Source organism: Peromyscus eremicus, chromosome 2, assembly GCF_949786415.1.
Source record: "Peromyscus eremicus chromosome 2, PerEre_H2_v1, whole genome shotgun sequence".
In the NCBI taxonomy this organism is placed as follows: Eukaryota; Metazoa; Chordata; class Mammalia; order Rodentia; family Cricetidae; genus Peromyscus; species Peromyscus eremicus.
In genome coordinates, this window is record NC_081417.1 from 148,011,821 (window position 1) to 148,155,999 (window position 144,179).

The 144,179-nt window shown below is 47.4% G+C and overlaps 1 protein-coding gene and 1 pseudogene across 1 annotated transcript; one reads left to right on the forward strand and one right to left on the reverse strand.

Moving 5' to 3' along the window:
• Positions 1-2,778: 2,778 nt before the first annotated feature.
• On the reverse strand, positions 2,779-72,688 carry Zbtb40 (zinc finger and BTB domain containing 40). Its single transcript, XM_059255215.1, has 18 exons — positions 72,512-72,688; positions 42,043-42,769; positions 41,277-41,410; positions 31,185-31,347; positions 30,486-30,628; positions 26,076-26,268; positions 24,313-24,449; positions 22,657-22,858; positions 22,006-22,139; positions 19,204-19,372; positions 18,431-18,892; positions 17,543-17,749; positions 14,748-14,912; positions 11,571-11,785; positions 7,025-7,187; positions 6,301-6,387; positions 4,709-4,935; positions 2,779-3,126 (listed from the first exon to the last, which is right to left on the reverse strand). The coding sequence occupies exons 2-18, from the start codon at positions 42,704-42,706 to the stop codon at positions 2,932-2,934; spliced, it is 3,660 nt and encodes a 1,219-aa protein (XP_059111198.1). The 5' UTR covers positions 42,707-42,769; positions 72,512-72,688; the 3' UTR covers positions 2,779-2,931.
• Positions 22,866-23,952, forward strand: LOC131904433 (cytochrome c, somatic-like; annotated as a pseudogene).
• Positions 72,689-144,179: the final 71,491 nt, after the last annotated feature.

Consider the following 144,179-nt stretch of genomic DNA (forward strand, 5'->3'; position numbering starts at 1 on the left):
CTCTGGGTGAGGCCGTTAGCATCTCCATCTTTTGTCAGTACAGGTCTCAGGCACATGAACTTTAAAGGCACACCCTCCCATCCCCAAGAGAACAGAGATCCTTTTTCCTTATTTGGCATCTCTCTGTCCCTATCTCATCCCTCAGCCCTGACCGTCAGAACTCAGGCCCTAGGGACAAGACTGAGGTATCCCCCTGCAGTTGGCATGGGCCAGAGGCTTCCTTGGAATGGCCAGCACAACACACAGGCCTAGAGCCTAAGCTTGGGTACTGACTGAACTCAAAGCTTTTCCCACATAGAGCTTTAGAGACAGAGTCCAGCCTTAAAAAACAGCTGAGAAAGACCTTTGTCTGTTGCACTGGCCCAAACGTTCGTGCATTTGGACAGCAAGTCTCACCTGCTCACAGCGGTCTCTGCTCTTCCGTCACCATGCACTGGTGACTGACCAACCAGACTTCAGCTTGGCACTACCTTCCCCTCCTCAGTGGCTGGATCAGGAGCCCCGGGGAGGACTGGGCCATTGTTCAAATACACAAACTTCAAGGAAGCTGGAGACTCCTCTAGCTGCAGCCCTAGGGCCAGGCAGGCAACATTCATGGGGATGAAGCAAACGGCACCACACTTCCATTGTAAAAGCAATGTGAACGAAGGAGGCCCATTGACAATGCCCCTGCAGTAGGTCAGGCTGCTGGGGCGGCAGCGGCAGACTTTCCCCAGGCTTCTTCGGAGGCCACCCGTCACAGCACACCACTGAGGACGGGGACGTACTCTCCGTGCTCCTGTGAGATCCAGCGCCGCAATGCTTCCAGCAGCGTGTGCTCCGGAGCTGTGCATCCAAGATGGGCAGCAAGCCCACCTGCCCTACGGCTCTCTACAGTACAGCAGACTACATCTGGTGACTGAGGGGAGCATGTGCCTGAGCACCACCTGGGTCCCCAGGAAACCGAGACTGGGTTTCTCGGTCTGGAAAGGATGTGACACTCAGGTCTCTGACTTCCAGCTCTTTGTGTTCAGGCTGACTTTTCCTCACATGCCCTCAGCGATGTATTATTTTGCCTTTTGTCAGGAAGAGACACTTATCAGTGGTGACACTGATAATGCTTCCTAACTCCACCACACGGCTCGTGAGGTGCTGATCCAGACAGAGCCGGGAAGCATGTGCCGTTTCACTGTCTTTCAGTGGGTTACTTGATGCAGAGGGACCAGGGGACCATCACACCACTTACAGATCAAGAGCTCCCCTGGCCGGCTGCCACAGGTCTGAAAGGCAGCAGGCCGGGCCGAAGTATGGGAACGCTGAGCTTCCAGGGAGGTGAAGCCTTGATGTTTGAGCACCATCTTCTGGTCAGTGTTCGGTTTCTGAGGCTGACTGGCTTTGAGAACCATTTACTTTAGAAAGGGAAAGATTCGCTAGCTGATAAATTCAAGCAACCAGCATATACAGTGAGGAGGGTGGGCCTGACCGGGATAGGCTGGCCGAAGCTGGAATCCAGCCTGGAAACTCAGCAGGGCTGCCTGTGCTGAGCTGAGGGCAAAGGGCAGCCCTTGAACACTGCTGTCAGGTTACATGGCGACCTCCTGTCCTCCACAGTGAGCCAGGTGCAGGGACGTGGCATTTCGACTATGACCAGACTGGACCCTCATCCCTGCACATGGTGGGGGCTTCTCTCAGACAGCAGGTGGCTTAAAGGTAAGTGACCACATCAGAGCATCCCCTCTGTAGGGAGTCAAGCCACACTAGGTGGCAGGGAGCCCTGGCGGATGGGCAAAAGCTGGGATAGCCCACTTCTGTCTTTGGGCTTCTAGGAAAGGAAGATCAATGCAAGACCTTCTCTCTAAGCAGCAGGAACCAACATCCATCTAATTGCACTTCCCACCAGATTCCACAAGCCATCAATTACCAGATTGTACTTCAGGAACTAAGGATAAAAGGCTCTGGGACACTCAAGACTTGAACGGAGCACCAATCTGCAGTAAGCATGCAGCCAGGGGAAGCCCAGAGAGCAGGCCACCCACCAGGCATGTGGGCCAGTGGCAGAAGCAGAGGCCACCTCGGATGCTTCTCATCCACCACATGCAGGCACAGGCCTGCCCCCGGGGGCTGGTTCATCAGGCCATCACATGCTCCAGAGGAAGCCAGCAAGAGGTCTCCGGGCTGAGGAGATGTTTCAGCCTCGATTACTGGAAGGTGTGGAAGGCCTGGGGATCCCAGGGAAGCTCTCCATAAGGAATGCAGTGAAGAACGTCCAGGAAGGCAGACACAGCTGGACGTCCTCACACGAAGCTGCCTCCGAGCAGCAATGCTCCAAAGCTTTGTTTTGGGAAGGGCAGAGCAGGAGGGATCCAGAAGGACAATGAGGACTTCCTGTACGTTAACACTGCCACCTGCCTTACAGCTAAACTCTGAGGGGCACCTGAGCAGAGGGGAGGATGGAATGGGGGAAGTGGGGAAGGGCAGGCTGCCAAGCTGGGGTCCCTGGAGGCTGTGTTGGTGCTTTACTGGCAGAGGCACTGGTGGTGTCTGCAGGCCCTTTGTGGGCTCAGACTCAGGTAACCCCCCTGCTCCAGAGGGTACCCAGCATGCTGTGTCTCCTCGGCTACCCTGGCCACCAGCTCTCATCCACTAATCCTTCGGACTCTGATTTCAGAAGCCAGACTTCCCTGGGGGGTAGGTGGAATCTAGGCCTGAGCTGCAGCCTGGAGGATTGAGGCTGTCTGCCACCAAGGCGGTAGTGCTGGCGTCAGAGTGGATGTCTCAGACACCGGATCCTCGGAAGACGACAACGAAGCCTCTGATTTCCAAGTGAGAGCACCAGGGTGGAGCTGAGCCAAGCAGCTCAGCACTTGGGACAGCATCTAGAGCAGAGGCAGGCAGGCCACGAGCTTCCTCTCTGGTACAGTGCAGCCCCCCTCTACTGGAGGGAGCAGCCATTCACTTGGCCTCACCACAGATCAGGGTGACGGTACCATCCAGCAAATCCTCCACTGTCACTGCTACAAGCTCAGAGCTGTTCTGAGAGGTCTGTGAATCTGGCAAAGTCACAAACACCTGTGAGCCAGCAAGCTGAGTCTCCTCTAAAGTGATCACCTGCTCAGCTGGGGCCGCTGGCTCTGGAGCTTGGATCACCTGAAAGGAAAGACAGGAAGGCTGCTCTGGGCAGTGTCCACAGTGAGCTCCCCAGAATTTACATGGCTCCCGTCTCATGCTGTAATGATGATATTTATGTTTTCACCTGAGGAGAGCAATTACTTACACCTAATGGGAAGAGGGAAGTTTCATACACCAGCGATGCAAAAGAGAGGCAGGCAGACAATTTAAATAACTCTGTGCACTAAATTGCTATAATTTCGCTCAGTACGCCACCTTGGGGTGCATGGACTCTGTGATTACACCCCAGTGAACACTGGCGCAGCGGCGTGCACTGGCTTCTCCTGTCTCAGGGATGGCATTGCAGAGTAAGTGCCAGGCAAGAGCTCCAAGGAACAAGAGTACTCCAAGAGCTTGGGTCCCGCTGAGGATGAAAGTCTTCGTGGTGAGAAACTGGCTCAACTGTGGCTTCTCCCACTCACTTCAGGCACTTGGCTCAGTGGCTGGTGGGGCAGGCATAGGCTCCTGTCCCTTCCACAGGCCACAGCTGCCCCTGCAAACCTGCACACTCTGTTAACAATGGCCTTCCCAGCTCTTCTGTGGTTCCTGCTGCACCTCCAAGCTGATACTGACAGCTTGATGCCTTGACATTTCTAAGACGGTGTGTTCCAAGGGCATGGCCACCTGGCTCTGGAGGACCAGCTAGGGGTGGAGAGTGGGCACTGGGGAGGAAGGCAGGCCCAGCTCTGTGGCAGGGTTGTGAGGATAACTGGTGGCCAGTCACCAGGTATCTGGTCCAGTAGTACTGCTGTCAACTAAACTGTAAAGGAAGCTGCCTTTCTTTCTTCTAGGGTTGGAGTCTTCTCCCACCTGCAAGACACCCTGTCTAGAAGCCTTGTTTCTAGGCAAGACAGAAGCTGAGTAGCTCAGGGTGGGATGACAATGGGAGCCTCACCTGGAGTCCTGCCCACCTGACTTCACTGCTCCCAGAGGCTGCAAAACAAGACTGGCTTCCACCTGGACAGTGTGACAGCTGGGCAGAGAAATCTCCGTGAGTACACAAGCCTACCCCTCCTTCTCTAGGAACCACTGACAGCTGCCAGAAGCCAGCTGCTGCTCCTTTCTGCTGCCTCTGGAGAAGGTGGGAGAGCAGGAAGCAGCAGGGAAACAGAGACTGGCTCAAGCATGGCCTTCTCACATCAAGAGGCAGACTTTTCAGCAGGTAAGTGAAGGCACAGGCTTACATGAATGTGTACTGTAACCAGCCAGGGGGTCTACCCATGGGCCTTGACCCACAGAGTACAGCCAGCCCTCTCCAGGGTTTCCTGACAACCCTCCAGATAGTGCTTTTCAGAAGGTGGGGAATGTGGGAGCTGAAAGAGAAACTGCTGTTCCACCTTGGCAAATTCCTGTTCCAGGCTCCCTCCACCTAGGGGCCACCAACAGACTAGAATTTCCTGTTGTCTGACAGGCAGTTGAGAGACGCTAAGATCAGGAGGGTATCATGTAAAGGACCCGTGAGAGCCCCACAGAGTGGGACTGGGTGCTGGGACCGTGAGCCACAGAGGAGCCCTCAGAACTCTGCGTTCACGTTCTGTTTGTCCACTGGCCCCAGACTCACCTGCACCGTCTGAGAAGCAGCTGCCTGGGTCTCAGTGCCCGTTACCTTTGGGTGCTCAGACTCCAGGTGGCTGTCAAGCTGGGCCTGGGAGGTGAAGAGCTCACCACAGAGCTCGCAGGGGAAGGTGCTCTCCGACTGCTTGAAGTGCTCCGTGGTGACATGGTGCTGCAGCGCTCCAGGAAAGCGGAAAGTGGCCGCACAGTACAAGCACCGGAATGGCTGCGACCCTGAAGGAGGAGGCAGAAGACATTATCCGGCTGCAAGGGAAAGATGGCTGAGGGCAGGGGAGGTCCAAGGAGGCACAGTGAGGATCGGGGAGTAAGGCAGGCGCACAGGACCTAAAGCTCACACATCCTCCTTACGAAACTGCACATACAGAGCAGGCTAGGGCCCTCAGGCCACAGTGCCATGTGCAGCAGATTCTGGCTGAGTCGCCTCTGCTAATGTCCACTACTCACTCAATAGCAGCAGACAGCCTGCCAATGGGACTACATTTCCTCAATCCAAGGAGCAGTTTTTTTCTATGCAGGGAATTGAACTTGCAGCCTTCATATGCTAGGCAAGAAGCCTATCACTGAGCTATATTCTCAGCCTCAGGAAGTGCACCTGAAGACTTCTGAATGGGATGGATGGCACCTGACCGCTGCAGGCTGGACTGCAGTTGGGTGCATTATCAACAACTGTGCATGCACAAACATCAAAGCTTGCAGAACCAGAGTCTGTGGCATAGGAGAACATCTCTAAAGAGGATGCAACCCACTTTTACCTCCCAGGGACCCAGTGGTCTAAGAGGAAGAAGGCAAATGAAGTACTGGCTACAGTCCAAGGCTGAGACCAAGGCAGCCTGATTTCGTAAGGGTTCAGGGCACCAAAGCAACGGCTTCCTGTCCTTTGACAAAACCCCACAGCCTGTGCCCCGGATCAATGCTCTGATGACAGAGTAACACTGGAAAAGGGACCAGAGAGTCTTCCCTTAATTTATTTCTTAGGTTTTCTTTTCTATGTATGTACTTGAGTAAGTGACATGATAAAAAGTTGGTATCAATTAAGACTACAGACTGACTGCCAGGTGGTGGTGGCACACACCTTTAATCTCAATACTCAGGGGGCAGAGGCAGGCAGATCTCTGTGAGTGTGAGGCCAGCCTGGTCTACAGAACAAGTTCCAGGACAGCCAGAGTTGTTACACAGAGAAACCATGTCTTGAGAAACAACAACAACAACAAAACAAAAACAAAAACAACAAAGGAAAAGAGACTGACTACTTTGAATAACCTACAAATTCTAGTGATAAAAAAGCACAGCTTTGTTGGCAGCACTTTTTTTCTTGATGTTTCTTTAAAAATGGTTCAATTGATATTGGATGAAATACAGTACCGGGGACAATCATGGCTCTCACACAGGGCTGCTTACCGGGGCCAGGCCTGAAGTCTTCATGGCTTCATACAAGGTTGGTACTAACGTGCCATCTTCCAGATGAAATGGAGGCACAAGTCAGTAAAAAGACTTAGGCTGGGCTATGGAGCTGTGAATGGTGGAACCAAGACTCACACCCCACTGTTGGGCTCAGGGACACACAGAAGGGCCACTGACCTGAATGCTGGCACTTGACGTGAACCTGCAGCAGAGCTGGTGTGGGGAAGAGTTCCTTGCACTGGTCACACTCATGGAACTTCAGATCTGTGAGTGTGAAAGGAAAGGAGCAGTAGAAAGGATAAAGAATGGCTCAGCTACAGTTGGAGGGGAACAGGGCTGGGTGGGGCAAGGACCCACGTTCCACACAGCATCTGCCAAGTGTTAGGAACCCGTGCCTGTAGAGATCTGTGGAACCTACTGGTAAAGAGCACTGATCTGGTCCAGACTGTGTGGATGCAAAGGGGGCTGTGAGAATTAAATGACAAAATATACAGAGCGCTTGGCTGGTGCCCTGCACATAGGAAATGCTCTGTAACTGACAGCTGCTGTGATTATCCCCAAATGTACCTGCAAGGGAGGTATTAATAACTTCCATTCTGAAGAGAAGAAAACAGACTCAGAAAAGAGATGTCACTTGCCAAGGTCATGCAGGTGCTAAGTGCTAGAGCCAAGATTCCCACCTGGACCCATTTGCCATGAAAGCCACACCCTTTCCAGGAGCTGGCTGGGTGTCCCGAGGCTGGCTGGAGCTTACACTGCTCTCTGCGTGGGGGCTTGAGAACCGCTGCCACTTAAACTACAGCTCCTGATGGACAGGTGAGCCAGGGCAGAGCGGAGGCAATCACCACAGCGCCTGGACAGAGGACATGGGTCCCTCCACCCCCAGTTGCACCAGCGTCACCTGCATGCTCTGCTTTGATGTGCTTCTTGTGTTCGATGGTGCTGGAAAAGGTCTTGTCGCAGGAGCTGCACTGCAGTGATGAGAACCTGGGTGACCGATGGTTCTGGGCAGCAAACACATCCGGGTGGTGGGTCCGATTGTGGTACCACAGACCAGACAATTGCTGCAGGGCATTTGGCAAATGTTAGGTCCTAGAAAGTTTCAACAATGACAGAAAGTTCTGAGACAAGCTCATGGATCTAGAATCAGGCCCCTGGAGGCTGATGTTAGCGAAGAGGTCACTATAGGCAGACCTCTTCGGTGGACCTTCCGGTAAGTCCTCACTCACACAAGCTTGAGGGGATGTAAGGATCCTCCCATTGAGGCAGACTGCCACACAGAAGGGTTAGGGACTTGTCTAGGAACACATCAGCAAACAGTCAGACTAGAACCAAAGTCTGGCCTGACTGGAGCATTTATGTGTTCAGCACGCTAGGCTGGACCTCAGTGCTGCCAAGGCCCGGGGTGTGGACAGTGACCTGCTGGAGCAGAGCCAGAAGCTGCATCCCTCTCTGGCTCCAGCTCTAAAAGTGCACCAGGAGCATCACTCTACAAATCCTTGGGCTCCTAGGGACCAAACCCAGTTTTACTCCCCATCACAGCATGAGGCCTGGCACAGAGCTAGCCTTCCATAGCTAAAACAGTGGTTGCTCGGTCTAAACCTTAGTCATAAGCCAGGACTGGTTCTCTATGACCAGTTTCTGACAGGTATGGTTTATTTCTGGACCACTGTGCCATTTCACTTTAACTACACACAGATCTGGAGCCCTTTCCTGAGGCAAACAGCAAGCAGTGACTACAATAAGCACAGCAAGCCTGGGTAAGGTTTCACTCTGCATGTTCTTCATGCCCAGAGTCAACTGTCCATAGGACATGAGCACCCAAGGGGAAACCAACACTCACACAATGAGGCTGGGACCTTCTGCCAGCTAACACTTCATCTCAGCATCATTCTGACCAGGACTCCTCAGAGAATGTCTGCTGTGAAGATATATTGCTGTGATTGGTTTAATAAAGAGCTGACCAGCCAATAGCTAGTCAGGAGGTATAGGTGGGACTTCTGGGCAGAGAGAGGAAGTAGGAGGCAATAACAGAGGTGCACTGCTTAGCAGTTTAAGGTTAGGCTCACAAATTAGAGACTGTTGCAAGTGTGCGGCTGCAGGCACTTAGTACAGTCAGGTCCAGACCAGGAAAACCTCTGAACAGATACAAATGCATAAAAATGTGCTTAAGCCGGGCGGTGGTGGCGCACGCCTTTAATCCCAGCACTCGGGAGGCAGAGCCAGGCGGATCTCTGTGAGTTCGAGGCCAGCCTGGACTACCAAGTGAGTCCCAGGAAAGGCACAAAGCTACACAGAGAAACCCTGTCTCGAAAAACCAAAAAAAAAAAAAAAAAAAAAAAAAAAAAAAAAAAAAATGTGCTTAGATGCTAAAGAAAGAAAAGAAAATGGGTATATAGTTTAAAAATAACAAAGTGAGGTCTTTAAAGAGAGAGTAAAGTGATATAAGAAGAATAAGCCACTAAAGATGGAAAATACACAGGGTATCTGCATCCTATATGGTGCTTTGTTGACTTTGAATTTTTAAAATGCTAATGAACAAAAAAAATAGCTACTGAGAGACACTGGATTATGGAAACTGCTATATTAAACCAACCTATATATTTTAAGAATGTCTTAACCTCAGAATGGAAATCAGAAAATGTGCTGTGTTGGGGGAAAGGTTGTATTTTTTGTTTCCACAGTAAACAAAAAGCTATGGGTTCCTTCAAAATTAATGAAGATCAGATATAATTGGGGGAGACCTCCTGAAAATCTTGGCTACAGACATAAAATAATAATAATAAAAAAGACTATAGGACAAATGATATATATGCTGATCCCTCTACTATGGGAACAGCTCTGAGACTGTATTAGACATGATAAATCTTGTTGGCTACAGAGTCTTCATGACTTATTATTACATGCCATCCTTTCATATGGCATGAATAGAGGTTTGGTTATACAGTCCACACAAACTTATAAAGTCTACAGATGCCTTTTTCTTACTCAAACATAAAACAAAAAACTTTAACTGACTTGTGCACACTACATATTCCATACTTGTGTTAATGCAGATATATATGTTACCTTTAAAAGTTTATGTGTCTTCAGAAAAAAAGAACCAGACACAAACAATGACAACTAGCCCAGGTGATCTAGCCTCTCAAAATGCCTCTGTTACAATTTCCTCAAAATTCTGCATCCAGAACAACTTCAAAGCTGCTAGCTGAGATGGTCCAGCCACACAGACTATCTAGCCAAGATTTCAGATAAGTTCTACACTTTCCCATTACACAGAGAGTAAACAAGAAATAATATAGGTAGCTCTCTTAGAACTTGACCATTATCCCAGTTTTCTCAAGGTCTCCTAAAGATGCTGTTGCTCCCAGACAAAAGGAAGCAGTCTAGAGAACATGATGCCTACATTCCCAGAGGGTGGGTAGTTTTTGGTAATTCCATGGGTTATGGATGTTGGTTATCGTTTGAGGGGTTGGTTACAAGGTGTCATTGGTCAGGAAAAAAGCTGAATGAATGAGATTAGATTCAGGGATCTCTTTCTGAAGGGAAAAAGGGAGAATATAGTATAAAAATTATGGGATAAAATGGTTGATTGTTGAGTCTACTTTTGAACAACCACTAGTCTTAAATATTTTACATTGGTATAGATTTTTGTATATTTAAGGTTATTTTTGTTATACTGTGTACATGTTTCTACTCTTGTTTAAGGTATTATACCTATATAGCCCATTTAAAAATGTAAAGTTTTAGTCCTTGAAAGCTATTTAGGATAATAAAGAAAGACAGGTTAGTGTTAGTCATCTATAACAATCAAACTTATAGTCATGTTAGCTATGTTTTCAAGGTCAAACAAAGATATATTTTAAATAGAGGTCATCAAACACTTCTAAGACCTACAGAATATGGCATTTAATAACCTAAGGCTTTTCATGACAGTGAGACATGTCTGCTCCTGGCAGCACCAATTTACTTCAAAAAAGAATGATGAGCATCGAAGAATCTCCATATGGAGTTTGCTTTCTTTGTGGCAAAGTTAGTTTCTGAGCAAAGAAACTGCCCTTGCCTTGACTGCTGACAGAATGCTGTCCAAATTGGACAAGCAAGACATAAAAGTAAGTGACTGCCAAACTTTGTCAAGATACGGTAGGACAGTCCTTCAAAATTTCTGCTTCACAGAAAAGTCTGTCAGCTATTCTAGGTCTGTTGGCCAAAGATGGATACCCCAATGTTGCAGAGGAAACTTGAGTGACTGTCCAGGCAGCCAGCTGTCTCTGTCGTTTCTATAGTTTTGGAAGTTGTTTGCTCTGTATTTCCCATTTACTTGGGTAATATTATATCCTTCCTCAGGTCTCTAATGGAGTTGAAGACAAGATAGTTATAGTTACAGTTTTCCTTGTTACCAAATTCAAAAAAGAAACTTACGTAAGAGATGTAACATTTATAAAGTTGAGAAATATAAAAGCTTAAATTAGCCGGGCGGTGGTGGCACATGCCTTTAATCCCAGCACTTGGGAGGCAGAGGCAGGCAGATCTCTGTGAGTTCGAGGCCAGCCTGGTCTACAAAGCGAATTCCAGGAAAGGCACAAAGCTACACAGAGAAACCCTGTCTCAAAAAACCAAAAAAAAAAAAAAAAAAAAAAAAAAAAAGCTTAAATTGTTTAATCTAACAAAATATTTTGAGGTCTAAAAAGATAGTTTTAGGATGATATTGCAAGTTATGGTAAAAAAAAGTGGTTTAGGTATAAACCTTTAAATTCATCAAGATAAGATACATAATAGAGTATTTTCTCCAAATATGCCAAATACAAATGGACTGGACATTGTGAATGTAATTCTTACCTGATAATTGTTCTAATTGTATATAGCTTTACTATGTTAGAGTTAAAACTTTTCCTTTCTGTTTAGACAAAAAGGGGGAAATGTTGTGGGATATTTGTACACTGAATGAAGATATATTGCTGTGATTAGTATAATAAAGAGCTGGATGGACAATAGCTAGGCAAGAGGTATAGGTGGGACTTCTGGGCAGAGAGAGGAAGTAGAAGGAGGTAACTGAGGCATGCAGGAGATGCCAATGGAACAAATAGGACATATAAGACAGGAAGGTAACCAAGCAACATGACAGAATGTGGATTAATAGAAAGAGGTTAATTAAATTATAAGAGCTAGTTAGAAAAAAGCCTAAGCTAAGACCAAGCTTTCATAATTAATAATAAGTCTCTATGTCATTTGCAAGCTGGCAGCCCAAAGAAAAATCTGACTAGTCTGCTCGGGTGTAACCCAGGGCCTCATGGATGCTAAGTGTGTGTTCACGCAGTACACTGCCAGGTTTTCTCAGAATCAAACTGTTTGTCACATCCTGGAGACAAGCTCAGACAACATGTAGGCAACAAACGCCAATGGGGAGTAGGCAGGGATGAGGGCATGCTCTTAGTGGCCAGGGTCACCTGATAGGCCTTGTTGCAGATCCCACAGCTAAAGGGCTTCCCTCCAACATGGGTCACCATGTGCCGCTCCAGCATGGAAGGGGCGCTGAAGATCTTCCCACATGTGGGGCAGGGGTGGTACTCCTTGGAATGCACCTCGTGGATATGTTTCCGGTGATCTTGCAGTGTGGGGAAGCTCATCTTGCATTTCTTGCAGTCATAAGGATCTTCTATGTCTGCTTCCAGGCAGGGCATCCATGGGAGGGAGGGGCAGAGGGAGACAACAGCACAAGCAGCAGTCAGTGATATGCCACTGTCTCATACAGCAAGACGGAAGGCTGTTCAGACTTCCTGTGGGGCCAGAGTCCAAGGACTCCAAGTCAGTGTGGCAACACTCTGGCTCTACTCCCTTTTCCCGAGGAGGCAGGACTCCTCCAAGCCTTTGGACTCACCACCTGTGCAGTGTCAAACTGCTCACCTCCACCACTTGCTTCCTACTTACATGTCAACCCCCCCCCCCCCCCCATCCTGTGTCTACTTTACAGGGAGTGCCATGCTTTTTCCTCCTGTCTGCAGTGACAGGCCTGCCTTCCACTTCCCAGTAGACCTTCCCAACACACCTCTAGAGTGTCACTGTGTCTCCTGCCAGTGGCAGTAGGGGACACTTTTTTGGTCCCCACTTGAGACCCAACAGTAAAGCCTTTGCACAGACTCCTGGTGAACACTGGGCGGGTGTGTTCAGGAATTTTATTCATGTTAGCTCCCTCACAGCCTGGAGGGTCTAGTGTGAGTCTTACTTTAAGATTAGGAAAATCAAGGTTTAGAGGTCAACTAATACCTTGCTCAAGGATCTAATTGGGAAAAGGTCTCACCTATACATCCTCAGTGGGAACTCAAAAATACGAAACTACTGCCAGGTGGTGGTGGTATACACCTTTAATCCCAGCACTCGGGAGGCAGAGCCAGGCGGATCTCTGTGAGTTTGAGGCCAACCTGGTCTACAGAGTAAGATCCAGGACAGGCTCCAAAGCTACACAGAGAAACCCTATCACGAAAAAACAAAACAAAACAAAAAAACAAAAACAAAAAAAGGAGCTACTGCTGATGGACACTTTTGTCATCTAGATGACAGAAAACATCAATCTTTTCTTAAAGCAACTGAAAGCAAAATATTTTGATAATAAAATCCTCTGCTCACAAGAAAGGTCCAAGCCATAAGCTCCACCTGTATATATAGTGACTCTGCTTAAATCAGCAATCCTGCCCACAGCAGCCTTCAGAACCACAGGCTAGTTTCCCCATGGAAAGGCCAGGTTTGCACTGTGTTTTAAGACACTTTTGACAGTTTCTATCAGCAATGCTGTGATCAGGCGAAAGTGGGGCCTAAATGCTGAGCTTGTGTGAATGGTGCACTTTATGGTATGCCAGCAGGCTCCAGGGTATGCCAGGGGGCTCCAGGGTATGCCAGTGGGCTCTAGGGTATGCCAGCAGGCTCCAGGGTATGCCAGCGGGCTCCAGGGTATGAAAGATTGAGTGTGAAGATTAAGGGTCCCTTCACTAATTCTCCTACTGCTGTGAAAAGAAGACTAAAGCAGAACATCATTTCTCGAGGTTGAGAAGACATTGAAAGTGTGGCACTGGGTCTGGGCCAAACCCCACTCATCTGGAGGGCCACTGTGATTCGAGTTCTGGACAGTCTTGCTAACTCCTTGGGGGTACATGACCCAGGAGTCCTCACACATGCTAGGCACATAGGAGCTCTGGCAAAGTCCTCGATGGGTGGCTGACAAGAGATGTGGACATGTTTACAGAGAGCATATGCTGTGAGACACTGTGCCCACAGCCAGACATTGGTGTGAGAAAGAAAGTGGGGGCAGGCAGATGAGAGCATGCAAGAAACACACACTCTGAGGTGGCATATGGTACCCAACAAGGATGTACTTAACACCCGTAACACCAGTCTCTGGCATTTAGTGAGCATTTCTGTGTCAGGCAAAGAATTTAGTCCTTTCCACGTGGCATCTTTGGGGTGGTTTGAACAGGAATGGCTCCCATAGCCTCATATATTTGGATGTGTGGTCATTAGGGAGTGGCACTACTTGACAGGGATTAGGAGGCGTGGCCCTGTCAGAGAAGTGTGTCACTGGGGGTGGGCTTTAGGGGGTTTCAAATGCTCAAGCCAAGTTGCCTGTGGATCTGGATGGAGAACACTCAGCTCCTCTCCAGCACCACGTCTGCCTGAGTGCCACCATGCTTCCCACCACGACGATGATGACCTAGACTTCATGGTGTCTCTTTACCACAACAGAACACTGACTAAGACAATCGCATTTAGTTTTTGTGACAAGCCAAGGTGGTGGCATTACTATTACTATTTATTCCAGTTTGAAAGGGGCAGAGAAGGCTTAGCAGGGCAAAGAAATGAATGTGGAAGGGTCAAAATTCGAGTCTAAACTCATGTGACTGATTTCAGAGTATGTGTTCTCAGTCTACCTGCTGCGTTGTGTTGACTATATATGCTAATTCGAGTATGTATATGGCTACAGTAAAGGAGGATGAAGAAAATGACGGGCCCATCACCCAACAGTGTTTCCTGGTGTGTGTGTGTGTGTGTGTGTGTGTGTGTGTGTGTGTGTGTGAGAGAGAGAGAGAGAGAGAGAGAGAGAGAGAGAGAGAGAGAGAGAGAGAGAGAGAGGGGCAGGCAGGCAGCTGGGGCAGCCCCAGATAACTCAGTGAAAGCCAATGGCACTGCATTTGGAGGGAACATGGTAGCACTGCCTAGCACAGTGAACAGTAACTCAGAAAGAGCCAGGCTTGCTTCTTTAGAAAAAGCAGGGATAAAAACAGGATGAATGTGGAGAGGGGCAGGTAGAAAACGGAAGCTGGACGAATTGATGGAATTGTTCCAGTGCAGTGTCCTGGGAGCCTGACAGGGAAGACACTCTCTCCTTCCAACATAATTTGCTTCTGCCAGCCAAACACTGTGAGGTGAGCTAAAGAGACAGGCTGGACAGAGAAGCAGGACACATACAGAGATATGCTAAGGAGGGACTGAGGGACTGACAACATTGGGAGGATAGGGCCCAGAATGGGGGGCCCAGCTCTGGTGCAGGGATCACTCTGTTAGCACTGTCCTAGGCCTCCTCAGTGCCAAGCACGGCCTGCGGTGCCTGACGACACTGCGATTGCAGTACGTACTGTGAAAGGTGTGCAGGTGGATGGAGAGGCCATTGGCTTGCCGGAAGCCCTTTCCACAGTCCCTGCAGACATATGGCTTGTCCCCAGTGTGGGTCCTCACGTGCCGGGACAGCTCGATGGATTGGGCGAACACAGCATCACAGTACTGGCATGCATACATTTTCCCTGCAAACGCACATGAGCGTGTAAGAACAAGCACTGAACACGAATGGCACTTCTGCAAACAGAACCCACTCTAAAGCACACACTAGAGAAATGTCACTGGGAGGTGACATTACCTCAGGCAATGCTGGGTAAGTCTGAGGCACCTCATCAAATGCATGCCCCTCACAAACATAACCATCACACAGTGGGTGAGCACGACTGGACGGGGAACAAAGCCCTTGTCTCCAGGAGAACCTGCTTGTTTATCAGGTTTCCACAGAGAGGAAGAGTCCACTCTACTTCCACCAGAGTAAGTCCTGCTGTCCAGAAACGTGAGTTAGATCTTGCAAAACACAGCCTAGGTTATGGGAGACCCATCTCACAGGAGAAAAATCTAGCATGGATTCCCACTACTACAAAGATGAGCTAGGGATTCAGAGGGGACAAAGCGTTCCAGAGACCCACTCAGTTAGCACACGGCCCTCGATTCCTTCAATTTCCCATGTGCACGAGAACGTAACCAGAGTTAGAAACAGGTGAGGAGCAAGCCTGGAGACCTGGCATCTGCACCAGGCCCCAGCTCCTCTCAGGCCAGGAAACAGCCGCTGGGGAGGAGGGTTCCAGATCCGCAAGGCCAGTGCTAGGCCCCACGTCAGCTAGAGCAATGGCCTTGTTCTTGTTTTTTTTACTGACCAGGCTTTGAGTAAGATTTTGTACATGTACACACATGCATACAAACACATATGTACAGTATGAATCCCAGCCTATCATCACTCTGATCCAAACTCTTTGGTGGCTTCTTGTAGCAAGAATCTGTTACTGTCACCTTAAAAGTCACTTCTGTAACTGAGTCATGCATGCATCTTGAGATGAGACACTACACTATCCTATCCAGGTGGCCTAGGGGAATCCCAGATAAGAGGGAGGACAGACACAGAGTCTAAGGAAGAGGCCTGCAATAGGTGCAGAGGCTGGAGTGATGTGGCCTAGAGCCAAGGAAGTGTCTAGAAGGTCAGGAACTGAGTCTCCCGATGAAACCATCCCAGATGAAACCTTCGTTTTACCATTCAGGACCCTTCTAAAAATAACTTCTAACTCCCTGGTGGTAACAACACGTGTTATCTCAAGCTATTATTTTTGGTAATTCATGAGGACAGAAGAGAAAACCCTGCAAGTCTTAGCCCTCAACTCCCTTCTCTGCACACTGCCTCTTAGGAGGGCCCCTCATGATTCTGCTCCCAGCAGAATCTCTGTGGTCCACCTGAAGCTCACTTGCACTGAGGAGAGGTGTGTGCTTCTTCCAGATGTCCCTCTGGCTGGATTGCGCATCTCTCTGAGGCCATCACTGATGGGGTGAACAGCACACCCAGCCCTGTCCTTCCCCATTGCTCCCCAGCCTTAGTTTCCACCATAGCAACAACTACCCTCTCCATTCCTATCACACACTTGCTATTTATCTTGCCCATTGAAATGTAAGTGCCACAAGAGCAGGGCAAGCATGTTCACAAATCATCTATATCTGGAACAGCACTCAAGAAAGCCATTCACCAGCAAGTGTTTCTTTCTTTTTTGTTTGTTTGGTTTTTCAAGACAAGGTTTCTCTGTATAGCCCTGGCTGTCCTTGAACTTAGGGATCTACCCACCTCTGCTTCTGGGATTAAAGGCATGAGCCACCACTGCCTGACAAGCAAGTGTTTCTTGAGGGCTCTTTGTTGCCATGCACTGTTCTAAGTTCCCTTGAAAGACTAGCAACTCCGTCATCACAGACCTGCGCTCTAACGGGACACTAGGGTGGATGAACTATGGTGCCAATGCCCGTCACATGGTAAGCATGCAGAGAAAAGTGAAAACAAACAAATAAACAACAACAACAACAACAAAACAGGCTGAGGGCAGTTTCCACTAGGGGGCCAAAGAACCATCACAAGAAGGTGTGGGAGGGAAGGCCTGGAGGAGGGAAGAGGAGCAGAGACCTCTGAAGGGAGAGGCCCCCAGAAAGGAAACAATCCTGGAGGAAGTGCCTGGGGGGGGCTGAGGCCTGGCAGGGAAACTAAGGCATTTAGCAGATGAACAGGCGCGATGAGAAGAGCTGTCAGAGTGGCGCCAGGGCTGAGTGAGGGTCGCCTGGCAGACTCCACTGCAGAGGAAGAGCCACTGCAGTGTTGAGCAGGGGAGTGGACGGAGGCATGGCTCCTCACACCTGGGAGCTCGGAGCCCTTCCCTGACCCAGCACTGGACTGGTCCCCACCACAGTCTCCTCCACCATCCTGGGATGCTACCTTGTGATGCACTGATAGTGCTCCCCCATCTCTACCCCTCCCAGCCCTCAGGCCGGCAGGTACAAGGGCACAAGGGTTCCAGGCCAGTCACCTGGCACTTAGCATGGCCCAGCCACAGAAGTACTCCATCAGCTCTTTCTCTTGCCTCAACACTACTGTAAGTGCTAACAATTCCCCGCTGTGTGTAAATACCGACCACAAAGTCTTGCTGCTGCTCTAGCCGACTCTTCAGAAGCCCTCCTGGGAAGCTTTCTGCTGCCTGTGCATACATGGTTACTTCTGCCTTTACTTCCCCAACTATTGTGCCTGCCTAAGGCCAAATGGTTTTAGCTCCCCCAGTGGCACTCTGCACAAAAGGAAGGGTGCCCTCACCTTCCGAGTGCTTCTTCTTGGTGTGGTAAGCCAGAGCTGAGGCCTGAGTGAAGGTCATGAGGCAATGCTTGCACATGAACGGGCGGTCCCCGGTGTGAAGGCGCAAGTGGTTCTTTAGGGTGGAGTTGGCTGCAAACTTGGCCCCACATTCTTCACAGGAGAAAGGTTTCTCGTCAAAGTGCTCGGTCAGCTTGTGGTACTGCATGCCTAGGTAGGGGTACCAGGCCCAGACGAAACACCATCAGTCAGTTAGGAACACAGCAGGAGCATGTCCAAACACGCTGCACTCGCCAGGCTCATGCTTGAGCCACACGCCAGGCCATCCGAGCCTCAGCGCGGCCTGCCTTGCCACTCAATGCCCACTAGTCCACCCCCTGCTCCCCAGTCACCTGAGTCTCACTCCTGGTTGAATCTGACATAGAGATTTTTAGCTGACCTTCCCCGTTCACTCCTCTCACTATCATGTTTCATTAGGTTTACCAGACATCAAGGGTAAGGGAAAATGATTCTGACTTAATACCTTAGGGTTTCCGTATCAGTAAGTTTCTTATCAATAAGTAAATGGAACGTGGGCACCAACAAACCAGACGTCAAACATCTGGCTACAATTACAATCGCCAGTGTGTGGTGCTAGGTGTTTAGTTCTGCTGTCTTTAAACTTCCTCACAGTGCACAGAGTGGAGTGAGGGACCTCCCCACCAGCTGGGAGAGCAATGCTCTGGGGGCCGACCCCAGTGCTTATGTTCTTCTTCTCAGATACCACCAGGCCTCTAGGAACCTGTCCTAGAGCTGAAGCCATCCACGCTCATGGCACACACACGGGGCCAGGCTGGAACCCAGGCTACAGCATCTGCAGCCACTGTCCTCCACGACTGCCGTCTGACATACCTGAGGCGTGAGCAAACTCTCTTCCGCAGAGGTCGCATGCCACAGGCAGCCGCTTCTTCTTCTTCTTGGGGGCGTCAGGCTCTCCCGCCGTGCCGTGGGTCTCCAGTTGGTGCTTCTGCAGCCCCTTCTCCGAGTCCTTGGTCTCACTGCTGTCCTTACACTGCACCTGTCTGCTCTTGGCCACCCGGCAGCGCTTCATGTGCACCTTCAGACGACAGTAGAAATGGAAGCTCTTGTCACAGGCTTTGCAGATGAAGCTCTTCTTGGCAGAGTCCGGGGAGGCAGAAGTGTCTTTCTCCTGTTGCTCTGGCACAGACTCAGGTTCCCCCTGATCCTTTTGTTCCGTCGGCTGGCAGTCTTCTCTGGCTGCACTGGCTGTTTTCTCCTCTTTGTCCTTGGCTCCAGAGTGAAAGCTATCACTCACCGTGAACCTCTCCTCTCCATTTTCCTTGGTAAGAAACCCTGCACAGGAGAACACTCGTGGCTCTAGGGCTCAGCTTCTATTATGCTTTGCAACTTTTCTAACACACTCTTAGAGGAGACTGGATTATGTGGATGCTCAGGAAACTCAGAGTAATATTGCTGTCATCTTTACTTCCCACTAAACACAAAGAGCATCATATCACACCTGCGCTCCTGGCTGTTAGGTACCAAGAGCACATAAGAGGAGTAAATATCTTGAGATACAACAACCTCTTACATCAACCACTGTTTCTTCTACTCAATATAGAAAGTGCCCTGGGGTCTACCAGGCCCCAACCCCTGTTCCTTACCACCATGTGCCAATTCCTGCATGAGGGGTTGCAGACCAGAGAAAGACTTGTGGACACTACACAGGAGGCGACAGAGTGCAGTGGCCGAGACAGATTTCTCCATGCCCTTGCTCAGCACTGCTCTCAGGGCCACTTCAGGACTCACTGTCTCAGAGGATATGCTCAGCATCTAAATGAAAACCAGAGACAGAGCTGTGTTAACATCAGAGTTTCTCTATGTTCTTCAATACCAGGGGGTCGGGGGTGGGGGGTGGGGTGATGTGATATGAATTATAGAAGACATGGAGCTCTCTAGGTAGTTTATGTTTCATGAGACACATGAAGAGCCCTGTTTTTCAAAGGACAAGAAAATTAGCAAAGTGCAAACCAGGGAAGTACATATCAAGACAGACGTGCAAACTGAGGAACAAATGGGGCACGAGTGTTTCCTGCAGGACTGTCTTCTTAGCACCTGGCACCTCTCAAGAAGCCTTTCTAGATCTGAGCATGGGAAGCCTGGAGGGGGCAGGGTATAGGATTCTAGATCTGAGCATGGGAAGCCTGGAGGGGGCAGGGTATAGGATTCTAGATCTGAGCATGGGAAGCCTAGAGGGGGCAGGGTATAGGATTCTAGATCTGAGCATGGGAAGCCTGGAGGGGGCAGGGTATAGGATTCTAGATCTGAGCATGGGAAGCCTGGAGGGGGCAGGGTATAGGATTCTAGATCTGAGCATGGGAAGCCTGGAGGGGGCAGGGTATAGGACTCTAGATCTGAGCATGGGAAGCCTGGGGGAGGCACAAGGTATAGGATTTTAGATCTGAGCATGGGAAGCCTGGAGCGGGGTGGGTGGGTGGTGGTGGCAGGGTATAGGATTCTAGATCTGAACACAGGAAGCCTGGAGTGGAGCAGGGTATAGGATTCTAGATCTCAGCATGGGAATCCTGGAGGGGGGCAGGGTATAGGATTGTAGATCTGAGCATAGGAAGCCTGGGGGTAGCAGGATATAGGATTCTAGAAGTGAGCACAGGAAGCTTGTGTGTGTGTGTGTGTGTGTGTGTGTGTGTGTGTGTGTGTGTCTATAGCATTTGGCATCGGCTGCTTCTGTAGAGATCAGGATAATTTTTCATAATATATAATTGTCTCCACATCTAGAAGTAATTCTGCATAGAGAGTGGCTTCATATTTTTAGACACTTAGATGTACCCTTTTAAACATCATTTTCTTTCATAAGAAACTCAGCGTTTTAAAGCAAGTTCAAATAGGGGCTTTAAAGAGGCCAGGAATATAATTTCAAAGCTGTCCTCTTTCAGAATGTTAGAGCTGTGGGCAGAGAGTCAGCACACTGAGAAAATGAAGTGAGACCATCCACAGATGGCCACATGGAACTTTCAATTCGGAAGGTATTTTATTTCTGCTCTTTTCAGGTCTATCTAAATAACCCTGATGCCCCTGGAGGCAGGCAGGAGACTAATTAGTGAGGCTAAAGCGATCAACGGCAGAGGCCCTGGCTCTGAAGTGCACAGCACTCTGGAGAGAGACGGGCAGATGAGCCTTGCCTCTGGAGCTCTGCAGGAGCGTGTGCCGCCTTCATTCCGTCTGAGAGGCAGACTGAGGCGGGGCTGTCACCAGTGGGGATGGTTAGAAACCTGCCCTTGTCTATGTGGATCAAAAGGACACTCCAGGTACATCTGTGGTTTAATTTTATGTTCTTTATTATCCTTCCCTGTTGGAGATGTACATAGCCAAGTCTGGATATCTCTGAGTCTTCCTCAGCCCCCACCTAGATTCTGGGATGCTGGTCACATTGTGAGATGCCTCACCGAAAATGAGCTGGCATTATTTGCTGCCCCATATGGGTAAAGCTTTGTTCTATCTATGTTTATCTTGGCTCTTTCAAGAAGCCAGAAGAAAACATGCAATAAGACCAACTTCCTTCATCTGAGACCAGCTGCTTCTGAGAACATGGTAGAGAAAGAGTCACCATTTCTCCAGCTATTCTAAGCTACGGCAGTTGGAAGATGTGTTTGCTGGGGTTGTATTACTGGCTTCATTCAAATTCTGGCTTCACTGCTTATCGCCAGTGTCCTAGACCGGAAACACAAACCTCTTACTCACCGGTTTCCAAGACTGGAAACAACTGTGAAAGCCTGAACTCTTCTGTAAAGGCAGATGACATCACTTGCCACTTAGGGCTGGAAAGCTAAAGAACAAAGGTGTTCTGTTGTGGAATATTATTTCAACTAGGCAAAGATGTGTTACATTTGTTTACGCGGTGGAATATTAGTTTAAATGTGTGAAGGTGTGTTACATTTGTTTATGCTGCATTTGTTTAATTATGTAAAGATTTGTTGCATTTATTTCACCTTGCCTGCCTAAAGTACCTGGTTGGTCTAATAAAAAGCTGAACAGCCAATAGCTAGGCAGGAGAGAAGAAATCTGGGCTCAAGAAGAAGGAGGAAGAGGAAGAAGAGAACAAGGGAGAAAGAAGGGAGATGCCTGGGGCCAGCAGACACACAAGGAAAGAAGGTAAAAGGCCCTGAGGCAAAGGTAGATAGAGAGAAACAGGTTAAGATAAAAGAGCTAGCTAGCACCGAGCATAAGCTACGCCGAGCACTCATAACTAAAAATAAGTCTCCACGTCATGATTTGGGAGCTGGTTGATGGCCCCAAAGGAAAAGCCTGGCACAGTGTTCTGCAGAGCTGGTGGAGCAGCAGGTATGCAGTAGGTATACCGCAGAGAACCAAGATGGCTCAGGCATCGACCCTGCAAGTTCTACAGAACTCGATAATCACAGCCCTTTACCCACTCCTCCACTCCCCACCTCTTTCACAATCTCAGCCAGATGCTCATCCTCTGAAGAGAAGTGCTTGAGCTCCATCATCTGCTGGATGGCCTCTGTGACCAGCCTGCTGTGCCTCAGGATTGTTTCCAACACAATGCTCTCTGGGGCAGTCACTGAAAGAAAGGGAGGCCAGATACTCAGCCAAACCATGGGCATCATTTTCTCCCTCACCTCTCAACTCCACTCTTCACCAAGACAACACATGGCATCTGTCGCTTCATTTGGGCTAGGAGTGAGGAGAGTAGCCAGCCACTGTAGCCAGCCCATAATAATGAATAAGGGCTTGTCAGCACCCACATCCCCCAACAGTTTCCTTGTCTTTGTGTGTCTTACCACCCGATGTTTACATGCACGTGGATGCTGTGCCATGTTTGAATTAGGACTTTCTAGCTAGCTCCTCAAACACCACTTTCCTGAACACACTCAAAATCTTTCTTCTTGCTTTCTTCACACACAAAGCACCTTGGTCACCTATGGTCACCCCGCTCTGTAGGAGAACATGGGAACTTACATGCCACTGCTCCTGAGGGGAGGGACACAGATGGCAACTGTAAGGGAGCCTTCTTGTTCCCCAGGGGTCAACAGTTGTCTTTGTCGGGGGAACACGGTGGCAGAGGGCGGACAACTCACCTGCCCGGAAGAAAGCCCCGGCGCCAGGCTCCCTTCCTACTTCTTCCAAGAGCAGGTTCAGTGGGCAGGTCTGGGCCTCCTGAGCTACTAGCAGCAGCTGCCAAACGGCTGTTGCAGAGAGGGTCTGCCTTTCCAGAGCTGCTGACATCAGGGAACTGAAGCCCCCTGAGCCAGAGTCCTGTTTCACGAGTGTCTCCATAACCTTCAAGATGCAACACAAACGTGAGTGAGAGAGTGGTCCTGAGCTGGCGGCGGAACAGTCAAGTCTCGGTGCCGGGTTCGGGTGAAGGTGTTCTGGGAGCGGAGGTCTTTGCAACTTTCACCTCTTTCAACCTGGGAGGCTTTTATAATCACATTTACTCTGTGTATAGGGGCTGGGGTATGGAGTCAGGGACACAGCCTAGTAGTACAAAGCTTATTTAACATACATGAGGCCCTGGGTGTGTGTATATACACACACAAAATAATTATAGCTCAAAGTCTCTCTCTCTCTCTCTCTCTCTCTCTCTCTCTCTCTCTCTCTCTCTCTCTCTCTCTCTCGTGTGTGTGTGTGTGTGTGTGTGTGTGTGGTTTGGTTTATAGGCAGGATTTTACCGTGCATCCCAGGCTGGCCTTAAACTCATAATCCTCTTCTCCTTGGCAATGGGATTATAGGTGCGTACTACCAAACCTGGCTACTGACAGAGTTCTTATTTGTGACAAAGTTCTTTGTTCCTTTTCATGAATGCTTTTCTTTATTACTATAGAACTATGCAATGCAAAATATAGGACTACAACTCTTTAGGCCAGTGAGATGGCTGAGGGAGTAATGGCCCTGGCCACCATGTCTAATGAGCTCAGTTTGATTCCTAGAACTCACCTGATAGGAGAGAACTGAGAGAAAGTTGTCCACTCTACAAACTAAATAAACAAAACTTTAAAACAAAGAAGCTGTGAGAGAGCGGGACGTCCGTCTTCGGGTCATAGTAATTGTGGTGTCGATCACCCGGGAGCGAATTAAAAGTGGGTGATGTTGAGAAAGGCAAGAAGACTTTGGTTCAGAAGTGTGCCCAGGGCCACACTGTGGAAAGGGGAGGCAAACATAAAACTGGACCAAACCTCCACGTCTGTCTGGGAGGAAGACAAGTGTGGCCGCTGCATGGCCGGACACAGATGCCAGCAAGAAGAAAGGGATTCCCCAGGGAGAGGACACCCAAAAAGTACATCCCCGGAACAAAAATGATCTTCGCTGGAATTAAGAAGGAGGGAGAAAGAGCAGACCTAATTGCTTAGCTTAAGAAGACTACTAATGAGTAATTCCACTGCCTTATTTATTATAAAACCAATGACTCATGGCTTTTAATGTGTACCATAATTTAATTCATACACCAGAATTCAGCAGATCATGAATGGCTCACAGTGTTTTTGTTGGACAGTCCTGATTTAAGTAAAACTGACTTGTAGCAAAGTGGATATGATCTTTTAAAAGAAAAAAAAAGAAAGAAAGAAAAAACTGCAACTGTTCTATTTGGCACTTACCCTTAGAAAACAAGTCACCTTCTAGTTCTCCTTCTTGGCATTTCTCAAGATAGTGGTGCATATGTATTTATAGAAAATGCAAATGTGTGTGTATACATAGCCATATTTCCCCTCCCTCCCTCCCTCCCTCCCGCTCACCTCTCTGTCTCCAGGGGCTAAGCTCTTCACATGTGAGATCATCTTCAGCACCACCTGGTTGTCTGTGAGAACCTCAGACAGGTTTTCGTGGTACTTTCTCAACAGCTCAGCACCATAGTCCTCAGGGCTAGGGAGGGCTGGAAGGAGAGCAGTACACCAGTAAGGCCTGATGCTCAAAAGCAGCCACAGACAAGTTTGGGAGAACAGCAGCTGAGAGCTGTTTGTGCCGCAGAGCGGAGGCCCGCGGCTAGCCCCGGGCTGCACACACAGCAGCCAGGTCTCCTCTGGTCTACACAGAACCACCTGTGCTTCCGGGTTGTTGAAACAGACCAGTGCCTGGTAGAAGCCAGGGATGCTCAGCAGGCGGGTAATGAGGAGGCTGCACTTGCAAGAGGCTCTGACGTACAGATTCAGGGGGTCATCCTCACAATGCCCAGGGTAAAGGACCCATATGGTGATCCCAAATACCACCCGCCACCAGTCCAGGCTGTTCAGATGCCCTCTCAGCCCATCTGTTAGCTACTTCTTAAATCAGATTTCCTTAAAGGTAAAGAAAATACAGGAAATCCACACAAAACTAAATCCCTTAGTTTATAAATAGTTACGTTTTTATTTCCCTCTTTGACCCAGTAAATCCACTTCTGGAAACTAAGCCAAAACAAAACAAAACAAAACAAAACAACAATAAGAAAAAAAAAAACCCTAAAGGCAAAGAACCATTGCCATGGTGGAGCCATGGTGGGCCATGGTGGAGCCATGGTGATGATACTGACTGTGGAGACAGTCTCTAATACGTGCTGAGAGCCCACTATGTGCCAGGCACTTTACTAAATGTTTACTGGTGTCATTTCACAATGGCCACAAAAATGAATATGATGGTTACAACTCTTACACCCATTCCAGGGACTATGAGATTCATAAAGTGAAGCTGCATGCTTAAGGTCAAACAGCCACAAAATGCCACCATGACTTCCAGGCTTCCCGTTATACCACATCAACCCAAATCAGGGCATGTCTGTGTGATAGAAAAGTATATACCCTTCAAAAAAGATTGGAGTTTTCAGAAATACAAGAGACTCTTTTGCTATTGTTAAGTGGGCAATCATACAACTAAAAGGTAAGGTAATCTATAAACATGAGCACACATCTCAGTGTCAACAGTAAAGGACTTGGGAGAGGTGGGTAAAGCAATAGCTGATATTCTTCATTTGTGGGAACTGTCCCACTTTGTGTATATGTACATATAAATCACTATAAGCTGGAGAAAAGCCCTCCTGTTTCCCAGAAAGCCATCTTGGTCCTATATGCTCTGGCATGGGGCAAAGTAGTTCCAGCTGGGCTAAGAACGGAACCGAGCTCCCTCCCCCAAGCTGAGGGACACCAAGGGGGCTACCTGGGGATTGGAGCACACAGCTGGGAAGGGGGCAATCAGGATTCGAATTAGCCACTCACATTCACCCACACAGTCTGCTGGGATGCACAGCCTCCTGGGCCCCTCTGTCCTCTGTTCAGTTTCACAGGTGACCCTGGCTAGCCCTGTGGGAGGAGGGTCCATTAATAAGCCTGAACCATAGAGACCCTAGGAGGGAGCTTAATGAAGAAGAGTCCTCAGATTCCAACTAATCTGACAGCGAGCTTGCTTCGCAATGCAACGCCATTCCTTAACACAGCTCTTCTTCCCAGCATGGGGCCAGGAGGGAGCTTTAAACTGTGATTTTCTGTACAAGCAGCTCCTGTCCAGAGACTGAACAATTAACTCGTACCTGCAGTGCTAGGTGACTCCGCTACTTTCTGCAAATTCTCCAGCAGGAGGCCCAGGTTTGGGAACGCTGTCCTCACAGCCTGGAGGAGTTTTACCAGGCTCTCCGCAGGCAGGGTCTTCTCTTCAGCCATTCTGTGCAACAGCTTCTCTATCGTCTCCTTGGGTGTTCTGCCCTCACAGCAGTTCAGAATCACCTGCAGGGGCATGCAATCAGGCAGACACTGTTACTGCAATTCAAAATGGATCGAACACTGCCGGAAAGCCAGCAAGAGAGCCTTACCGGATGCCATCTCCAAGCCCTCCCCAGCTGGTCTCCAGCACTACTTTTTGTCAGAGTCCTTTTTTCTGTTTTGTTTTTGTTTTTTTTAAATCTCAAACATTCTCCAAACAAATAGCTCTATGAAACTCTTCCCCAGCAGTAAGTCCTTTGCTTCCAATAGCTTGCACTGTCTGAAAACCTTTTTTAGAAACAGGACTGGCCTAGTATTTGTTATATAGCCCAGGCTTAACTTGAACTCATGGCAATCCTCCTGCTTCAGCCTCTCAAGTGCTAGAGGTACAGGTGTGCACCAGCACAGCCAGCTGAAAGCCCTTCACACTTGGCTGGTATAGTCCAGGAAGTAGTGCACATCTGACCAGCTCTTTGGATCCTCTCTGCTTGAGACACCAAGACTGAGAAACAGGCCAGCGCTCAACACTGTTAAACACTTAACACTATCTCTGTTCCACATTCAATTCTGTTTATGGACTTCTACTTTATTTGAATACTAAAAAAACTTTAGTCTCTGGTTACAAAACAATAAAGTGTTCTTTCAGATTATTTTCTTGTAAAATCTTTTGTTTGTAGAGACTAGGTCTTACTATGGCTGTCCTATCTGTCCTGGTACTCACTCTGCAACACAGTTTGGCCTCAAATTCAGGGAAATTCTCCTGCTTCAACCTCCTGAGCAATGAGGTTACAGTGTGTGCCCCTAGGCTTTGTGGGTTTGTGTGTATACATGCCTATACTCCTGTGCTGTGACACACACGCGCGCACACACACACTCCTATGCTCTGTACATGCAAAGGCCAGAGGAAGACCTGGGTGTCCTGTTCTATCAACTTCTACCTTATTCTCTTGAGACTAGGGTCTTTCACTGAACTCAGATCTTGGCCTGCCAGCCCCAGTGATCTCTCTCTGCCCCACCCCCAGCACCCCCACCTACAGGCACACATGGTGACTCTGCCTATTTAGTACACGGGTGCTGGGATCCACACTCAGGTCCTCACGCTCATGCAGCTCTCTTACCCACCAACCCATCTCCCCAGCCTCTCAATGGCCACACATTTCAGCTCCACTCACGACGCAACAGTCAGTTTCCCTTGATCTTTCTTGGTTTGTCAATGGGTTTTCTGACAAAAGGGTCACAAGGCTCTAGAAAATATGCTGAACAATTAAACATATGACAGACATTTTCCTAGTGCCACAGAACTATTTCTTTTCTTTCGAGACAGGGTCTGTAGTGATATATTGTGTGCCCTAATAAACTTGCCTGAGGATCAGAGAAACAGAACAGCCAGCCACTAGTTCTTACCTCAGGCAAGTTTATTAGGGTATACAATATATTACTACAAGGGTTTCTCTGTATAACAATCCTGGCTGTCCTAGACCTTGTAGACCAGGTTGGCCTCAAACTCACAGAGATCTACCTGCCTCTGCCTCCCACGTGCTGGATTAAAAGTGTGCGCCACCACACCCTGGCACAGAACTATTTCTTAATGGACCACAGTGCAATATGCATAGTATGGCTCTTACAGAATTAAGAGAGCAGATTATTTCAATGTATTTGGTCCATGGATCCACAGCAACTGAGCTGTGAGCCTTCCTCTGGGAAATGTCTGCTCTCAGGAGACAGTCAAGCAGATTAGTCACAGAAGCATGCCAGCAGCTGCCATTATCAAATTAGCTCTGTTATAAAATAACAAATTGAGCTTTAAAACCAAATTGGCTTTCTACATATGAAAGGAATACACACACACACACACACACACACACACACACACACACACACACATATATATGATAATCAAGTTGTCAGATTCCCTGTTAGTCATTTTTCTTTGGATAAAGTCTAATATATGGTAGATATCGACTAAGAAAATCATAATTTAAAATTTAAGAGCCTGTATTTAAAAACCTGTAGTGACTTCAGCACCAACCCTTCACTCTTAAGCAGCCTTCTGATGCCCAACAAAGCAGCTCAGGGATGGCTCTTATGGCCAGACTGACCCACTTTGTACCCCAGTTCTAGCTATTCATGCTGTGTGACTTTGGGCAAGTTACATGATTCTTGGAAGCTCGTTTTCCCCAGCTGCAAATGAAGACAACTGCACCAACTCCTGAACTGTCCTTCTGAGGATCCTGTGAGATGAGGCTGCTGCTTACAGAGCCTGGTGTGACTGCTAAGGACACACATGCTCCTTCAGAAGTGTGCTGCCATCACCAACAAGCCATCTGCACAGTGGTAAGGATGTTCTCAGTGTGCTCAAGCCCAGCAGAGCCCAGGTGAGCTCAGCAGAGCCTCAGCCTCCTCAAGCTCCCAGTTCTTAGGAGGATCGTCTCTGTCCATGAAGTTATAGAGCTGCTCAGAAGGAAAATTTAGGAACAGCAGAAGTCTTTAGTACATCACTTAGCAGGCCATATGCAGCAAGCAAAAGGCAACTATAGCAATTGCTATGCTTATGCCCTGAAGTAAGAAATTTTTCTTTCTCATTTTTTCATAGAAAGAACTCAAGGCTTTTACAGATAAAGCATGAAAAGCATAATTTCATAAAAGAAGTTCTGAAAGGCCTGTGCTCCTTCCCCACGGTGCCATGACACTGTGGCCATGAACTCAACATTCACTTCTGGAGTCGGCTTGGCTGGGCTTCTGAGTCTTCTAGGAGCAGCTGCTGCGGCTGTATGACCCCAGCTTAAGAAGTGTTGCTGTGATTTGCAACTAATTTAAGTTCTGCCCAGCCTTTTTCGTCAAGTAAACCGAAAGTGACAGAAGAAAATGACAGTGTGGTCTATCCTGCAGCAGAGCTCAGGGCTGGGGCTGGTTCCACCTCTAAGTGCTGTTTTACAAGATAATGGAACAGCTCAAAGGCCACTTTCAGCCTAGCTCATCAGGAAAGAGCTGGGGGGAATAATCGAATGAAATCTCTCAAAAGGGAATCAGAGGCTTCTGGTGCAATAAGCAACTTGCTGAAACTGAGTGCCTAAGATTTCACCTAATCTGAAACCTCAGGAGGCAAACACCAGCTCATTCCCACCATATTAGCACTGTCTATGAATTTTACAGAACTTTAAAACATCAATTTCTAAAATACATTTTTGAGATTAGAAGCTTCCCCAACTGTCTGTCTGCCTGGATAGCCAACCTAAGATGGCTCAGGCAGATGGAATCTAGGACCCAGACCACTGTGAACACAGTGCTATCAACACCATTGGTTTGGAAACCATCTCTCCTGAGCATCTAAGTCACTCTCTCAGTTTTAAGAAGTAATGCCACGAAAGTTCTCTCCCCCCACCCTTCCTTCTAGACAGACATATTTTTAGCACAAAGTTGAAATCGATAACACCAACAAATACAGTTATCTAGTTGCCCTAAGAAGTCATGCCAGCAGTTTTATGAGGGTTTTAGCAGCTAGCTGTTGGGAGAATAAACTGCTATGACCTTCCTGAAGGGCAATTTGACAATGTCCACAAAGACTTTTACACTCTATTCTAAAATTCCATTTAAAAATTACCCTACGGAAATAATATCGAGAAGTCTGCAGAGCTTTGCCTGCAAGGATGTCCTCTACAACATCATTTATAAGACAAAGTAGTGGCAACAAATGCCCAAGAATAAAGAGTGAATGAGTCATGGGATGCCCATTAGGATATAATGCTCCCCCATCCCTTAGTGCAGATAGGAGATGTGTGGTAGCAGGGAAGAGCCAAGAGTTTGTACTGTCTCATCCAGGACTCCAAGGAGACAAAGGGAAGCACAAGCTGCTAGCAGGAGCCTCTCGATTTTTTACAAATTTACTTTTGCTTGTTTTCTTGTGTATCTACATATTAACCATGTATCACTTCTGTAAATATGAAAAGCATCACAATTACAAATGTGCCACGACATTCAACTCTTGCTACAACGGCGTCCCGTGAAGTCAGAGTCACAGCAGCAGCAGTGTCATCTGCCCATCCACCTGCCCAGTGGCCACGTGCTGCAGAGCTATGGCAAGAAATGGAAAGGAGCATGCCACAGGAACCTCCAATCAGCCAAGGTGATTACTACGCAGAAGGTATCAAAACATCACAAGGCAGAAAGCACCTCGTGCAGCAAAGGTGCCAGGAAGATGCTCTGCAGAAGTTCAGAAGGGGGCAGAGGCTTGACACAGTTACCCTTTTTTCGGAGACAGGCAGGAATTCCTCCTTGGCTGTTTCCAGGAACTCCACAATAGGTCTGAGCTGTGTTATACACTGGATCAGGTCCTCTTTGTGTTCCAGTAACAGAACAGACAAGGTCTTTCCCTCCCCTGAGCTCCCTGGGGGAGAAAGAATTAGAGACACACAAGAGAAGCTAGTCAATTTGAAGAAAATGACAGTGTGGTCTGTCGAGAGAGATCTAACAGAATAGTAAAGTGCTTCGGTGCACCTGAATGCAGAATCACTTTTGGAGAGGAAAATACTTTATTATTCTGTTTAAACTCTATGAAAGGAAAAATGTTTCATTTATCTGTCGAAATACAAAGCTTCAGAGGCAGCCAGAGGTTAACTTCTGGTAGGCAAGGCCACTGCTTTGTACCTAACCCAAATGAGAGCAACTTCAGCTTTAAGTTCTGGCAGCGAACCAGTCACTTGAGGCACTGCTTTGGACATTTGGCTCTTTGAAAGGCATGAGGACAGTGACAGTAGCCTCAGTTTGCTGAGGTGCCAGCCTAGATAACTAGGGCTGAAACGGAGACTCACATGGAGACTGTACATATTTAACATGCAGCTTTTGGGATGGCACAAGAACCTACATGAAAGCCACCAACGATACACATCACTGGCTGGAACTCTAAAAGCTGGGTCACCCAGGTGGCCAGAATGCCCTCCTACCTTTTGGCTGAAGCTGAGACACCTTCTCTGCAGGTGTGGACTCCTGGTACAGTCTCATCAGAGACAAGACCACCTGCACATCTAGGCTCCCATCGTGCACTTTGTCCAGGATTCTCTGGAATACTGAGCCTCCTCCTTCATCCTTGAGACATCCCATTATGGTCTGTGAACCAAGTGCCCAGAGAGAAAGAGAGACTAATTACCCACAAGAACTACATCTATGGTGTAAGGGCTCTGACAACTTGACCTCACACCTCTCCCTCAGCCCTTCACTCACTGCACCAGCTTGTAAGTACAGCAACCCAACCAGCTCAATTGCCAGGGCACCCACTCCCATCCCCTAAGCCTTCCTTCAGGACCTCACAGGCCCACTTCCTCCCTGCTAGTCCTCCCTGTACTGGACACACATGCTGTAAATGTTTCATGACCGCTTTCTCCTTGGAGACTTTTGGGAAGGCAGCAAACATGCTCCCAGGACTCTACAGCCTCAGCAAGAAGCACAGCCCGCCACATAGTAGGTGTGCAGTATATGTCTAACGAATGCAATGCACTTCTTGCCTAATTAGACCTTTCTGAATCTTAAGACACTGGATATTTCCCAGGCAAAGATATCTGAATTTCAAATTGAATGAACTGTCATTTTACTATTTGAGAATGCAATTAAAATCTTGGGAGTTAGGAAAAAAGAACACTTTAAGTCATTTACATTCTGAATGATAGACTATTTAGAAAGACATGGGCCTTATTACTTTTAGATATATTCTGTAATAAGGCTAACAATGTGTTGGCTTATAGGTGCCAGCTGTCAGAGAACATGATTCACATATTAATTACCCCATGGTAATGGCTGCTTCTGCTCTAGACAGGAAAGTGTCAAAGTTTCCTCTGGAAGCAACACTCACACACAGCCTGTCCTGCCTCTTGCCTCGTGCTGACCTTCCAATAGCATTAGGCATCACTCCACCTTGGTGCCAAGGTTTCCTGACTTCAGGGATCCTGAAGTACTATGGTTAAAAACCCATCTTTGTGGTCAGCCCCTTTCAGCTTTCTCCCAAATCCATAACCACAGCAGGATCTAAAACATTATTTTGAGGAGACTGGGAATTGTTACACAGCCTAGCTGGCCCCAGCCTCCTGCCTGCCAACCCTTGCTTCTTTCCCTGACATATTCCAGGCCCCTTCTGATCCAGAGCCACATTACTCTGCGAGATATGCCTTAGACTCCAGGTCTCAGGACCATAACCTTGAATATTTCAGATCACAGCAAAGTATCAGCAATCCCAGTGGCAAAATAAACAAAATTAACATGCCTTTCTTTGACCTGACAGGACATCTCTTATGTAAATGAGAGGAAGACCAATGGAAGGTAGAGTTAATATTTCTATTTTAACAAAAATTTATTTTGAAAACTTGAAGTTACCAAAACATAATTCCTTCATACAGTTGCATGTATACTTTTATATTAACCTTTAAAAGGGGTTTCTTATGGTTTTGGTCTCCTCCAAAAGTAACCATGGACAAAAACCTAGTTTAATAATCTACACTTCCATGACTAAGAGCACTTGCTGCTCTTACAGAGAGGACCAGAGTTCAGGCTCCAGCACCCATGTTGGGACGTTCACAACCACCTATAACTACAGTTCTAGAGGATCTGATACCCTTCTCTTCTGGCTTCTGCAGGCACCTGAACACAAACTACATCTACACAGGTGCACACACATTAAAAAAAAAAAATCTACATAAATATTTTAGAAATAATTTCCATTAACCTTAGGTAGCATATTGTCTACTGTAAAAACAATGAACAAGAAATAAAGACATCAGGTGAATGCTTAAATCCCCTTTGGCCAAACTAATTCAACTTCGCATGCTTTTTGTTAGTTGGTCTACCATCTCTTTAGAACACCCTTCACTAATAGCAGTAGAGATTCTGGGGTCAACAACATGCAAAACAGCTCCCAAGGCCTCGGCCTCCAGATATCTACACCCTTGGGCTGAGCCTCATGACCTACTTCTCAAGAAGAGCCTATGGCAGAAGCAATGGGATAAGCCTTTGGGAGTTAGGGTTACTATGCTTTTCTGTCTGGCCCATGAGCACATGTGTGCATGTAAGAGACAGGGGAAGCATGGGCTTGCTCTGCTCACCTGCTGTCCCTCTCTGCCTTGTTCTGGGAGATGCCAGCCACCATGTTTGAACTGCCCTAGGGAAGAGATCCCAGGAAAGAAGGATCAGGTCCAATTGCAGCAGAGTGTAGTATAAAAGCACACCTTCTGGAACTCACTAAGGTTCTGGGGAGCTTGAGCCTGGAGACAGCAGTAGCTGGCTGACACCCCAGCTGCAGCCTTGTGAGACTTAAATCAGGGACCAGGCAGGCTCCACCTGAACTCCTGACCTGCAGAAGCTGTGGGAATAAGTACTGCTGTTTCCAGGCTGCTGAATGGTGCAGTGGAAGAGGTAGCTCAGTGTCACTCCTCACTCCTAACACCCTCAGTAAACACACCGCTTCCTGTTTTCCTTTTCTTCCTTCCTTCCTTTCTTACTGAGATCACACAGCCATCTTATTCCACCCCAGGCCAGGCTGTTTCCTTTGTTCACCTACGGCTCTCTCACTAGTCCACACTCTCTCTGGGTATCGACTGTGGCTGGCATTATCATCTGAGCTGAGGGGAATGGAGCTTCCGCCAACAGTGGCTTCTGAAGTGCTCTCGTCTGCTGTCTCTCCCTCTGCAGAACTACTCAGCGGTGAAATGAAAACATTTGTTAACTTCATTGCTCAGCAGTGGTGCTGGGTGACCACCTGGGAGGAGAAGCAGGAGCGGGCTGATGGGAGGGCAGGAGGGAACCGTCAGCTGCCTGGACAGTCCTGCTCTTCACTCCAGCACTGACTGGGCATCCACATCAGAGCTAGCACTCCAGGCTGCAGGCGTTCTGTAGTGTAGCAGGCCCCCTTCTGCAACAGCACTCTGCCCAGACAGGGGTGCCGAGAGGGTGCCATATATTGTGCAGAGCTGCTACCATGTGATGTAACTCCAAGATCCCCAGTAAAATACAGCCTTGTCACTGGGGCCAAGTTCTTCAACCAAACACTACAACTTCTTTGACTCTTAAGGGGTTAAAGGTACTTTAGTAAATCCACGTCAACACATGTTCACACAAGTAGTCAAAATTACCAAGTGAAATACAGGTATACACATTTAAAGATGAGGCAGCCAGTTCTCCTTCTACAACCCAGGCAAAGCATCGAATCTGTCCCTTCACTCAAGCCTTTTCATTATCAACTGCTTCCGCCTAGGACTTTCACATTTGTTTGAGTGACAGCCAGGCCCTCCCTGCCATGCTGAGGGCCAGGGGACAGCAATAATGATAAAGATGGGGCTGGGGTGTAGCTCTGTTTAGCATACATCAGGCCCTGCTCAATCCCTGGCACCAAAAATAAATAAAAAGAAACAATACAGACCATAAATAATAGTTCCACACCATCCTGGACTGAGTGTAGACTTGCTGTCTTCTTTACTCCTCACACTACCCCAGGATGCATTCCTTCTGCTATTTTAGATGAGCACTGGAGAGGCTAAGGAACTTACCAAAGGTCACAGGGCAGCAAGCAGAGTAGTCTGAATGAAACACTGGATACATTAAGTCCATCTGCACTGGATGCCCCGGACCTACCAGAACCAGTCACTGAACACTGAGTAGGACACAGGTAATATGCACACCATCCTTACTTCGGAGACCAGTACACAGTGCTCACACCAAGTTTAACTGAACCTTTTTCTACAACTGCAAGTCTTCCTAGAGCTCTAGCTGTGTGGCCCAGACTTGATGTACAGAGGCGATCTGGAAAACACCAACTGACTTTCCCCTCTTGTAGACCTGTGAACTGATGGCCAGCCGGTTACTTGCTCTGAGAGGGTTAGCCCAGCCAGTGAGCACTGTCCTTACGACAAAAAGCCGCACCATACCACAAGGCAAAGCAGTGCCACTGCCGAGAACATCAGACTCACAGAGCAGGACACCAGCTGCCTCTGAGATGCAGCTGAAGGAGAGGGAATGCTCCCTGGTCTCCAGCTCTGGGGGTCTTCCTAGGACGTCAGATTTGAAAGTGAAATAAGACAGTCCAGAAATCCAATAGTGGAGAAGTTAGCTTCTTATTCCTGACAAAGATTGCTTTGCTATATACACAATTAACTAAAAGCAGAGACTCGCCAGGGATAAAGGAAGAAGACAATTCAAAGTTACAGCACAAACTGAAGGAAAGTATGGGCTGGCTTGAAACAGGTTTTACCACTTGCTTTCTTTAACGGTAGTGGCATTACAGTGCACAGTCTGGCAGGAGATGCTCCCGCACCCCAGCCCCAGGAGACCTGTTGTGATCAGTTCTGGCTGTGGAGATTCTCTGGGTTCCAGCGCCCTGCCTCTCTGTTTCAGCAATCATTGCTTAGGGAATGGCTTTGCCACCTTTCATCAGGTAGCTTGGGAGATAAACATATCAGGACACCAGGAGCCCAAGTTCTCCCTGAACTCAGTCCAGGTCATCTGTACACCTTGCATCTGTGTGTTTCAACCAGAATCTGGTGCCACTCACCAGTGGCAGCAGGCCTCAAATGGCACACACAATGGGAGTATTTTTAATGGTGTCAAGTTACATCATGATGATTAGCCCAATAACATTCAAAGTTCCCTGGGAGCTAAAAACGTAAGAACAGGAAAACCAGCAACGCCAATGAGAAAAGCCAAACCCTACAGTTGTGCTGGAGCTTAAAATATGCTACTCCGAGGACTAGTTCTTGAATACTCTCCTCACAGAAGTCTTCCAGCAGGGCCCCACCAGGAGCTGGCTATACTCTGGAAGGATGAATACTCTGTAGTCTCAGGGTCAGGGTTGCCTGGTTCACAGCAGTTGCTCACTGAACAATTGCCGAATCAAAGGCAAGCAGAGCGACACTTGGAGAAAATGGGTGCTCTCTGCAGCAGTTCTCAACCTGTGGGTCGGAACCCCTTTCACAGGAGTTTCCTAAGACCATCGAAAACCACAGATATTTACATTAGGATTTGTAAGAGTAGCAAATTAGTTATGAAGTAGCAACGAAATAATTTTATACTGGGGGTCACTACAACATGAAGAACTGTATTAAAGGGTCACAGCATTAGGAAGGTTGAGAACCACTACTCTATAGCCTTTTAGGATACAGGCATCATGTCCTCTGCCACCACTTACTATAGTAGTCTTGAGGCCATTGACTTCAGCAGTGCTTCTCAAAATACGGTTCATGGCCCACAGACACCAAGATGGCAGCCCACTGAGGACGCTGTTAAAGGCAGATTCCCAAGCTCTACCATGACTAGACTCTGGAGGCTCACATCTTAACCAGCACTCCAGACCACACAGGACACACTATTGTTCTAGAGACCAAGGACTTTGTCTGAGACTCCACCCCTGCAATTCAGGAAGCTACTTCCACTCAAGAGGCTAGTATGTCTCTGAAAACATGCCTGATAGATGAAGCCTAGGGTCACACGAACATCTCGTGTGTCAGAGTGAAGCACACAGCACTAGGACACTATGAGGCACACAGTGAAAAGGGGGCATAGAGGCTGTTGAGGCCAACAAGAACTGAGATAATTACAAACCAAGGCAGCAGTTGCTACCTACTGAGCTCCTGTGGTATGCCTGGCATTTTGTAGAGAATACCACATAAATAATCCTAATTATGTCATGATGACCCTACAAGGTGGTACCTGGTGACATTCCCATTTTATAAAATAAGAAACCAAGCCTTACAAAGACTAGGTTGTTCAAGGTCAAAAGGAAGTAGTCAAGCCAGGCAAATAAACTATTAGGCTTGCAATGGAGCAACCCAGCCAGAAGAAGGAATGAACATATAATAGCATGGACAGATCTCAACAAAGTATGGGAAGGAAACCGACCCCCCAGACTCCATTTATGTGAAACTCTAGAAAACACAAACTAATCTAAATTGATAGAAGGCCAATCAATGGTTACCCAGAGCCTGGCCCAACTGGGATCAGAGAACTGTGTGTGGTGGGGGAGGGGAGGCAATATTACAAAAGATTTGGCAATAAAATGTTTCTGACCATGCAACAGTAAAAAAAATCCAAGTTAAAATCAAAGGGGTAATAATCTGTGGGGTTCCTGGCAGTGCTCACTTGGTCTGATAGTGCGACCTCACTGGAGCCTCGGTTCTGAACATATTTGTATACAATTTGTCCGCACACACTGGCCTGCCAGGCGGTGCCACCAAGGCTCCTTCAAGCACCTCAGTGACCAGTCAAGATACTGCTTCTAGGAACTACCGGGCTTTTACTGCTCTCACCACGTTTTCTGCTTGCAGACACAGATGGTTTATGGAAAACAAAGACTTGGAATATTTTTCTAGCACCACTTCTAGAACGTGAGTATTGAATTAGTGCATTTGGGGTTGTGCTGTACTAGAATGCTTGATTTTTCAAGGTGCTGTTTAAATTGATAACTTGTATTTTATTTTTTTAAAAAAGGTTAAATGAATTTTGACTTGGGATTAAGAACACTTTCACATCACTTCTGAAATGGCCTGAAACATAACTTGTGCCATTTTGTATGAAGCAGCACTCTGCAGTCACGACTGGGAAGCCCAAGTAGTCATCAACTCGGAAAATGCTGAAGATGCTCTCTGCATCCGGTAGCATCAACTATTCAGCCAAGATTTAATGCTTCACATAAAAATAGACATCCATCTCATTAGTATGCAAATCTGCTTTTGTGTAATAAATGATGAAATTATATGTACACCAAAGAATTATCTTAAAATAAATTTCTTGATGATTTATTATCAGAAAATGTTGGATTTGCATATCTGTTTTATATACCTGTATATCCAGGGTTGTGAATAGAAAAGGTTGAAGCTTGATTAAAGGGATAGGTGAATGGAGGGATGGATTACCAAAGGCCATGAGAAGGTTTGGGGTGCTGCATGTCCACCTTGACTGTGATAATGGTTTCTGGACATACACGAAAACTTGTGAAATTGTGCATTTCAAGTGTGCAGTGCACTGCAGCCAAGCACGCCTCTTTAGAGCTCGCTGAAGGAACGAGAGCAGGAAAGCCTGGAACAAGATGGCTCCCCAACCCTAAACCTAACCCAGTAATTCATTTTTTTTGCAGTGATGGAGATCAAATCCAGGGCCTTGTGCTTACTAGGCAAGACTTCTACCGTGAGCTACATCCTCCACTCTTACATTTAATTTAATCTTATGTTCTTAAAGACTATTTCCTTTTGCTTTCTGAAGTCAAAAGATGTATTATAGGCAGTTTAAAGTACAGCCACCAAGTGATTTTTAAAGCTGGTACTCTGACCTCTAAAATCGAGGAAGAAATAACATAAGCCTGTAATGATCACCAGCAGTGACTCAGGGCTCTTCTAAAGCACTGTTAAAGTGACTGCCATTAGAAGATTAGAACAAGAATTAGAAAGGAAAGAAAGAAAAAAGGAAGTGTCCAACAGACCCACATAAAGATATATTTTTTGCAATTTATTTTTCTTTTATGTGTATGAGTGTTCTACCTGCATGTATGTATGCACATTGTGTTTGTGCATAGTGTCCACAGAGGTTAGAGTTATGGATGGTTGTGAACCTCCATGTGGGTGCTGGGAAGTGAACCCAGATCCTCTGCAAAAGCATGAGTACTCTCAACCACTGGGCTATTTCTCTGGCTCCTGCAATGGGCACTTTTAGGTACAGTGTTATCCAAAAAGGGCGGAGACACAGTTCAAATAAACACGAGTATTACTAATCTGAGCACTGCTGATCTAAGGAGTGCTGTCCAAGGGAAGTGGAGAAAGCCCTAAGGGAGGAAAGGAGGAAGTGTGTCTAGAAGTTATCACGGTAACAAACCAACGACAAAAGCGATGGGTTAAGCTGCGAAGAGAACACGCAAGTGCCAAAAATATAAAGCCATACCGTCCTTCAGAGCAATCAGACAAAGGGTGGCAGGGATTTATGACTGAAACCCTGGGAGAGACGTCAGGGTTGACCCAGTCTTGTAAAAGTATTACTCTCAAGGCAGAGACTTATGACTATGGACAGCTATTTGCTACTATGGTTAAAATCAATACTAAATCTTGAATTTGTTTTCTAAAATGTAACCTACAATGAGCCAGGAAAACAAGGAAATGCTGCTGGGTGGCATTTCCTGACAGAATTAGCAGTCAACAAGCCTACAGCAGCAAAGGATCCTCACTCTACCACTCCCCATCAGACTGTCAGCCTGCTGGCGGCCCCCTGCCGGGCTCTCAGCGGGTTCCCCAGAGGTAGCAGGTGGGATTCTAAGTGCCTGCGGAGTGAATCTGCAGGGTCAGGTGTGCAGAGCACAGGTGGGCATGGGTCTCAGTTACCTTACTGAAAACAGAAAAGGGCAGCTAAGAAACAGCATGACAACCATCTGGCAGCTTCCTGGCAGGAGACTTCTAACATGTTTACACATATGGGTCACTTTTGCCCTGCTGGAATCAGGATAACTCACTGTGCAGTTCTCTAATGTCAGAATTGGAGCTGAGGGTGTACTCAGCAGTACAGTACTTACTTTACAGTCACAAGGTAGGCCCTATGCTCTATCCTCAGGCCCAGACATAAAGTCAGAATCCTTGGGTTTTTGTTCTGGCTCTAAGTCTTATGTGCTCTGTGTCTTAGTCAAGCTATTTCACCTCTTTGTATTTTCAACCATAAAACAGGACAAAAAAATAGACCCATAATTTTGTTGAGGATTAAATGAGATAAGTTATGTATCAACCTTAGCACAACATTACTAAACAAATGCTTATCATTGTGTTTTTAATATTCAAAAGGGCCACTGTATTCCTCATATGATACCATTTGCTGTGTGCTTCTACTAAATACTCTTTGTACATGTTCTGAGTGTCTGTTGTCTACCTCTCTGATCTGGGGTTATCTGAGACTACCTTGTTGTGGAATATTAAACTATGTAAATATGTGTTACATTTGTTTATGCTGCATTTGTTTAATTACGTAAAAATATGTTGCTGTTTTACCATGCCTGCCTAAGGCACTTGATTGGTCTAATAAACAGCTAAACGGCCAATAGCTAGGCAGAAGAGGGATAGGCGGGGCTGGTGAGCAGAGAGAATAAGTAGAAGGAGGAATCTAGGCTCAGGAGAAGAAAATGAAGAAGAAAGAGAGGGAGATGCCTGGGGCCAGCCAGCCAGACACAAAAAGCAGGAAGGTAAGACATACAGAAAGAAAGAAAGTTAAAAAGCCCAAAGGCAAACATAGATGAAGAGAAACTGCTGTGGATTATGCTCATTGGTTAATAAAAAGCTGACAGGCTGGTAACTGGGCAGGAAGTTAGGTGGAAAAGCCAAACTGAGAATGCTGGGAAGAAGGAGGGCAGAGTCAGGAGAGACACCAGCAAGCTGCCCAAGAAGCACGATGCTAGAGGACGGGTAAAGCCCCAGCCATGTGGCAATAAATAGACTAATAGAAATGGGTTAATTTAAATGTAAGAGCTAGTAAGTAATAAGGCCGAGCTACTGGCCAAACATTTTGTAATTAATACAAGCTTTTGTGTGTTTATTTGGGACCAGAAGGTTGAGACAAGAAAATTCCATCTCCATTTATAAGAAATAGGTTAAATTAAGTTATAAGAGCTAGCAAGAAATGAGCCTAGGCTAAGGCTGAGTATTCATAACTAATAATATGTCTCTATGTCACGATTAGGGGGTTGGTTGGTGGCCTAAAAAAAAGCTTGGTACAAGGCACCATGGTGCAAACCTGGAATTCCAGCACTTGGAGGCTGAAGCAGGAAGATGTTCAAGACCAGTCTGGGTTACAGAGCAAGGCCCTGTCTCAAAACAAAACAAAACAACTGATTAAAAAGTTGGACTCTCATGGTGATCAAGATACAACTTCCTTTTGGAAATATACTGCTTAGCAGTCTTTCAAGACCCTTCTTTTGGGAAAGAAGGGAGGTCACTTCATTAGGGAAAGTGAAACCCTGGGTGTTTTGCATTTTTCTATTTCCACCCTGTGAGGGATACTAACTTGGATTCCTGAGATGTTGAACCAGAGACACCTACCTGCTTCTGAGAGCTTTTAATCTCTGGGCATTCTTCCAGTCTTTTCAGTGTGTCCTGGGTAAGCAAGACTGCATTTGAGAAGACACTTTCATGTTCTAGCAGGAAATTCAGCTGGTCCTGCTTCCTCTCACACTCTGAATAAAGAGCAGGGTGAAACAAAACAGGGCTTTATTACTTGAAATGATGAAAGAGCAATTTCAGTTGAGGAGAACCGTCAGTCCCAGACTGCCCCACCTAGCACATGATGGATAAGCAGGATGTCAGCATTTCGAGGCTTTTTTCTCCACACATCATCTGTCTGGTGATGGTCCTGGTGAGCTCTGGGAAGCAGAACACTGCTGTCTTAGTATTGCCTCTCTGCTCTGTGCTCACTTCAGCTTTCAATACCAAACACCAGGCATTTTAAAAACAAGATCCCAGTATGGGCTGCAGTAAATTGTGGTTTCCTACCTAATGGTGACGTTTGGCAAACTACCAGTGAAACAAAGCATCTGCAGGGCATGCTGATGCATACCTGTAATCCCAGCACTTGGGAGGCAAAGGCAGGAGGATTGCCATGAGTTAGAGGCCAACCTGCTCTACATGGTGAGTTCCAAGCCAACTGGGGCTCCACATAGGGACTTTGCCTCAAAATAACAAACAACAACAAAACAACGAATTTCAAAAACTAGAAACCATCAAATACTGTAATTGGCAATAGAAGTCTGGACTTCAATTAAATATAAATTTATAAATGAAATGAAATACAAAATCAAACAACTGTTACCTGTTTCTGTGTTGGCTTCCTTTGCCTCACTTGGGATCTGTCCAGCAGGGGAAAGGGAACAAACTCCAGCTGTGTGAAGAGTCACCCCTGTGACTTCTGCAGCCACCTGAACAACGGGAGGATCTGAATTCATCTCCTGGGTCTTGGCTTTCTCGGGGCCTGCTGGCATGGTAGAAACTTCCAGGGAAGAAGAGAGCTCCCCAGGACCTTCAGAAGAAATGACTTCTACTTGAGGTTTCTCTGATTCCTTGCCACCTGCCTCTGAGGACAGCACTGAGATATCCCTTACCACCTGCCCCTGGACAGAGCAGTTTACAAGGTTGGTCAGAAGATTTTTACAACCAACAGCCACATCAAACATCTGCAGGCTATCTGCTAAGGAGATGATCTTGGAGAAGTTGTGTTTGCCCATGGGGAGCTTGCCAGTGTATGTCATTTCTAGCAAGAGGGCAAACTCCTCGGGGCTCACCACAGATGCGTCGATGGAGATGGCATCTGTGCTGTCCAGCAAGGTTTTAAACAGGAGGCTGGCCGCTGCCAAGACGAGCTTGTGGGCCCTGAAGTAGATGTTGCCAATGGAAATGGTGCAGTCACAGAAGCGCTGCTCCTTGCACAGGGCGTAGAGCTGCAGCAGCAGCTGCTGGCTGTAGTTGGGGAGTTCCATGGTGTAGATCCGCCCTCGACTCCTTCCTCTCTCCCTCCAGACTCCACCTAGCGAGGATCAGCCCTAGAGAGACCCACAAAGAACTGTGTCAAACAAACAGGCATTCAGGAAAGGTCTAGTGGGAGGTGCTCAACAAGCCAAAGGACAGTTCACTCACTCATTCAATAATAGCGTCCACTTCATTCATTCAGTGTTGCTCAACAGGGAGGGGCAGGGCACCAGGACTCCTGAGTTAGCAATAATTATAATAATTCTATGTGATTAGTTAGAGGCAGGGACTGTGCTTAGTGTCCTGCATGCATGGTCTCACTTGCTCCTCATGGTGACTCAGAGTCATCCTTCCTTCCCTCTTCCACAGAGTAGCTGAGGGAAAACCAGCTATGGAAGGGCCTGTCGTCATTACAGGCTGATCTGAAAGCTGTAATTGCTCTCTTGTATGCCACGTCTGCCCCCTAGAAGTGCTGGCCAGCAGGAGGGACAGACACAGACACAAACTGGAAATACAGCGTCCTAGTACTCAAGCTGTCACAGCACTGGGCAGGGATCCCGACCCTCTCCTTGGACACATTTGTCATTTGGTTCATGCTTCCACTGACTCACGGGCCAGGCTCCTGTTTCCTACGCTGGGCATCCTCATCACCTCTCCAGCTCCAGCCTCCTCTAAATTTTGGTGTATACTTCCAACAGCTGGTGTACCTTTTCAATGTCTCCAATTGGAAACCTAAAAGGCGTTTGAAACTTTCTGTCTCCAAAGCTCCCTGCCATCTTCCCCACTTCCCAGAAATCCTATCCTAACTGCTCACACCAAAACCCTATAATGGGCTAGAGAAATGGCTCAGTAGTTAAGAGCACTGGCTGTTCTTCTAGAAGACCCAGGTTCTATTCCCAGCCCTATGTCTATAACTATCTATAACACCAGTTCCAGGGAATCTGGTTTCCTCTTTTGGCCTCCAAGGCTATCAGGCATGCATGTGGTACACAGACATACATGCAGACCAAATGCTCATACACATACAATAAAACAAATGAACAAACAAACAAAAATCTACAGTTAATCCTGATGCCTGTGTTTCCTCATACACTAGATCTAACCCTTTAAAACCCCACTGGCTCTACCTGCAATATATACAGATCCGAGCACCTCTCATTCCTTCATGGCCAGCCGAAGCCACCATCCCCATTTATCGAAATTTCTACAAAAACCGCATAGCTGATCTCCATGCCTCTGCCTGCCCTACCTTCTATTCAATAGCCAGAGTGATCTATTTAGCACACAGTTAGAGCCTGGCATTTCTTTTTACAGATGCCTTAAATGGCTTCAGTGTCAGATCAAAGTCAAGGTTCTTATAATGAACTGCACCAGCCCTTCATAATCCAGCTGTCACTGGCTGTCTAACCTCCTCTACATTCTGCTCCTCCGCCCTCAGCTCCAAGTGCACTGCCTTCCTTGCTGACCTAGGAGCACACGCAGTACACTTCAGCCATAGGGTTCCTCACATTCCTGCCAGGCTGGCTCTCTCACCTCCACCAGCACACTGCTCAAGGGCCACACAGGTGGGGCATTTGTAATCTGAAATGCTTCAGAATCAGAAACTATTTCATTCTTTCTTTTCCTTCTCTGAGACAGTGTCTTTTTTTATGTAGCCCAAGTTGGTCTGGAACTCATGGTCTTCCTGCCTCTGCCTCTCAAACTATAGAGATTATAGGGATATTGGCTTATAGGTGTGTGCTACCATTCCTGGCTGCAAACCAGAAATGGTACCAACATGATATCACAGACAAAAAATTCCACAGCTAGGCTGGAGAGATGGCTCAGTAGTTAAGGGCACTGACTGCTCTTCCAGAGGACCCAGGTTCAATTCCCAGCACCCACATGGCGGGCTTGAAACTATCTGTTCTAGGGGACCCGACACCTTCGCACGGACATACATGCAGGCAAAACACCAATGCATTAGAAAAAAAAAAAATCCACAGCTGACCTCGTGTGACAGGTTCAAAAGTCAACACTCAAGTGTACTAACAATACTCTGTGTGCAATGGGCTTCAGGCTAGTGTGTAAGAAACAAGAATGATTACTGTGTTTATTTATTTATTTGAATACCATGTTTATATTTAGGGGCCTATCCTTAAGTCTCCATAGGCAGATGTTCCAAAAACCAATACATTCAAAATATTCTGTGTCTGGAACATCCCCAGGTAAGAGCACTTGGTCGGTGTCACTGCCCTCGCCTCACCCTGCTCTGCTTTCACCTATCACACATCACCCACTGGTGTGTGGTGCTCTGGTTGTGCCTCACCTGTCTCCTAGGTAATGCCTAAGCTTTACTGGAAGAGGCTCTTTACCACCCGCTGTCTCTCAGCGCTTAGAATGCTGCCTAGCATACATATTGCTGGTGACCTGGTAGAATAAAACACCAACTAGAGGGAAATATAATGATAGGGATTTACAATATGCATGTAACAACCTAATTTTGGACAGAGGAGTCCAGAAGTTGGAGTAAAACTTGGAGGAAGAGTATTGACGTGTGTGTGTGTGTGTGTGTGTGTGTGTGTGTGTGTGTGTGTGTACATGTAATGTATATGTATATTCATGTGTGTGAATGCAGACATCAGCTTACTTGGTCCATGAGTTTCTGGGTATTCTACTGTCTCCACCTTCAATCTCCCCATAGAAGTACTTGGAGTATAGATGTGCTACACATTCAACTTTTATTTAAGTTCTAGAGATTTAAACTCAGGTCCTCATGTTGTATGGCAACCACGTTTACACACTGAGGCACCTCCCCAGCTCCCTAACCTGCATCTTAAAAAATGAGTAAGTAAGAAGGGTTGGGGGCTAAGACAGTGTGTACAGGGGAGCTTCCAGGAGGATCATTGGGGTAGAGGAGGGTTATAAAAAAAAAATCAGTGATGTTAGAATATAAAGCAGGGGGCTGGGAGAGTCAAGATATGGGTCTGGAGAGGCACAGAGTGATGACGAGGCCACTTCAAAGAACTTGGGTTTTCTCTTAAAGGCAAAGAGGAGCCACTGAAGAGATTTGTAGTAGAAGGTCACATGGTCAAGGATGTACTTTAAATATGTTATTTCAGTAATGCTTTTCTTTTCTTTTTTGGTTTTTCAAGACAGGGTTTCTTGTGTAACCTGGGCTGTCCTGGAACTCACTCTGTAGACCAGGCTGGCCTTGACCTCACAGAGATCCGCCTGCCTCTGCTTCCCAAGCACCAGGACTAAAGATGTATGCCACCATGACTGGCATCAGTAGTGTTTCTACAGAATTTAAGGAAGATAACTTTAAAGGCAGACTCTTTCATCAAAGGAGATTCAAACAAACCAGTGAGGGTCTTCACCAGAGGTGGAGACACAAAGAGGAGAGTCCAAGTGATTTAGGAACTGAAGGGCATGAAGGAAGAGAGAAACATCACCCCAGGTCCCTAGCGTGGTAAGCAGATCACTGACAGGAAGGTCCAGATGACACTGAAGGAGACCGGTAGTGAGGGCACAGTTCAGGTTTGGGTTTGGATTCTATAGTGATGATAAAACTGTAGCATCTCCAGAAAGTAAGAAGGGTAGAGAAACCTCTGTCTAAAAAGAAGAGAGAGAAACAGTAGCTGTCTTTGTTAAACAATCATAGCTGATTCTCTTTTTACCCACCACTAGTTTTATTTTTTTCTGATATCTGAAACGGACACATAAAAGCAGAAACAAACATATTTGGCGTCCAGGCTCCACTGTGCACGTGAAGGGCTTATAAGGCACCATGGTCCTCACAATAATTAAAAAGCTGAATGACAGAAAAGCCTTGATTAGAGCAGAGATCACTGTCTCCCTAAGCTGGGTGCCAGGCAGACACAGATTACCAGGATCAGAGGCCCAGTGCAAAAGCCTCCCTGGAACAAGCCTGTGTCAGGAAAACCTGATCCCTGACTGATGAACTGACCAAGGCTGAGAACCCAGGGCACAGGGCACAGGGCACAGGGCACAGGGCACAGGGCACAGTCACAGGGCACTCTTCTCACTTGCCAGAGTTCTCCCTCCTGGAGCTCCACCAGCACTCCAGGGTGACTTATACCCACCTGTAACTCCAGTCCCAGAGGTATGACACCCTCTCCTGGTCTCCACAGACATCAGATACAAACAAGGCACAAAGACACAGACAATGGCAAAATACTCGTACACAGAGTAAATCTTTAAAAAAAAAAAAAGGTTACAAAGTCATTTCCAAGAGACTGTAGACTTTGTTTCCACTTCTAGCCATTCTGCACCTCATCAGTGTCATGATGGCTGGCATTTGTTAATTCATACAATTGTTTCAGTTTCTTCAGAGAAGTGGGCCAATAGTAAGCATTTAGCCCTACCATTTGAGTTCACGCTATCTTAACACCTATGTGCATGGGTGTCTGTGCATGGCTGTCTGTGGTGGTGCATGCCTGCAACCCCAGCAGTGAGCAGGTAGGGATTACCCAAGTCTACATATCAACTGACAGGCCAGCAGGGCTGCACAAAAGCTACAGAGGAGAAAAGTCCTGTGTGTTTCTAAATGCACGAACAGTCCCCAGGGCTGAGTGACCCGTGACAGCAGGCAGCGGCATGAACAGCATGAGAATTTGTACCTATCTCATGGTACTTGTAGCAAAAGAAAAAAGTTGCAAAAATTGAAATAATCATTGCCTATGGGATCTTGTGGCAAACTATTTAATATTTTTATTAACAAGAAGAAATAATAATGTAATAAGTTGATTATGAATAAACAGTTGGGCAGAATCTCTTTTAAAAAGAGTAACAAAGATTTCTATTTGTATTTATGTTATTTATATGGGTGTTTTGCCTGCATGTATGTAAGTGCACCACATGCCTGCAGTGCCCAAGGAGGCCAGAAGAGTGTTGACTCTTATGGAACTGGAGTTATAGACAACTGTGAGCCACCTTGTAGGTGATGGGAATTGAACCTGGGTCTTTTAGAAGAGCAGCCAGTGCATTACACAGTGAGTATACAGATACTAGCAATGTCATAAACTTGAACAATAAACAGAGAATGAAGGTAGTTATGGCCAAGAACAGTCAAGGGCAGGCAAGGGCTACTCAATGAATGTATAAGCGGACAATATTAAAAGTTAAAAAAAAAATACTAAAACTAACAGGGATGCTAATTTCAGAATAGACCTTTGGCAAAATAGCACACTGAGGTGATATAAAGTCATCTTTTCTACCACTACAGACACACAGAAATGCTGGATAAAACCCACAAAGATGCTTTTAAAACACATAGTCAAGTTTAAAAAAAAATTCCCCAGGCACCTGAAAATGAAAGAGACATCAAAATCAAAGCTAGGATAGTAAGTGAGAGTCGAGACCAGCGGCCCTGCGGGGGATTCAAGCTCATGTACAGGCGCTGGACTTGAAGGATGCTGCAGTAATGGCGGCAGGAGATGTGACTTCCAGCAGGCAGAAGACAGGGAGAGAACTGAGACCCTGTGTGGAGCCCAGGCCTAGGCTCAACCCCCATGCTACAGTCATGTGAGCACCAGGAAGTAGACAGCAGCGGCTAGTCATCTAGACCTGACGCAGGGAACCACACACAGACCCATGCCACACAGGCACAGCAAGCATTCTGTGTCTTACAGGAATCCCAATCTGAGAAATTACCACAAAAACTTGTCTCTGGTATGCATCAGAAGATACTGAGAAACTTTCATAATCCAAAGCAAAGAGACTCATACAGAGAAACAGAAAAACCCAGGAAGGATGCTTGCCACCACAGACCATGTGAAGAAGGCAACTGGATGCAGGGTAACAGAAGAAAGTTTCAGAGGGGACCTTTGAAGTGGGGGTAAGAAAAGACTTCTTAAATAGTGCCCTGAAAGAAACAGGAGGCTAATATTTTGAGTGTATAGATATCAACAGAGCTCTCTACAAAGATTTACAAACGGGAGATAACATCTGCAAAGTTTAAAGGCATCAAGGAATTTATAACTAGAAAATAAAACAAATTCCTATAATCTTAGAGAAAAAAAGTTGACCTCCGCAGAGGCGGGCAAGCAAAGGGGCTCACAGGCAGTGATGGTACTGTTACAAAATAATGACTCATTTTGTTGATTAACTCTTTTTATTCTCATAACACCTAAGGAGTCAGACCCTGACACCATCCCTTCTTTGAAGCATATACTAATACTATCCTCTTTAGTGATGAGAACACTAAGGTCCAGAGAAGTTGCTCAATTTCTTCACAGTCAAATAGAAACTGTAGCAGAACCTGGGTTTAGGCTATCACTGGGGGTATGTAATCCATACAGCTGTTCGGGGAAGGCGGTCTGGTCAAGAGTTCAGGAGACAGGCAGCACACATATGCCTTGCAGACTGGGAAACATTCTCCTGTGCACACACACAGGCCCATTAGGAAATAGCACTCACTGAGCACTGTCTGTGGTAGCAGAGAGACAAGAGGCATTTGAAATGTCCAAGTCTGAGAGAATAGGTAAGCAGAAATGGAAGGTGTACACCATGGAAGACAGGCCGCCAGACAGGAAAACGTCCTGTCATCGAGACATAGACATGGGCAGAACTTCAATACCCAATAGTGATTAAAAATAAAAACCAAACCAGCAGGGCGAGTCAGCAGGTAATACCGTGAGCACAGGTTACAAATATATCAAAGAGTAGTATATATCGGTCAAGACCACATACACAGAGACAGAGAGAGAGAGAGAGAGAGAGAGAGGAGGGAGAGAGAGAGGGGGAGGGAGAGAGAGAGAAGGGGGAAAAAGGGAGCTAGTCACAGAAATCCATTCACTGCTCGACAGATTAGACAGAGCTGAAGAGAAAGGTACTCACTTGAAGAGAAGTCTGAGACAACTGCTCACTACAGACAGTAGAATTAAAAAGACAGAAAACAGAAAGGGAAAGCTGAGACTATAGAAGACGGAATACCAAGCCTGACAGGCATCTGGTGGGCATTCTAGACAGAGACATACTGAGAACACGTAAGAAAATATACTGTTTCTGAGAATTTTCTAAAATTAAAGACAGAGCTGGGAAGATGGCCCAGTGCATCACAGTGAATGCTGTACAAGCACGGGGATCTGAGTTTGAATCCCCAGCACTCATGTAAAAGCTGGCCATGGTCATGTGTGCCTATGATGCCAGCATTGAGAGGTGGGGAGCAGGCAGAGACAGGCAAATTCTGTTACTTTAGCCCAAATGGCAAATCCAGATTCAATGAGAGAGACCCTGTCTCAAGGGAATAAGTCATCCAGTGACAGAGCAGGACGCCCACAACACTCCTTCACTTCTGCCACACTTCTAGGAACATACATGGACATGAGCAACCTCCCCAAATAAACAAACAAATAAATAAATAAAATTACAGATAGACATATATCTTTAGAATTATTAACACAGAAAAAGAATTTAAGCAAAAGGCATCCTGGGAATGGCAGACATGTTACTGACTTCCCAATCATGGCAATGGTATCAAAAGAAATGGAGAAGCAGTGTTCTCACCTCCAGGGACTGGCCTATAAACCAAGCATGCACAAGACGATCAAGTGCCACCAGAGATGAGCCTCCGAGTGTGAGACTAGGAGACCGTCAGTGACAGAGCCACTGTGAGGGAAAATGAGCTAGAGAGAAGAGACAGGGTAAGAGAAACAACAGCAGCAAAGAAAGCACAAAGCTCCCAGCTCAGCTAAATAAGAAACGATTGGAGTACTGAGAACTGGGACCTCTTCTGTTGGTTCATATATATAACTATTTGAGAAACCGCACAATTTATACTGATGAAGGAGAGACTCCTGTCTACACAACATCATGGATGCATTTTAAAGAAACTGCCAGAGAAAGCAGACACAAAAGAGTATCTGACTAGATAGTCCTGCATACAAGACGCAAATGTAGGCAAAGCTGATAAAATCAGGTGGTGGCATCAGGAAGCTGTTGCTGGGCACAGAAAGAGACAGAACAAAGAACATGGGAGAACTCTGGCAGAATGCAGATGCTCTCCATACTTTTTTGGGCAGTGGTAATTCCTACTGTTTTCTCTTTTAGAGTGCCAGGTTTGGAAGTCAGGACCTCACAAGGCAAGATAAACAAGTACTCTATCACTGAATTATCCCCACCCCCACCACGTGAGTTGGGTTTTACAAGCAAATCTGCCAAATTTCATCAAATACAGGCTGAGCATGGTGATGCATGCGTTTAATCCCAGCACTCAGGAGGCAGGGACAGGTGGATCTCTGTGCATTCACAGCTAGCCTGGTTTATAAATCAAATTCCAGACCAGCCAGGGCCACACAGTGAGACCCTGTCCGTCTCAACCCTGTCCCACCGCCCCACCCCCACCCAATCTGTCAAACACAGAATACTTAAGATCACTAATGGTGATCAATGATGGTGTACACCTGTAATCCCAGCTACTTGGAGGGCTGAAGCAGAGCTCTGAGTTCAAAGCCAGTCCGAGGGGTGTGGTTTCAGACACCAACCACTGACTCTTGGAATTAAAGATCAGCATCACGGAAGCTAAGAGAAGTGAGACTAGACTCATTTTCTGTAAGTCAGAAGATGCCCCAAATAACGTTGGCCTGTTAAGCATACATGGTGACATGTAAGAACATAAGGAAACAAAAGTCAAGGCTAGGGACAGCTCAGTGTCAGGGTAGTCCCTTGCCTGGCATGCATAAGGCCCTTGCTCTGGTCCCTTGACAATGGACACAAAGAAGGGAGGAATTTACAAAACAGAGGTATAAGAAAGAATAAGGAAAATAGCAGTGAGTGGAGGAAAAGGAGAGCAAGGGAAATGTACCAAACAGAAACAAATTAAGATGGAAGCAATAAATCTTTAAGCATTAGCAATCACAATAAGTAAACAGATGACAATTTTCTTGTCAAGAAGTAGGGCTCCTCTGCTTGAACTTTTAAAAACTATATTGTGTGTGTACATGCATGTATGTGTCTGTTTGCACTTAAAATAGTGTCGTGTGTGTGTGTGTGTGTGTGTGTGTGTGTGTGTGTGTGTACACTTAAAATAGTGCTGTGTATAGTAAACATTAATGAATTAGCTATTTTTACTTCCAAGAGAGGCTGTGAAACTAACCTTCTGACTTAAGCATCTGTCTTTAAAGAAACTAACTATACAGCCTTTGCAGACCAGTTTGGGAAAGTGGGCTACAGAAAGCCCAGAGCTCGCTAAACTACACTTGAGAAACAAATTATACAAACTATACAACCTTTGCAGAACAGTTTCTGCTACAGAATTCTGTTACTAAGTAAATGCATGTGACAGCCATACAGATGTGACTTGGGGGAGGGAGCAACAGAAAGTCCAGAGGCCAAGCTAACTGGCCACAGCTGCCAACATGCTTTTCTGTTTCAGCCTAACTCCCTTCGCAGGAAGTCCCACAGAGAGGGAATAGAACACTCACCACAGTGTGGTTTGGGAGGTAAAGAAACTTACAACAGATCACCGAGTGTTGAAATCTCTAAGTCTTGAAGATTGACACAGGAGCAATATAAAGCATGTTACAAAGCACTTGCAGAAATTGCTAGGCTGGGGAAATTGTCAAAGGTCCCATGGGGAAAACGTTTAAGCAACAAGAAAGAACTCCAAAAAGAAGGATGCTCCTCAAAGGAGCACTATTAAAGCCTCAAGAAAAGGCTATACTGACTCAGAATAAAGACACCAGACAGAAGAAACTTAATTGGCTGAACCAAGTGCTGTATAATGACCCAAAACACAAATGGGAATTCAACACAAAGTAGAAAACTAGGCCAGCTTTCTAAAAGAGGCACAAAGAATATTTATTTAAATTTCTATCCTGACTCCTTCCAAAAAAGATTTGGAAGTCTCGGGTTCCTTAGGTTCCAAGGAACACAAAGCCGAGAAGGCAAGTGGGAACAAAGTCACGGTTTGGAGGGAGGTGACGGCTCTTTAAAGAACACAGACGGAAGGAACACTGAAGACTCCAAGGTCCACACACACTGTGGAACTGAAAAAGTTCTGCTTCCACGGCCGCAGGCAAGCTCCCTGACAAGGCACTAGTGAAGGCCTTTGCTGCCACTACCAGAGAGCAGAGCACCAGATCTCCCGCACTTACTTTCCCATGAGTCTCAGGGCAGCAGCCCACACACCACCATCTACTTGGCACACCGCTAGGTGCTGAGTGGGAGCCAAGCGGAATATAAACCAAGACCCTTGTCCACAGGGAGCATGTGGTCCACCCAGCCCCGGAAAAACTGAAAAGAGAACTCTCAAATGGGCTCAGTCTCTAAGAGACCAGAGAGGGGAAGGGAAGGAGAGAATGGACGGGCATGGCCCTGCTGAGCAGGAAGGAAAGGGAAAGGGTTGGAGCTGTGATTACCACTTCAGTATAACCTCAGCAGGTGAGGGCAAAGGTCAGGCATGCTAGCCAGAAGAGACACTTGGGCCCATTTCTTGAAGGGATCCCATGGCACTGCACCAGTGACAAGAGGTCTCCAATACACCATGTGACAACAGTGCAGTCGGTGTGGCCAGGTACAGAGCAGAGGAAAGGGCACCTGTGTTTAGAGAACAGAGCCCCCAGAATAGGAAAAGTGAAACTGAGTCAGAGCATTAGGAGTGAGAGGTGGGATGAGTGGATCCAGGAGAGAGACCAGCAGCAAGGATGGATGACCTGCTCCTAGCTACATTGTCAAACAGCAACCAGCTACAGGTGCCCAAAGGCTGGATTTCTACTGCAGGAGAGAAAAGCAATCCTAATTCTTGGTCAAGGATCGTCAGTTTGGGTCCCCTACTATTTCTGCCTCTTGTGTTATCGTCTCTGGTGGTAATTCCTGTCTGCTCTGCAATCTTGCCTTCGGTCTCACTGCCTGGGTCTGTGGTAGCCAGAGAGCTGAGGGACCTTGGAGAGCCCTTTCCGTTGCTTTCACGGTGCAGGAGTTCATTACTTTATCTGTCACGTACTCCTGTCACACGACCGGATGACCTTAGTCCTATCTCCTCCTTTTTAAGGGAGGAGACTGAGGTCCTGAGAGGCTGAGCTGCTCTCTGATCCTAGTCTGCCTTAACCCTGTGGCTATTTAGTATCTCACAAACAACCAGAGCCAGGTGAAATAACTGGCTCTCTCAACATAATTAGAGCAAAGATCACACACTCAGAGACAAGAAATGGGGGATTGCTCCACACGAAAAGATGATTTAAAATGTACGGTATCTGAGGAATCAGCCGAGTTAAAAGAGAAGCCCTGGCAATTATTTCTGAGAACGCGAGGAGGATTGGAGGGGTTAGAAAAGGGTAACTGTAGCTTTCAGCAGGCCTGGATTTCTCAAGTTCAAAAGCAGCTGTCATTTGGTATCTTCTCGAACACTGAGTGCCTGGTAGGCAGAGCTGTAGTGTAAGGAATGCAGATTCCCCTGGGCTACTCCAAGGTTCAGGGTTGTGTCTCTCATGTGGAACTGTTTCTAATGTTACCATCACCATCATCATCACCACTCTGCCCTGAATGCTAGCCTTCTTTGGTTTCAACTATTGAGCGACAGCTCAATGGGCCACTGGTCCTTTGTAAAGGTCACTGGGAATTCCAAGCAGCTAGAATAGTTCCAGAGAATTCTAGCATGGAAGGGTCTAAGGGCTTTCTAAGGGTCTAAGGCATAGCACACACCTTCAGATATTTGGGAGGCTATGTCTGAGCAAGGAGAAACCCAGATACACAGCTTGCTTATGTACTGGGATTTACAGCTCACAATCCCATCTACCCTTGTGTGCAGATGCAAACTAAGGCACTTAGATATTAAATACCCCGTGAAAGGATCAAAGAACTAATAAATTAGGGCTAAGTTCTGACTTAAGTCCAGGCCTCAACACGCAAGCCAGGATTATGTGCTCTACAATGCAGGGACACAGTGGTTAGCCATCCACCCCTCTGCAGGCAATTCTCCTCCCAGGAACTGAGCTGTCAACTACTGGTTACTTAATGGAAGCACCTCTAGTCTCCTCCAGAAGACTGGTCTGGGAACCCACCGTATCTACCGCCCAACAGCTCAGGAAGACCGCATCTTTCTCTTCCCTTTCATTCTCCATTTATTCCTTGGTTGAGGTTTTAAGGGATCAAACTAAGGGCATTCTGGGTGCTAACTAAGCAAATGCTGTACCACTGAGCAACAGTCCCAGGACTTGTTTTCTTAAAACAGGTTCTTGTTATACATCACAGTGCCAATATATCTGGTGGCCAGTTTTTCTAAATTGCCAAGTCATGCCTCCTGTCAGGATTAACAACAGCCTAGTCTTCCTTTTTCAGATTCTACCAGTTTATATGAGGCTGTCACTTTTCAAAGAATCACTAATAGCCACCATAATGATGTACCATACTACGATTCTAAGCACTTCTTGAGCTCTTTAACACTAACAACCCAGTAAGGCATTAAACTTCATTCACAAGAAGGCCTTGACAGTGAAGATGTTAAGTAACAGCCCAAGGGCACAGGCACTCAGTACAGGCAGTGAATGTCTCATCCCATCTGTCTGACATGAAACTCAAGTCCTCTCATCCACCAGAGCAACTTCCCAGGCTTTAATGTGCCCAAGAATCACACTGGGATCTTATCAATGGAAATTCTGCCCCAGAAGTTCTAGTGTGAAGCCCGAGATTCTGCATTTCTAATAGCTCTGGGTGACACAGATGCTGCGGAGAAGCCAGGTACTGTCTGTCAAGGCCTAACTTCAAGTCACATCCGTTCATGTCTAATTATTTTCAACTATGTTAAAGCAACATTTCATGTCTATAAAGTTACAAGTCATCCGTACATCCCTCCCTTTGTGGCTCTAGTCAAAACAAGAAGAGCCACAACACTCTAGTATCTCTGGGAATAATCTAGAGAATATTGAGAATTCTATAGTCAGACCAGTCTTAGGCAAACAGCTCCATAGCCTCTTGGCACCAACTCAAGTGCCTCTGGCCCGCATTCCAACAACCTGGTCTTCCAAGACACTCGGACTTCCCCGGCTGCTGCCAATCTAACTAGACCCAACAAGGTTCACTTTCAGGGCAAACTGCTCCTTACCTAAGGTGAAGAAGCAGTCACCGGGACCTGGTTAGGTTGAGTCACGGATGGCACACTCAAGCCATAAATATATGCAGAACTGAGTACAGTGAACAGATTATGCCACTATACATGACCTACTGTGGCATTTCTTTTCTAAACACAACACATCTGTCTTCCTCCACACAACTCAACTTCTCAGCAGCCTACTAGACAGAGCCTGGAAGCTGCCCTCAATAGCATTTAAGAACACTATTCTCTTTTGTGGTGTCAAAAATTAAAACTCAATATCGTATGCTGCCTTGGAATTTGGCACTATTGGGAAGGCTTCAAAGGACCTAACCCCAGTCCCTCTCCCCACTCAGCTCCAGGTCACTCAGCAGAACAGTTTTCCTATCAGAGACCACGTGCAGCTCCTAGTTGTCCCTCAGTAGTGGGTTTCAGCTTCCCCAAAAGTAGCTGAAGAAGCCAGTCACGTCTTCTGAGCTCTACAAAGGCTGCCTCCCACATGCACTTGGTGCTCACTGGGCTCCTGCACACTGCACATTGTTCTCGCCCTCGAACTATCAGGCTTTCTGTGTAGTGCTAACCCCAGACTCCTAAGACAGGAACCCCTTCTCATCAAGGGGGTGAGCAGGAGGCAATTAAAACATCATTTTTGGCCAGCCCACTAGACCTGCCCTTTTCCATATCCTTTACTCTCAAATGCCAATGCCACAAGCACAGGACAAACGTCTGGTGCATGCTAAGCATTTTCCACCCACTGTTTAATTCCCCTAACATCCCCATCAGATGGAAAGCTCACTATCTCCATTTTACAGTGGAGGAAATTGGTATCCAGTGAGAGAACTTGCCCAAGACTGCACAGGAGTCATTAATGTTAGGCACAGTTCAAATGCAGATCTTTGGCTCCTTGCCCTTAAAAAAATTATTTATTATTGAAGAGTGGAGATATGTTACAGCATACATGTGGAAGTCAGAGGATAACTCTGGAGTCAGTTCTTTCCTTTTAGCTTTATGTGATATCCTAGTTAACTGTCACAGCCTAGAGTAACCTGGGAAAAGGGTCTCAGAAAATTGCCCAGATCAGATTGGCCGATGAGCATTTCTGTGGGGAACTGTCTTGATTGCTGGTTGATGTAGGAGAGTCTGGCCCACTGTGGGCGGCACCATTCCCCAGGTAGCTGACCCTGGGCTATATACAAGGAGGCTAGCTAAGCATGAACCTGTGTGCAAGCCAGCAAGCAGTGCTCCTCCATGGTTTCTGCTGTCAAGTTTCTGCACTTGAAAACTCAAGTTTTCGAGTTCTTCCACTGCTTTCTCTCAATGACAGACTGTAAACTGAAGTGAACCCTCTTCTCCTTAGCTGCTTTTGGTCAGTGTGTTTAGGACAGCAACAGAAAGTGAGCTAGATAGAACATATGGTGTATGGGATGGAGCTCAGGTCACCAGGCTCACACACTCAGTGCCTTTCCACTAAGCTTTCCTCTCAGTTCCTGGCTCCCTGCTCTCATATACAGCCTCAGTTTCTCTGGTTGCCAGGGCTCCCCAAGCCTCTCCCAGGAGAGATGAAGTGCTAGCTGGCCTGATGGCAGTGCCCATTTGAGGAGCCTAACTGCACTTTGCTAGAGACTGAGTGACGCTATGCGTCTAGGAAAGTGCTCCTGGCACAGGCCAGCTAGCTGGCTGCCAAGAAACTTCCCCAGATGGCTTGAACTTAATTTACCAAAAGGTCTGACTTGGCTTTCAGCCTTGCAGATACATTAACCCTAACCTTGCAGTCTCACAGTTGGCTGGACATCAGAAACATAAATAACTCAATATAAATCAGAGAATCAATTCATAATGTGAGCTATGCCTATTCTTTGCAGTTATCTAGGAAAAGATAGCCGGAGCAGAAAACATCAGAAAGCCCTTTACAGATCACAGATGAGAACAAAAGGAAGCTGGCTATATGAAACTGACATTTAGAGAAAACCCTGTAAATCACCTTGGTCATTAAATAAATGCCTGGCTCCAAATTCAGCAGGCAAGTTTTAGGATCAAGGTGCAATGCCAAATGACAGTGTCATGTTCTTTCCTCCACTGAGGTCCCATACTCTTCTGCAGCCTGGTCTCTCTTGTGATAGGTACACACAGAACTCTGTTGAGCACTGGCCATGAGTTGAGGTTTTGATGGCTCCATTAGAATGCAAGGACCCTCACTGACTTTGGCCAAAGCCTTTCTTTTGCTCTAAGCATCTATCTGTTGCAGATCAGATCTCTCTCTCTTCCAAGTTGCCTAAGCCCAAGGAAGCTCCCAACTCACTTCAAACTCACCTTCAGCCTGTTCCCTTTCATGTTGCCAACCACACATTGGCTGCAACCGACTCGCCCCTCATCCCCACTCCTCCCTGGCTTTCTCCACATGCCTCATTCACAAACTACTTGGCCTACCTTCCTGTCATTCATCACCAGATTAAAACTTGGAAATTAATTCATCAACGTATACCACCATGAAATGATCCTTTATAAGAAGGTGATGAAAGGTGGGTGTGCCTGCAACCTCAGCACACAGAAGGCAGAAGGATGGTGAGTCAGATGTCAGCATAGGCTACCCAGCAGGATCCCATCAAAAACTAAGAAATGAAATTCAGAAAACTGTGCAATTAGATTATGCTTAGAGACTACATAACTCAACCATATCCATTCATGGATGAAGGGACTGACAGAAATTAAGTGGCCTGCCCAAGTCACTCATGTATCTAAGTAATGCTAGGGCCAGAATCAGGATCCCGGTTTCTGGATCTTATGTTTGTATTTGGGCCAAAACTAAAACACCCAACAGAGGCCCTCAGCAGGGAGGGCTCTGTGTCATAGAATTGGACATGGTACACAGCACGTTTTTTACTCCTTCTTTGACTATGATTAAAATACCAACCATTGGGGCTGGGAAGATGGCTCAGTAGTTAAGAGCACTCGCTACTCTTCCACAGGACATAAATTCTATTCCTAGTACCCACATGGCAACTCACAACCATCTGTAACTCCAGTTCCAGGAAACCTGATGCCCTCTCTGGCCTCTGTGGGCACCAGGCATGCAAATGGTGCATAGACATACATGCAGGCAAAACATCCACACACATTAAAAAAAATTAAGAACATGAATACAATTTGGAGGCAATTAAATCAGGAATATTTTTCAATGATAATATTTAATTGGGAAGGAGTTTTATGACCCAGGACTCACTGATAAACTTCCTTGGAAAACTCCATGACCTGGGTAAGTCTCTTTAATTACTGAACTTAGCATCTTAACAGTGCTGTCAACACTAAACACCCAGTAAGCATTAAAGAGTGTGTGTCTCATGTAGCCCAGGCTGTCTTCAAACACTAAACACCCAGTAAGCATTAAAGAGTGTGTGTCTCACGTAGCCCAGGCTGTCTTCAAACACTAAACACCCAGTAAGCATTAAAGAGTGTGTGTCTCATGTAGCCCAGGCTGTCTTCAAACTTGCTATACAGCCAAGGCTAACCATGAACTTGTGTCCCTTGTTCCTCTACCTCTCAGAGCAGGGATTTTAGGCAATGGACCACCCCAGCTTAGATGCTCACATTATAAAAAAAAAAAAAAAAAAAAAAAATGCCAGCATGTTAATGCAAAAGAGGGAACAATGAGCTGGGCACTCATGAGGCCAAGGAAGTACATACTGGCAAGTCATGTGGAACCTACCTGCTCATCTAGACCTAGAAAAATACCCTTTGACAAGATAGGAATATTTGGGGGTGGAGAACAATGTATTTTCTTGTGCCACTGCTTGACTGTTTTACCAAAATGAATTCACATATCAATTATATAGTCACAGAAAATAAGTAATCCCTAATAGAAAGAAAGCATAGGTCCTTTAGATCCATTCTAGAATTCCGTCAATGCAGAGAAAGCAAGTGAAATGTTGACCTGCACTGTATTCAAAGCAATAGTATTAATGATGAAAAACAACAACAACAAAAATACAAAAAAAAACCTCTGAATACTTAAAATACAAGAGATTTAGCCGGGCAGTGATGGTGCATGCCTTTGATCCCAGGCAGAGGTAGGCGGATCTCTGTTCGAGGCCAGCCTGGGCTATAGAGTGAGTTCCAGGAAAGGCTCCAAAGCTACACAGAGAAACTCTGTCTCCAAACAAACAAACAAAAAACAATACAAGAGAGATTTTTAAGTAAACATGGTATAGTGCCATATTAGGGAATCATTCAAACAGGCTGTTGGCTAGGGTATAGTTCATCAGGAATATGCTTGCTTGACTAGTGTGTTAAAGGCCTGGGCTCAACACTCAGCACTGGACAAAGTTCTCTATAAAACCAAAGGACAAGTAACCATAGACAACAGAGAACCTGGATATCATGTCATCTTATCTTTCAGAGCCAGGCATGGCTGGCACACACCTATGATCTGCGCACCTGCGAGGTGGGGACAGGAGGATCAGGAGTTCAAGGCAGCCTAGGCTACATAAGATCTCACAAACAAAACAACCAACTCTTCCGTATCAAAAGGCATCATTGTGAAAGTAAAAAGGTAACTCAAAAAAACACTACTTAGAAATCATCGATATGAAAGGGACGGCATAGCAGAATTAGCTTTCACAACAACAAAAGGACCAATAAGCCAACCAAAAGTGAGCAAAGGATTGGACAGGCCAAACAGCCAATAAGCACAGAAAAGGATGCAAGCCAGGCTGTAAGGAAGCAGACAAGGAGAGAAAACACAGTGCTGCTGAGCATGTGGCGGGGCTGGGAGCCTACAGTGTGGGTGGGCATTTGGATGGTGCAGCAGCCCTGGGAAACCATGTGGAAGTTCCTCAAAAAGCTAACCACACTCACCAGATGTAATGGTGCACACCTATAATCCACCACTCGGGAGGCTCGGGCACATAGTGAGACTTTGTCTCAAGAAAACAGTTAAACACCAAATGACCCAGCAATTCCATTGCTAGTATACATGCGAGAGAGCTGAAAACACATCCACACAGAAACTTGTGCAGTGGTATGAACCGGAACATTAAACCCAGCAGACAGTGCCAACAACCGAATGCACCCACATCAGCACAACACACATTTACAATATAGAATAACATTCAGCCACAAAAAGAAGTGCATGCTTACCACATGCTACATACTGCATGAGAATGTCCACAGAAGGCAAACTCACAGAGCCTGCAAAAGGGTGAGTGGTTACTACAGACTGCAGGGAGGAAGTGAAGAGTGTCTGTAATAGGATTGTTTTGAAGTGATCTAAAAGAGGTCCTGAAATTAGCAAGTAATGGTTACAGACATTCAACCATACAATTTAAACTGAATTACATCTAAATAAATTAGATCTAATAAGTTAATTTTAATAAATTACATTTAAATAAATTTTCTGAAAAAAATTAGACACTTCAAGATTTTTTAATAGTGAGGAAAATGCCTTTTTTTTTTTGTCTTTTTAATTTTTTAAGACAAGGTCTCATTGTGTAGCCCTATCTAGCCTGGACCTTGTTATGTAGACCAGGCTGCCTCAAATTCACAGAGATTTGTCTGCCTCTGCCTTCTGAGTGCTGGAATTAAAAGTCATGTGCCACCACACCCAGTATGTGCACATGGGTGTGCACACAAACACAGGGTTTCATGTAGCCTGGGCTGCCTTCCAACTCCCGATCCTCCTGTTTCACTTTGAAAGTGTTAGTATTACAAGCATGCACCACCATGCCCAGTTTGGAAAAATGTTCTCTATCTACTAAATGGAAAACAATCAGTATCTGATGGAATCTAAGTGCAGGTGTACTTTAAAAGCATGTGTGTGTATATATGCTAGGCAAGTTCTCTACCACGGAGCCTTACTTCCAGCTCAAATATGTGCTATATAGTCAGGGAATTTAAAAAATAGAAGCCCAGGGCCTAGGGGTGTGGTTCAGTTGGTAGAGCGTGTGCCTAGCATGCCTGAAGCCCTGGATTCTAGCCCCAGCACCATATAAACAGGTATGGTGGTACATACCTATAAATATGAAGTCAGAACTCAAGAAGCAGAAGCAGGAGGATCAGAAGTTCAAAGTTGTCCTTGGACACACAGTTTGAGGTTAGTCTAGGATACATGAGAATCTGTCTTTTAAAAAATTAAAAACTTTAGAAACCCAGGTAAGCCTGTGTGGATGGCTTCAAAGTCAGGGACTTCTCCAACACAGTCCACGCACTAAGCATTTACACTACTACTACACACCAATTGCAGTAAACAAGCCACTATGCCAGAGTGGAATTTCCTTAAGTGTAGGGTGGGGCTTAGGCCCACACTGTGTAGGGAAAAAGAAGTCCCAAATTCCTTACATTACCCACAGATGCCCAACTGCATCGTTTTCTGGGGGGAGGAGTTTTCTCTCCCCAGGTGTGGCTTACTACTCAGTGTGGTGTGAATTCCAATTGAAAAACAAACTATGTTACAAATTGTGGAGTCTATGTGGCTGTTTCCTCACCTCCCAAACAGGGCTACTGAAAGGTTGGGTGAGCACAGCTAACACACTGACCGCCAATCAATCAAACAGCTGCTAGTCACCATCATCAGCATCACCTCCTCAGATCCTCAAGGAAACAGAGACCGAGAAAAGGGGGCTGGAGAGATGGCTCAGTGCTTAAGAGCACTTCTGCCCTTCCAGAAGACGGTAGCTCACAACCTCCTGTAACTCCAGTTCCAGGGGATCTGATGCCTCTGGCCTCCCCTGGCACCTGCACAAATATACACTAACCCACACATATGCACACAATTAAAAATAAATCTTTAAAACTATTTAAATTTTTAAAAAGAAAATTAAGGATCACTGGGAAGGCTGGTTTCCACAACTCCAAGCTGGGAGCAGACATCTGATTCCTCTCTCGCCTCTAACAACCACCCTAGGCAACTAATTGCTTTTCTCAGATTCTCTCAATTTCTAATGAAACTCTTCTTGAGGCGTTCTACAAAAGACAACGACGCAAAAACATTAAAATAGCATAGCAAACTGCTCATCGCCTCTTATCGTCTGACTAATTCATAGAAACAAGCGATTCTGCAGGCCTATTACAACAGAAGGAGGCTCTGCAGGACTTAGGTGCCTTTCTGGGCACGCTGCTCTGATCCAGTTCATCCAAGATTACTCTTCACAGACTCCACTGCAAAATCCCCTGAGCAGCACAGCCGCCTAATGAGCGACTGGGGATTGTGACTGCATTATACTTAATGCCAACTTTTCCATCTTGCAGTCAAGAGTCTCAACAAGCAATCACTGCTTTAATGCTTTCAAATCCAGCCTCTTAGGTGTACAAAAGACCCTCGGCTTTGTCACTGATAGGCCTTTTGCTCTGACCTGAAAACCTGGATGACTTACAAGTTCTCATAACTTGATTATCTGAATACATCTTTCTTCAGCAGGGAATACATCTGGACTACACATTTAACACAGGGCCAAGCTCTAAACTCCAAATCCCCATCTAATGTACAAATGAAAGCACTCTGGCAGGGACCCAGTACCCCACTAAGCACTGTGATTCCAGAGGCTGTGCACTCAACAGTAAAAGGTCTGGAGTGTGCTCTCTAGACATAGTGGCCCAGGGGTGAACACCAGCTTGGCCCCTTAAAGAGCTAAGACTTGAAGCAGGTTGATTATTCGTGGGAACTCAGTTTCCTCCTCAGTAAAATGGGGATGACATCAGGGCTTGCCTCATGAGGTGTTGTAAGTTGATACATATTAGCAGCTCCAGTAGCCTCACAGACACTCATCAGAGTGAGTGGGTATTGCCCAGCACAGGACACTGCTTCAAGGAGAGAATATAAAGTTCCCCTGCTGAAATGTTTGTTTTTATTACTGTGCATCATCATTTTTAAGTTATATTTTATCTTTGATATAGGTGTCAGATATTATATAATGGCTCTTGAGAGCAAAGACTTGATACAGTCCTGCTGCTCATCGAACACAGCTGATTTGGGATGAAAGACAGCTAGGAAAGGGAGACGCAGGATAACGTGAGGCCTCTCATAGAAGCACCAAGCTATGATCTGAGAAATTTCATACAAAACCCAGCATATAATGGGAAGGAGAAGTTCTCAGGTGACCCTGGCCCAGCTCTCACATTTCACAGCTGAGTGTTTCATCTTGCAGTTCCTTAATGATAGAAGTCTAGGAAGACCCTTCCTGTTTCCTATCTTACATGTGCAGCTGCATCTCACAGTAATTGGTCCAGGACATCCTGTGGATACCTACCATTCCTCACTGATGGTCAACTGGAGCTGGGGATTAAACCCAGAGTATTAATACTGAGTATAAACACTCACCCCAGCCCTAAGTCTATATTGAATTCACAGTAATAAATAGCTGCTCCTTGGTACCCATCTGTATTGATTCTAGTCCCCTACAGTTATCAAAGCCTTTGGATGCCCAAAGCCCACAGAACATTGTGCAGAACTCCAAATAATCCATGCACATTCTTCTGTAAGTTTTCATCTCTTAAAGATGCAAATGATAATGTAAACAGCTGTCTTCTTCCCCAAATATTGTCAATGCAAGGTTGACTGAATCCATGGATGAGAAACCCATTGGCAAACAGGGCCAACTATATATTCTAAATGGTAAGCAATGAGGAAAACAATCTGGAAAGATGAAGACAGTTGTGAGGTTGCCGTAGGGACCCATCTATAGTAGGTAACATGCATCAAGCATTTCTCATGCCCTAAGCATGGTGGCAAGTATTGTATACAAGTGGCCTTACACAATCTCTTCAAAACCAGTGAGTCAGTTACTAATATTAACCTCTTTCCACTGAGGAAGTGGAGGCCTGGCAAGATGAAGGGATTTGCCCAAATAACCAAGTCAGTGAGTGCCAGTCAGTAAATGACCCACACTGTCTGATGCCAGAGATGAAACTGTTCCCAGAAAATTATAAGGTCCTAGCCTGAGGACCTCAAATTCTATGAACCTTGGCATCTTGTCTTCTCACATCTGGACAGCTTGCCGCTGCTCAAAGGTGCAGTGCACACACAATAAACAAGGTGGTTTCTAATAACAGCAGGAAGCGGTGTGAAACTCCTGTGCACAGCACTCATCCGGCATGCCTGAGGCCCCGATTCCATCCCCAGCACCAATGAGACTGAGAATAGAGTAAAACCTGCCTATTCTCTGCTGTGTGAAGCCCTGACACAGTGTGGACCCTAAATGCTCTCACAGGCTCACAAGCTGAAGGCTTATACTTCAGAACAGAGCTACTGGGAGGTGGTAAAAATTTAAAAGGTGGGGTATATGGGAAGTCTGGGCACTGGGGTATATCTAGAGGGGATAGACAACTCTGTTCCTCCACGTGCTCTTAGCCTCACCACAGGCCCCAAAGCACAGGGCAACCAACCAGGACCAAACCAGGAGCCCCAAACCTCCAGACAAAGAGCCCAGACTCTTCTCTTTATGACTTGCTATCTCTCAGGTATTCCATACAGCCCATGCCCAGTTTCCCAGAAGTGGCTGTGAATGGGGTATGCCTGTGCACCCAGCAGAGCTCTGCCGAGCCCAGGCCAGTGCCCTTCTTGATGCCTGGCACTACATCAACAAGAAACTTTGCTCTCAGGAAACACATGGCCCAGCTGGGAAGAAGAGCCCTCTCTCTACCTACATCCGCCTCTTCTTCCACCTTTGTAAAGAACAGAAGCACAGAGCGACTCCAGATGCCTGTCTTTCTACACCATGTCCTACCGCAATGCTCAGATCATTCAGCCCTCAGTACCCTCTGTGTGAGCCCCACAGAACCACGCCATTCTCCTCTCCTGTGCTGGTAACTTCTTCCTTTGTCTTTGAAGAATTGGGAATTGCTTTTATCTCGAGCTTTCCCCCAGTCCACCACAAGGGAGTATAACAAGAGGGTTATCTTAAGGAACTAACAAAAAAAAAAAAAAAAAAAAAATGCAAAAGTGTAGCTTCTCCACTGCCTTTAACTCTGGCAAAGAGCCTGTGGGATTCCATCGTTATTTGCTCAAAAATGTTCAAAGAGAAACACAGAAAATTTCATCCTCATCATGCTGCAGCCCAGGAAAGAAACCCAGAACTCTGGGGGCCAATTACTCCACCGTCTGGACTTTGACCTTCAGAAGTCTCCCTCTGGTTTTAACCTGCCTGGAACTGAGGGCAATTGACAGCAGAGGGCCAGCTGAATGAGCAGCTTGTGTCCAGGGTGGTCACACTTAATGACTGCCAGGCCCTCAGAGAAACACTCCAAAGTTGCAGTGCCATGCCAAACCTACGGGCGAATGGAGCAAATTTCACTGTCACTTACTTTAAAGTCACTACCTTCGTGACTTCGTGACATCAGGCTAGGAGCCAGGCACTCAGCACAGGGCCAGCCCTGTGAAAATCAATCACTACCAATGCTCTAATAAAACCAGAGGGAGGAGCCAGAGCAGGCAGAGCGCACAGAGGCGGTGAAGCATGATAAGGGCTGCTGGCTGCAGACAACAGTGAGAAGCATTCTGGATGGGAGGCTCTTGCCAAAGCTGAGAATACAGCCAGGCTGAGGACAGCACACACACACACACACACACACACACACACACACACACACACCTGTCTCCCTCCCTTCAGCCTTTCCCAGGACAAGTGAAGCTGAACATCTGAAAAGGGAGGCCCTACACAGAACTAAGCTTAGTTTAGCTTTGCAGTTCTCGTAGGGAGCCTTCAGCACGTGCTTTCCCAAGCCTAAGGAGGAGCTCGGTGCCTTATCCTCAAATTAATACACTGGGAATTTTTCTTCATAGTTTTTAGAACTGGGCGCTGGGAGAAGCTGGAAGACTCTAGATCAGTGGTAGGGCACTTCCTAGCATGTCCAAAAGGCCCTAGTACCATCACAATAGTAATAATTTTAAAAACAAGACTAATAATTGGGAGTTTAAATTGTAAAAGTAGACACATACAAACACCACCAAATGGACTCAGTAGGTGGTATTTATTTATATACACATATATGTAACAATAACATTTCAGAGGTCATGAAGTTGAGAGGTAGTCAAGTGACATGGGAAGAATAGGAAAGGGGAGACTGTGGTATGGAAATAATGTAAACATAGGACTTGTGTATGAAATTCTCAAAAACAAAATTCTCAAATAATCAGTACCAAAGAGCTAAAAGCTGAAGTCATTTTGTACAATGGACGAGGGGCTACTGTACAGCATTTTCTTTGAAATGAGGATTGGCTCACAGGCTGCACACTTTTACTGGAGCAAACTTGAATGACCCTACTCATTTTGAGTAAAACCTGTATTCACCGGCTTCCACTTTTGGTTAGAATCAGAAAATGTGAAAATCTAAATAAAATAGGTGAAAGCTCCATATTTAGGCGAATATACCAAAGGAGGCGGGGGTAGGGCTAATAGTATCCAATGCCTAGTGGCTGTGAGGGGCACACATTACATAGTTATGTAAAACACCTAGTTCAGTGCATAGCACTTTGTGTGTGTTCAACAACAGTAGTTTCTATTCTGCTATGATATTTCTGGACACCAGTGGCTGCAGATAGAGGTGTACCTGGGTGTGGAAGCAGCAGGGACCTTCCCAGGCCTCTCACTGTTACCCTCTTTCATTTCCCCTTTTCTAGTGTGCTCATCTATTTAGTGGGTGGATACTGACTGCTTCCTAAATACAGGACAGAGTGCTAAGTACAGGAAATGGTGGAAACAGACAATAGAAGGGCCTTTGAGGGGGCAACGTCATGGGATGAAATACCCTTAAAGGGTAGCTATGAAGCATCTGACTACATGCTACAAGGCTGTTGCAACATCTAGCACATAGGTCATAGTAGCTTTAACCAGAGAGGGAGAAAGGGGAGCAGAGACCAACAGAAAAGCGGCTTCTACCACCATCTCCTGCTGACCGAAAGGGGCAGCCCAACTAGACTTTACCATTCTGCAAGGTGATACAATGTAATACACAATCAACCACCATGTTGTACACATTAAAAAAAAAATCACACCAGGTCAATCTAAACAATACAAAATTAGCAGCAGTGATGAAGCTGTGTGATAGGGTGCATGGTGAGCATGTGCAAAGTTCTGATTTTAATCCCTGGCACTGAAAAGAAAGACACCAAATATTTAAGAAAGAAGAAACAATTTGAGTTTGGTGGTCCATTCCAGTAAGCCTAGTACTTGGGAATGAAAAGGCAAGAGAATCAGGGATTTCAAGGTCATCTTTGTTGACATAGGGAACTCAAGGCCAACCTGTGCCACTTGAATCCATCCAATGCAGGCAGGCAGGCAGATCTGTTAACAAGGTCACTAAGCGACACCATCCATATCTCATTAGTCTTCTGTAAAGCACTAACATTCACAAGGCGTTTTAAAGTATGTTCTTAAGTTTATCCATTATGTCTGACCACTTCATACGAGAAACAAAACCTAAAAAAGGACTTTGAAAACCCAGGTCAAGGGCCCAGATCTGTACAGTGACTGACGGCATGGCTTCAGTCTGGTGTTACATATGACATTCATTATCAGCTCTGCTCCTTTTGAGGGGTCAAGGACTCTGAGATCTGATTAAAGTGATTTTCTCCTGGAAGAATGGCTCTTCTCCTGGAAGAATGGCATTCTCCAGGATTTGTAGGCATCTTCAAAGGATTCATAGATCCATTGGGAGTCAACATTCCCCTGGAGATTAACAATGTCGGTTTTTCACTGATTATCTACATTCCAGTTACTCTGCATAAGGAAATGAGTTACTTAGTGTCAAGGTTTTGAGGATCCAAGTTTAGTAATGTCAGGGAAACAGAAGGAAAGTCTCTTTCCTTGCCCTCTGTTCCCTGGAGGGCTGCCAGGGCCTCACACTGTGTGCTCTCTGCGAATGAAATACTGTACCCTCTGCACAGAGTAAAGAAAATGACAGCTTCATCTCTGAACTTAAATGTCCTTAATATTTAATTCCTTCCTGGGTGGTTAGTAGCTTGCTTCTCCACATTATCCAGATGATGGCTTTGGAAGGTAAGCTATTGGAAGTTCAGAAAAGTACATACCCCAATTCAATTTCCTTGGAAAAATCAAAATGCTCACAGGGCTGAGGGCTGAGAACGGCTCAGGGGCCAATGCCTTCCCCCAGGTGTGCTGGGGAGGGGTAACGTGGGTACTGAGAATGAAGCAACAGGGCATACCAATTTGTTTTTCAATCTATTTTCCTTCAGTTCAGAGCATCATCTCAGACAGACAGCCCAGGAAAACAAGCCGCTCTTTGGTTACTCTCAGTCTTCCTCAATCTGTAAACGCAGCTGAGTGTTGCCAAAGTGCAGCTTGTTTTCCTGGGCTGCCGTCTGCACTGATGCTCTGAACTGAAATAAAATAGATTGAAAAACAAATTGGTATGCCCTGGCTCCTCCTGCAGTTTCATACCATGCTTCAAAGCTGGCGTTACCACCTACTCTTTACTGGAACCCAACAGACCCAAATCACAAAGTAGAAACAGCAAAGCTCTGATGGAAAGGTCCCACCCTAACCCAAAATAGCAATTTAATTCTGGGCTTGCAGTTCAATACTGCATTAACATGCCACTCTGTGGCCAGCTCCCAGCTCCATTTGCTGGCCTGGATGACATCTTCTGATGACATGCCTAACATGGTTACTGCATACAGCATAAAGCAAACCCTGACACCCATTCCTCCATCTGACAGCTCCAGCATCCCATCGATTGAGCATGGCCTATAGTTTCTCATGCTCTTGCTCCATTCACACCTATTCAAAAGGTGTTTTTCAAGTATTCCACACCACCACGGTAAAGATGCTATGCTTTTGTTCTTTGAGACAGAGCCTCATGAGTCTTGCTTTTTTTGTGGGCTGGCATCAGACTTCACAGAGATCCACCCTCCTCTGCCTTCTGAATGCACAGATTAAAGGTGTGTGCCACCACACTTGGCTTAAAGGATGCTACTATTAAAAAGACATAGAAAGGAAACCCACAACCAACTGCAAACACACCCCAGAGTCACCACCCAGCATTTCCTCAAAAAGCCTTAAGAAAGTGCAGATACTGGGGCTGAAGGTGCAGCTCAGGCTCCGAGCACATGTTTGGTGTGGGGCAGACCTCAGTTCCATTCCCAATGCCCCCCAAAATGCAGGTATCTCTGATGGAAGAACACTAACAGTTCTAAGCTTAAAGCACTAAAATGATGAAAAACTTTGTGTAGATAATTGTATAGCTTGGTTTTAAAAACTTAACTCTGGGTCGGTGGAATGGCTCAGTGGACTAAAGGTACCCACCGCCAAGTCTGTGACCTGAGTTCAATCCCTCATGGTGGAACCACATGGTGGTAGGAGAAAACCAACTCCTGTAAATTGTCTTCTTCCTTTCACAATCACACTACAGCATCCAGGTACCTACACCCATCCACACTCTCCTCCCCCACCACACACACACACACACACACACACACACACACATACACACACACACTGTAATTTTTAAATAATTTAAAAGAACAATTAAATTCCACTTGGGAAAGCTGCCCTCTACGCCCTTAAACACTAGAAAAATCTATCTCCTCCTCTCCCCAAAAGACAGAAAACGACATCCTCTCGCCCCTCACTTTGCTTGTAACATGTCTGAATTGCCACTATTATTTAATACATCTGGGGTAAAATTTGGGTTAGTCTTTCCAATTAAATGTAATTACATCCAATAGTAAGCACACTGTACCCCAGCACTCCACACTAGGGCAAGAGGATAGGTTGCATTACCAGTTCAAGACCAAGAAGACCCTATCTCTGAAAGAAAACTCGGGACCTATTAAGATATTTTCTCTTCTTCAATGAGCAACGACTTTTTGAGGAGGCCTCACTGTAAGAACAGACAAAAACTCTGCAATGTGCCAGGCCACCCAGCTCTACCAGTGCTCTTGGTGTAGAACAAATTTCAAATATTTGCTCAATGGGTGCTCGAGATTTGTATATTTACTATCTTCTTGAAAACCAAGTTGTGGCACTGGCTAGTAGCTGAGGCCCCAAAAGTAAGATGTGGCATTACTCTTGTGGACCTCACAAGCTGGCAGGAAAGACAACAGATGGAACACAGCATGGCATGATCTGTTTACTTCAGCTCCATGCTCCCTATGCATAAGCCATGTAAACTGGCCATCTCTCCCCTGGGGAAATGTTAATCCTAACACTATCTGTGTCAAAACTAAGTGACAGTTCACATTAAGCTTTTGTGCCAGTATCTGGCACAAAGAAATGCTCAATGAGTATTTTATTGCTATGATGCTACGAAATAGGTGTTTGAAATTATTTTTGTCAGATAGGCAGGAGTAATTACAACTATAGTTCCAGCATTTGGAAGCTAAGGCAAGAAGATCTCAGTTAAAGGTGAGCCTGGACTGCACAACAAGACCCTGTTTCAAAAGAGGGAGGAAAAATTATTTCTGTGTACCTGTCTATCACCCAAGCCCGCTGAAGAATTTAAATTCCACAGAGACAAAGGTCATGGTTATCTTGTACACTAATACATTTCCAGGAATGTATTATATCTGCACACAGTAGAAGTGAACTACTGATTAAATTCACTTATGCAAGCATAGGTGTTAAAACAAACAAACAAAACAAAACAACTGTTAAATGTGTGAGGGGGCTGGGAAGGGGGCACATGCCTGTAATCTCAGCACTTGGGAGGAAGAGGCAGGAGGATCAGGAGATCAAGGCCAACCTTGGCTATAGTTCCAGGGCAGCCTGGGCTACATGAGACCAAGTTTCAACAAACAAAAGACAGGTTGGGAAATACCGTCACAGAAGAACCATGTCACCATGACCGGTGGGTATAATTTATGCCACGTACCAAAAATTTGCACTTTGAGATTGCTTAAACAGCTACAACCCATACCAAGATTTGGATACAATTCCAAGGAATTTCTCCCAGAGGGAGAAAATTTAACAGTCTGAAAGCAATCTGACCTAGGCTACAGGGGGTTTCCAGTGACAGGCTCAAATTGCCAGCCCTATAACCTAGTACACCCTAAAACAGCTTAATCACACTTCACTTCTTTTGCAAAGAAAAATATTTGCAACGCTATGTAGATGGTCTATTGCACACACTGGGCAGATGGTAACATTGCAAAGTATGAGAAACTACTAGCTTGACTGTGTCATGGAAGCCAGGGTACTGTGTCAATTGAACACTAGCTCAATCTACTTGTGCCTCGGGCCAGGGTTGGCAAACTTCTATAAAGCGCCAGAGAGAAATGACTCCGGCTTTATGGGCCTTTCCATCAAAGCCGAATAGAAGCCAAGCAACTGCGAGCACTCCCCCGCCCCGCGGCAGGCAGGCGGCCAGACAACACATAAACAATGAACATGGCTGCGTCTGGGTGCAACTTCACTTCTGGGAGCTGAAGTTTTATTTCATATGACTTCTATTTCCCCACAACTATTTTAAAACGGATAAACCATCCTTGTCTCGCAGTAAACCAAAGCTGAGAGCAGGGACGGGGAGGGATCCCTGGGAGTGCGGGTGTCGGCTGGCGCATCGTCGCAGGGAGCTGGGTGATAAAGCCCGCAGTTGCCAGGCAGGGGTCCCGTGTCCTCCCGCAGGTGACCACGACCGAGACTACGCCCGGGGTGAGGGCCATCCCCCGGGCCACGTCCAGAGAACAGCGGCGGCTGTGACCGACGCGAGCCCCGCGGAGCTCGCCACGTACGTAGCCCGCAGTGCGCAAGGGTCCCGGGGTGCCCCTCACTCAGGGAGTCTCTCGGGCCTCCGCCGCAACAGGGGTCTCCACGCGGAGTCCCAGCGCCGTTTCTATGGTTACCTGTTCAGTACCGATTCAAACTGCCGTTCTTTATTGACAGCGCCATAGAGGACACGAACACTCCTGCCCGAAGGGAACAATAAAGCTTTCTCCATTCAACAGCGCCAGAGACGCCAAAAGGTAGCCATCTTGGGGCCGGGGACGCTGAGGGCAGAGGCCCGGATGTGCTCTCGCTATAGTCACGTGCTGGGGGCGGTCTCGCGAGAAGGCGGTGCCTGCATCACGTGAGCACTGGCCACCAATGGTAGGCTCTCAGGACAAGCGGGCGAGTTGTCTGTTCTTGACCTCTGACCTGCGCCAGGGTTCCTAGGGAGAAGTTTACCTGGTGTAGTCGCCGCTTACCCCAGGCAGCTCTGAGGTTGGCGGCGAGGAGACAACAAAGGTTTCTTTCCGTTTTCATAACAACAAACACGGTCACGTGCGGGGCGGGACTGGTTTCTGGACTGGGCTTGGCGTGAGTGTTTGCAGCGATTCTTTTACCCTTGTTCTCTCTCGTTTTGCCCCGATCCGGGCGCCCTGGCGGTCAAACGTTTGTGTGTCGGCTTCACTTAACATTAGAAGTCCCATTGGCGCTGGCCCATGAACACTGTCCCCACGTCACATCACCTTTTTGTGCCCACTACCGATGCCCAGATCCAAGCTTCTCGTTACAGTGTCGAGCTCCCTCGGTGATTACAGCAGTCCATCAGCAGTGACAATAGTCAGCGGTCCCCAGCACTGTCGCTGTCAGCCTGACTCAATGCAGTGCCGTTTTAATGGATCAGAGCTGTCACTCAAATTGCTGCGGTCACCTGGCCTGTCGTATTCGCTGTCACTGTGCGGTTTGCACCCACTGCCAGGCCCATGAACTTCGAACAGTTCTGCTCATTAGAGCACTCTAGCCAGCTGTTCTAGTTCATTTCTGTTGTGATAAAATACCCTGACAAAAAGCAACATAGTGAGTCAGACTTGGTGGCCCACCCTTTAATCCCAGTGCTTTGGAGGCAGAAGCAGGCACATCTCTGTGAATCTGAGGCTAGCTTGGTCTACAGAAGGAGTTCCAGGACAGCCAGGGCTACATAGTAAGATGGAGGAGGAGGAGGAGGAGGAGGAGGAGGAGGAGGAGGAGGAGGGAGGGAGGAGGAGGGGGGAGGAGGAGGGGGGAGGAGGAGGGGGGGACGAGGAGGGGGGGGGACGAGGAGGAGGAGGGGGAGGAGGAGGAGGAGGGGGGAGGAGGACGAGGGAGGACGACGACCAAGGAGAGAAAGATTTATTTCAGTTTACAATTGCAAGTTAGTCCAGAGAAGCCAGAGCAGGATGAGGACTTCTGGCAGCTAGTCGCATCACATCCACGGTCAAGAGCAGAGAGAAGTGAATGCACACATGCTTATTCGCTTGTGCTCAGTTGGATTTCTCACACAGTTCAGGACCCCGCATTTGGGGAGTGGTGCTGACCACAGTGGACTGGGTCTTCTGGCATTGGTTGACTCAAGACATCCCCAACACACACACACACACACACACACACACACACACACACACACACACACAGAGAGAGAGAGAGAGAGAGAGAGAGAATCCGCTAGTGAGACATTCTTCGCAGATGAGTCTAGGTTGTGTCAAGATGACAAAGCTAAACATCACACCAGTTATCACAGTTGTTTTCACTGTCATCACTCGGCTGTTGCCACAGTCAAACCAGAATTTAACAGGCCCCCTGCCTGGTACTTAGTCACCTTTTGAGTCACTCTTACTGTTATCCTCACAGGTCACTAATCACCTTCATCATCAGACTTAGCACTTGTGTAGCCTTTAGAGCTTCACCTACAGCTGCCGTGGCTTCTGATCCCCCACACCCAGCATCTTGGGCTCATTTACAGCAGGAGCCCCATGATATAGACCTGTTGGGTTTAGTAAACACCTATGACAGTGCTTTTGGTAGTCAGCGGCTCTACCACTGAACTGCATCTCCCAATCCCAAGAATAGGATTTTAAAAAGCTTTTTTCTTATTTTAAAAGGAATACATGGGATCAGGCAAAATGTTTCAGCAGGTAAAGTTGCTTGTCATCAAGCCTGATGACCCGAGTTCCATCCCCAAGACCCCACATGCTGAAAGAAAATAACGGACTCCCACAGATTGTCCTCTGACCTCCACACATGCTGTGGCACATGTCTACCCAAATACAAATAAATAATATACATGTAATAAAAAGACTACATGGCTAGTGAAATGGGGCAGTGAATAAAAGCTCTTATCAGAAGCCTAACCTGAAATCAATCGCCAGCACCCATGGGGAAAGAGAGAACCAACTCTAAATAGAGAGTTATCCTCTGACCTCCACATATGTGCACTGTGCTCGCATAGATACACATCATACATCAATAATAAAAATTAGAATAATAGCTGGGAGTGGTCGCACACGCCTTTAATCCCAGCACTCAGGAGGCAGAGGCAAGCAGATCTCTGTGAGTTTGGGGCCAACCTGGTCTAAAAAGCAAGTTACAGGACAGCCAGGGCTACACAGAGAAACCTTGTCTTGAAAACCACACACCCTCAATTAGAGTAACAGGAAACAGGAAATGCCTTCCCTGGTATACACACACACACACACACACACACACACACACACACACACAGCCTTAACTGCAGTTTCCCAGTAACATTTACTTGAAGTTTTACATTGAGTATCCCTAATTCAAGAGTCTGAAATCCAAAATGCTTCAAACTCAGAAGACTTTCCAGTGCTAATACATCATGGGTAGAAAATTCCACATCAAATCTGTGGCAGATTGCAGTTAGAATAGGTGAAAGGTCTAGAGAGCAATGGTTTAGTGATTAAGAGCCCTGGCTGCTCTTCCAGAGGACCTGGATTCAATTTCCAGCACCCACAAGGTGGCTTATTCTTGTGTAATATTAGAGGGACCAGCCTCAATATTATACATCCCAGGGGCTCAGGAGAGAGAACTACTAACGGGGAGGACTATTTTTAGGAAATAGAATCTCAGCACACTGAGCTCTATAGTCCACTTGCTTTAATTCATCTGGCATAACATCCACATATACGCAGCTTCAGTTCTGTTCTCGTGCCTAGCTCCTTTCTTGCCTGATTTCTCTCTGTTTATCTACTGTTCCCTCTTAAGTTCTATCTTAATTCAGCCTCATCTAGGTCCTTTTCATCTTGTTCTTACCCAGCTAGGGCTTTCCCATCTGACTCTTCCTCATCTTCCATCTCGTTCCTCTAGTACTCTTTTCTAGCCCTTCAAGCTAGTTCTTCCCTGGCTCAGTTTGTTCTTCTCAAGTTCTTACCCATCTAGTTCTTCCATTCTCTTTTTCCTTCTCTGTCCCCCCCCCCCCCCCCCCCCCGTGCCTTAGAAGTCCCGGTATATATACACTTACAAGCAGTATTCCCTTAGCAGTGCAAAGCCAGGCTTCCAGGGTCAAACAGAGGGGTGATAAGAATCACATTGAGAGGCAGTTAATTATGGTTTGCAACCCCAGGGTGGGGGAAAGTGTGCTCAGTCGCTAGGCAACCTGTGTACCACTAGATGCCTCTGGCAATAGTTAAAGGGAGATCTGGAACTAAAGGTAAGGTTTGGGAAAGAAGGAACTAAGGCTTAATTGGCACATCCGCCATGCCTTCTCAAACAGGTAGCCTGGATGCTTAAGTCTGTTCTTAGAAAGTACAGAGGTATCTCTGATAAGGTACTTTCCTCCATCTGGGGATGGACCTGGCCGGATGCTGCCAATGATGATAATTACAGGGAGGCTTGAACTGGGGTTCTGGCTGAGCATAGCTGTCAGCGCAGAAGGTTATCTAACTATTCCTAGAAGTGGTTAGGTAAGGAGTTAGAGGTCCATAAAGTTAGTAAGGCTGTAAGAAAGGGGGGTCTGAGCTGAATTGTATAAAGCTATTACTTAACGTCCACCTGACCTAGGTGGTGTCTCCTTGTGGAATTTACCTTAAATCAGGAGACTTGCATGTGGACTGTTATTACTGCTAGTCCTTGAAAGTGGCCAAGGGAGATATCTGATTCCAGAGAAAGCCTTTCCTGAGGCTGTTCTCCAAATACCTGGAATGTGTATGTCCAGAGAGTGATCAGTCCACACTGTTAGCCCTTCTTAGGGAAAAGTCAATTGGGAAAACTATGAAGGCACACATGACTCTCATAACAGAATACAGCTGATATATAACAAGCCAAGTAACACCAAAAACTCCTTGGGATTTGGCTTCCTCTGGAGGAATTCCCTGATTCCTCCAGGTAGTGACTTTGCCATAACCAGCTGAGTTCTTATGATATATTCCTGCAGCCTGCAGCAGCTTATAATCAACTGTAACTCCTGTCCCAGGGGATCTGATGTCCCCTTCTAGCTCCTCAGGCACCAGGTACCCACATGGTACACAGACATACATGCAGGTGAAACACCCATACACACACACATATACAAATGGGTACACTGACAATCTGATTTTATATAGCTTTCAGCCTGTGTATGTAAGGTGTACATGAAGTACTCATGACTTTCTGAGCCAGTCCCTATGATTTCTCATATGTATGGCAAATATTCCAAAATCTGAAATCCAAAATATTTCTAGTCCCAACCATACTCATATGAAACATTTTGAAGAATCTCTTTTGCTTATTCTTTGGCAATTTCGTAGATATAAACAAACATCTTGACCATAAGTGCCCCAACACCCCCCCCCACTCCTCTGGACACTCCTCAAAAAGTCCCCCTCCAACCATTATGACTTTTTAAAAAAATTTTGTAACCCGCTGAGTCCAATTAGTGCTGCCTGATGGAATCCAGACTAATCTTGTTAGCTTGATCTTGTGCAGGTAACCATGACTTCATGGGTGCAATGGCCGTGTCATGTCCCAAACACAGCATACATGCAGGCAGAACACACACACACACACACACACACTCCCATCCTCTTGCTTTTACATTCTTTCCATCTCTCTTTGGAGGTGTTCCCTGAGCTTTGGAGGCGGGGTTGATGCAGGTGTGTCTGATGTAATGTTCAGTAGACACTTATTCCCAGCACTTTGACAAGTTCTGCATCTCTGCATTGACCGCTGCCCACTGCAGAAAGGGAGAAAAGTGTTCCTTTTTAGTTTGATCATAGAGGAAACAAGCATAGGGGACAGGCATTCTAGCAATTGATTTTGGTGTAATAGGGATAAGTACCTCTTTTTGACAATCTGCAGGTGAACAGTCCCTCACGTGTGAGCCTATATTTCAAAACAGCAAAACTCTGACTGGGTACAGTGGCACATGTCTGTAGTCATAGCTACTCAAAAGGTTGAGGCAGTTGGTCACTTGAGCCCAGGGGTTTGAGGCAGTATGGTAACGTGGGAGGACCCTGTCTCAGGAAGGAGAAGGGTGGAGAATGGAGGAAGCCTAGCATTAGAGAGTATACTGCACCAGCCTTCTGGCTGATTGCCCCATGGAAGAATAAGAAAACAGTATCTGGACCTTCTAATACAGTAGGCTCACTTTCTCAGAGAGTGGCAACAGCTTTTGTAAAAATAACATGAGCCTTCCCTTTGGCAGAAACTTGACCTTGATAGGAAGGTCACTTGGGGACTTTTCAACTCTGTCTACCTTAATAGAGTTGGTTCTGGGACCACTGCCTTATCTAAGATCCCTATGTAAGATACCCTGTGGAAGATACCCGAGATGGTTCCAGTTCATCCATCCATTGTGGAGTCTCAGGAATGTAGGTCAGTGCTAGAGTACTCGATTATTATTCAAGTGGCCCTGTTTGATCCCCATCACCAAAAAAATGAACAAAATGAAAAGCTGCCATTTCCACAGTGCCGAACACATACCAAGGACACTGAACTGGGAGATAAAGCAGCCACAGCATTTCACTGCTAATGAGAGCATTTGCCATTTATCTCTTTACACCTCCCTGCCACATGCCATGCCACACGGTGTCCAGAGTATCTCATTGAACTGTAACCACTCAGTGATCTTGGTATTGTGAGGCTGGAAAGATAGCTCAGCAGTCAAGAACAATTATGGCTCTTGAAGAGGACTTGAGTTTGGTTCCCAGTACTTATATTAGGCATTTCACAACCGCCTATAACTCCAGCTCCAAGGAATATGATGCCCTCTTCTGGCCTCTGTGGGCACCTGTACTCATGGGCACATACCCCCCCTCCCAACACACACATAGACACATAATAAAAATAAATCTTTTTTTAAAAAGAGGAGACTGACTCAAAGAAAGAAAATAATTTGCCTACAAACACACAGCTCTTCAAGGAATTGAGTCTTAAGCCAGGAGGTCTGACTTTAGAGTCTGCACATCCTTCAGCCCTGCATATTAACTTATTTTTTATGTAATGAATGTGTTCACTGTAAGGAATGAGAAGATTACAGGAAAACACAGAGATAGTGGGAGTCCAGTGATTGTAAATCCCACCACTTAGCTGTACCCTGCCATTAGAGCTGAGCATCTCTCCATCTCTGGACATATTCACATTAGTAGGTGGCTGTGGAGATAATAATGACAATTGATGACAGCCTCTATCCACTGATCGCTGTGTGCTGGGCATTATTCTAAGCACTTTCCATGAACCAACATACTTAATTTACTCGGAGAGAGGTGGAGAGACATCATTTTACTAAAATGAGCTCATTGGACATATTCAGGGTTCACAGCAGCCAACCACCTGCTGATGTTTTCCCCAAATCTGGTCCCTTCCTAGGCGTTGCTGCCTTCCAATCAAATCCCAAGCCCAGAGCCCTGCACTGCAAAAGCTGAGTCTTTAAATAGTGTTTTCCATGCAGCTGCTGTCGGGTCAGCCGGCTCTGCTGCTCCCCAAGGCAGTGGTGTTATTTGTGGAATCAAAGTCTGCTGCAGGCTGCACACGTGCTTTGTGTTAGTTTGAGCAGGTATCGGGGCTTCAAGTCCCCCTTCCTTCCTTTTCAAGTGTTAGTTTCTCCTTCCGTGTCTTCAGTCCTTGTGAAGCCTAGTCTTCAGATCATGCCCAGTGGCCACCTCAGTCCCAAATGGTGCTGCTGTTGGAATTTGCCAAATACCTCAGAAAGGTCAGCTGCTGCTCATCTGGCCTAGAAGACAAAAGACAAAAGGGCGATTGTCTTGCTCTAGCTGCGATGCCCAGCCTGGAGCACTTCTTGAGCCCTGCGCCTGCTGATATATTATAGATGAATTCAGTGTCTCAGTTGGGCCCAAGGCCAAAGGCACTCTTGCATTCAGAACGCTTGAATCAGTGTCTCTGCTGACACAGAGCACAGGCCCTTCATGTTCGTCTCACCCAAAACCCAAGTGATGGTTTTCCCCTCAAGCCTGTTTCTTCCCTTCAGCTCAGAGATGATGACCACCATCCGCCATTCTCTTCAACATTTCTCTTTCTAGCCTTCCAGCAGTCATCAGTGCCTGTGGATTTTACCTCTAATTTGATGTCCAACATCACAGGCATGTACACGAGTTCACAGTCTCTCTCTCTCTCTCTCTCTCTCTCTCTCTCTCTCTCTCTCTCTCTCTCTCTCTCTCTCCCTCCCTCCCCCATGGAGAGAGATTGTTTAAAATCTCTTTTATCATCTGAGCCTTCAGTGATATATCTGTCTGGGGAGGGGTTGCTGGGGATGGAACAAGGAAGCAAGCACATGCTCCAAGCTCTACCTTTCAACCCAAAGTATAATCTTTTTGCTAGTGTAGGGTTTTGCCCTGGTGTTGATGGCTGCTGACTGATCAGGGTGATAGTTGCTGATGCTTGGGGTAACTGGCAATTTTTTAGAACAAGACAACGATGACTGTCCTGGCTAGTTTGATGTCAACTTGATATAGCTAAAGGAAGGAACCTCAACTAAGAAAATGCCTCAATAAGATTGGGCTGCAGGCAAGCCTGTAGGGTATTTTCTTTTTTCTTTCTTTTTTTTTTTTTTTTTTTTTTTTTTTTAGGTTTTTTGAGGCAGGGTTTCTCTGTGTAGCTTTGCGCCTTTCCTGGAACTCGCTTTGGAGACCAGGCTGGCCTCAAACTCACAGAGATCCGCCTGCCTCTGCCTCCCGAGTGCTGGGATTAAAGGCGTGTGCCACCACCGCCCGGCCTGTAGGGTATTTTCTTAATTTGTGATTGATGAGTGAGGGCCAAGCTCATTGTGGGTGATGCTACCCCTGGACTGGCAGTCTTGAGTTCTGTAAGAAAGTAGGCTGAGCAAGCCATGATTAGCAAGCCATTATGAGCAAGCTAGTTAGTAGCACCCCTCCATGCCCTCTGCATTAGTTTCTGCCTCCAGGTTCTTGCCCTGCTTAATTTCCTGCCTTCACTGATTTTCATGATGAATTGGTAGACAGAACTATGAGTGAAATAAACCCTTTCCTCCCCAAGTTTCTTTTGGTCATAGTGTTTCATCACAGCAATAGTAACTCTAAAAGAGTGACCTTCAGTGAGCTGATTGACTTACAAGGGCCTGAATTACATCACAGCCCAATGTTTCAACATATACACCAAAACAGCATTAATCTCATTATATGTCTCCAACAGAGCTCCTGCATAACTAGATACATTGCCAATAGCAGTATTTTGAAAGGAGTCTTTTTTTTTCTTTCAACAGAGGGTTTAAAATAGTAAATCACATTGAAAACAGATGTGCACTCATCAAGGCTTGTTCTGTACCTACAAACAAGCAGAGGAGAGATTTCTTATAATCCTTTTTAAAATTATGTTTATAAACTTTATTATAAAAGTCCTTGCAAATAAATAAAAACATCACATACCAAAATTAACCAGACCCAAAGTCTATACAACTCAGTGAACATCTATACAGTTAGAGTAGGCATTCAGAGCAGATGTGGAACTTCACCTTAAATTTTCCACATTTTGAGTCAAATATATTTTATGTTCTTATCCTCCACTAAAACCCAAACCAAAAAATTCTAGGAGTTAGAACTAGAAAAACAGTTACCTTTATCTCCTCCTTCATAACCGCTGTTCGTTACCTGCATTCAGTTCTTCCTCATCCCCTTCTATTCATTTTTTATTCCTTTCAAGTTACACTGCACCAACATGTGCATTTGCTTACACATATGCATGTATTAACGGCTAGATTCCACATATGAGAACATGTGGTTTATTTCTGAGGTTGTGTGATCTTGCTTAATATCTTACATTCAAGCCCATCCATTTTCCTGCCAAGTTTTTAACTTCATTTTCTTTAGAGCTAAGAAGTGTCCCATTTTACATATGTACAAAATTCCCTTTATCCGTTCATCTGGGTTGTTGGAGCCTGTTTTCAGGTTCCTCGTGGCTTTACCCAGCAGGTCCTCATAGAGGATGATTGGACCATGGGCCTGAGTGCAGGTGTCTGAAATGGTCTGCACTTGGCTGTGCTGGGGGGGAGGTCTTTTGTTCCACCCCTTGGCGTCTCTATAAATACCGTAGGGCAGAGACAGTCAGGGCTGTTGGAATAGGTTCCAGGCCCTCTCGAGGCTATCCTTTATTTTCTATCTCTTTATCTCCACAATCTAAATCCTTCTATCTAATATTTCCTGCTGCTAGCACTCAAGAAAACTCTGGGGAGCTGTGGATTGGTGGGTAAACACCCCGCACTAGGTGCGGATGGACAACGGTTGGTTCCAATTCTTTCCACGTCTTCTCCAACATTTGTCATCAGATTTATTGATGACAGCCATGTTGATAGAGTGAGGTGGTGTCTCACAGTAGTAGTTTTAATTTGCTTTTTCCTGGGGGCTAGGGATATTGAACACCTTCCCCCACCCCAGGCTGTCCTTGAACTATGAGATCTGTCTACCTCTGCCTCCTGAGTGCTGGGATTAAAGACATGAGCCACCAACCATCCAGCATTGAATACTTTTAAAAATAGCTGTTGGTTGTTTGCCTGCCGCCTGCCTCCTGCCTGCCTGCCTGCCTTCCTCCTCCTCCTCTTCCTCTCTCTCTCTCTCTCTCTCTCTCTCTCTCTCTCTCTCTCTAATTCATTTGCCCATGTGTTGATTGGCGGTTTTATACAACCTTGGTATTTAATTTCTGCATTCTTTGTAAATTTACACATTAGCCCTCACCTGAAGTATAGCTAGTTAAGATTTTCTCCTGTTCTGTGGGCTTCTGTTAACTCTGCTGATTGTGTCCATTTCTGTACAGAAACTTTTAAACAGCTTACTGCCTGTGCTGTTGGTGTTCTATTTTAAAAGTTCTTGCCATGGTGATGCCTTTATCCCAGCACTCGGGAGGCAGAGGCAGGTGAATCTCTCTAAGTTCGAGGCCAGCCTGGTCTACAGAGTGAGTTCCAGGACAGCCAGGGCTACAGAGAGGAGCCCCCCCCCTCAAAAAAACAAAACAAAACAAACAAATAAATGAATAGTTTGTGCCTACCCCAGTATCTTGAAGGGTACTCTGTTGTGTTTTCTACCATAAGTTTCAGTGTTTCTAGTTTTTAATTAAGGTCTTTGATCTATTTTGAACTGGTTTTTGTACAAGGTAAAAGAATCTAATTTATTCTCCTGCAGGCAACATCCATTCTGTCAGCGCCCTCGGTTGAACAGGCCATCTTTTTTCAAAGTATGTTTTCACCGCCTTTGTTATGAATTAGGTGGGAATTTGCCATTTTATTTCCAGGGCCTCTATTGTCCATTGGTCTTCCTTTCTTTCCTTTCTTCTCCTCCTCCTTTTTTTTTTTTTTTTTTTTGATCTGTGACAGGGTTTCTCTGTGTAGCCCTGGCTCTCATGGAACTTGCTCTACAGACCAGGCTGACCTTGAACTCAGAGATCCACCTGCTTCTGCCTCCCGAATGTAGAGATTAAAGGTGTGTACCACCACCACCCAGCTCTTCCTTTTATTTTTATGCCAGTCTGTTTTTATCACTATAGCTCTGTAGTATAATTACACCCAGCATTGTTCTTTCTCCTTAGGATTGCTTTGGCTATTTGTGGTATTTTGTGGTTCCATTTGTATTCCTACATTAATTTTTCTAAACCTGTGAGATATGACATGGGAATTTTGATAAGTATTGCATTAATTCTGTGTATTGGTTTTGGTTATAGCTATTTCAATATTAATTCTGCCAGTTTTGGAATGTGGGATATTTTTCCGTCATCTAGTATCTTCTGTGATTTTTTCAATAACCTGAATTTTGTTGTAGAAATATTTCACTTCTTTGGTTATATATATATATATATATATATATATATATATATATATATATATATATATATATTCTTTCTTTCTTTCTTTTTTCTTTTGTGAGACAGAATGTCTCTACATTGTGTTACAGCTCTGAAGGGAAAGGTATCCTGACTGTCGGAGCTAGGCTATGCCTAAAGCTGTGTTCCAGTGGGGGATAGTATTGGTGAAATTAAGGCCACTCCACGTAGTTAAAAGGAAGATTTATTTAGTGGGTAACTTACAAATGAAGGGATAGGTAGGTCGCGGGGTCTGGGGAAGGTGTATCACAGTCCAGCTGTGTTCTCTGGAGCTCTGCTCGGTCAACCTCCACCATCCATGGTCCGGAACAGAGAGAGCACTGGCCCATCCCAATCTCGGGTCTCCAAGGTCCTCCCTTGGCCCCGCCTTGTAGGCGTGACAGTTGCCGAAGCCTCGATGGGGGTTGGAACTTCCAGATCAAAGCTGGAATGGCTACCCACTACAGGATAGTTTCCCTGCAGGAACGTAGCAATCCTGCTCCTCTCCAAGAGAACCATCGCAGCTCAGCTCTGCTCCACTCTGCTAAGACAGTTTCCCAACAGAGATGTCTGTTGCATCTCTGCTCTGGAGAAAGTTGTTACTTCTCTGACCATTAAACATTCCTCTGTATCAACAGTGAGGTTTTTTGCCTTTTTTGTTGTTGTTATTCCTTGCTTACTGAAGGGGTTGTTGTTTTAATAATTTCCTTCATACAAGTTGAGGTACTAAGGCAAGAAGCCCACATTTGGCCTGCCATAGTTCTCGCTGTTTCTTGGACTTGAACACTTAGAGGCCACATGGGGTTATGACTTGGTCTGATTTCAGCGTTGTCTTAGTGAATAAGAAAGCTGGAGGGGAGAGAGAGTGGAGTAACAAGTGTATTTGGATAGAGAAGTCAGATGACACATATTCCTTGGTTCAGCACATTATCTTTTCTGGGCACGGTCCATAGCAACACCAAACAATTAAAACAGCAGCATTAAAAGGTCAGTCATCAAAGGTCACCATAACAGGTATAATAATAATGAAAAGGCTTGGACTATTTGAGAATTGCCAAAAGATGACTCTGAGACCCAAAATACGCACAAGCTGTTGGGAAAGTGGAGCTGTCAGTCTTGTTCAAGGCCAGGCTGCCGTAGGCCTTTGATTTATAAAACAAGAGGTACTTCAGGCTCAGTGGCTCAGGACAGTGTAAAGAAGACTGGTCTTACCTCAGAGACATGTGCCTATCCTACTCATTCATGCTGTTTTCACAAGGAAATAGAAGCAGCCTAGCTGTCCACTAGCTGATGGACTGAGAAGGAAAATGTGACACACACACACACACACACACACACACACACACACTGGAATTTCATTCAGTAATAAAGAAAACCTGCAATTATGAAACTGCAGGGAAATAGATGGAACTGGGAACTACATTAATAGGTAACCAGCCTCAGAAAGACAAACCTTATGTTTTCTCTTTTGTGCAGATACTAGCTTTGAACTGTTACATGCGCATTTATGTGCAAGTGAGTAGGGGAAAGTCAGGAAACTAGAAAAAGGCCTGTCAGATAGGGGGAAAGAGGTTTTTGTAAGTTTGTTTATTTTTATGTGTTTCAGTGTTTGCCTGCATGTATGTCTGTGCATCATGTATGTGCCTGGTGCCCTTGGAGGCTAAAGAGGACATCAGATCCCCTGGAACTGGAGTTACAAATGGATGTGAACTGCCATATGGGTGCTGAGAACAGAATCCAGGTCCTCTGCAAGAGCAGCAAGTGCTCTAACCACTATGCCATCTCTCCAGCCCCTTCCAGCATAGTTTTTAGTATTATTTTGGGCTTTCTTTAAGTGGATACATGGATACATAGCAATTTTACATGTTTATGGAGTCTAGTGCAATTTTACATGTTTATGGGGTCTATTCAATATGTATGAATAATACTTATATCAGGATAGCTAGCATATCTATCTCCTATCTATGAAGTGACAGTGTATCATTTCCTTCTTAGGAGGACATTCAGCATCCTCTTCACGAGCTGTTACTAACACTTACTACAGTTACTAAACCTGGTTACCCTACCTGTCAAGTCCTCTTATCAAAGCTTACCATGTTATTGTAAGTTTGAATCATGTGAACATATATTATTTGGTGCATTAAAAATACAATGAGAAATATATATCAAGTAAATAAAAACAAAGAGAAATCTAGCATGACAATGCATCCAAATGAACCCAAAGGATTGCACAGTTTTTTTTAAAAAGGGTTAGAAAATTGTTTCTCTGAGGACACAGGGTGCTGTGATAACACAGGCAAGCCTGATGGTCCAAACTACTGGTAGGCCTCCACAGCAAGGGAGGTGAACTTGCAGTGGGAGCTACAGATGGGAACACCTCCTCTCAGAAACTGACAGGGAGCAAAAGCAAAGGCATGGAGCATTTGAGCACTCCAAATAAACTCATAGATTAAAAACAAAAACCCACCCCAAGCCTAGAGCCCTGACTGTCCCCAATCACAGGATCCCAGAGTCCTGACTGTCCCCAATCACAGGATCCCAGAGCCTGACTGTCCCAGTCACAGGAGTCCAGAGCCCTGACTGTCCCCAATCACAGGAGTCCAGAGCCCTGACTGTCCCCAATCACAGGAGCCCAGAGCACTGACTATCCCCAATCACAGGAGCCCAGAGCCTGACTGTCCCCAATCACAGGAGCCCAGAGCCCTGACTGTCCCAATCACAGGAGTCCAGAGCCTGACTATCCCCAATCACAGGAGCCCAGAGCCTGACTATCCCCAATCACAGGAGCCCAGAGCCTGACTGTCCCCAATCACAGGAGCCCAGAGCCCTGACTGTCCCAATCACAGGAGCCCAGAGCCTGACTGTCCCCAATCACAGGAGCCCAGAGCCTGACTGTCCCCAATCACAGGAGCCCAGAGCCTGACTGTCCCCAATTACAGAAGCCCAGAGCCTGACTATTCCCAGTCACAGGAGCCCAGAGCCTGACTATTCCCAATCACAGGAACCCAGAGTCCTGACTGTCCCCAATCACAGGAGTCCAGAGCCCTGACTGTCCCCAATCACAGGAGCCCAGAGCACTGACTATCCCCAATCACAGGAGCCCAGAGCCCCAACTGTCCCCAAGATTCGCAGAGGGGGATCACATACTGAGCCCCAGAAGAATGAAGGAATTTCTAAGAGTTGAAGAGTTCTGAGCAATTAGCTAAGTCAGGCAGAAATCAATAATTAAAAGCTGCCTGGGTCTGAAAACTCAGTCAGGCCTCTAATCCCTGGGGCAAGGATGGTGTCATGGGAAAATTAATATCTAAGATAGAGATGCACGGAAAACAGTAAAATGTTACCAAGGCTTTTTGTGTGTTTTTGTTTTGTTTTTTGAGACAGGGTTTCTCTGTGTAGTTTTGGTGCCTGTCCTGGATCTTGCTCTGTAGACCAGGCTGGCTTTGAACTCACAGAGATCTGCCTGGCTCTGCCTCCTGAGTGCTGGTATTAAAGGCGTGCGCCACCACTGCCCTGCTACCAAGGCATTTCTTATAGGGGAAATTATACCTTTGAATGCATTTCTTAGAAGCCAGGAGGTAAAGACAGGAGGGTTGCAGAGGGTTCCAGGCCAGCCTGGGCTACATGGTCAGACTTTGCTTCAAAAAAGCATAAAAAAAAAAAGATAAGGTAGAAATACTACATAAGATGATACACTTTCTATGTGTCAATTTTAAAAGGAAGTGAAAAGCATAGTGAATTGAAGATAGTAAACAGTATAATTAAAGGCATTATCAGTTATGGAAGAGGGGCAATAAACAGGATTAACAGAGTTGTTTTTTTAAAGAAAGGTCTGTTGACTTGCTTCAGTGGATGTTTTATTTTCCACTGCTGCGATAAAACACTATGACCCGAAGCAGCTTGTGGAGGTGTGGTGGCTTAAAGAAAATGACCCCCAAAGGCAATGGCACTAATGGGAGGCGTGGCCTTGTTGGAGTAGGGTATGGTCTTGTTGGAGGAAGTGTGTCACTGTGGAGCAGGCTTTGAGGTCTCATATGTGCTCAAGCCACGTGCAGTAAGACAGACCATTTCCTGTAGCCTGTGAGTCAAGATGTAAGAACTCTCAGCTCCTTCTCTAGCACTAGGTCGACCTGCATGCTGCCTTGCTTCCCCATCATGATGATAATGGACTAAATCTCTGATTGTAAGAGAGCCACCCCAATTAAATGTTTTCCTTTATAAAAGTTGCAGTGGTCATGGTATCTCTTCACAGCAATGTTGTGCCTTGGGCGAGAGACCCCCGAAGAGACCACCAGAGACACAAACTCACCGAAATGCAAAAGCAAGGTTTATTGGAGTGATTCAAATAGTGCAGTAGGGACCTCGTGGAGCACACCAATGCAGTGGAGGCTAGAGGAGGTGCCTACCTCTCTGCAAGCTCAATTTTTTTTTTTGCAAGCTCAGTTTTTAAAGGCAAAAACCACAAGGTTACATCAGTTAGGGGTGCTAGTATGGATACAATTCTGATCGGCTCAAGTTTTAGGGACTTTCCAAAATTTCTGTGTTATCTTACTTTGCAGTTTTGACTGGTTGTTTGTCAAACTTTATAGACTACCTCTGGCACTGGGGCATTCTGTGGTTAATCAGTTGCTACCAGATAGTCCTTCAAACATCCTGACTTTGTACTTTTTAGTTCCTGGAACCTATGTCAGCAGCTCTGAGAATTTCAAAATTCAGGCCTATTTCAAGCTGGGGTGAGGGGCTTGCTTGAAATGGGGGTGTTTTGGTTCTTCAAGCAATAGAAACCCTAACTAAGACAGAAGTTGGTACCAGGGACTGGGGTATTGTTGTGACAGTCCTGACCATGCTTTTGTTTGAAGGAATGTGGACCTTGGGACTGTGGATTAGAAAAGCAGTTGAATGCTTTAAGTGCTGCTTAATGGGCCAGACTAGTAGGAGCATGGAAGACAGTGGTGCTGAGTGTGATTTGATGAACTGTGGGGCCTGGCTCATGAGGTGCCAGAGGGAAAAATGTTAGTGTGTGGTCTAGAGACCAGTCTTGTGATATTTTGGTGAAGAATGCGGCTGCTTTTCGGCCTTGTCTGAAAAGTCTGCCTGAGGCTAAAGTGAAGAGTTTGAATTAATTCTGTTGGCAGAGGAAATGTCAAAACAGCCTAGCATAGACTTGGTCATGTGGTTATTAGTGTTAACTCTAATGAAGATTTTATAATGAAAAGGAGCAAGCTGAGCAAGGAAAAAACAAAATGTGAAATTTGAGGAGAAAAGAAACACCAGGAAGTGGATGGAGCTAAGTCCTGTGTTCAAGGAAATAAACAGAAAAAGAAATGGAATAAAGAGAGTGGTGACCTCAGGCAGGATCCCACCCAGCTAAGTTTCCAACTTGTGAAAAAAAAATAAAGAAAAGCTTCAAGCCAGGTGTGGTGGTGCATGCCTTTAATCTCAGCTCTTGGAAGGCAGAAGCTGGGGGATCTCTGAGTTTGAGACCAGTCTGTTCTTCAGATCCAGTTTCAGAACAGCCAAGCTCAGGCAGTGAAGGGAACCATCAAAACCAGAAAGCTGGTAAAGATGTAGTTGAAAAGGGGGGCCATGTTCCAGCCTCAGTAAGCAGCAGAGCTTGGCAGCTTTGGCCACATGGTTCTGGCTTTAGGGTCAAGGACAGAAAAAAAGACATTATTATGGAATCTCCATCTGTGACCAAGGAAAGCCTCTGAGGCCAAGCATATGTCAGGTGTTCCTGAAGGGAGGCCTAGAGGGACCATTGCTTGAAGCTGTGAAAGTGAAGCCTGGACTGCCTTTGAGACCCCAAGATGTTGTAGGCACCAGAGCCATGGGATACCTGCCGAGGAGAAATGCTAACAGGGAGTGGAACCAGCCCAAGAGAAAGAAGTGGTTGCAGTCAACAAAGCTGAAAGGACTTGGAGATCTGAAGAGCATTTTGACATCAGACATGAGATGCAGGGTTTGGAGTTTACCCACTGCTTTTCAGCCTTACTTTGTGTTGGGTTGGAACCTCCAGCTCACTCCTGCACGATCTGAGAAGCTCCATTCCTGTCTCTCCAAACCCTGTCCACTCAGAGAGTCTCTGAACAAAGGAAAGGCACCAAAAAGCCCAGTTCTGCATTCTTGGTGGCTATGTCAACTTCCTCCCCAAAGTTGCCAGCCACCCAAGACCCTGCCTAAAGTGGTCAGCTTTTGGCCATACTTGTGCACAAACCTAGCTTTTGGCAGACACATCATCAGCCCTCATCTACAACCTATATAAATAAGCTCCCTGCTTTAGTTCGGGCGTGTGGCTTCTCTGGCCTCAATCTTTGGGACTGGAGAATCCCACCCTGGAGTTGCTTTGCTCAAATAAACCCATTGTTAGACTTTTTCAATTTAGTTTGATCTGGCTACTGTGTGGGTGGAGAAACCTATTATCGGGGGACAGAAAACCTATTACTTTGGTCCAGTATTTCCTCACTATGCTCCCTTCCCTATGTTTTAGAATGGTAAAGAATATTCCATGCCATTATATGTTAGAAGTATGTGATCTGCTTTTTATTTTAATTTTATAGAGGATTACAGTTAAGAGATTGCATGAATCTCAGAAGAGACTTTGAACTTTAGACTTTTAAATAAGTTTGAGACTGTTATAGACTATGGAAACTTTTGAAGTTGGACTGAATGCATTTTTGCACTAATGGGATGTGTGACCTTGTTGGAATAGGTGTGGTCTTGTTGGAGGAAGTATGTCACTATGGAGACCAGCTTTGAGCTCTCATATATGCTCAAGCCATGCCCAGTGATACAGTTCACTTCCTGCTGTCTTCAAGAAGTAGAACTCTCAGCTACCTCTCCATCACCATGTCTGCCTGCATGCTGCCATGTCCCACCATGATGATAATGGACTGAACCTCTGAACCATAAGCAAGCCACCACAATTAAGTATTTTCCTTTATAAGAGTTGCCATGGTTATGGTGTCTCTTCACAGCAATAGAAACCCTAACTAAGAGAGAAGTAAAGAGCATGTTACATCTTGCAGGTTCTCCTAGTTCATCACTGGGAGAAGCCAGGACAGACATTCAAGGCAGGAACTGATGCAGAGATCATGGAGGAATGCCACTTATTGACAAAGGGAGAGCAAATAAAGCACAGGATGGTGACGGAGAGGTGGCTCAGCAGTTAAGAGCACATCTGCTCCTGTAGAAGGCTCAGCTGAGTCCCAACACCCAAACTCCTGTGGCTCCAGCTCCAAGGGACCTGACTCTGGCTCCTGCAGCACCTGCTCACACACAGCACACATTGTATAGATATATTTAAAAAATAAAAGCAATAGGTAGCTGCTACAAAACCATTTGTACACAACAGCAAGAGCTTTGCAGCAGGATGCTCTGAGCTACAGATGATGAGGATGATCATGATGATATGATGATGAAGATGAGGAAGAATAAGGAGAAGAGCAAGAGAGAAGAAGAAGGATGAGGATGAGGAGGAGGAGGAGGAGGAGGAGGAGGAGGAGGAGGAGGAGGAGGAGGAGGAGAAATAGAAATTAACCTAAACTAAATTTTAAAAATAGTCTTTTTTCCCCTCTGGTAACAAGAGGCTTCAAAGTAATGTAACTCAAGGACTTGTGTTAAAGTCATCAAAGCCAAGTTTCTTTCCATCTTCAGGTTTTTTTTTTTGTTTTTGTTTTTGGTTTTTTGAGACAGGGTTTCTATGTGTAGCTTTGGAGCCTGTCCTGGAACTCACTCTGAAGACCAGGCTGGCCTTGAACTCACAGAGATCCACCTGGCTTTGCCTCTGGAGTGCTGGGATTAAAGGCATGCGCCACCACTGCTCGGCTTCAGTGTCTTATCTTAATTTGCACACCGAGTCTCTTCTAAGGCACGAGACGGCTCTAGGAGCTCCAGACTTCACATCATCACAGCTATGGTCACTACCAGAAAAGGGACTCTTTTTTTTCCTGGTTTCCTATTTTGTCATAGAATCAAAAATAAATAAAAATTAAGAGAAAATCCCCTTTCTTCAAAATCTGTCCCCTTCACGTGTCTTCTGCTTCCTTGGATCTGACACTCACATCTAAGCCTGTCACTGAGGCCACCATTTCCACAGAAGCTGAATCTGGGATCCTCTCCACGACTGGGTGGGCCAAAGTCTCCCCTGAAATGTGTGACTGAGTAAAGAAAGATGGAGGGTGTGGAAATAACTTCAGGAGAGGCAGCTGCCCATGTTAGGAACGAAGTGTGCCAACATTTTGTGAAAATCTAAAACAATGGATACATTCTTTGGGGGGGAATTGTACAATGTCAAAGTTAGTACAAGGCAAAAAAGTGGAATAAAACATTCTTTTCTTCACTCATTCAATAATTTAGTTATTGAGTGCCTATTAAATTTTAGCCACTATTTCAATTCAAACATAGTCAGTAACCATCCCCACCCCTAATCAAAATGTTACCAGGCCAGGGAGATTTTGCAGGCAAATTCTACCAAACTTTTATAGAGTGGCTCATTTCTATTTCTTCAAAGTTTTTGCAAAGAATAAAGGAGACAGTCTCCCAATGGATTGTTAAATTTAGTTAAAATTATAACTAAATAGGTACAGTACAGTATGTGAAGGATGTTATAAACCAGCCTATAACTACAAATGGGAAATTCACAATTAAAAATCATAGCATGGTTTATTTAGAATCAGATAAATCTACCAAGATTCTTTATAGAAAAATTATAACAGATGCAGGAAAAACATCAAGTTGTGGTTAAAGTAGCTTTCTTACCCTGATACATTTTCTCTATCAAAAACCCATGGGGCTAAAGAGATGGCTCAGTGGTTAAGAGCACTGGCTGTTCTTCCAGAGGTCCTGAGTTCAATTCCCAGCAACCACATGGTGGCTCACAACCATCTCTAGTGGGATCTGATGCTCTCTTCTGTCATAAAGTCTATAGAGCACTCATATACATAAAATAAATAAATAAATTATATATATATATATATATATATATATATATATATATATATATATATATTGGTTTTTCGAGACAGGGTTTCTCTGTGTAGCTTTGAGCCTTTCCTGGAACTCACTTGGTAGCCCAGGCTGGCCTCGAACTCACAGAGATCCGCCTGGCTCTGCCTCCCGAGTGCTGGGATTAAAGGCGTGCGCCACCACCGCCCGGCTATATATATATATATATTTTAAGAAAAGCCTACAGTGGAGCTGGGCATAGTGATATATCCTTTTAAATTCAATGCTCAGGAGGCAGAGGTAGGTGGATCTCAGTGAGTTTGAGTCCAGCCTGATCTTTACAGTGAGTTTCAGGTCAGTCAGGGATACATAGTGAGACCCTGTTTCAAAAACAGGCCCCCTCAAAAAAAATCCTCCAAAATTTACTGCAGTCAGATGTTGTGGTCCACACCTATAATCCCAGCACTTGAAAGATGAGGCAGAAGGATCAAGAGTTCATGACCATCTTTGGCTACATGAGTTGTTTCTCGGTCCTCACTGCTGGTGTGGAACTGTTTACTCTGTGCCATTGTACATTGGGAAGGTTTTAAATTTTTACAGGGGTGCCGAGGGCCATGGGAGTATACAGCAAGTGACAGCTAGTGTTTGGCAAGTCAACCCACCAGACACAGTATTCCCTCTTGGGGGGCCCTACTTGGCAAAGCCATGGGGTTATTGACTGCAAATGACTGGTTGTTTTCTGTCCGTAACTTTCTCAGGTGCCAGTGCTATGCTTCCCTATAAAGAACAGCTGTGGGGGTCCTTCCACAGTCCATTGGTAGTGTGTTTTACATCTTTGGGCATACTTATAGTTGTGGATGGTCAGGTTATGATTCCTGTTTAAGCTGTATAATTCTGATGTATAGAAAGAATACCAGAATATTCTTCTTTACTGACACAGGAAATTAACAGTATTCTCAGTCTCAAAGAGAGCCTTTTACACATTTTGCAAAGACCTTAGAACAAGTCCAAAACAGACTAAACTGCCCCTGCAGAAAATACACAAAGACTAATTCCCAGATGTTGTTTATTGCTAAATCAAGCCAGGCAGTTTACACTGAGATACAGCTCCCTGCAGTACTTCCCTTTCTGCACATACCCTGAATGCTCAAGTTCAGCCAATTGTTTACTGTCTGGGACCCCTCACCAACTTAGAGCTACGTGCATGGGTCAATTCGACATTACTAGCCTAAAAGAAACTATGTGACTTGTCTTGTGTTGTGAGAATGGGTAGGGCCCGGGAAATGTAACTTATAATTGTCCAGAGTTTGGCTGTGAGAGCAGCAGCAGCAGTGTGGAGAGACAGCTGTGTAGAGCTCTGTGCGAGCTGCTGCAGAATGTGAGTGTGTGTGTGTGTGTGTGTGTGTGTGTGTGCGTGTGCGCGCATGTATAATGAGAGATGAAGAAGAAGCATGAGGGAAGTGTGAGGGAGTGAGTGGGTGAAAGAGTGAGTGAGTAAAGAGTGAGTGAATAATGTAAAAGAAAGATGTATGAGTGAGTGTGTGAGAGAGAGAGAGCGCGCGCGCGCGCGAGCGAGAGCTGTGTGAAAGAGCTGCTGCTATGTAGAGGAGCTGTGCCTAGGAACTGTGTAAAGTGCTGTGTGGTGAGAGAGCTGTGTAAATGAGGTGTTTAGCTGTGGCTGTGTGGAGATTTGTAACTGTGTGGAGGCAAGAAGATGAAGCTGTATAGAAAAGAGATGTAGAAGAGAAATGTATGTAAAAGAAAGATGTGTAGCCATGTGAAAAGATGTATGTATGTAAAGATATGTAGCTGTATGCAGCAGTGTGGAGATATGTAGCTGTGTGGAGACAGAAAGAGTCAGAGACCATTTTTAAGATGAAGTAAAAGAGAAAGTTAACATCAGAAAGCACGCGTATTTCCTCATTTCACCAGTCATAGATAGGCTAAAACTTATTCCTAAATACCCTCAGATAAAAATATTTCCCTTGCTACTCTGAGCATTCCTTTTATTACCCTGAGCTGGTCGTGGGAGCTGGTCTCTCACGGTCTGCACTGCAGGGGCTCACAGTAAAAGTTTGCCTTAGCTCTCGGAAGCGTCTGTGAGCTTTTGAGCGGTGTTGGGACTCCTAGGACCATGGGGACTTTTTAAATTGGGCAGAATGTACTTTGCATTGTGCAATGGCTATGCACTGGGGTGGAATGTTATGGTGTGAGTGTGACAGCCCTCCCTCCTGCCATGTGTAAGGACACAAGCTAGTGGCACTGTTTGGGGAGTCTGTGGGACCTACATGAGGTAGGGTCTGGCTGGTGGAGATGTCACCGGAGATGGGTCTTTAAGGGTCATAGACTTTCTGTGCTGGCTCGTTTTATGTCAGCTTGACACAAGCTATAGTCATCTGAGAAGAGGGAACCTCAGTTGAGAAAATGCCTTCATAATATCAAGCTTCTGGCAAGTCTTTAGGGCATTTTCTTAATTAATGATTGATGAGGGAGGGCCCAGTCCATTGTGGGTAGGAATACCCCTGGGCTGGTGGTCCTGGGTTCTATAAGAAATCAGCCTGAATGGAGAGCAAGCCAGTAAGCAGCACTCCTCCATGGTCTCTGCATCAACCTGGAGGCAGGTTCCTGCCTTGATTGAGTTACTTTTCTAACTTCCTTTGATGATGAACAGTGGTGTGTAAGAGTAACCCAAACAAACCCTTCCCTCTTCAAGTTGCTTTTGGTCGTGGTGTTTCATCACAGCAATATTAACCCTAACTAAGACACTGGCCCTGCTTTGCATCCCATTCTCAGCTTCCTGATCCACACCACCTCCCCATGCTCCTGCTGCCACAGAGCAAATCATATCTGCTGTTGTGGCTTCCCCTTTGAGACAAGCTGCAATCCCTCTGAAACCATGAATCCAAACAAACCTTTCCCTGATCACGCTGTTCCTGTCACTGTGAGTAAACGAGCTGAAACAATGCGCTGCTGTGAGGGGCGGAAATTGGTCCAGCCAGTTTGGAAAGCAGTGTGGTGACATGCTGTCTAGTGTCATGGACCACTTTATATCAGAGATGACAGCTGTGTTCCAACCTTAGGGAAACATCTGACCTAAACTCACGAAATAAGTCCCAGCATTGTTACACCAACACACTTGGATACAGCTTCAATGCTTTTCATTAGATAATTATTCAATAAAATATAATTGCATGACTGAAGAATTCGGTGTCACTGTCAAAAGGACTAAATCCACACCAATCAACATCAGCATACCTCAGAAAGAGAATGGCCGATACAGCCAAGTCTCAGTTATGTTCACTAAACACACGAGACAATGTGTGTAAGTTGTTTAGCTAAGTAGCTACGTGTGCTTAAAGTGTAAATGCATTTGTAAGCACAGACAAAAATGACAGAGAGCCTGAGAATCATGCTTGTGGGATAAGAGAGATGGGGCTGGAAATAAAAGACAAACAGTCCAAGATGAAATTGAAGAATAAAATACTAAATCAAATGATAAGCCTGGACCAGACTGAAACCTTGTAAGGGCAGATATGAGTTCCATTCATCTTTCTTTTTTTAATCTTTTTGAGCGGGGATCTCAGGTAGTCCAGGCTACATGCAGAGCCCCAATTCACTGTGTAGCAGAGGATGACCTTGATCTTCTGATCCTTTAGCTCTGACCTCCCCAGCCCTGGAATTGCAGACACACACTACCACACCCAGTGCTGAGGACGGAACCAGGGCCCCATGAATGCTGGGCGTGCATTCCGCTAACTGACTCACATCCTCACACTCCCAGGTCATTTTTCAAGTCAGCAAACATGGAATGTTGCAGACACCTGGCGGCTCAATAATAGTTCCTTTTCTGAGAGAGCATCTTGCCATGGAGTCCAGACTGACCTGGAACTCATAATCCTCCTGCCTCAGCATTGCAGGTGCTGGTATTACAGGCATTCACTACTGTGCCCAGCTAATATTTCCTGAATGAGCAGATTATTCCCCCACAAAAGAACATCTCTGAGTGGGTTGTGTTTCCACTTGGGACCTTGCGATGATTTATCTGAATATTTTCCTCTACAGGGCTCCGCATCATTTGCCTCCAACTGTTTAATCTCATCAAGCGGAGCGCTCACAATCTCCAGTTATTTTGTGCGAGGCCATTATCATGGACGTCTTCGGTGTTGTTTTGTTTTTCATTTGGAGCTGTATTTCTAAAGCATCGCTTTCCCCGGCAGGTTTGAGCCATCTGCCATAAAGGAGGCACTTAAGATTTCAATAGCAGCGAAAACAGATTAAGCAAAGGTTTGCCTTTCATGTGGAGTGTATTTCTGTTCCGCTTTCAGGTCTGCTCCTCAAAGAGCCTTTATTTTGTTTCAGCCGATTGAAATTGAGGCCTGGGTACCGGATGAAATGCCTTCGCGCTCCTTTCAAGTGTGGAGGAAATCTCCTGCCTCAGATATCCGCATGGCTTCCTTCATGTCTCTGCTCAAATGTCATCGTTTTTTATTTTGGGGTGTCAGGGCTTGAGCCCAGGGCCTCGCACATGCCAGACAAGTGCTCCACCACTGAGCTACACCTCCAGCCCCAATGCCATTTTTATTTTTTTAAGCTAGGATCTCACTTTGTCTTGCAGGCAGGCCTAGGACTCTGAATCCTCTAGCCTCAGTCTCCCAAGTCCTTGGATTATGGGTAGGTGCCACTACACCAGGCTTGAATACCAGCTTCTGGAGAGGCTTTTAACCATCTATAACAGCATCTCCATGCCCCCCACCCACCCATTTAGCCTGTTTCATTCTCTTTTTCTTTTTCTCCGTGTGTGTGTGTGTGTGTGTGTGTGTGTGTGTGTGTGTGTGTGTGTGTGTCTATGTCTGTGTGTCTGTGTGAGAGGTCAGCACTGGGTGTCTTTCTCAATTTCTCTCCACTGTATATTTTTTGAAACAGGGTCTCTTGATGAACCTGAAACCTGCCGGTTTGGCTAGACTGGCTGGCCAGTAAATTCAGGGCTCCTCCTGCCCCGCCCCCTTCCAGCACTAGGAAGGCAGGCACGCACCACAGCCATCCTTTTGCGTGGGCGCTGGGGGTCCGACCTCAGGTCCTCAGGCTTCTACAGCAGGTGCTTCACCAGCTAGGCCATCCCCCCCACCCCCGGCTCGCTTCGCTTCTCTTCACAGCACCCTTATGTCACACTGTGTGACTCTATCTGTTTATGATCCACCTCCCCAGGTGGGAACGTCAGTCCCTTGAGAGCAGGGGCCTTGTCTCCTCTGCTCACCACATTATCTGAACGTCAGGAGCAGTGTCTGGAGTAGAGAACTTGCTCTCAGTCTGTGTCTGCTTGAGATCAGGAATGCGTCACTCTGTGAAGAGGTGTACGCACATCTCTCCATCGTAGACAGTTTTCTGTCCAGCTCACTCCCTGTAATCAACCTAATTTGTATGACCCCCCTTCTGTCGGTCATCTTCCCATCGACTGTACATTCATTCCGCTGATATTTATTGAGCCCCTGCTGTGTGCCAGATGTTGTGAGATTCTGTGGCCAATGAGAGGCAGCAGCCTCAGGGGCTTCACTTTCATTTCAGTGGTGTCTGTGACCTCGCATTTCTGAAGCTGGCCCAGTTATTAGAAGTTTGGGGCTGGCGAGATGGCTCAGCAGGTAAAAGTGCTTGCTGGGTAAGCTTGCTGGCCTGGATTTGATCCCGGCTCCCATGGTGGAAGAACAGAGCTGACTCCAAAAATCTGTTCTCTGACCTCCACACGTACACCACGGCACACATGCAACACACACACACACACACACACACACACACACACACACACACACTTTAGAGTTGACATAGTGTTACACACCTATAATCCAAGCAGTTAGGAGACAGAGTTAGGAGGATCAGAATTTGGCCAAAGGTACATGAGACCCTGCCAAAAACAAAATAAAAACCTTAGCCAGTGTTGCATGAATGCTGAACACAGGCATCCTGGGAGGCATCCAGGCCAGAATCACGTCTAGTGGCGTCAGAGCCCTGCCAGGATCCTGCACGGCCCCTACCTGCTCCTCTCCAGCCTCCTACACAGCTTTAGTCTCTGTCTCTTCCTGGGGGTGGGGTGGGCTTCTCTCCAGCAGACACAGACACAGCTTGAGAGTTTGAACCTAGGACCCTCTTTCCATGACAGACTCTGCCCTCGCTGTCCATTTGCTAGGAAGGATTCAGGAGACACCTAGTTCACGACAGTCTTACTGTGTAGTTCAGGCTGATCCTCCTGCCTCAGCCTCCTGATTACAGGCATAAGCCGCTGCACCCAGCAGTTTAGGGTTTACTACATCATTTTAAAGACGAGGAAATTGGTGGTAGGTAAGTTTAGAAACTTCTTCAAGGTGTGTGGTGAATCCAGGGATCGAACCCAGCCTTGTCTATCAACCCTCCACTCTCTTCCATTGACTACTTTGCCTCTAAGACATCTACGGATTCCCTCTGTTAACTGGGGCAAATGTCCACCTCTGGAAGTTAAAATAGCTACTGCAGTGCTCATCAAGAGTTCAGTGCACAGCCTGAAGACCTCAGTTCTGTCTCCTCTTCCCTGGAGGACCATGCCTCCCTTTCCATAGCCACTCTCTCTGTGGAGGGAGGCTCCCAGGACAGGGCTGCTGCAAGAGCTTAAAACTGTCCCCTCACATCTGTGGCCGGGAAGCAGAAAGCCATGATGCCTACTGCTGCTCAAAATGCTTTCCCCATTTATACAGTCCAGGATCCCAGCTAGGAACTGGGGCCATCTACCATGGGCAGGTTTTCTCACAATCAAGATACCCCTAAACACACAGACCTATCCAGAGGCCTACTTCCCAGATGATACTAGAGTCTCTCAGGTTGACAATCAACCCAAGAACAACAAAGACAGGAACATTGCAGGCTTGCTGGCAGCTAGGAACTCCTCCCAGACAAGTAACAATCTTGGCTTGATAGTACTATTGTTTGGACCGGGGTAGAGTGAGGAGTGGTGGAGAAAGTAGATGGAGAAAGCCAGGAGTGGCGGCACATGCACCTAATCCCAGCACTTAGGAGACTGAGGCAGGAGGATGGGGAGTTGGAAGCCAGCCTAAGCTATGTGCTGAGATGGAGGGTGGGGGAGGTCAGCATTGAGAGGTCATGAACAGAGAAGGGGCTAAGGGACAGGTGGGCATCAGGATGGGCAGCTGAGTGGCTGAGGTGCCATTTCAGCATGTGGCTGTTACCTGTCCGGCAGCACAACTGAAACCTTAAGCTCATGAGGATGCTGTTGGGACTGCCCCGTGACTCTCAAACACATTGGCCAAAGACCCAGGCCCCTCTTAAATCTGCCTCCATCTTTTCCTGAGGAGCAGAGACTCCTTGTCAAAGTGGGGATACACCTGCTGAGCAGGGGCTGCTGGGAGCAGCTGACATCAATGGCTGAGCAATGTAGGTTTCCTGGCCTCTGGGTTATTCAGGCCCCCAGGGGACCCGAGAAGAAATATCATCCAATAACCAGAAAATATTCCTGGCCTCTCAGAGACGCAGTGTGACTAATGACCTTGGTGCTAATGACCTTCAGGGGAGCATCCAAGCGGGTACAAAGGCAGCTGCAGAGACTCCTCTACCCGAGGAGCCCCAGCCCCAGAGGCTTCAAAGGGCATGGCTCCTCTCCCTGGCAGCGATTATAATTCTGTACTAAACCAGCCAAGATTAAGCAGGTGGGGCTGGGGTGAATGTCTGCCTTCATCGGGCATCCCGGCTTTGCTTCTGGTGAATCTTGGGACACAGGCTCCCATTCCAGGCTTGGCTCCCCAGTGCAGGATGAGTTCCTATCCACAGCAGCTCAAAGCCCAAGTCTCTGCCAGACCGAGAGCTGCTCCTTAGATGTCACTGGCTTGAGTCTTGTTTGGATGTATGAGTAAACAGTTGTTGATCACATACCAACTTCCCTGACCCAGTTGTTCCTTACCCATGGGGTAGCCATCCTACTGGAGGGGGCTAGCCACCTTACACAGGTCAGGTGAATCTTGGAGAACATTTGGTTTGCCCAGCTTGAACCCCAGTCTTGTTTTGGGCCCTGCTAGGGATGCTGTTCTTTCTTGCCTGGCCTGTGGCTTCAGCACCATTCTGTTCCCTCAGCCTAAAAGGCTCCTCTTCCATCACCTCCTCCTCCATCACCTCCTCTCCATCACCTCCTCCTCTATTACCTCCTCCATTATCACCTCCTCCTCTATCATCTCCACCACTACCTCCTCTCTATTATCTCCTTCATCACCTCCTCCTCCATCATCTCCTCCACTATCACCTCCTCCTCCATTACCTCCTCTTCATCACCTCCTCTCTATCACCTCCTCTCCATCACCTCCTCTTCATCACCTCCTCTCCATCACCTCCTCCTCCATTACCTCCTCTCCATCACCTCCTCCACTTCATCACCCCCTCCTCCATCACCTCCCCCTATTTCTCTTCTTCCTATTTTTTCTTCCTCATCCTTATTTTCTTCCTCCTTCTTTTCCTTCTCTCCCTCCCCCTCCTTTTCTTCTTGTTCCTTGAGTTACCAGGAATTGAACACAGGGATTTTTCTTACACATACCAGGCCAGCACTCCACCACTGAGCAACATCCACAACCCAGCACCAGTTCTAAACTTTGAAAGTTTAGTACGAGACAGGGACTTGTTGAGTTGTCCCGGCTGACCTTGAATTTGCAATCCTCCTGCCTCAGCCTCCCAAGAGCTGAGATTACAGTAGTTCACTGCCACACCTGTCTCCTGTTCCTTCTTTCCCTGTCAGCTCTCTGCCTCAAAGGTGCAGGTCTATGGTTACATCCCTCAGCAGTGCCCACCTAGCATTCTCAGTGGTCCAAGCCCCCCACTCCCAGTGCTGACAACTCTACACTGGTGCCTTTGGGTGTCTACTTGATTTTCTCTCCCTAGACCTGCGGAGACAGGAACAGTACACTGTAGCTAGAGTTTTCCTGCCTGGCCCACAGTCAGGACAAATCTCTGTCACCCACCAGTCCCACAGCCACTCAGACCCAACCAAGTAAACACAGAGACTTATATTGTTTACAAACTGTTTGGCCGTGGCAGGCTTCTTGCTAACTGTTCTTATATCTTAAATTAATCCATTTCTATAAACCTATACCTTGCCACGTGGCTCGTGGCTTACCGGCATCTTCACATGCTGCTTGTCATGGCGGCGGCTGGCAGTGTCTCCCTCCGCCTTCCTGTTCTCTCAATTCTCCTCTCTGTTAGTCCCGCCTGTACTTCCTGTCTGGGTACTGGCCAATCAGTGTTTTATTTATTGACCAATCAGAGCAACACATTTGACAAACAGACCATCCCACAGCAGCACACCAACCTTCTTCATATTCCATGTGCCTAACTCCACATGGCTGTGGGCTCAGTTAAGGTTTGTGGAGGGAATCAAATCAACTTCAAATATTACATTAGCAAAAGGGAAATGGACGATTTCAATCCTGTACATGACTGCAGAAAGGGCAGTGTTCCCTTAAACCCACCAGGGTGGGAGGGGGTGGGGCCTCCTACTGCCAATTCATACCAATTTCTTGCTCTTCCTCAAGACAGGCTTTGCAGGGTCAGGCTGGCCACGTGGGATTGAGTCTGCTCTGCCACTCAGTGGCTGTGTGGTCCTGGGCATGGCCGGAATGAATGCACAGCAGGTAGGAAGCTCACAAGGGCAGGCCCTATGCTTGAAGCCTCCTATTCTTTTCCTACTGCTCATGTCTGTACAGCACAGACAGTGTCATCATGAACATGTTCTTAATGGACGCTCAGAGGACTGAACAACCTGCCTTGGCCAGCAGCGAGCCATGCATATGGCTGGCCCTTCAGTGCCTAACCTCTCCCCAGGGCCTACCTCTTAAACCCAAGGCAGACCTGCCTCTCAGATGGATGCCCCAGAAGTCCCCAAGTAGCTGAGACCATCCCATGAGCCACCATGCACAGCTAGCAAACTGGTACATAATACATACATACATACATACATACATACATACATACATACATACGTACATACGTTAGTGCTGGGGATAGAAAACAGGGTCTTGTGCCTACAAGGCAAGCTTTCTTCATTGAGCTATGCCCCCAGTATTCTCATATGCAGGTTGTTTCCACCTGGTGCCCTCACAGTCACTATGGAGGCAGCTTGTTCTCTGAAAGGCCCAGGACTTCGGCCTCTTCCCTCTTTCCTGGTGCTAACAACAGGTACGTCTCATGAGGATGCAGCCCAGGAGCTGGACAGACCTGTTCAGGAATTGCAGCCCTAATGCACACCAACAGTGCAGGGTGGACCTACCCCCTCCCCTCTCTGAGCTTGGAAATGTGCCTGCCACGTGGAGATGGAACCTCCTACCTCAGCAGCCAGAAGGATGAAATGATGTAGGCAGATTGCCAAATATAGCACGTCAAATACCTCAGGATACTCTCCAACCAACTTGGCCTCCAGATCAACACCCTTAGGTATGGCAATGTCAGTATAAGACTTGGGGTGCACTTGTGTTAGCGAATAATTCTCCATTGGAGGCAGTGTGTGTTTGATTGGACAGACATAGCTGCAGAGAAAACCCTTTGAGCAGGCACCTGTCCTGTTGGCAGCAATCCATGAACTTTAGAAAGGTCTAGAGCAGTGCTTCTCAACCTTCTTAATACTGTGATCCTTTAATACAGTTCCTCATGTCGTGGTGACCCCAACACCACGAAGAAATAAAATTATTTCGTTGCTACTTCATAACTGTAATTTTGCTACGGTTATGAATCATAATGTAAATATCTGATATGTGACCCTGAGGGGTTGCGACCCACAGGTTGAGAACCACTTGTCTAGCTCTTCAGTTGTGGCTCAGATGATGGAGTACTGGTCTAGCACCGAAAGCTCTGGGGCTCATCCTCAGCACCACTGGTGGTTCACGCCTGTGACCCCAGCTTGGAAAGTGGATGCAGGAGCATGAGAAGCTCAAGGTCATCTTCAGCTACTTAGTGAGTTCGAAGTCTGCCTTGGCTTCATGAGAAGCTCAAAGGAAGGGAAGGGAAGGGGAGGAAAGGGGAAGAGGGAGAGGAGGGGAGAGAAGGGGAGGCGGAGGGAAGGAAGATCTCTGCTGGGGCCTGTGCTTGGCATGCCCTAACTCTCAGGAGGTTGTGGGGACTCTGGTGAATTCACTTTGAAACTTGAATCTCACCTGAATGGGAGTGGCATCTGATTTGAATGGACAGACCCTGTGTTTTAGCTGGAGTTTCTTGAAACTGCTTTTCTGAAACAAACTATGTGCATGGGTGCCTGACCAGCTAGTGGCTTGCGAGCCATAGCCCTTCAGGCCGGTGAGTCCCAGTCAAACTCAACCTCAGTTTCTCAGCCAAGGGCACCACCTTGTGGCCATGGCTGGCTTGCCAGTTGCCGTGCAGCTCTGGTGGTAATTTTAATATAGTGTTATCACGTGGTGGCTATAATACACAGCACCGCACTATTAAGGACAGTGAAAACAGTTACAATCCCTGGTCACCCAGGACTCACACTAACCATTGAACACTTATGGTTGTCTGCTCTTCCCACCTCTCCTGTGTGCCTCCCCAGGCCACTGCCCTCCGGGGGGAGGTTCTGCCTCAAGATACCTCCAGCATCCAGGAGATAGGATGGCTCCTGTGGGAAGCAGGGCCCTGATATACCTGCCTTCTCCACACTTCCTGGACCTTTCTTTCTTCATTTTCCTAATGGGGTGATAGGCAACAGCCTCGCTTCTTGTGGGGCTTACCTGAGGTAAGTCTGAGGCACCCAGGAACCTGGGTAGGGTCTGCATACATGACAGTTGTTGCTTTTGCCAGTGCTGGTCATGGTCACTCCCCACATCAGGAAGACATGTGGAACAGAAGTGTCTGGGTTTGCTGAAGACAGAAGCCACTTCAAAAACCGTCTTCATCATCAATGTCGTCACCAGCGGACTCTGGCAGGTGTCTTTGTGCCTTTGAGTCAGTTCTCTCCCCCATGAAAGAAATAAAAACAAAAACAGCTCCGTGGCTGGATTTAGAGGGCTTTGTTTTTATAAAGTCCTCCAAATGCTTCTGCCTAATTAGTAGATAAACATTGGCTCTTGCTGTTCCTTCTTTCTTGTTTAGCCACATTATCCATCCAACCAACTGTCCCTCCATTTAACCATCTATCCAAACATTCAAGCATCCTTTCATGCATCCAGCTCACTCATTGATTCCTCAAGCTAGCTAGCCAGGCATCCTTCCACCCATCCATGCACCCACCTATCTTCCTGTTCTCCCACAACTCAGTTCATCTGTCTATCCATTCATCAAATCAACAAATCATCTTTCCCTGCATCCATTTAACCATCATTCCATTCATCCTATTCTTCCATCCACCCATCCATCCATCCATCCATGCATCCTTCCAAGAATTCATGCATCTATCCATCCCAATCACTCATCCATCTATCCATTCATCCCACCCACCCTTTCATCCATCTAGCCATCTACTTCCTCCCATCCATAGATCATTTAATCTATCTCATCTACCTGTCCATCCATCTATCCATCCATCTGCCCACCTGTCCTCCCATGTGCCCATCTATCCCATCCATCCAGCCATCTGTCCATCTACCCATCCCTTCATTTATCCGCCTGTAAATCCATTTATCTGTCTAGCCACCTATCTACCCATCCTAGTCATCCACCCACCCACCCACATGTCTATCCTTCCATACATTCATCCATCTATCCTGATCCATCCATCAACCCTTTCCCTTCATCTACTCACCCATCAACGCATCCATTTAAAAAGATCTGTTAAACTTCTGCAGGCTAGATCCCAGGCTGGTTATTGGGGAATAATAATAATTAAGACAGGATTCTTGCTCTGGTCATTGTCAGTTCTATGGGGGAATAGTAACAAATGGTCACTGCCATTTACAGAACATCTATTATGCAGCAGACACTGGGCTAAGACTTTAATACATACACACCCAGCAAATATCTCACAGAGCCCAGGTAAGCAGGCTGCAAAGGCCTCGCTCTCAGTCATCCCTCTCCCATCTCCCAGGTCCACTGGCCAGGAAGTGTGTCAGATACAGGAGGAAGAGCTGTCCTGAAGGGTGGGTCCACAGCAGGGAGCCTGTCATCAGGGATGGCTGGAGCTGGGGAGGGAGTGAAGGAGGGTGAAAAGAATGATGGGCAGAGGAGGTGGGAGTGGGGAGCCCAGGGTAGGGCATCTTCTGGGTTTGTCCTTGCCTAGCAGTTTTGATACCACATTGTGTGCGCGCGCGCGTGCGTGCGTGTGTGTATGTGTGTGTGTGTGTGTGTGTGTGTGTAATTGTGTGTGTGTTTGTGTATGAATGTTTGTGTGTGCATTTATGTGTGTAAGTGTATGTGTGTATGTATGTTTGTGTGTGCATTTATGTTAGCATGTGTGTGTGTGTGAGAAATATTGTGTGTATTTGTGTATGAATGTGTGTGCATTTATGTGTGTAGGTGTGTATGTGTATGTATGTGTGTGCATTTATGTGTGTAAGTGTGTGTGTGTGTGTGTATGTGTGTAGGTGTGTGTGTGTAGGTGTATTCCAGAGCAGGGTGTGGCGGAAGGGTGGCAGCTCAAAGGAAGACCTGGTGAGACAGAGTTAACTATAACCTGGCTCTGGAGAGAGAGCAATGGCTGGAGGGAGAGTTGGGAAGGCAAATGATGGACCCCCAAAGCAGCTCATGAATCTACAGAATGGGGAGAACCTAGACAACCTCCTGTTGATGGTTGCAGAGAAAATGCTACCACAGGACAAGGAGTCCAAGGGAAGAGCAAGATTGGGTCACACAGCATCAAGAGTTCCAGCGCCTATTGCAGTCATTCTCTCTCCTCAGCTCCCACCCTCCCACACTGCTTACGACATCGACATCGCTTGAGAGCAGGGAGACAAACGGGAACAGAGCAGGTGCAGGACGGAGAACCAGCCCTGAGCTTCCTGCTGGGGCTGCAGGGAGGGAGATGATCTGAGCTCTAGTGGGTTCCATCCTACTGTCTCATGTGAACTCCTGCAATCCTCCGGCTTCAATAATATCCCCTGTGTTTCTAGAATGTTCTTTTAAATGATAGTTCAATTTCCCTACAGGTTGAAATAATGGAATTATTTAAGAGCCTTGTGCCAGTGTATAAAGGAGCCAGTGACCAGTGAGGGAAAGAGTTCCTTGTCCCCAAGAGGTGCTGCCGTCGAGAAGTCAATGCATCCCTCGCTGATGCAGTGGCCACTGGGTGGCGCTTTCTGTCCATGGTTCTTGCTGAGCTCGCCTAGTGGGTCCGTGTGCCTGATGTCTGAGTGATTCAGAGGTTCTGTGCTAATACCTCTGTAGAGTGGAGACAGTGAGGTCTACCCTATGGGACTGTGGTAAGCGACACTGTGCTTTAAGCTCAGGGGTTCCCTATACTGTACTTAGTATGTCTAATCCTTTTCAGGGGTGGGGGCTAACATTTGTGAAGGGCCCCCCAGGACCTTAAAACTGCTTCAGACAGGGTCTGTCTCTGAACTTTGCCATGGCAGGTCCATCACACAGTTGTGGAAATTGAGGCTCTGAGTGGCTGTGGCTTCCTCTTGGTTCTCCAGCTCCTGGGTGGTCTGCCTGGACTCTAAGCTCCAAGCTTTCTGGGTCCATGACTCTGACTTCTACTACTGTCTGCCAGCAGGACACGTCCCCAGCTTCTCTGACAAGGAGACTTCAGGGTGTCCCTTATTGAATCCTTTGGAGGTACAGGATCCCTGCCCAACTGCTTTCCTGTGTCCTTGACACAGCCACACATGTCCACAAGGTCCTGGCTTGTCCTCACAAGTCTTTCTGCTTTTGAATTTGTATGGGATTCCTCCCGGAAAACGTAGCCAGCCCTAGGGTACTGGTGGCTGTTCTGCAGCTTGCTGGAGCTCTGGCCTGTGTGAGGAAGCTTGACTGTGGCTCTGGCTTTCCCCCATGCTTCCTCAGTGGTTCAAGGTAATGGACTTGTGATGAGGTGGGCAGCCTGATTTTCTGCTGGTGGGTGAAAGGCAGTGCCATTTTCATGGCTGTGGATGAGTAGAGCTGTGGAGAGAGAAAAGGACAGAGTGACAGCCAGGGAACTTCTGGTGCCCCCCAGCCTAGGGGTGCTAGGGGTCCCAGAGGCACGAAACTGTCGTACCTGACAAGGTGAGGGGCTTCCGAGCTAAGTGAAGATAACTGTCTAGGGCAGAGAGGGGCCACTGAGGTTCAGGGAAAAGACCAGATGACCGGGGATTGGCTGGCTGGTCAGCCACAGGCTGGGACCAAACCCTGCCTTTCTTCTGGTCTCCTGCCAACTTGTTCTGCTAAGTCACCCTCCGGCTGGCATGCGGTCACATCAGAAGACTGGGCAGAGGAGCCGGGAATGGGACTGCGGAGGGGACAGAGTGAGGCTGACCTTGCTCTTTGAAAGCACTAGTGGGGAGTCGATTGTCCTCCTCTGACGTCAGCCCTGGGCAAATAGTGGCCACGGAGAGCAAATATTTTGAGAGTAAATGTGTAAAGGAGGGGAGCTTCAGGACGAAGTGACTGAGGGCTCCAGGCTTCTCAACCGTGCTCTTCTCCTTGCTGGGGACCAGAGTCTCATCAAAGATGGGGGGGCTGGGTTCCCTGAAGGACTGAAGTGAGCTGGGGGGGGGTGCAGTTAGGGAGATTTGGAGAACTGGGGAAATGGACATGTTCAGAGAGAGTGTGTCTGGAAGCAGGAAGGACAGAGCTGTCCATCGGGAGCACCCGTCTGTGCCAGGTCCCAGGGGACACCCCATAGAGAATGTTCCATTTAAGTTGCCCCTTGGCAGGCATTGCTGTTCCCACATGGATAAAGACACTCCAGGTCAGAATGGCCAAGCAACCTGCCCACAGTCAGAGCCCCAGATGTGGAGCCAGAATCCCATCCCTGCTCTGTCTGGGAGGTTTCAAAGTCTAGACTAGAGCCTCCTGCCTCAGGACCACCAGGAACCCTTCTGTATTTAGTCAGGGTTCTCTGGAGCAACAGAACTTAGAGAATGAATCTCTCTGTCTGTCTGTCTATCTATCTATCTATCTATCTATCTATCTATCTATCTATCTATCTATCTATATCTATGAAGGGGATTTATTAGAGAGACTTACAAGCTGTGGTCCAGCTAATTCAACAATGGCTGGCTGTGAATGGAAAGTCCAAGAATCTAGTAGTGGCTCATCCACAAGGCTGGAAATCTCAATGGGTCTTCAGTAGACACTGGAATCCCAAATCTCTAATGCCAGTGCAGGAATGGACTTGCTAGCAAGGAGAGGGCAAGCAGGCAAAAAGCAAAATTTTTCCTTCTTCCATGTTCTTATATAGGCTTCCAGAGAAGACATGGCCCAGATTAGATCTGGATGAAAGGTGTGTCTTCCTACCTCGAAGATCTGGATTAGTAGATCTTCCCATTTTATATTAAGCAGAAATCCCTCACAAGTGTGCCCTCCATTTTGGGTTTTAGTTAAATCAGATGTAGTCAAGTCGACAACCAAGAATAGCCATTACACCTTCGAAAAGAAGATTTTTTTTTAATCTTCTTGGGCCAGATGTGGTGGCACATACCTTTAATCTCAGCATTCAGAAGGCAGAGACAGGCAGATCTCTCCAAGTTCCAGGCCAGCCTGGGCTACAAAGTGCCACCTGACTAAAAATAAAACAAAATAAAATGCAGTTTCTGGAGTTGGGGAGATGGCCTAGTTGGTAACGCTTGTGCTAACTAGTCTTGTATCATTTGACACAGGCTAGGGTCATCTGAGTAGAGGGAACCTCAACTGAGAAGATGCCTCATATACAACTCATATACAACAAGAAAATGGGGACATTTTCTTGATTGATGATTGATGTGGGAGGCCCAGCACATGGTGGGTGGCTCTGCCCCTGGGCAGGTGGTCCTGGGTTCTATAAGAAAGTAAGCTAACCAACTCAGAAGGAGCAAGCAAGTAAGCAGCATTCTCCCTGGTCTCTGCATTAGTTCCTGCCCAGACTTCATTCAGTGACAGACTATGGTGTGGACACATAAGTGAGATTAAACCCTTCTTTCTCAACTTGTTTTTGGTCATAGTGTTTTATCACAGCAAAAGAAATGTTAGCTAAGCAAATGTGTTTTCAGCACAAGCATGGAGACTTGAATTCAGATCCCTAAGACCCACATACAGAGTGCTGGGTGAGTGCGGTGGTGCATGCTTGGAATCCCAGCTCTGAAGAGGAAGAGACATGAGGATCCCTATTGCTCATTGGCCAGCTAGGCTAACTGAATCATTGAGCTCCGAATTCAGTGAGAAACACTACCTCAAAAAATAAGGTGGTGTGTGATCAAGGAAGACACTCAACATCTGGCCTCATATGCTTACATGCATGTATATGTGCACCCCATACATGTATACCAATGAACACACACACACACACACACACACACACACACACGTCATAAACACACAAGATAATGCTCAGGCCTCCCTCAGACCTATACAATCAGATCTTTGTGGAGGCCTGGGAATGGTTCTTAAAGAGCAGAAGGAGACACCCACCAGGACCTGGGGAAAAGTTCTCCATAGTGGAAGTTAGCCCTATTTTTCCACAAGGGGCTAGACAGCAAGTCTGGGGTTTTGCAGGCCTTCAGTCTCTGAGGCAACTCTTCTGTTCTGCCACCTTCCAGAGATTCCACACCCTGTCCCTAGGCATGCTGGGAAACCTTAGAAGTCATTTTCCTAGTTCACATACTGAGTGGGAAACAGACTTTCTCACTCATTGAAGTCCTTCCTCCAGTCAACAATGGGATTAAGCTGCTAAGCACTGCACTAAACTCCAGAGCTAACCACAGTGAGCTCCTTTCAATCTGAAATTCCAAGGATTAAAGATTACCTCCTCCCACATGAGTCACCACATGAGTAATGGACTCTTTGGCTCTTGCGCCTTGTGCTGGGATTCTCTGTCGATCAGAAGTTTATCTCTCCCATATGTACAGTGGAGCTTGGCAGGAATGTAGCACCAAACCCCACCCTCTAATTGACTCATCAATTCAACCACCCATACATTTGCCCATCCACCCATTTTATCCACTCACCCATTCATCTACACATCCATTTTTTCATTCATCTTCACATCCACCCATCCACCCATCATTTAATCATTAATTTATCCATTCATCCATCTTCCCAATCTTTTCATTCATCTATCTATCTAGTCATCAACTCATCCATCTTTCCACCCATCCACCCACCCATCATTCATCTATCTATCTATCTATCTATCTATCTATCTATCTATCTATCTATCTATCTATCTATCTTACCAATCATCCACCCTCCCAATAATCCATCCTTCTTCCTTCCCTTTCCAACCATACATGCATCATCAATCCACCTACCCACCCACTCACCCATCTTTTCACATTCCCAATCGTGCATCTAGTCATCCACACAGCCACCCCTCCCTTTCTATCCACCCACCTTCACAGCCATTCATCCTTTTTATCTACTGACTCACACTTGCGACACTTCCTCCATGCATCTATTAGTTCTTCCCAACTGTTTGTTGATCACTCACACAATGCCTACTTACCCACTACCGTGAGTTCTGCTGAGGCTGTAGTAACTGTGGTTTGGGTTAAAAGTAGTAGAGTACTTGAACTATATGTAGCAATCATTCTCAATGGTCAGAATTTAGGAAATTTCTGGAATGTTCTTGGGTACTTCAAGGAGGAGTAGGATCGGTCACTGAGCTCCTTAAGCTACTCACACCTCCTCTTTCTAAACATAGCTCCTTTGCCTGTTCTGCTCTGGCCCTAGAGAATACTTGAGTACTTGGTCTTAGACTTAAGTACACTCAGGGTCATCCTACATAAGCACATGAATATTATACAGCCATGAAAGGAATGGAGTACTCACAATGCTACCACGTGAAACACTGCTAAGTGAAAAGATTACACACCCCAGGACTGCATTCATCTAAATGCCCAGGACAGACAAATCCATAGAGACAAAAAGGACATTGCTAGTCACTAGAGGCTGAGATGAGGGGGGATTAAGATTTCAGGGTGATGGAATATTCTGTAATTAGATAATGATGTTGACTGTGTGATCTTGAAGCAAAGACCACAGGAGTGTACAATGTAGCAGGATGGATTATGTGGTTAGAGAAAAAAAAATCATTAAAAGCCAGGCATGGTGGCACATGCCTGTAATCTCAGCTTTTGGGAGATGAGGAAGAAGGATCCAGAATTCAAAGTCATCATCTTAGACTATGTGAGACTCCATCTCAAAAAGAACACACTGAAAATATAAATAATCTCCCTATGTGTTACCTCATTTTCTCTTCCCCACCTTCTTGGGATAGCCAGGGTAGGCAATGCTAAAGATCTACAGAGCAGAGAAATATGGAAGCCTAAGAGGATGAGGTACCTGTCGAGTAGGCTAGATACGATCCTGACCGAGTGACCTGCCCTCATGTAGATATGCCTGACAAGCATGCAATGCCTCTGAACTGATCCCAACCAACCAACCTCAAGTCACCAGTCTCCATCCAAGCCCCAAGGCCAGTCAGTGGCCTGCTCAGGTCCAGTGCAGCAAGGGTCTGGTGGCGTGGATCATGCCATGGCTTTCCTTTGCTCGGGGTTTAAGAAGTCTTCCTTCATAACTTGGATGGATACTTTCTGTATCTCTGCTCTGACCTGGGCTTCCTCAAATACCACCTGCTACAGAGAGCAAACCTCTTCCCTCGTCCCATAGCCGTTTGGCCTAGGCCTGCCTGCTCATGTCCACCGTGTCACTTGGTGACCTGAGGCCTGATTGCCCTTGGACCCATGAACTCTCATTATTCTCTGGACAGCCTGGTCCTGGAGGTGCCAGCCACTGGTGACCTTCTAGAACCATTGGCAGTCAAACACAGGTCGGTATGGAGGGAAGGGGAAATGGATGCTGGCACTCTGGATTGGCTGTGGGAGGGGGATGGGTAGCTTCTGAGAGAGTGCACATCCTCCCCACAGTCTTGAGTCACGAGCCGGACGGGGACAGTCCAGACCTGTGGCTGAATTCCCTCTGACCCTCAGACTCTTCCTCCGTGGTCCAGAGTGAGTCTGGGGAATGGGGAACGAGATAGCTCAGCAGGTAAACGTGCTTGCCACCAAACCAAATGACCTGAGTTTGATCCCCGGGATCCATATGGTGGAATAAGAGAGTAGTCAGCCTTGGCTCCTCCCCTCCTGGCCGGGCATTCTCCTGTCCCACCCTAAACCCTGGATTTTCCCCTCCTCTCTCCTTCCTGAATCTTTTGCTTTTTCACACACCACCATTCTCCCCTCTTCCTCCTCCCTGAGTCTGGTCCTTTTCTCCACATCATTTTTCTTCTCTTTCTGTCTCTTCCCCTGTTGGTTCTCCTGTCTCTTACTTACGACACAGAGCATAGATTATGCAGACCGGAAATGCAAGGAATATTGTCCTCGATGTTGGAGAGACAGCCATGATTTCATCCCACAGAGACATAGGGAGATCCGCAGCATGGTGTCCCCCATAATAAGACAGGAAAGCCACGAGACTTTTTGGTTATTAGGCTGGTAGGCAGGCACCAGTGTCCCCCTTCCTCAGACGCTCAGCATGGGGCTGCGACCTCTCACAGAGCAATGAGTTGACTCTGAGACCAATGCTTTCCTCTGCCCCTTCCATTACACTTCGTGTTCTAAATTTGTATTTACATATTTATCTCAAGTCCTCCTATGTTTTTTGACTGACACATCTACCTGTGCATATTCACTTGGGACGGTCGGGATTAGCTGGTATACCGGTGAACACATAGGAGAATGGGTCTGCCCATCACTGCTATCCTCTATCGCTCGTGTTGAGAGTTTTCAAAGTCTTCTAGCTAGTGTGAATTCCTGTGGGCGGTGGGCAGTGGTCGCCCAGCTGTGCTATAGCTAGCTAGAAAGCAATCCTCCCAGCTGTTTCTGAACCTGTTAACTGTCCCTTCTCCCTGATTCCCCTTGCCCCACCCCCTTCCTGCCCTGCTGACCACACTCCACTCGCTGCTTCCATGAGAGCAACTTCAGCTTTCACACGGGAATGAGCCCGCACTCGGCTTTGTTCTTCTGCGCCTGGCTTATTTCACTTCATAACGTCCGCCAGGCTCATCCATGCTGCTCCAACAGTGGGATCTCGTTCTTTTTTATGCCTGAATAACATTCCGTTGTGCCTTCATTTGTTTCGTATTGCTCTGACAAAAGCGACACAGGAAGGAAGGGTCCATTCCGGATCCGGTTCGAGGGCGCAGTCTGCCAGGCAGCAGGTCACATTGCATCTGCAGTCAGAGAGATGAATGCTCAGCTCATCTTATCCTTTTGATTCAGTCCTGGATTCCAGCCCACTGGATGCTGCTGCCCACGTTCAGGGTGGGTCTTCCCATTTTGGTTAGCCTCATCTAGAGACTCCCTCACAGTCAGACCCAGAGCTGCATCTCCTAGGTGATCCTGCCAAGTTGATATCAGTATTAGCCAGCACAATGGTTATAACTACACTACATTCTCTCTATCCAGTCATCTCTCAGGTTGAGTCTGGATCTTGGCTACTGTGGCTAGAGGTGCGGGGAACGTGGAAGGGTCAGACTGACTTCCTTTCCTTTTGGATCTGCCTGGAGGAACGGGGTTGTTAGAGTCCATGGTGGCAAGGGTGTGGAGGAGGAACATTTGGGAATGCAGATGAACACCTAGATGGTGAAAGACATTGAGGTGATTCAGAATACTAGAATGGAGACAGCTTCCAGTGTAGCAGTCCCTCTCTGGGTGTTTATCCAGAGACATGAGACCTCTCGATGGAGGAGACCCTGTTCCCCAATGCTCATGGTGGTGAGATTTTCCACAACCAAGAAGTGGAGTTGACCTTGATACCCATGGATAAATGCATGGGGGAGGCGGTATAGAGACAGACAGACAGACAGACAGACAGACACACACACACACACACACACAGAGAGAGAGAGAGAGAGAGAGAGAGAGAGAGAGAGAGAGAGAGAGAGAGAATGAGCTGCTGTGTGTTGGGTGTGAGAGAGACTACTAGTCAGGCCGTCGTTAGGAATGAGTTGGGGAGCATTGAGAAAAATCAGTCAGGCACATAAAGGTTAATTCTCTATCTGGTGCAGATGATGCTGGGATCCAACCCTGAGCTCCCAACTGTAGTATGCCCAGGCTCCTGCTTCTGAGATTTTTACAAGGCAATCAGAGTACTTGGAAGGGTGAACTCCTGGCCCAATAGTCAAAATACAAGTGAAGTTGATTAAACAAATTAATATGCATTTAGAAAAAGTGAGCCGAGGTTCACGTCTTTATAGAACTCCAGAGCAGGCAGAACGGGGCGTCAATACCCAGGCTTGCTGGGTGGCTAGGCAGACAGCAGCTGAGGTTGCTTTTCTCCGGGTAGAGCACCCCAGCCTGGGCTTTCAGGGGGTGGGGATGCACTCCATGCTCACTGGGACCAGAACCACGTGGCTTTTATCTGTCTGGTTTGAATTAGAAGCTGGGGCTCATTAGCGGTTTCCTCGCCCAGCCTGGCGCCTGTGAGATGCTACAGTTTATTGTCTCCTTGCTTTTTCTTTCTTATTTCTGTCTCTCTTTCCCCCCTTGCTTTATTATCTCAAATTTCCGCTTCATGCCGCAAAAATGCAAAGGCTGCCACATTCCCCAGGGGACATGGAGACACAGTACCTCTCACGCCTACATCCCTCTCCACTCAATAGCAGCTAAATCAGGTGCCACAGGCTGGGGACCCACAGATGCTCCTCACAGGCACAGCTCAAAGGGGTGTGTCCAATCCTGCCCCACACCTGACACAATGTGTAGTCCCAGCTAGCCGTCTCTGGTGACACAGGTGACGCTGTGTCAGCATTCCTGGAGCCCGAGTCTCTTCCACTTGGTTTCTAAACTCTGGTCCACAATTCATTCCTCTTCGTAACTCAACCTTTGCGAACTGTGAAGTATGTGCACAAAGAGTGTTTGTCTCTTACCACTGGAGTCAGAATAGAAGGTGCGGAGCGCAGACTATGCATACAGCAAGTGCTTAATAAGCAACACCGTGGGTGTCACTCTGCTGAGGTCAGGGTCAGAGCGCCTTTTCTGAAGCTGATGAATGAAAAGTTGCATTTGGTCAGTCAGGGTGAAGGAGGCAAGGGACACACATTCATCAGCAGAGTCAGGGTCACTACCATCATCACATCAGTCACTGTCAACACCGCTGTAGTGGTTGTTATGGTCGTCACTTGTCATCGTCACCGTCCCTGTCATCGTCTCTCACTCTAGCTTGTGAGTCTACCCATTGCTCCTCAGCAGACAGTGGGACACACCCAGAAGAGAGGGAGGAGGGCCAATCAGACCCGGAGGAACCTGGATCCTGGAGCAAGAGATGGCTAAGCCAGAGGGGCCTGCCGGAGAGGAGATGAGGATGGGGAAGAAAAGGCAGCTAGAGACTGTCTCAGATCTGTTTCTGATCGCAGTTGGTGACAAGTGACACCGTGTGCTGGAGACCAAGGATACCTCTGATGTATGTAACCCTCTCAGTGACCTCAGACAGGGGCAGTGTGAGCCTCTGGCTGGAGCTGTCACATTGAGTGTGAGGGGAGACTGAGATACTGCAACAGAGTCCCAGAAAGCTACCAGTGCTGATCACCTCGTCTGGCTGGGACAGCTTGTGCCTGGAAGACTGGACCAGGGAGTACCCCGCAACTGGCCAGTGGCTTCTTGGGACTGTGCACAGCGGGAAGTGGGTCCCTCATGAAACTGAACTGGGAGCTTGGGGTTTGGAGACATAGGGACACTCCTCTAGGAAGTGGCTTCCACAAGCCAAGGGGTGTGTCTCTCTCACCTCTTCCTCTCCTTTTTGGGATCTTTGAGCCCAGACCCTTTCCCTCCTGCCCAAAGGTCTTGTTCCAGGATATCATAGGTTCCGGTTTGCCTCCCTCCCTGGCCGTGGCCATGTCTGTCTGCATCTGCCTCCCTTTCAAAAGGATACAGCTGGCATACCTGGGACATGTCTACACTCCCTCCCAGGCTGTATTAATTACTTGTTTATTGTACTGAAAAAACACTCAGCAAAAGCAACAGAAGGAAGGAAGGACTGATCCTGGCTCACAGTTGGAGGGTGCACAGTCCATCATGGCGGGAAGACATGGCGGCAGGAGTGCAGCTGCTCACATTGTATCTGTGGTCGGGAAGCAAAGAGCAATGAATGGTAATACTCAGCTCGCTCTCTCCTTTTTATCTGGTCTGGGACCTCAGCCTATGGGATGGTTCTACCCACATTCAGAGTGCATCTTCGTACCTCAATTAATCAATCTAGAAACTCCCTCACAGACATGCCCAGTGTTGATTCCGAGGGGATTCCAGACCCTGCCAAGTTGACAATCAATATTAACCATTGTGTAGGCTCTGTCTGCACCCCTCCTGGGCTCTGCCTGTACTCCAGCATCCGTCACACCCTCCCTGTGTGACATCCTGCATTCTGCCTCTGATCACTGAGAGGGTTACATAATCAAAGGTATCCTTGGTCTCCAGCACACAGTGTCACTTGTCACCAACTGTGATCAGAAACAGATCTGAGACAGTCTCTAGCTGCCTTTTCTTCCCCATCCTCCATCTCTTGTCTGGCAGGCCCCTCTGGCTTAGCCATCTCTCTTGCTCAGGGATCTCTGTCTGGTCTTATCATTCCAGGTTCCTCCTGGTCTGATTGGCCCTCCTCCCCCTCCCCCTCCCGATGCAGCAGTCTCTCTCTGGGTGTTTATTCAGAGACATGAGACCTCTCTATGGAGGAGACCCTGTTCTCCCATGCTCATGGCAGTGCAATTCTCCACAACCAAAAAGTGGAGTTGATCTTGATACCCATGGATGAATGAATGGGGTGGTGGTGGTACAGAGACAGACAGACAGACACACACAAAGACACACACACATAGAGACAGAGAGACAGAGAATGAGAGCTACTGTGTGTTGGGGGTGAGTCACGCAGGGAATGCAGGGAGAGTCCCCTGCACACTGTTGACCCTTGTCCGCCTCCACCTCTGCCCCACTCTGCCTTCTAAGATTTTCCGGTTCCTCTTGGAGGTGTCCTGCCACCTCTCCAGGCAGATGGCGCTCTTGAGTCTGCTGCTGCTCCTCCCGTCTTAGTCCTGTAGGTAGGTACACAACACCCAGGTCACCAGGTTTCCAACTATGGAGTTGTCCTTCCTTCCTCCTCCACTTCCCACCGGCATCCATCCACCAGCAGATCTTGCAGGTGGTGATCTGGTCACAGATACTGACTTCTGGCACCCCTTGCCACCCACTCTGCTCCCAGTGGCCTGGTCCCTGGGCCCAGACAGCCTGCTCCATCCCTCGATTCCCTGTTAGGTGCTGTCCCCCAGCCCAGTGGTCTTTCAAATGTGGACATCAGATCTTACGGCCTCTCTGCCTAAGGTCTCAATGCTTTTCAGGCGATGTCATAGCTGTCCCTGGGAATCCTGTCTCTCTTCTGCCTGCTCCAGGCCCGCCGTTCTCCCACTCACTCTTTCCCAGACCCATCCTCCTCCTACCTGTTCCTTGGCCTTGCAAGCTTGTGGCCTCAGGGCCACAGTGCCCGCCATTCTCCGTGCCTGGATCACACACTCCACCTACAACTCCCTCTCTCTGTGTGTTCCAGTCACTTTCCCCAAACTGTCATTCCAAAGGCCTTCCCTGGTGGCCTTTCTTGATGTCCCACCTTGCATCTCTAGCCCCCTCCCACCCCTCTGTTCAGCCCTTCCGCTGCTCTGTTCTTCATAGGACTGCCTTCTACTCGGTGTGATCCGGCATCTACCGATGTCTCAGAGCTTCCATCTCTCCCTTGAACCAGGGGCTTTGCCTTGTTCTGTTCCCTCCTGTGCCTAGTGCCAGGCCTGGCACACAGCTGGTGCTCAATAGGAATTGACAAGAGGACTGAATAAATGAGTGTTCATGACCTGGTGTTTGTTGAAGGAATGAAGGAACGCGTGCATGAATGAATGAATGTGAGGTTGTGTTTTTGTCTTTTAGCTGTTAGTTTCCTGATGACAGACTCCGTAGCTTGCTCCTCCTGGTATTGTTTATGATGCTCATGAAGCTGTGTGACCTTAGGTAAGTTACTTAATCTCTCTGGATTTCAGTCTCTTGGTCTGTAAAAATGACACTGTCATGGTATCCATGTCCTAGGTTAGTGGGAAGATTAAATCAATGAACGTATAAAATGCCCTGAGGACACTGACTGGCACAAAGTAAATGCTCGGGAAGCACACAAGCTTATCGTCACACTGGTTTTGCACTGAGTGGGTGTGTTAAGACCCGCAAGGTGGGGCTTTCAGCAGGTACAATGCCACCTCAGGCTGAGCCCAGAGACGCCTGCTTGCCTGGCCCATTTCTTTTCTCAGACCAGGAACCGAGGAATCACCCAAGAGCATGGACCAGACTGAAATCAGAGCCCGCTCCATGCCGTCAGCTCACGCCGCCGGAGTCTGTGGTCGGCCAAACCCCAAAGCCTTCCTTTGCTGCCTTGCTAGTTGGCCAGGGCACCCTCATCCTGTGTTTGTGGGTTTTGCTTTATTTCTTGTGGTCTTTGGCTTTTTTAATGTTCCAGATTATAAAAGTAATATATGCCCAGCGTGGAAAGTTTACAATGAGCATAAAATTACAAAGGGCAGGGGATGAGCAGGCTGCAAATCAGCATGAATGTTTGATGCACTTGCGTAAAATGTTTTTGTAGATTTATAAAGAGAGATGGGGCTGCCAGAGAGAGAGAGAGAGAGAGAGGGAGCAACACACAGAGAGGCACTTGGACCGATGGGAGGTTTGCTGGCCCATCATGTGGCTGAATACTACATGAATTTTTTACTCTCCTATTATTTTTTTCCCTGATGCCTTTTGAATTTTTATAACAAGCATATCTTATTATTTTTCAGAAATAAAAAATTTGACAATCATTTAAAAATAGAAATCAAATAATTTTGGCCCCCTTTCTAAAATGCTGGCAGCTTCTTCGTTCATTCTGCCATAGAAGTTGGGCAAAACTCCCTGGCTGGGTTTTCTCCTTCCTTGACTTTGGGGTCCCCGGGGCTTCCCATGTTACTGCTCCTTATAGCGTGTGAGTTCAGCCGAGCAATTCCCGCCTCCAGGTTCCTGCCTTGAGTGCCTGCCCTGACCTCCCTTCATGACAGACTGAGCTGTAAAACGAAACAAACCCTTTGCTCCCAACCTGATGTTGATCATGGCATTTACCACATCAACAGAAAGCGAGCCAGGACACTCGGCTAACCCTGCTTGGACTTGGTTTTGTTGTCTCGGCTGCAGGGTCCACTTGTCATTCTGCCACCTGCCTCAGCTGTTTGAGTGGCAGTGGTGGCGCATACCTTTAATCCCAGCACTCTGGAGGCAGAGGCAGGCGGATCTCTGTGAGTTCCAGGCCAGCCTGGTCTACACAGCGAGTTCCAGGACAGCCAGGGCTGCACAGAGAAACCCTGTCTGGAAAACAACAACAACAACAACAACAACAAAAACCCAGATGTCAAGCCACACTGAGGGAAAGCTGAGTCTATGCCAGTGGTGCTCAACCTGTGGATCACGACCCCTTTGGGGTCAAAGACCCTTCCACAGGGGTCACTTATCAGATATTTACGATTCACAACAGTAGCAAAATTATAGTTATGTCTCAGTAGTGAAACTAATTTTATGGTTTGGGGTCACCAAAACATGAAAAACTGTTGTAAAGGGTGGCAGCACTGGAAACTAGGTTGAGAACCACTGGTCTACACTCTTTGTAGCACGTGTCATGGGAACAGAAGGAGACAGCAAGAAGACACAGTTCCAATGTCTTCCCTGCCCTGAGCTAGGCTGCAGCTCTGTGCTGGCAGGCACTCGCCCACCTTCTGGGCATCACCGTGGGGGTTCTGCACCTTCCCATGGTAGATTCTCTTTTAGGTAGGAAGTGCTGTGCTGTTAAGTCCCTGCAAAACAAAACACTCAGTACACACTGCGTGCTGCAAGCCAGGCTCCATCCTACGCGCCGGAGACGGAAACGCTCACCAGAGGGCACCTGGGGCCTCACCTCGCCCACTTCCCAGAGTCACACAAACCATGGGAAGTACAACATGAGGAAGGAATTTGCTATTGCAAGAAATACAGACCTGGACGGGGACAGAGGGGCAGGAGGGGAATGCCGTCTTAGGCAGAAGAATCTGAGACGGACTCTCTGAAGAGTGAGTGTTCGACAGTGATTGTGGCCATGGGCACACTTGAGAGAATGCCCAGTGCAAAGGCCGTGTGTCAGGATGTGCTGTGCAAACGCAGAGAGCAGCAAAGACGCTTGTGACAGGGACAGAGGAGCCAATGGGAAGGTTGTGGATGACGTCAGAGGGATAGCGGCAGCCACAGCACAGAAGGGTTTTGCTCCTGAGCAGGGTAGGGAAGAGAACCCCCTGTTCACTTCGAAAGGAGTCCTAAGGAGGGCTGGCGATGGCTCAGTGGCGAGAGCGCTTGCCTAGCATGCAGGAGGCCCCAAGTTCAATCGCCAGCACCACATACCACAGACACACCACAGACACGGTGGTACATGTCTAATCCCAGCAGTCTGGAGGTGGAGGCAGAAGGATCGGAAGTCCAAGGTTATCTTCAGCTGTATAGCAAGGTCCAGGCTAGCCCAGGTTCCAGGAGACCCTGTCTCAAACAAAACAAAACAAAAGGAAGAGTGCTTCTTACTGCACATGAACGAGAGGGTGTGGGGATCAGGCAGTGGCTCGGACCTCATCACACACTGGGTGCAGAGGGTGGGAGGTGGACAGAGGCCAGGTATTTTGGTTTTCTAATGGACCCCACCACCACCGATAGAGTCAGGGTAGGAAATGGAAGAGTGAGAATGACACGTGAGAATTCTCTTCAGGATCCATATTTCCGTGGCATGTCCACCATGACAGAACCCCACGATGGTCAGCCACCCTGAAACATCCCCAGGTCTTCCCAGGTTCCTCCATCACTGTTGTGTGGATACATGTACAGGTGCATGCGTGTATGTATGTATGTATATAGTGTACAGGTGTAAGTCCCTGTACACAGGCCTCCTCCACGGTTCTGCTTGGCACCTGCAAGGCTGTGGGTTATTCATCCCCAAGGCTGTTTGGTGCTTATGGTGTGCACTAATGTTAGCCGAATGAATGAGACACTGGCACGTCCAGGAGAAGGAACACCTAGCAGAATCCCCAACTGTGATGCAGGATTTGGCGATGAGTCAGACATGGTGCTGTGGTAGAAAGGCAGAGGCAATGGGATGCTGGCTCCACCCTGGGATGCGGGTGAGCTTGTGGAGAGACACTGGAGATGAAGTCTGGCTCTGTGGTGTCAGCCGGATTGGCTAAGTGCCAGTCTGGGTTCTGACTACTGCTGCTGCACGCTGGTCACCCGATAACTATTCGCTCTCCCAACTTTGAACTTTCTACTTTCTTAATCTGATGTCTTAAGACAGGCCTTTCACCCCATGGAGGAGCTGGACTTTCTGTCCCGAGAGACCATCTGGGCCCTCCTGGCTCCAGTCCAACCTTGGAGGCAATATGAGTGATTCTCCCCTGCCCTCTGCCTGGGACAGAGTACAGCATGCCTGACAAAGTCAGGATGCCTCAGTGGGTCTCTCAATGGGGCTGGTCTGTCTCTCTGCACATGTGGGCTGTCCTCTCAGCTGAGCTGGCCTCAGGACAAAGGGTATGTCTCCATCACAGGGGCAGGTCAGCTTTGCCTGTCTGGTGATAAAGTGAAGTATACGGTGATGTTTGTTCTGGTTCTGAGGCCAGAAGAGGGTGTGTGAGGTTATCAGCAGCACAGGCTGTCTGATACATAGGAGGAGCACTGTCAGGAGAGTCCTCCACCAGGCCCTGGGCACCAGTGGTCCAGGGCTTTGTGGTCCTGGATCAGTGTATCTGTGCAGAGTGTCGCTGGAGGTCTCTGGCTTCTGGAGGCTGGACTGTGGCGTGGGACCCTGGCAGGATGGGGCAGAACCATGGCAGGGGTAGGGCAGAGCTCTGGCAGGGATGGGGTGAAGCCCTGGCAGAGGTTGGGTAGATCTGGACTCTGCTCCCAGCTGTATGCCACTGTGTGACTTAGAGTGAGTTCCTGGCCTTGGATGGACCTTCACTTCTTGGCCTATTGAGCTCTCCCTGGCTGCCACTATAGGTCTGAGTGGCTGTTACCATGTCCCTGGTGTTTCTGACACTGTCACCATGGAGGTGTGATGGTTTGCTGAAAAGCATGTTCCTTGTTGCCATGATAAAATGCTTGACAGGCCGGGCAGCGGTGGCACACGCCTTTAATCCCAGCACTCGGGAGGCAGAGACAGGTGGACCTCTATGAGTTTGAGGCTAGCCTGGTCTACAGAGAGAGATCCAGGACAGGCACCAAAACTACATGGAGAAACCCTGTCTTGAAAAACCCATAAATAAATAAATAAATAAATAAATAAATAAATAAATAAATAAATAAATAAAATGCTTGACAGAAACAGCTCCAGGGGAGGTTTAGTCAGTGGACTTGGTTCCCTTTTGGTGGAAGGCAAGTGTGGTGGTTTGAATGTGAAATGTCCCCCATAGGCTCACGTATTTGAACACTTGGGCCACACTTGGTGCTACTGTTTGGGGAGGTTCTGGAACCTTTAGTGAAGGAAGTGCATCATCATTGGAGGCAGGCTTTGAGGTTTTATGGCCCCGCCCCACTTCCCGTGCTCTTTCCTCCTTCCTGTGTATGCATTAAATGTAACAAGCCAATTTCTTGCTCATACTACCATGCCTTCCCCACCATGATGGACTGTTATCCTCTCTGAAACCATAGTCCAAAGCTCCTTAAGTTGTCTTTGTCAGGGTATTTTATCACTTATTACTTGCTTAGTTACTAGCAGTAACTAATATAGAAATTGGTACCAGAAGTGGGGCTGTTGCTGTGAGAAACCTGACCATGTGGCTTTTAATGTTATTTATTAAGTGGAGCTGTTTACGATGCAAGAGAAGCCATGAGGCACAACAAAACCCACTCTAAGAGTTTATTTAGGGAAGGGAATAGAAGGGGTGTGCTTAGGCCTATGGAATGACTGTGCAGGAAGAGAGAGAAGGAATAGGTGGAACCCACTTTTATAGGTCTGTCCCCCACACATGTGCATATGAACTTACGTAGCTAGACCACACATGTGCATAGATTGCATGACCATGCTGCGCGCAGATTATGTGATCACGCAGCACAGGGATTACAGATTATTTATGACGTAAGGCCCTAGGATGACTAAGCATCTTGCTTGGCTACTGGACAGCACATACAGTTATATGTGGTCATGTAACTGGGGAGTGGCTAGGAATTCTAACATTTATACTTTGGAGTATTTTGTGGAAGGATTTGAAACTTTGAGTCCTGCATGCAGAGCTTAATGAGTCATTCTTGTATGAGTTTAGAAGTTAACAGTGCTGACCCCTCCACAGTCAGTGAAGCCCAGCTCATGGGGTTTGAGAAGAAAGCAAGTGTTGGGACCTGGGCAAGGGGCTGATAGTGTGACACTTCGGTTAAAAATCTGGCTGCATTTTGCCCAAGTCTGGAGAATTTCAAAGCTGCGTAACACTGAGTCTGCGGCCTCATCTTTACTGATTACTCTTTAGCAGGTCTACAGTGAAAAAGAGCAGCAAGTGGGTAGAAGGAAATAAAATGTACAGTAAGGGGAAGAGAAGAGCTCTAGGGAGTTTAAGATTGCAATCATAAGCCAGAGGCTTGCATTGCTAAGGAGATTAGCACTCTTCAAGAGAAGCCTCCTGCTCAGCTCTGGAACAATGGAGAAGTTCCCCCGAGGGCAAGACCATACTCAGCTAAGCCTCCAATTATGAAACGAGAGAGCCTAAGGGATTCCCCTGCCCCCAAAGCAAATACCCAGGGAAGCTACAGAAACCCCTAAACTGTGGCCCCAGCGGGTGGAGCTCCATCAGGAGCCGCCAGCTGAACTTGACAGTGCCACCTACTTGGTATGAGTTTTGGAGACAAGAAAGATGCAAGACTGAGGAGGTCATGGAATCTTACTTCCCCATTTTGGAGAGCCACCAAGGCTAGGCAACCTGTGGCAGGGTCTGAGTCCCTGCAAGGAGGCTGTGCGTGGCCACTTGTGATGCCAGGAAAGGATGTTGGAGATGCCAGAGTTGGGAGACATCCACTAGGAAAGCTACACACAGGGAGTGGAACCAGCCCAAGAGAGAGATGTATGTTACAGGCAGCAAAGCTGGAGAGGCTTTGAAAAGGAAGCCCAAGATACCGGACCTGGAGCTACAGGATTTGGTGCTTGCCCTGATGGATTCTAATCTTTCCTTACTATGCCTCCATTCCTTTATTTCAGGGTGGGGATGTATATTCTGTGCCAGTATATGTTAGAAGTAAGTTATTTTATTTTTAAAAGGGGTCACAGTTAAGAGATTGCCTTGAACCTCAGAGGAGGAGACTTTGGACTTTTGAGTGGTGTTTTAGACTATTAAAGACAACGGGAACCTCTGAGGTAAACCCAAATGCATTTTGCATCATGATATGGCTATGAGCCTATGGGGGCCAGGGGTGGAACGTTGTGATTTAAATGAGAAACATCCCCTATAGGCTCAGGTATTTGAACACTCAGTCCCAGTGGGTGGTGGAGCCTTACTGAAGGAAGTGCAGCTCTGAGTGGCAGGCTCTATTACCCAGCTCCACTTCCTGCTCTCCCTCTCTTTTCCCTGCACATAGATAAACTGTGATTGATTACCTAGCTTTCTGCTCCTCCCGCCACACCTTCCCTGTCATGATGGACTGTTATCCCTCTGGAACCAGAAGCTAAAAATAGATCATTCCTTCTATAGGGTGTCTTGCTCACAGCAACAGAAAAGCCATGACCACAGCATTGCCACATAGCTCCATGGCAGGGAGCACAGGAGGCACCATTGCTTAGAGTTCCACAGAATAAGGAAGCAGAAAGCTTGGCTGGCACTGGGCCAGTCTGTCCCCAATAAGGCTGACTCTCCAGTCACCCTTTTCCTCCAGCTAAGCCCCGCCTCCTGAAGGTCCACATCCTCTCAGAGGAGCACCACCCGCTGGGGACCAGGCCTTCAGTCCCATTCATGCCTCCGTGCTGCAGAGGATAGCACTCACTCTGGGCATCCTCTCTGCTCTGTGGAAACCAATGCCACTCACAGGGCCATCGAGTCTGCCAGGAGCAGGGTGAGCACATCTGGCTGTGAATCCTACAGAGACAGGGGCGTGGGGAGGCAAGTGGCTCCTGGGAAGCTAGAGGCACAGTAGGAGGGCACAGCCAACACTGCGTGTGAGTGTGCACATATGTGCATGGGCAGTGTGTATGTATGTTCAGATATGTGAGCACATGTGTTACACATGTGTGTACATAAGTACATGCTACGCTTACATGTGTGACAGAGTAAGTGCATGGGTGAATGTGTGCATGTGTGAGTATGTGACTGTGTGGGCACATGTCTTTGGGTATGTATGTGTATATGCGTATGCACACATGTATGTATGTGAATGTATTGTATATATGTATACATATGCATATCTGTGTGTATTTATATGTGTTTGTGTGTATGAACATATGTATGTTGTGTATATGTGTATGTGCATGTGTGAATGTATATGTGTGTATTGGTGTGTATGCATGCTTATGTGCATATGTGTGTGTGTGTTTGTGTGCATGCGTGTGTTGGGCACTGACTTCTAGGAAGTGTCATATTGAAAGAACCTGAATAAAGAATGGCTGTTAGTGTCTGTAGTGTGTGTAGTTGTTCATAGTGTTTGTCGTAGTGTCTGAACCACGGTTCTTGTTCACCACTGTGCCAGGGCCGAGCTCAGTGCGATGGTCAGGTGAGGTGGCAGCTGTTCTCTGGGGGCGGCAACGTAACAGCACAGATCCGCATTAGCCTGCATGCCTGAAGCTCGGCTGCATCACTGCTGAGCCACCCTGAGCAAATGCCTTGACCTCTCTGGGCCTCATTTCCTCATCTGAAAAGTGGGGTGAAGAGGCATCTGTCCCATATCACAGAGCTAGGGAGAGGATTGTGCCAGCCGAGGTGCCGTGTGCCTGGTGTTCCTGAGTGCAGACAAGTGTCACCTGCGTCATGTTCATTAGTCTGTAAGGCCACCCAGCAGAGGAGAGCTTTGAGGTGGGCACCACCCTACCCCTGGAGGAGGCAAGTGAGTCTGTGAAGATCCTACTGCTGCCATTTCCCTTGGTATCTCGGGGTCCATGAGGTGGAGCCACAGATGGGGACTCTGGGATCCTCCAGAGACGACTAGCAATGCAAACCCCAGCCCTCTCTGTCCCTGGAAAGAACACTGCATAGTGAGCCTGAACCCCTGGTTTCAGCTGCCCGCTGGGAAACGCGCTGCAGGGTGGTCACCTCTGCCCCCGGAGGGTAGACATCCTGCTGGAGTAGCCCTGGGAGCTCTGGAGCCGCCATCAATTCCCCTCTGGCTCCTCCTAGCTCAGGGAAGCAGCCCCATCCCAGCCCAGGCTCAAGAACAAGGCTGTTGATGTGTCCTCCCCCAGTGGCATGGAGGGCCTGGCCCTGCCTCCCACAAGCCCTGTGTGGTCCCCATGGGCTTATCTGTCTGAAGGGTGGACATGCGTCCTGGCTTCACAGCCCAGGCTCCCCTCTGATCAGTTTGTGACTCACAGCTCGGAGCAGAGCACTTGGCACAGGCAAAGCCGGCAGCCGTCTGTGTTCCCAGGCCCTCAGAGACAGGCCCGGCAGTGACAGTGTGATGGGGGGGCCACCCACCTACCCAATTATCTCCTTGGTGGGTGCCTAAGATTCCACCATGAAGACGTCATTCTTTTGGAGGACATTATTGTCTTATCTAGGCTCCGCTCTTTAAATATAAGCCCCGAGGGACCCACAGCATACCTGAATGCAGATGAGCATGTCAAAACAGTTTCCTTCCCAGCAGGAGGGATCCAAGTTCTCAGGCTCCAAACTCAACACCCTTTTCCAATGCCACCACAATGTCACTCAGCAAACAGAATCTCGTCCCTGCTAACATTATACCCTGTGCCCAAAGCAGAGGCAAGCAAGGCCCTGCCCTGTCCTGAAGGTTTGGAATGAGAATAAGAGTTACTCTCTATATCACTGCCCCCTGGCAAAGTGCCTCGTATTCAGAAAGAATTCACGAGATGTTGAGTGACTAAATGAAAATGCTAGACCAGACTAGGAATCGAAGGCCCTGCTGCCTGGGAATGTGAGCGCACACTGTGGAGCCACCCACCCGAGTCTTGCTTTCTGGCTTTGCTGCTCCACCCTGTGGTGTGATCTCAGGTGAGCTCTCTGCCTCAGTCTCCACAGCAGGAGAGTGGGCATCTTGAAGGTTCACGGGGGATGCACTGAGCTCATCTCTATAAAGTCCTTGGAACGGTTCCTGCCGCATGTTAAGCACAACATTGTTCAGCAGTGACAGCTCAACAGACATAAGGGAACCCACACGGACGGCATCTGGGATGCTGGCTGGCTGAGAGTCCCTCACGACAGGGCTGACAATCGCCGCTCCCTCCGTCCTCAGTGGCTGGCCGGGCGCGGGTGCCGGGCAGTGCGTGTGCCTGGACTGACTGTGTCCTCCTCAGGCCCGTTTTGATTGTCAAGCAGGCGCTTCATGCCTCAGAGGTGGGAGCCGATCGGGCCTGTGGGTCTTGGCAGCCTGAGCTCTTGGAAATATGATTAAGTTAGCTGCTGTCGGGCCCTGGTGGGGCTGGGGCTTTTTTGGTTTTTGTTTTTGGTTTTTTTGTTTTGTTTTGTTTTTTCTCCTGCCTGTTTGGGTGCAGACAGAAACTGTCAATACAAAACCGATCTTTATGGGGGGAAGAGATGGATATACAAGGGTGAAAAGGGGGGGCGATGGAACTAGCTGGAACAACTCGTACCTCCCACACCTCCCCCCGAGTCTGTGACTGACACTTGGTAAATACTGTTAGTGACGCCTGAGTGTGGCTTGGAACAGCCGGTCTCTTCCTGGTCCCTGGAGGGCACATGCTGTGATCTGTCAACTCCACACCCTGCCTGGGTGGGCGGGGCCCCTGCAGACCTCTCAGGTTGCCTTCCCCTCCCCAGGTTCCCTCAGCACTCTGGGGTTCAGCCTTGGTCACGTGGCTTTCTCTAGATCTCCGCCTCACTTTCTGTTCAACCATTCCAGGCTACCTCCCATCTTTCAGTCACTCGTTCAACAAACACTTGCTGACAGCCTACAGAGTCGCTCAGCAAACCCTACGATGAAGTGCATGTTGTGCTAGGGTCTGGGGACCACAGATGTACAGTCTAGAAGGATCTAGACTGGAGTTTAAAGGAAGAATTTAGGTGTCATGTGGCTGAAGGGTGCGGGGGAAGGCTATGAGTGTGAGGGACTCTGGCACAGAACACAGAGCCCTAAGACAGCCAGGGGTTGGAAACGGGTGCAGGAGGAGGCCATGAGCTGGCTTAACAGGCAGAGAAGGGAAAGAATGATCCAGGGGCCTGAGGAGGTGGGTTTGAAGTAGAGAAGCAGCTGAGAGGGTTCTGGGTTTCAGAAAAGAAGTGGGGTTGGTTGTTGCTTTAAAATTCAAAACTGTTGTTTCTAAGATTTTTCTGGCAAACAAACAAACAACAAAAACATTGTGCCAAGGCTAATTAGTTTTCAGTGCTGGGAATGGAACTCACTGTCTTCAACGTGCTAGGCAAACTTTATTCTACCACTGATTGATAGCCCTGGCCCTCAGAGGTAGAATTCACATGCAACATACAATTTTCCAACATACAATCTAATCACTGACAAGGGTATTCGGTCACTCAGCTGTGCAAGACACAGAACTCCCGTGACTTCCAAAGCCCCCACCCCCACCCCTCTGCAGTGATTCTCATCCAGCCCTGAGCTGCTCTCAAGCCCACAGAACAGCCTCGTGTAGACTTTGCTGTAGAGACCCATACGCATACCGCTGTCTGTATTATCTTTAGAGAAGGCTGTTTCCATCATGTCCTTGATGCCTTTCCTCCTTCTAGAGAAGTCCAAGGGACTCATTTCTCAAGGAAGGGGAGAGCAAGGAGAGAGCAGAGTCCAGGCTGGCTTTCCTAAGTGTGTGGAGTCAGGTGACACAGGTACTCAGCAGGCCGCGGCGGCGGGGATCTACATAGTGAGTTCCAAGCCAGTCAGGACTACATAGTGAAACCCTGGAGAAAGAGGGAGAGGTGGGGAGGATATTACAGGTTAGACCACAACCATCCCCAAGTAACGTGTGTCCTGAGAGGAGGGGCTTGAGTGCGTGTGGGTGACTGGGTCACGAGAACTAACTACCAATAGACTGACCTACCGATGGTTCTACAACCTGGGGTGTTCAGAGGGCAGTCTGTCATGATAAGCTGCAGTGGGTATTCATTCCACCTATGGCCTTGGGGTACATGGCCTCTTGGCTAGCTTAAGACCTGGGAAGCATGTATGTGGGTCCCTTCTCTCTCATGTTCTTGGGTGGTGGGGACCGAATCAGGCGGCCTGAAGCAGCGTGGAACTGGTTCTCAACCTTCCAGGACTCTGCGACTGAATCTGCCTTATCCTGTGTTAGTGAGTTGTTCCCCCAATATAATCCTTTAATAAATAGTCCTTTGATCAGTAATTCGAATATTTCCTGCTTTGATAGGCCACCTCCCACTCCCCGGCTGCCAGGAGGTGAGCTGGACTCCACTCTTCTGTCCTACCTTGCATCCTCATCACAGGTCCCGAAACAGCTGGACCCAAGCAACCCTGGGCTGAGGCCTCCAAAACTAGGAACCAAAATATGCTTCAAGCTGACTTCCTCAGATCTTTTGTGACAGTGACAGAGAGTTGACTGATAGTTTCCAAAGCCAGCCCTGTGCAAAAGGAACAGAGTGGTTTTTGTTCAAAGTGTCTTTTGCAGTCATGGGTCAAGACTGACCAGGTTGGACCAGAGAGAGAGAGCACTTTAATGTGAACCATCTGAGGAGAGGCAAAGGCGTGGGAGGAGGGGAGGAGAAAGGATGGGGCGGGGGCACTGCTGGACCTGCTACAGGGCAGACAGGCAGCACTGGCACTCACAAATGTGCCCAGGGTTTTTGAGAGCATTTGACTGGGCCAATCTGTCCTGTGCTGCTGATTCGTGTAGACACCAAGGGAGGTTCTAGAGCAATGTACCTCAGATGCCCTGTTGGTTCTGGCAGACTGTAAGATCTTAAATGTCTCCAGGGTGGAGTCCATAGCACCGGATAGGATCAGGACAAGGAAGCCACAGGGAAGTGATAGCTGGGCCACCATCAGCAACAGGGGATGTGGGCACATGCCACAGGCCAAGAGGGGCCCAGGCCAGCACAGCAGTGCCCGCCAAGTGAGAGGCCAGAGCTCAAAGACCAGTGAGTCAGACACCCAAGGCCAGAGAGGTAGCCATAGGCCCCGTGTGGAAAAGCAGCCACCCCTGCCCACAGTGCCGTGTCTCAGAGAGAAAGACGGGGTGGGGGTGGGAGTGAGGAGATGGGGTGGGCTTGAAGACAGACCCATATCAACAGAGTCATCGCCCACTGGTAAAATCATGTTTGTTCATTGGTTATCCCCAAGTCGGCCCCACAAGGGGACTCGGAGCAAGCTGGGGTCAGTCAGAGAGAGTGACTGCTTTGCTTCTGTTTGGTAGGCTGAAGGACACCCGCATTTTGTAAACATCCCCGGGTGATGTAAATGTGTAGGCAAGGTTGAGAAAATTAGATGGTAGAGGAAACTTGAGAAACAGAGCCCCTGTGACTCATCGGGGGAGGCTGTGAAAACCCAGGCAACAGCCGGCCTGGGGCAAGGCAGGGACCCGACGCTGATGCCAGTTGAGGACCACACTTTGGTTAGGAGGGGGTGGAATCACAGGGTCTGGCGATGCCCAGATGTTGTGGGTTGGACGGGTGAAGGCAGGGAGAGTTCCAGGTGTCCAGCCACAGCATCTGAGAGGCTAGAGGTCTTTGAGACATGTTGGGACAATTGCTGAGCTTCAACTTGGAGGTGAAGTGAGTTTTACTTTAGGTCCTGGTGACCAGAGCAGCCTGTTTGGCCTGGACAACAGAAGACCATATACGTTCGAGGTATAGATGCAGGAGTCAGCAGCTCATTGCTACATCAGCTCTCACTGATTGGCGAATGCTGGGCTCTAGTTTAAATATTTTTTGCATACTTCACTGAAAGGTGACAGTGACCTATGAAGTACATGGCAAACAAGTCCCATTTTACACATAGAGAAACAGAGGCATAAAGAGGATGCTTAAAATGTCCGTCTAGTAACTGGCTTACCTTAGTTTTGAACTCAGGTCGTTGGCCCAAGGTGCACACACACATCGAATACCATACCATGTGGCCACCAGAGATGGGAATCCCAAACTCTCCTAAAGAGAACAAGGAAGTCATTGGTGGAGTCACTTTAAGGTCAAGGGCAGACTGGTGGGCTTCAGTCAGGAGCTAGTCTGATGTCGAGACCCTGCTTCATCCATGGCTCAGCCTTCAGCACCACTATTTCTCCAGCTGCCTCTCTTTAGGTGTGACGATGGTCCACTCTGATCACCTTTGTGTGCATGGTGTAAGAGCCAGCTTCTGGCGGGGGAAGCATAGTCATCCTCCATGAGGAATGCTTTCAGCTGCCTTCAGTTAGAGGACCTTAAAATTTTCTTAGCTCAGCCGGGCAGTGGTGGCGCACGCCTTTAATTCCAGCACTCAGGAGGCAGAGCCAGGCGGATCTCTGTGAGTTCGAGGCCAGCCTGGGCTACCAAGTGAGTCCCAGGAAAGGCGCAAAGCTACACAGAGAAACCCTGTCTCGAAAAACCAAAAAAAAAAAAAAAAATTTTTTTTCTTTGCTCCTTAAATAATTATGAGTAGACAGGGTCCACAATTGTCTTCTGGAGACTGGAGGCTTTTCTTCGAACAGCCAAATAGCCTAACTGGGTCTGGATTTCAAATTCCGAGGGACCCTGTGAGTGATGGCTGGACTCCCCATCTAGTGCTCTGAGCCCCTGCCAGATTGGATGGGTCTGCCCAGTGTCCATGCATATCTGAGCTGTGCTGAGGCTTATCTGGCTAGTTGGGGGTCTCATCTCAGCTCTCTGAGCCCTGCCCTGATCTGAGATGTACCAGCCCCTTGAGACACACCAAGCAAAGCATCTAGAAATGAGGGATTTGGGACCCCAACACCCACAGGTGCCCCTTGAGGGCAAAGACCACATAAAGGGCTCCTTCCTCATCTGTCTCGCTCAGTGCACTGGAAGTGGGGTGCCACCCCAGCATCTCCATGCCACACACAGGAGGTGGAGTCACAAGGTCAAATGCTGACCCCTTGGCCATACCCTGGCTCTACCGAGGTCTCCAGAATCCTGGCCCACGATGTTCTCCTTACTTGGGGGCCATTAAAGTCTGACTCAGCACATCTCCTCTCCTTCTACCCAAGCCCACAGGGCATGGGCTGCAGTGGAGGATGGGGAGGAGGGAGGGGAGGATGAGGAAGGGGTGGCTCCATCTCGCTCATGTCTGAGGTGCTCTGTAGAACTCAAACAGCTGGCATTAGGAAAACACAAGTCAGGGGCCTTCAGGATGTCTCAGCAAGTGGACGCACGTGCGACCAAGCCAGCTCATCTTTCCATCCCTCCATCCAATATGGTGGGAGGAAAGAGCCAACCGCTGAAGGTTGTCCTTTGACCACACGGGCTATGGCATGCACATGCCCACATGCCTACATCAAATAAACACTCTTAAACACAGAATAACAAGTCACATTTACTATGTACCTTACTGCTGCAAAGCCCATCCCATGTTCGCTGTGTCCCTGAAAACCGCCCTGTGCATTTGGGGCTTAACTCCATCTCTTTGGTTCCTGGACTACTATAGCCATGAACTAGCTCCCAAATGTCACACTACCCCATCCCCAAAACCTCCCACCCTTCCAGTGCCACTTATAGGTGGGAGAACCATTTCTGGAGATGGCCAGAGGACCCAGGCCCCTTTCCCCAGCCTCTGATCCAAAAAAGAAGAGCTGTAGGTTACCTCAGCCCTCAGGCTGAGCAGGCTGCCAGCAGGAAATTAACTCAAGAGAAGAGACACACATCTCTGGACAGAGCATGGAGGAGGACTGTTCTGTGTTCTTCATTAAGTCACAAAAGGAAGGGCCAACTGTGCAGAGCGTGTAGGCCTCCTGCTCCCACCACCCCGTACTCCTGAAACATCTTTATCCACTTACTCGGGGATTCAGGAAATTCTCTCCCAAGTCACTTTTATTGGAGGCATTAGATGCAGTCTCTCAATCGGGAACAGATGAGAACCATTCACACCACATACTTTCAGAAGGATGTTCGCACAGGCTTGTTTCATCCGAAGAGCCTGCCTGGCTTTGGACATCCCCATGGATCAGACATTGCTGGGAAATAAAGTTCAGGAAAGTTCTAGAAACCAGAGTCATGAGCATAGGGTGTGGCACACCGAAAAAGACCCTGGAAAGTGATGGGTCTTGTCGTGCTTCAAATCCCGTCCATAAAGCGGCCGATCTTTGCTTCTCCTTTCACAGCTTCCTTCTTGGCTAGAGATCCCATCTCAGAGCCCAGAAAGACTCAATCAAATCTCATCTGGCCAAGCTGGGGACACAGCGCCAAGGCGCTGATGGGGAAGAGTGGCAGAGGGGTGGTGACAGGAGCCTCACTGTGCAGAAAATCCAATTCGGCAGGGACCTTATTCCCCACGACACAGCTTGGAGCTGGCAGTGCTGGCCCAGGACCTCTCCTGAACCTCCACTCTGTCTTCACAGTTGGCACGGGGAGGAGCTGGAGAAGGGAGCCGGGGCGACGAGCTCAGAGCCTAGAGCGCGCGGATGACCATCCCACCAGCTACAGCGCGCTAAGGGCCCAGACTGATAAGCAGACTCCACAGTCTATTTCTGGCTCTTCAGCAGCCCTTATTGAGCTCCTATGGTATGCCCTGAAGGGCTGCAGGAAGTGCAGGTGCTAGGTAGAGGCAAGACCGTTTACCTGCCGGCAGTAAGTTCATGCAGCAGCTGTCCACATTGCTACCCTGCCACCAAGAGAAGAGAGAAGAACAACAGAAACTGTAGCTTTTAGGAGTCTGATCAGGGCTTCCCTCTTACAAGGTCACCCATCCCTTCCGCATCCTGTTGCCCAAAACACCTGCTGAAGACTTTGGCATGGCCGTGGTAGGTATTTGTTGAGCACTGACTGGGTGGGCATGTGCTATGGTCAGAGCAGTGAGCCCCTCTGCATTAGGCCCAGCTAGCCCAGATCTGTGAGGCACAAGGCCAGATTGAAATCTCACACTGCCAGGGGACTTTGGGCCTCCCTGCATCCCTGCCGGTACCTTATCTCCTCACGCGCAAAATTGCGTGGTGGACAGGTGTTTCTCAGGTCAAGCCTGTGGGCCGTTAGCTTCAGAATCACCCATCTCAGGATGAGGATTGTGTGTATTACTTTAAAAGTATCAGATTCATTTTATTTTGTGTGTATAAGTAAGTGTTTTGCCCACATGTATGTACACCACGTGTGTGCCTGGTGTCTGGGGAGGTCAGAAGAAGAGATCGGAGCTGGAGATGGTTGAGAGACACATGTGGGTGCTGGGAACTGAACCCAGGTCCTCTGCAAAAGCAACAAATGCCCTCAACTGCTGAGCCATCACTCCATCCCCGGTGCTATTATTTTTCTTGATGTGACAAAACGAAGAAAGTTTTGTTTGGGATCACAGTTTGAGGGTGCGCCTCATCATGGTGGGGAAGGCATGGAGGCAGGAGTGTGGGTCAGCTGGTCACATGACATCTGCAGCCAGGAAGCAGAGAGAGATGGGGGCCGGCGCTCAGCTTGCTTCCTCCTTTTATGCAGTTCCATTCCTCAGCCTACAGGATGATGCTGCCCACGGTTTAAGTGGATCATCCCATCTCAGTTAAACCCAGTCTAAAAACTCCCTCACAGACGCCCAGAGTCTTGTTGTCTAGGTGATTCTAGGTCCTGTCAAGTTGACTGTCAATATTAACTACCACGGCATCTGAGAATGGAAGGTTCACTGCTTAGAAAACATCTCTGCTCACTCAGCCCGGACTCAGTCCTTCACTCACTCCCTGTTTTCTCCTTCGAGGTAACCTATGCACGGATTTAAGACAGGAGCTTTGCCACTTTCCCTGCTCCTTTGCAGCAGACCAACTCCTGCCCGTATTTGTCAGGGCGCTCTCGTTACTAGTGACAGAAACACAATACAAGTTGGCTCAAGCAGAGAGAAGAACTATGGACGCTCTTCTCTAAAATGTCAGAAGTCACAGCCCTTTAGCCATGCCTGGCATTCATTCGTGAGTGTTGTGGCTCCCCGAGACCCTCAGGTCTGCGTTCCTCTCTGTTGGCCTCACTCTGGGGCTGGTTCCTTGTTCTTGCTTTGCCTGTCAAGTTGGCCGCCAGCAGCTCCAGGCTCATGTCCTACCAGCTCAGCACCGCCGCTGCTGAGAAGATGCCTCATTCATAAAGGAGCAGGAAAATATCCCAGAGAGGCTTCTCATTGGTCTAGTCTGGGTCACATGCTTATCCCTGAGCCAATTACAGAGGTAAGGGAAGTTGGTACCATACAGTGGCTGGAGACCCTTTGCACTACCTAGACTGAAGTCCTGAGGAGCACGAAGTACTGTATTTTGACTGCTCTTGTTTTCTTCTGTATTTGACCACAGTGAGTGGTGACAGCAGGCAAAGGAGGCAGTAGTAGCAGGTGGTGCTTTCTAGTACCCCAGCTTTCCTGTAAGCCTTGGGCTGCTGAACCATGAGCTGTTCCAAGGCCTGTATAGATTTCCCAGGTCCTACAGCAGCCAGTGTTACAGCTCCTGGGCTTAGGGTGTCTGAGACTCTTGGCCCTAAATACTTGACTGTCAGACACATTGACACTTTTGTAGCTCAACTCTCTGGTGGTTCAGCTGTCACTGCCATGGCTATTCTTCTTATTCTTGTTTTTTGTTACTACATAAATCCTAGCTGCTAAAAGCAGAGAAGCCTTTTATGGTGCTTAATGTTTCAACACCAGCCCAGGAAATACAGGAGAGTGTCTCCCAGACAGTAGCTTTATATAGCCAGAGGAGACATACTTGCATCAATCACAACACACCTATGCAAATGAAGGTTTGTGCTTGTACCAATCACAACAACCTTCTATGCAAATGAAGGCTTGTGTTTGCATCAATCACAGCACAATTTATCTATGCTGATATATGCTAATAGCTTACATTTGCACCAGTCACAACCCTGTTTCTTGAGCACCAGTCACAATAGTTTCTCCTTTAGGCCTCACTAGGGAATACTTCCTTTCTAGCCTGGGTAGAAATGGTCATAGGATCATCTTTGGTGTTTGTGTTAGCACAAAGTCTAGTACAAACTGTACAGTTCTGTCTGATGCTGGGCTTTCAGGAGCTGGAACAAGCAGCTGTGATGGTGTGTGGAGTCCTCGGAGTGTTCCAGACAGCCAGTGCTACTTTAGGGAGGGGGAGATTACCCTGGCTCACAGTTTGAGGATGCAGTCCATCACGGTGGGGAAATCACAGCCGTGGAAAGTTGAGTTAGCAGGTCACAAGGTGCTCAGCTCCAGGAAGCAGAGAGATGGATGCTGGTGCTGTCTCACTTTCTCCTAGTTTTTCAGTCCAGGACCCCAGTCCATAGGATGCTGCTGCCCCCATTCAGGATGGGTCTCCGCACCTCAATGAACCCAGTCTGGAAACTGAGTTGGGGTAAAGGGGATATGAGAGGATAACATGTATGTGTGACCAAAATGCATTTGTATGCGTGGACAAAGCTGTCAAAAATAAATAAAACATACAGAAAAATCAAAATGTGTAAATAGTAAAAGAATACATTTAGAATTAAAAAAGATCAAGACATGTTTTCTTTATTTTGACTGCTCTAATTGACCTTGGGTGGAACATTCTTATAGATATGTTTTCAGATTGTCAATTATTTCTCAGAAAACACTTCCTTCAGCAGCTGGCTTTAAACCTGTCATGTCTGTAGTCACACAGCACTTTCTTCCCCAGCCTACTCTGCTCTGTTCTCCCCGTCTCCAGCAGCATCACCTCCATGGTGGTCAGGTCCCTGACAGTGGGCTGAGAGATGACCTCCTGTGCTACTTAGGGGAGGGTTAGCTGAGAGGCAAGGCAGACAGAACAGGCTAGCTGAAGGAGCCCCCTACAGCCAGTGCTGAAGGTCTGTGGGCATCAGGCCATGCAGAACCAGTTGGCAAACAGAAGTTATCCAGGGAAGCAGAGGCAGCACTCACAGCAGCCAGGGTGGGCCACAGGGATTAGCCTGAAAGGAGCCGGAATACAGCTGCTATTCAGCGCCTTCCCCCCTTCATCCCTCCCTCCCCTCCAGCTCTCAGAGATGCCAAGGCAGCCAGCCCTCCCTTCCGTTGTGACCTGTCATTACCAACGGCTGTGGTGACCTTTACCATACACCATGCCACCACCACCTAGTGCCTACACCAACCTTTCAGCTTCCTTCCTAGCCTTACTCAGTTCCACTTCCTCCTCCAGCAGCAGTCAGCTACAACAAAGATCTGATACATTAGGTCTCCTGGTCCCATTTCTGATACCCTCCAGCATTTAGAATAATGCCCAGAACCTGACCTTGGCCTTCCGCACAGAGTCTGTTCCTTGTGTGTCTCTATGAACTCCTGACTCTTCTAACTACCTGCACGACTGACTGTTCTCTCTTCCAGTTCCAACCCCAGGGCCTTTGCCCCAGGTGTTCTCTCTAGGTTTATGCTGTGCTCCAATCCTGACTGGTTCCTGCTTATCTTCAGGCGCCCAGTTCAAAAGTCCCACTCCCCTCACCATTATATTCCACCTGCTGATTTTCTGGGGATAGGAGAGCAGTTGTCTCTCTTGTCTCTCTCCTAGAGCCGAGCCTGGCACATAGAGCTTCAGACACAGATTTGAAGGTATGAGGGACCTGATGATTCACACGTGGGCTCTGGCAGGGCCCCTCCTGGGTTATACTGTCCCCTGTCTGACTCTGTTCCAGGGGGTGGAACACCCGTTTCCCATCCCTGACCCCCAGACTCCAGACATCTGTGACATGGATTTTCCTTTGGGGCTTGGGAGGACAGGACTCTTGGCTCTCCGTGCAAGGTATCACATCAGGAAAAACAATGCAACAACCTCCCTGTCCCCGAGTGGCTGGATGGATGCTTGCTTTCTCCTGCAGGGACTGCCATGCTGCCTGACAGGAATGTCTGGTGACTCTCTACCAAATTCCCTAACGCTTTTTAGCACTTAAATTGCAAAATCTGAGCCTAGGTTCACAGCAGGTAGCTATGGCTGGCCTAAGTGCCTGTTGGGGAAAAATGATCTCTAATCCCAGCAGAGGCTGAGGAGCCCCCTCACAAATCCCACCTCCACTTAGAACACCCCGCAGTTGAGCTTGTCATGCATAATGTTCCACTTTGGGGGCAGTTCTCTAAGCACATCAATCCTCCTTTAGCTGCTAAGGACTTAGAGAGCAGCCTTAATAGTGTAAGCAAGAAGAGGCCTGCAGCAGCTCACCTGGCTGAGAACACCGGGGATGCAGGGGCCCCGGTGCCAAGGTTTGGTTCTCCATAATTTTCATAATCTTTAGCTTACATCTCAGACAAGCTCTTCTCCACTAAGTGGAGGACAATCTGCCAAGCCCATGTCCACCCTCCTTGCTGCTGATCCAGGGATCTGCCCACTTGGCAGGAATTTTTGATGGGTTGTTGGGGTCAGCTGTCTACTCCTCAGACACACGTGGTACAGAGGGGTGGGTACTATGCAGGCGGAGGCATGGTAGGGGACATTGTAACCGATAGCGCCACTGGAACCATGTGGGACAAGACATGGGGAAGCCAGTAAGAGATGGCCCTTGCTCTTTTTGGCTGAAGGTTTAGACATGCATCAAACTGCAAACCAAGCAAGTGACCATAAAAAGCTTCACCTTGGAAGCTCTGCCTCTGTTTCCACATCTCACACTCCTGGGAAGTCGGTAGTGTTCTGAGCTAAGACGGGATCTGTCGCGGGTCCCACTCTGCCTTTATACACAGCTTCCTCTTATACTCAGGAAGCTCTCAGAGAAGGGGTTAGAAATATAATGTCATAGCTACTTTCCTCATTGTTTGGACAAAATCCCCAACAGAAGGAATTTAAGGGAGTAAGGGTCTATTCTGGCATACAGTTTGAGGACACACAGTTCATCACTGAGGGGAAAACTTCGTGGCAGGAGCATGAGGCAGCCGCACCCTCAATCAGAAGGAGGTGAACATTGGTTCCTGGCTTGCTTTCTCCTTTCTGTCCAGCCCAGGAATGGTACCCACATTTAGAGTGGGTCTTCCTGCCTCAATTAACTCAATCTAGATAATCCATCACCGACATGCCAAGTGGCTTGTCTCCTTGGTGGTACTACATCTTGCCAAGTTGGCAGCATTAGCCATCACCCAGTGAACTCTGGATCTCTCCCCTTTCTGTTCTGGAGAACTTGTTGAGACACCTCCTTCAGATAACATGGGCCTCAACTGCTCTCCTTGTGAGTGTAATACTTGGGGATGTAATAAGTGAGTCCCATCATATGGCCTATGGGATATGACTGTCACAAGATGAGAAGAGACATTTCATGGTTAGGTAAGCACGGACAAACTCTTGCTTAAACAAAACCAATGCAGCTTCCTTGCAAAGAACTGAGTTTTTATTAAACTAATGAAATCCTGTGTCTTTCCCAGAAGCAGAAAAGAATGTCGTAACATTTCCCTAAACACTTTGCTCAAGAAATTCTTTTGGAGTGTCACCAGGAGATCCCATGTTCTGTGGGAGACCCCTGGGGAGCAGAAAAGCGGTGGGACCTGGGGCCAGAGCTTCTGGTTTAGCTTTCTGCTCTGCTGTCTGGCTGCGCTGTGCCCTTTCTGTGGAGAAATGTTTGGAGCCTCAGTTCCCACGCCTGTACAATGGAGCGGTTACTATCAACGACTTTTCTGCTTTGTTCTCTCCAGCTCTGGGAGAGAGGGCGTCAGCAGAAGGCCTGGCCTCAGGGAGGTGTCCTCAGATGAATGGCTCTCATAGCTGAACCATCAAAGGATTTGAACATTGCCATGGTGGTGTTGGTCTAAGAGTGTGTCCCCACAAGGGGTCCCCAGGCACAGACCTCTGATCACCTTGGAAACTTGATGTGACAGGGTGGTGTTGCCTCTTCTTTTCGTCCTCTACCCACCTTCTCCTCCTGCTCCAACTTTACCTCCTCATCTTCCTTCTCTTGAAATAGGATCTCATTCTGTAATCCAGGCTGGCCTCAGGCTTCAAGCAATCCTCCTGCCTCAGTATCCAACATGCTAGGGTTACAGATATGTCCCACCACACCCAGGCATTGTGCGAAGCATTTTAGGATTGATGCCTTAGGGTGAGGCTCTAGCTCAGTCGGTAGAGTGCCTGCCCAGCACGTGCACAGCCCTGGGTTAGATCCCCAGCATCGAATAAACTAGATAACCCCAGAGCTTTGGAGGTAGAGGCAGGAGGAACTCAAGGTCATCCTCAGCTATATAGTGACTTTGGGGCCAGCCTGGGCTACATGAGACCCTGTCTTTAATAAGACTGGTTTCTCCATCTGTCACTGGGGACATTAATAGTGGGGATGTTCAAGGGGTTCTGACCAACTGGTTGGGGATGTGTATAGGTGAAGGACAGATGTCATGTGAGCCAAGTCCTGGAAACTTAGGGGACACACCTCTGTCTAGTGTCTATTGCTGCCTAATTGTTCTGTGACCTTCAGATTCTCAAGTTCAGAACCTTTAATGTATGATGTTACTACAACCTGAAATGCTACAAGCTTTATACACCCCAGTCTAAGACTGTAGAGGACACAAACAAGAATTCGTTTTTTAAAAAGTTGCTGAATTTGAGGACATTGAATCCTTGCACAGTGCCAGCTATGGATAGCAGACAGGCAAAGAGGGCAGCTATTGGGGACCTGAGTTCAAACCTGCTCTTTGGTAGTCATCTTTTCCCAGGCACAGCTTCAGGCAGAGCTGGGAGCAGGCCACCCAGGAGCTGTCAGACCTTGCCCCTGCCGACACTAGGGGTCCAGGCAGGGGTGACAGACAGCGACCTGAAGTGGCATTTGAAGCCACTCGTCATCAACAATGCGTCTAAGGAAGATAGTTTTGATTGATAAGAGCGTTTGAGCCACATCTCATAAGCGGTGACTTCACAGATGTTACTGAGCACCTACTATGCACCAGGCCCCTGAAAGCGTGGTGAGGAATGACGTCCACATTCTCTGTTCTCTGTCCCCCTCAGTCTGTCTGAAGCACAGACTCACTAGAGAAAGTAACTGAAGGAGGTTGTCTTTAATTCTTCATTATAAACCAAACTCCCTGGAACACAACAAAGAAACTCAAATCAGAAACAGCAAGGGAAGATTAAAAAAAATACACGCACAGTCCCATCATCTAGGGAAGGCCACCATGAACAGCTTCAAATGTTTAATTTCTTTTCAAAACAAAAGTATTTTCAAACATGCACTAAGACAGAATACTCATTTATCTTGCATTTCCACAAAAGGCACCATGAGTATTTTCCCATGTCATGAACTAGTCTTCAAAAATGCTTTCTGGAAGAGACGTGATTCAAAACAGCTGTGTTCTGTGTCATCCGGGGCACAAGCCGGGTTTGAAAGCGCCCATCTCCTGCTGCTGGCAGGCAGGTGACTGCAGAGTTACCACGTGATAAACAACTGAACAGAACATCCTTGTGGACCGCAGCTTTGTCCACACCGAGGGACATTTTCAGCTATACCACGTGAGGTGGAACCTCACTAGTCCAAAGGAAATGCGATTTAAAAATATATTTTTTTTCTATTTTATTCATTTGTGCAAGTGTGTGTAGCCTGGGAGACACTTGTCTCAGGCATAAAACTTCAAGAGGCACCCAAACCTCAATAATCAAGATAAGTGGTGTCTCAGCTAACGCTTTCTCGTTTGGGTGCCCGCCTCCAGCACAAGGCCAGGACCTGCATGACCTCCACCACTGAACTACGTACGCTCTAGATGGGATTGAAGTTAGGGACTGGGCAGACAGCTCCACATTTAAAAGCATTTGCTGTTCCAGAGGAAGACCCAGATTCGGTCCCCACTGGGAGGCTCACAGCACCTCGGATCCAGGGACTCCAAGGCCCTTCTCTGGCCTCCTTAGTCATCTGTGATTAAGGACGGCACACAGAACTGAAACGGCAGGGAAAGAGGTTCCCAGACGGAATGCCAAGTGTGAGCGGTGGGCAGGTGCGTCTGATTGTCACACACTGCATGCCATAAATGAAGTGTCGATGAAAATTAAAGTATTTATGCTAAAAAGCTAGGCATAGTTAACAATAACGACAGCAAAAACACTTCAGAAAGAAGAACCGTTCCTTGCGGGGTCACTGCGGGGTAAAACAAGAGGATACATACATGAAGTACTGGGTGCCTGGGACCTGGGACCTGATAATTTAGACGTGGGCAAAGGAGCGGCTCCCTTTTCTGCTTATCGCAAAAGAGTTGGTCAATGTCCCTAGAACAAGAGACGAAGACAAACAAGACCAATGTAGAGCTCTGCATAACACAGGAGCCAAGACCGCAGACCCAGTGACCCAGAGTAAACCACCCATTTTAAGGCTTCGGTTAGGTGAAGTCACAGAGACAGTATGTAGGCACTATGACAAGACAAAAAGGGTATGTGTTCACAGGAACAGACTTAAGGGACAGAGCAGGGTCTGCACGCTCAGATGCCCCCCATCTCTCAGTGGGACTGGCTCTCCTTCCTTCCAAATATGAAGCATTCCACTCTGTGGCTATGCGGGACACTGGGATTGGCTCGAAGAATTGAGCCAACAAAACGTAATCCTTGCCCTTGGGAAGTGTATGATCCAAGGACATCAGGCAGCAAACTCACGCCCTCAGGCAAGCAGTGACTGACGGAGTTGGGTTTTGTGAGGTGAATAGGAGTTTGCTGGGTAAAGAAGACAACAGAAGTTGACGCAGAGGCCAGAAGAGACAGAAACGGAGTTGGTTGTGTGCTGGCTCCAGCCGGGAGAGTCTGGGCTCCAGCAGACCTGTCTCCACCTTCAGAAGAGACTCCACTGAGCTCCCCACAGCTGCCATGAGAGCTCACCCTCACTGTCGGCCTGCCGCCTGTGGGCCAAGGTGCTGAGTGGCTAAAAGGACTTGATCCGGGAAACAGAGGGGGAACTAAAGGGTAATTAATCCAACAAAAGCCAAACTTCAGCGTTCCGGGAAAGTGGGAAAAAGAGATGGCATTGCTGTTTTTCTTCTGGAAAAGCAAAAACCAAACACCTCTCTCACTGATTCATCTCCCTTGCTGTCCATCCAACAAGCTGTCCCTGACATTTGGAGATGGACACTCCCGGAAGTCCTCTGAACTACATCTCGTCATCTCAGAACCAGTGTGGCTCTGATCCTTTCACCTTCTGGCTCCCTACTGGGACCTTCCCAATACTACTATGTCCACCAGGGCCTCCAGAGGAGGAGAGGGTCCTGCTCTACTCACTTCCCCAGAACTAGGGACCATATGCAACGTCAAACA

What these genes read in the sequence shown, in the direction of transcription:
- Zbtb40 (XM_059255215.1), bottom strand. Translation starts at nt 42,706, where the DNA reads ATGGAACTCCCCAACTACAGCCAGCAGCTGCTGCTGCAGCTCTACGCC. An exon ending in TTAAAAGCTCTCAGAAGCAG is followed by an intron (nt 31,348 to 41,276) that starts GTAGGTGTCTCT and finishes CTTGGTTCACAG; the next exon opens with ACCATAATGGGATGTCTCAA. An exon ending in CGGGGCTTTCTTCCGGGCAG is followed by an intron (nt 22,140 to 22,656) that starts GTGAGTTGTCCG and finishes CCTTTCTTTCAG; the next exon opens with TGACTGCCCCAGAGAGCATT.